At 44.4% G+C, this 144,179-nt stretch overlaps 3 protein-coding genes and 2 pseudogenes across 11 annotated transcripts; 2 read left to right on the plus strand and 3 right to left on the minus strand.

The window, feature by feature from the left end:
- The first annotated feature begins 2,527 nt into the window (after nucleotides 1-2,527).
- Nucleotides 2,528-116,978, plus strand: LOC147621617 (flowering time control protein FCA-like). Of its 8 annotated transcripts, XR_015269864.1 has the most exons (22): nucleotides 2,529-3,113; nucleotides 3,232-3,293; nucleotides 38,387-38,465; nucleotides 39,975-40,057; nucleotides 40,242-40,293; nucleotides 40,448-40,515; nucleotides 41,699-41,765; nucleotides 60,047-60,126; nucleotides 60,271-60,335; nucleotides 60,555-60,617; nucleotides 60,716-60,884; nucleotides 75,006-75,101; nucleotides 80,708-81,178; nucleotides 81,262-81,315; nucleotides 81,492-81,662; nucleotides 81,758-82,129; nucleotides 82,802-82,843; nucleotides 82,926-83,009; nucleotides 115,898-115,975; nucleotides 116,169-116,211; nucleotides 116,344-116,646; nucleotides 116,786-116,978. XR_015269864.1 is itself a non-coding variant. In XM_086824407.1 (21 exons), exons 1-21 carry the CDS (start codon nucleotides 2,891-2,893, stop codon nucleotides 116,349-116,351), a joined length of 2,418 nt encoding a protein of 805 aa, XP_086680533.1. In that variant the 5' UTR covers nucleotides 2,528-2,890; the 3' UTR covers nucleotides 116,352-116,978. The 8 variants fall into 8 exon arrangements, 7 of the variants coding, with proteins under 7 accessions (XP_086680533.1, XP_086680536.1, XP_086680530.1 ...); XM_086824407.1 differs by having other exon boundaries at nucleotides 2,528-3,113; nucleotides 115,910-115,975; nucleotides 116,344-116,978; XM_086824404.1 differs by having other exon boundaries at nucleotides 116,344-116,978.
- LOC147621618 (uncharacterized) lies at nucleotides 44,595-48,526 on the plus strand (annotated as a pseudogene). Its single transcript, XR_015269898.1, has one exon. The product of XR_015269898.1 is annotated as an uncharacterized LOC147621618 (transcript).
- Nucleotides 88,355-89,758, minus strand: LOC147621619 (uncharacterized). The gene is made up of 3 exons (XM_086824403.1): nucleotides 89,324-89,758; nucleotides 89,062-89,223; nucleotides 88,355-88,966 (listed from the first exon to the last, which is right to left on the minus strand). The coding sequence occupies exons 1-3, from the start codon at nucleotides 89,747-89,749 to the stop codon at nucleotides 88,511-88,513; spliced, it is 1,044 nt and encodes a 347-aa protein (XP_086680529.1). The 5' UTR covers nucleotides 89,750-89,758; the 3' UTR covers nucleotides 88,355-88,510.
- On the minus strand, nucleotides 89,799-91,340 carry LOC147621620 (uncharacterized; annotated as a pseudogene).
- A 5,643-nt stretch (nucleotides 116,979-122,621) lies between the features above and the next one.
- Nucleotides 122,622-124,934, minus strand: LOC147621621 (peroxidase P7-like). Its single transcript, XM_086824412.1, has 4 exons — nucleotides 124,566-124,934; nucleotides 124,252-124,443; nucleotides 123,580-123,745; nucleotides 122,622-123,106 (listed from the first exon to the last, which is right to left on the minus strand). The coding sequence occupies exons 1-4, from the start codon at nucleotides 124,797-124,799 to the stop codon at nucleotides 122,691-122,693; spliced, it is 1,008 nt and encodes a 335-aa protein (XP_086680538.1). The 5' UTR covers nucleotides 124,800-124,934; the 3' UTR covers nucleotides 122,622-122,690.
- Between the last annotated feature and the right edge of the window lie 19,245 nt (nucleotides 124,935-144,179).

Below are 144,179 nucleotides of genomic sequence, written 5' to 3' on the forward strand. Positions count from 1 at the left end.
GGTGAAGCACATGAATTTAGCCAACCCATAATTGCAAAATTTATTGAGAATTTGCTTGGTAACATATATTATTATTCACGGCTTCAAGAGATGGAAAAGGATGAATCTAGTGCATACAAGGGGAGGGATAACAATCAAACGATGTCAACACAGGCCCTGATTGAAAACTTTGGAATACATACAAAATGATATAAATATTTCCTACGCAGGCAAAAGTATGGCAAGCTCTAAATTTGTGGATTGACCTAGAAACACAAGGCCATTGGGACTTACAATTAGTCCAAATCGACGTCAAAGGTCCTTGGTGGCTCTAGATTAGGTTTGAGAATGGTTTCAAGAAATTTTATTTTATTTTTTGTAAAGTTCTATGTTTTTTTGTTTTGTTTTTTTTTTCTATTAGGCTCACGTGTCTAGGTTCATGTCTCCAAATTCACATATGTAGACTCACATCTGTACTTTCACATGTGTGGGGTCACATCTGTACTTTCACATGTGTGGGGTCACACTTGTAGGTTCATGTCTTTAGGCTCACGTCTCTTGACTCACTTCTCTAGGTTCATGCCTCTAGACTCATGTCTCTAGGCTCACATATGCAGGTTCACATGTCTAGGTTCATGAATGCAGGCTCACACCCTTGTATGAGGTCTATAAGGGCGAATATAGAGCTTATGGTACTTTGGAGAAGTTCAAGGCATCAAAAATATATTTCCTATGTTAATCTGGTCTTTCAACCATTAATAACGTCTTTCATGAGGTTAAGCTTCACAATGATCTACTGGCATTCACAAGCCATGTTGTACACATTGATGTGTGTGTTAACACTATAACTATGCTAGTTTATCTCTCACCTGGAGGAGTTAAGCAATTTATTTTTGGGGGTTTTCTTTGTTTTTTTTTTTCTGACAAGTTATTGACTTCACCAACTCGATACTATGAGATTGTCTCTAATTTGAGTTGTAGAACCAAGATAATGCCCAATTCAAAGTTCCTCGCATTGGACCATGGCAATTCTATTATATCCTCATTCTTTACTGTCTCTTCTCCTCCCTTTGCCTTTGTCACTCTCTTCTTCTCTAAAATGGCTTCTTCCCTTGATTGTTCTCTATGAATTGTGTTCATGAAGTAGAAACATGCTAAATTTCCCAACTTAACCATAAACTGTCCCTCTTGTAAAAGTTGTAAAAACATCATGTATAGAATATCATTTCAAGCTTTTTAGAGCTTAAGTAGAGTAGAGTAATACTCCTAAAAGCCCACTAAGCTTATAAATTATATTCTATGTGATAAAAGCTCTACATTAAATCTCACTTAAAGAGGGAATGCTTATACTAAAGCCATACCCATAAAAATTAAAGCTTGAGTCCACCAAATTAATGGAATAGCATAGCTTGGACTTGTGTAATACACTTTGATCTAAAGATCAAGTCAAAACGGCTTCTCATCCTCTACATTTGATTTCCACTCATTTTCTTTAATGTCCCGCCTCCTTTGACTTTATTGAAGGCACCTTGTATTACATGTATCCTTTTGAGGCTTGACCTTCAATCATCGTGTCCCATGTGCTAAAATTACTCCTTGGAGTTATGTGATTTCCACTCCTTAGGTGTTAAGAACTTTTCTTTAATCCTGTCTTGTTACACCTCCTTTGACTTTGTTGATGGCACTTGTGTTACATGCATGGCTTGACCTTTAATCACTGTAGCATTATATGGTAGTGATGTGTGTGAACACACTTAGGACCGTCGGGGCACTTTTTCCCTCACTAGGAGGTTTTTTCCCATGTGCGTATGTACACGTTTCTTATCTACTCATTTAGGGGCGTGTACTTATCTTTTGTATCTGGCACACATTTACTCATTCTAATCTACTGAGTTTGTGTGCTCTCAAGCTTCTCTATCTTATGTGTGTGCATTGTTGCAACCCTAACCCTAATTCCAACAATCACTATGTCCCATGTGCTAAAATTACTCCTTGGAGTTGTGTGATTTGCCAATGTCACTTCATTGCCTCCTTTGTACCTATCACCATCTTTTGACTTGCTACTCTTAGTTAGTTTTTTTAAAAACATTCAATGTCTACTTATTTGTTTAATTGCTTGCTAATGTGACCAACCAATTGGTGCCTATTTGGCCATAACCACAATTATTGCATGGAGAATACCTAAACCTAATAAGTTGTCGATATGACCAACCCATTGGTGCCTGTTAGGCCTTAAACTCAATTGTTGCTTGGAGACTACTATTCTTAGGTAGTGAATGCCCAAACCCCAATATAGTTGTTGATATGGCCCATTGCTTTTTGCTTGATCTTGACTAGGATTGCTAATCTTCACTGTCCAATTAACAACTCAAGAGGTTGGATTTTTTATCATGTGGATGTCCCTAATGGGAACCTTGAGGAGGAAGTATATATATGGAGCAACCACTAGAGCCTACTAAGTCTTAGGCATAGTCAACTACACTTTTTGAAAAGCACACAAGACTACACAAGACTTGGCCAACTATGCCTCTTTTGGCAAAGCTAGGTAGAATGAGTGCATAGTCCTGAGTGACCCGTGCACATAGGAGAGAGAAATCCTAGCTTCTAGCATCCAAAACTTGCATGAATGCAACATGGAGAATTGGCTCTGCTCATGTAACCCTAACCAATGGTTACAACTTACCATGGCTAAAAATAACCTGACTTATGCACTTATGTGTGGGACTGAAGGCTAGGTACGTACTTGCACAATTCTGCTCACACGCAGAACAGAGTATGCAGTATTAAGCTCCCGCCATCCTCTCCTCTGCTAATATATACAATATACAAAGGTTGCTTCCCCCACCTGCCGGCTTCTGTGCAGAGGCCAGCGTATTTTCATTTTTGGGGGGTTTTCTGCGTCTTTGTGGCAATGGACGCCCGGCGACAGTTTCATGCGGTGCATGCCCCCTTGCAATCGCAGCAATTCCCGCCTCTCCTGCATCCGCAGGCGGCCGGGCAGCACCCCCGACAGCCTCTTCCCCTTCCGCATTCGCATTTGGGATTGGGTCCCCGCCCGTCTTCCTTCTCTGGCCCTGCCCATCCCTTAGCAGGCCAGAAACGCAATAGTATGGCCCTTCACCATCGCTCTGCAGGTATGCCCTCCATCCATAAAACCCTAATTTCTCATGTTCTTCTCGTCGGTTTTTTCTTTTGGCTCTCATGGCTTTGCAATGATGGTTGGACCGGGGTTTCGATTTCCAATGATAGCAGATGGTGAAGGCTTCTCAAAGCTCTTCGTTGGTTCACTCCCTCGAAACATCTCAGAAGACGAGGTACTCCGCATTGAAGTCTTCTCCTCTCATATTTTTGTACTCTGTTTCCAATCCAACATGTAAAGATCTCGGAAAAGTAGTTTCTACTGGTTTTAGGGTTTTGGAATGTGGCGAAGGATTTGCTCCGTAAAAAGAAACGAACTCTCATTGCATTTCTTCGGCAATAATACTAGAAACCTACGTGATATCCCAAAACACATAACTATGTATTCTGTAAACACAATTTTATCATTAAATTGTAAGACTCTGAGAGCCTTTCTAAACTCTCAACCTCCACATAAGTGACAAGAATCCACTAAACAATGAGAGTAACCTTAAATCTCATGTCTTTGCAAGCCCGGTTATTGTCATAATCTAACCATTGCATCCAGTACATGTTTCACCCACAAGGTTTCCGGTCATGGGCAAAGTCATTTATTACTTCACATAATGATGGAGGCTGCCCTGGTCCTGGCTTCGAGACTCGTTTAGATTAGCCCAATTCATGCTGGAAAATGGTTAACCCAATATCGGTAGGACGTGCAAGAGTTTCTTGAGGACAAGAACCCAAGGTAAGACTAAGGTGCATGCAGACTAGCCTTTAGGGGGGTTGCGACTTTTGAAGCAGTTGAAGAGAAAAGGAAGAAGATGAACATGAGAAGCCGTTTGGGCTAAATGTAAGCACAAAAAGTTTCAAGGTAAAGAGTCGGAGAAGGAAGAACACAAGAACCTGTATGAGGCTACAATGTGGCTGATTGTAAGCACAAAACGATAAAGAGTTAGATATTTTTTCATTAAGCATTGTCCTCTTACATAGAGGGCAAGCTCCTCTTTTTACGTCACCCCAATGTTTGACCATGTATTTTTCTTCTTGAGATGGGAAGAACGGGGATGATTATCTTAGCAAGGGATTGCGGACCAACCACAAAGATTCATCCCATCCTTTCAACCATCTCCAAAAGAGAACAGGGGGTAATGATACATGGAAGGACTTACTCTCTACATAAAACTACTGGTACTGTGCAAGTGCTAACAGAGATAGAAAGCAGCGGAATACATTCAGACACAAGCACACACGAGTAGTCCTAACCCTAATACATGTACTATGTACGATGAAGGAAAGTAAAGAATGTTTTGAAAATACAAAAGATAACCAGAAAGTGATGTCCCTAGATCTCTGTCCCTTAGCCAAAAATGCTAGCTGCAGACATGATTCCAGCTCTCCCAAATTGCATATAGACTTGCACTCCAGATGGCTAAAATCCAAAAATATGAGATGTCATATATAGGGGTTGTCCTCAAAAAGCTCCATGAAAATGTTAGGAATATGTATATTCCGTGGGGGTATCTGCAAACATAGCTTATCCAATAGCCCACAGAGCTATCAATCATAAGCCAATAAAGCTGTCCATAAACCCATATGGCTGAATCATAGGCGCATAATGTTGTCCATGAGCCAACATGGTTGAGATACAATACCCCATGGCAATAGCAAGTGCCCAATGGCTCAATTTCATCCCCAATGGCAATAGCAAGTGCCCAATGGATGTCCATATATTGTTAGCAATCATCTCCTGTCTGTATATTTACACCAGGGCCTCTGCTTGGGTGTGCCCGCCCGATTTAGGTGTTTTCTCAATTTTTTCCCACACTATATTTTTCCCTATTTTCACCAGGTGTGGGAGGCTGGTGGCTCTTGGATTCATTACCTTCCATATGCCATAGTTGTTCGCGTCCAACGGACGGTCCACTGGGAACGTGGGGAGTGTTGGGATCTTCACGTGCCTCTCAGCCATCTCAAGTAAAGTCCAAAACAGTCCACCAATCAGCCACAAAACAGCCCCCCTCTTGCTCACACAGTTCCCAAGAGTTATCAAGAGCCTAGAGCTCTGATACCGTGTCAGAATATGCAGCAGAGATGAAGACAAAATCTGAAAACACAAGAGCAAGTGCACTGCAGAAAAACACAGCAATAGAGAGGGAGAGAGAGAGGCGTGTAACTCTACTATATACACTAGGAATCCCGAAATACTGAATACAAATAGTGTGGGGGTAAGGGGCCATTTTATATGGCCCTTATGATCCGTTAGCAATCATCTCCTGTCTGTATATTTACACCAAGGCCTCTGTTGTGGGTGTGCCCGCCCGATTTAGGTGTTTTCTCATTTTTCCCCCCTCTCCAGATTTGTTGGATGGTAGGGGAAGGATATAGACACAAGATTTCTCTTTATGATGCATGTACTACCAATATGGTGAATGCAATTTTGCAAAGCACAAAGGCAGTCTCTTACACTCAAGGCAAGCACATATGGAGAGGCCCAAGCTTGGAGAAACTAAAAGAAAGGTGCTCTACAAGCCCAGACTCTTACACTCAAGGCAAGCACATAGGGAAAGGCCCAAGCTTGGAGAAACTAAAAGAACGGTGCTCTACAAGCCCTGCCAAAGTGGTCTAAATAGTTAATCAGGCAACTGAAGAAACACCCATGTACAGGGTTCCTACCCCTCTCACTGGTGTGGACAAAGAGAGTGCACGTCACAAGATACCTTCAAGGGTGGTAATTGATATTGATGATAAGGCCTACCCCTCTCACTGGTGGACAAAGAGAGTGCACGTCACAAGATACCTTCAAGGGTGGTAATTGATATTGATGAGGCCACGTATATTGACCAGAGTACAACACACATGTAAGAGACCGCAAGTATTCTGGGGGAGGCCACGGAAGATCAATTTCAAAAAACATGATACAAGCAAAACTCCAGAAAGTACTGCATAAGTCACAGAGGGTAATGTCATTGAGCGCAAAAAGCAAATGAAGCAATGTGGGCAATCCGAAGGATATGCATTGGCAGCAGCAAGGTCACATGCAATGAAACGCCTCATGGGGGTAAGAGGTGTAGGCAACACATAGTTAGATCTGCTATGGGTGTGCCTACACCTTCCTTTGAAGGCTATCGCAAGCACCCTAATGGTCTCGTTAGACAATGGATGTGGTTCTGCCCTGACTGCATGCTTCATTGCTATATAGGCCCTGATTGCATGCTTCATTGCTATATAGTGGATAATAACATAGACCCAAAGCCCAGTCCACCACCCAAGATATGGCCAGTTTACTATAGGAATGAACTTCACAAACGAGGAGGTATATTGTGGGAAAGTGTATACCAGGTGGAGTGCAAGAATGCAGAAGGTGTTGTGCCCACCCCATTGCATAGCAGTGGGGCTTCAAGGTTCTTTACAACTGCAACTTCAAAAGATCCACCATATGAGTCCACTGCTAGCATAGAGGCTAGTGGGTCAAGCATGCAAAATGGCATAAGAGTCAAGTACTGCACGTCAATATCAGAGGAAGCAGCCAAGAAAATAAAGGCTGCTTTGAAAATGAAAGCTATGGTGGTAGAAGAAGTGCAGAGAGTGGAGCACAAGTATGAAGTTTTCAAGATCGAATCCCACGAGGATAATGCACACGTGGGAAAATATGATGTGCATATGAAAGACGAACCGTCTTGTACATGTCCAAATTTTACAGATAGAGACGCCAAGAAGAAGCCGTACCTTGGATGCAAGCACTTGTACTTCATTTATGTACGTGTGCTAGGCTTAAGCTAGAGCAAGAATATGTTCATCCACACCAACCTATCCTATCTGATCTTGAGCTTTACAATGCCTTGTCTCGTAGGAGAACATACCCTAATTTAGAAATTTGAATGCAAGGATAATCAGTTGAGCTTAATCTTTGTGGATGTCACCTCATTGTTGTGTAGAGGGTTCTATTATGCAATGTCTATCTATTGTGCAATGTCTATCTCCTTCAAATACATACTCACTCTTTCCTAAACAAGTACAAAATATGCATTTTTTTTGTGGTGCCGAAATTCAAGGAAAGAAACCTTTATAAATAACATTTAAAAAAATAAATGTAGTTTTTTATTTTGAGTGTTGAACCTCTCCCACTACTATAAATATAGAGGCAAGCTCCAAATCAATTTGTTATATAGCATTGCCACCACCAAGCCTTATTAGAAGAGTAAAACAACCTAAACCCTCCTTCTTTTTGTTTGTGATGGCCTCATCAAATGTTAGCATTGATGTTGTTGATGCGTGTATTGAGAGGGAGGCCACCCGTGGAGATCAAGCAGAAGACCATAGATGGTGCACAAGCATGGGAAGGTCTCACATCCTTTCCACTTCTTGAAAATGATGAAAAATTTTCTCAAGTTAAGGACAAAGTGGTGGGCTTAATTACAATTTGGCGAGTCCATGGTTTCATTGATGAATCATCTGAGCGTGTCTTGCTAGAGGAAGTATGGAAGGGTATGAACACCATTCGCTTACTTTGTGCCTACACCCCCTGGAGAACAAGCGAGGCCCATAGTAGTAAAGATGTTGGTTTTTGCATTTCTGTATTTGGAAGGTGTACGTGAATGAACTTGGTTTATTTTTAATTTACCCCGAATGCATTTAGAATACGAACGGTCAAAAAATTTTGGAATCCCAATGGTTTTCCCGGAATATGGAAAGCCAACAGTTTCAGGAAAATGAAAAGACAAAAAAAATCGAAATGTGAAAGGTCAAAAGTTTTCGGAATTCGAAAGTTCAAAAGATTTTCCGGAATTTGGAAAGCCAAAAGGTTTCGGGAAAGCGGAAAGCCAAGAGATTCCAGAAAAAAAATTTCAGTGATTTTTTTTTTCAGATAACATCTCTTTTTTTCCTTTTTTTCAAAGCATTGAGAAGATTTAAAAAAAAAAACTCTTTTTTTAATATATTTTAAAAGGTTTTTAAAAAAAGACCAGGTGTGGGAGGCTGTCCTGTGGCTCTTGGATTGATCCAGGTGATGACCGACTGCTCCTGCTGCTCCCGCCTCTCTGTAGCTGGCCGACTTGACGTGTGTGTTGGCCGACTCACAGAAGCTGGCCGAGTGGAGCGGCAGCATGTCGTGGACCTTTTAGGGTGCGGTCGGCTGCCTCTTCTACTGGCCGATTGGATAATAGGGGCCATATAAAATGGCCCCTTACCCCCACACTGTTTGTATTCAATATTTCGGGATTCCTAGTGTATATAGAAGAGTTACACGCCTCTCTCTCTCTCCCTCTCTATTGCTGTGTTTTTTTGCAGTGCACTTGCTCTTGTGTTTTCAGATTTTGTCTTCATCTCCACTGCATATTCTGACATATAACCAACTAAGAAGACAAATGCCCAATGGTTGAAATCATAATACAATGATTAAATACCTTGCCTTCAATATTTCTTCGTGATGGAAGCCTTCAAAATAGTCCGAGTAAGGCCCTCAAAGCTTGTACATGATATTATTCTCCTTGGGTAATAAAATACTCCAAGGGGGGGGTCGGCCCATTCCGGCCTCTATGCGGTGTCACACGTGCAAGCTCCATTTTCAGCATTTGTGGATGTTTTGTTCAGCTTTATGTTTTATGCAAAGTGATGATGGATATGTGTTAAGGCTGTGGCTATGTTTAAATGTTTTAATATGCATTGATGGTATCAACAAGTGTGTCAAAGGCCCTAGTCCCCCGAGTACCGCCGCGAGTTACAAGCAGGATGAGATGAGCGATTCTGCAATGTTCTCTACCATGCTAGCCTAGCACATAGAGGCAAAGGGGCTAATTCCAATGCCCACACTTCTCGACGAGGTAGTGGCAGAGACTTCATTGGAGATAACAGGTCTAATATCCATTCTATTGGATTTCGTACTGGTGTGGAGCAAAGAGAGTTCGTCAGAAGATCTGTACGGGATTGGAGCGAAGGAGCATCATTTGCACTCTTGATCCAAGTTAAGTGGGAGGGGATGTCACGTGTACACTCTCCTGAGTGTGACGTGGACATGCTTCTATCCATTGGCCAGCTCAGAGGTCGAGTATGTGGTAGCCAACTCACCAACATAGACACTATAAATAGAAGTCTAGGCCTTTGTCATATTCATTAATTGATTAGTTAGTCATCATTGAGTCATTGAGAGCTCAAGAGCAGTGCTAGCATTGAGTATCTCTATTAAGCATTGTATATAGCTCATGTTAGTAATACATGGTAGATTAGGTTATCTCTCTCTACTATGAGCATGAAAAAGAAGCAATTCGTTGCATGGGTTGAAGTCTCTGATTAAGTGCTAATCGTAATCAATCAATCATAAAAATGCTTCCGCAAGCATTCATGTTACATTACACAGCCCTCAATGTAGAGAAACGATTTGTAGAATTGCAATCGCTTAGAAGAAATGAGATAGGAAATTGAATATCCAAGCATGTGTCACGTGCACGCCCTCTCGATTGTGACGTGGACATGCTTCTACCCATTGGCTAGCAAGGTCGCGTATGTGGCTGGATTTATGTGTTTGTAAGGACTATTGTGCAAGATCATTGTATTATTGTCCAGCTGCCAATGAGCAGCCTAGTGTGGACAAAGTTATTGGGTTATTGTGTCAACACACTTAGTTGGACATTATTATTAGGGTTGGTAGAGTTGGTAGCCAACTCACCAACATTAGCTCACCAACACTAGACACTAAAAATAGGAGTCTAGGCCTTAGTCATACTCATTCATTCATCAGTGAGTCATCATTGAGAACTCAGGAGCAGTGCTACCATTGAACATATTTTGTGTTAGTAATACATGATAGAGTAGGTCATCTCTCTCTCTAATGTGTGTTGATCATGAAACAATAGTTGTTTGTGCATGGGTTTAAGTCTCTGATTAGACGCTAATTGCATTCTATCAATTCATTAACATGCTTCCACAAGCACTCATGCTACATTGGTATCAGAGCGTCAGGTTTTGACGGAAAAAAAGATGCATTTTTTCTCTCTCGTAAGGGCGTGGAGATCCATTGTGAAGAACCTCATCATCATCATCATTGTTTTCACTCAATTTTGTGTTTTTTTTTTCATCAAGGTTGCATTTTGCAAATTTTGTACTAGATAGCTCTTGTGTGTGCAAGGGGCGCTTGGCCAAAGGGAAGAAAGAGGGCCAAACACACCAAATAGAGGGCGGACATAGCAAGCAAGCAAGGCACGTTGTTGGTGCTTCAAATGTAGCCAAACATGGGTGGAAGGAGGCGCATCAGGGGGGGTCTAGTGGTTGGCACTCAAAAGGTTAGATCTGGGAAAGCATAAGGGCGGCCATATTCAATGAAAACGTAGACCTATTCTTCTGTAGGACATCACTGAATAGGCGGAAAAAATGCAGCCCTACTCAGGTTGCATGATAGCACACACTAGGTGGCTGGCCATCACAATCTCAATAGGCTCACCCCACTTATATAGCCATAAGTCAACCTAAAAATAACTGTCGACTTAATAATAGCTTATAATTTATGGATCCTCTATTAAACCCTTAGCCCATGTCATTCTAGCTCATTGCCCTAGGGTCTTCTAACCCAAGATTTGGCTTGCTCCATGTGGTTAGCATTAGGTACTTAATACACTCCCCCACGAGAACATTTCCACTCTTGGATTTGAATTGGAGAAAGTCTAGCCACATCAGACAATTGACTTCAAAAGCAACTTCATGCATGTCTACTCTTTCCATGTAACATGCGGAAGCTCTGGGTAGTCTTCTTTCAGCCCTAAACACTCTTGGAAACCTTCTGATGCAAAAACGCACCATCTGATGCAAAAACGCAGGTAGAGAGAGAGTAGAGAGAGAGAGTGAGAAGTGCTGGAAATTCAGTATATACTATGGTACAAAAAGGTACATGTCTTTGCAGCCATGGGCTGCCTTCTTGAAAAAGGTGATAACACCCCAAAACTGCCCTAGACTAGGACTCCTAATGATTCATACCCCTAGTGGGTTGAATGAATTCAATGAGGAGCACTTGGGCCCTTTTATATGGGTCTTGGACCCCCTTTATGCTGGCCGACTGCTGGCCAGTCATAATTTCATTAAAGTTTATTTAATTCAGCCGACTGGTCATTAATGCTTGTTTTCGATGCTGCGCCTGCGGCCCCCCTTCAACTTGGTTCAGCCGCCTCCACCTCTGGTACAGCCGACTCCCTTGTGGTACAGCCGACAGGCTTTTTCCTCTTGCTCTCCAAGCCCTGCTCTAGTCTACACTGCCAACAGCTCTTTGTGCTCCATTTTCTGGTTCTAATGGTCCTTTTTCTGGCTGCCTTTTCTGGACTAGCTGAGGAACTTTGAAGGTCCGGGAAAGGATTAGGGTTAGCACACAGTAGAGCAAACACACACACACAGTGAGAGAGAGAGTGAGTCGTGCAGCTCCTATGATTCTATATTAAAAATGAGGTACAATCCCACCACATAAAGGTGACCCTAAAAGATAAGGGTTCACATGGGCCGGCCATAAGTGTGCCGGGTGGACCAAATAACTAATAAACTGAACTAGAGTGAACTGGGGGAAAAAACCTCCACTAACTGAAGTAAAAAGTGCCCCAGTGGTCCTAGACTGATCACTAGCACTCCCGTGGGTGCATACAGACGTGTAAAACCCAACAAACCCCCCTGGAGTGATATGTGATCACTGTAAATATCAAGCACCAAGAGGCTGTAAGTGCAAGGCAGTGCGAAAAGCCTCGAACTTTTCTCTGGAAAGTGCCTTGGTGAAGATATCTGCCACATTCTGATCTGTAGGACAGAAGATCAGACTGATATCACCTGCATGGAGTCTCTCCCGAACAAAGTGATAGTGGATCTCGATGTGTTTCGTGCGAGCATGAAACACAGGATTCCTGGCCACTGCAATGGCACTCTGACTGTCACTGTAAATGGTAGTAGACTCCTCTACTAATACATCCATATCAGCCAATAACCTGCGTAGCCAAATGCACTCCACTGTAGTAGTGTATGCGGCTCTGTATTCTGCCTCACAAGATGAACTGGCAACTGTGGTTTGTTTCTTGCTTAACCATGAAATGCATGAAGAGCCAAGAAAGAAACAAAACCCACTCGTGGAACGGCGAGAGTCAAAATCACCTGCCCAATCTGAATCACTGTAAGCATGTAGAGGCATAGACCCCCCTGTGGCATACCATAGGCCAAAGGTCTTGGTGCCCTGCAAGTAACGGAATACACGCTTGACAGCCTGCCAATGTGACATATGTGGGCTGTGCATGAATTTGCTGAGCTGAGAGACTGCAAACTGAATATCTGGCCTCGTATTACACAAGTATATGAGGCAGCCCACAGCCTGTGCATAGGTGGTAACATCAAAAGAATCACTGTCATCATGGATGGACAGTTTCAGCCCCGTTTCCATAGGAGTGCTCATGGGCTTGCAATCCTGAAATTTAAACTTTCTCAGAAGTGTATCCACATACTGAGATTGCATCATACCAATACCCCTATCATTCTGCACAAACTGGATGCCCAAATAGTAATGTAAAGGCCCCAAATCAGACATGTCAAATGTCTGTTGCAATACCCTCTTGAAAGCTGCAATTTCATCGTCATGTGATCCCATAAGCAAGAGATCATCCACATATAGACTGATGATCAGCAGATATGTCAATGTTTTTTTAACATACAAAGTGGCTTCGGATGGACTATTCACAAAGCCCTGGTCAAGTAGGAAGGCATCTATCTTTGCATACCAAGCTCGAGGAGCTTGTTTCAAACCATACAAGGCCTTTTTCAACCTGCATACTTTGCCTTCATGACCATGTGCTGCAAAACCATGGGGTTGCTGTACATAAACTTCCTCCTCGAGGTCCCCATGCAAGAATGCAGTCTTGATGTCGAGTTGGTGAACAACCCAACCATGATGTGCACCCAATGCGGTTACACAACGAAGTGTTGTCATACGGGATGTAGGAGCAAAAGTCTCCTCATAATCAATGCCCTTTTTCTGAGCATAGCCCTTAGCTACGAGACGGGCTTTGTACCTGTCAATAGAGCCATCTGCGTGTCTCTTGATCTTGAAGACCCATTTGGTACCAATTGCTCTTTTGCCTTTGGGCAAATCAACTAAATCCCATGTGTGATTCTTTTCAATAGAATCAAACTCAGCCTGCATGGCTGTTTTCCAATGCACATTTTCACATGCATCCTCATAACTATCAGGCTCATCATCATCCTGTAAACTGGCTGCCATAACCATGTCAATGTCAATAACATCTGCATGCTCAAATGACCTTGTCTCTCTACGAGTGCGGCCAACAAGAGGTGCCTCAAGATGGCTGTCCTGCAAGGTACGAAGATACCATCTCGGTATCGGCCTTGCCCCCTGTGTTGCAACGGGTTCTTGAGGTACCATGTGCTGAATATTCGGTTCAGCTCTTGGCTGATTTTCAGCATGCATAGGTGGACCAACCGGCTGAATTTCAGCATCATGTACTTGTTGCCCATCTGTGGAATAGAAATCCATAGGCAGTAGGTTTTCAAAGACATCATTTGTAGCCTGAAAAGCATCAAAATCAGCAATGGATAATTCTGATTTTTCATCAAAAATCACATCCCTGCTGACAAACAACTTCTTGGAGGAGGGGTCGTACAACCGGTAACCTTTGCTTTCACGGCTGTACCCCACAAACAAGCATTTAGTGGCCTTGTCATCTAGTTTCCTTCGCAACTCTTGCGGTACGTGGGCATATGCAACACACCCAAAAGTACGGAAATGTGACACTGTAGGCTTGCGATCATACCAAGCCTCAAAAGGTGTCAATGTCTTCAGTGCCTTGGTAGGGCATCTGTTCAATACATGACAAGCACACATGATGGCCTCCATCCAAAACACATGTGGTAGCTTCTTGCCCTTAAGCATGCAACGGGCCATCTCCATAAGTGACCTGTTCTTTCTTTCCGCTACCCCATTCTGCTGAGGGGTGTACCTTGTAGTGTACTGATGCTGAATACCTTTTCCAACGAGGTAAGAATTCAGCCGGGAAGACATGTACTCCCCCCCTCTGTCTGACCGTAAGGTCTTGACTCTACAACTAGAGTCAGTCTCTGTAAGTGCAACAAAAGCCAGAAATGCATCATAGACCTCTGACTTTCTAGTCAAAGGGTACACCCAACACATCCGAGTGAAATCATCAATGAATGTGGCAAAGTAGAAGTAGCCACCCAATGATTTGGTCTGCATCGGACCACACAAGTCACTGTGTATGAGCTGCAATTTCTGTGTTGCCCTCAAAGCTTGATCACGGGGAAAAGAGAAGCGATGCATTTTGCCCAAAATACATCCCTCGCATATGTGATCCAATGGTTTCTCCAATAGAGGTAAATCTCTGACCATAGAATGTCTCTGAAGCAACAATAAGCTGCCATAATTGACATGCCCCATGCGTGCATGCCACAACTCCGCATCTACCATAGATGGAGTACGATCAGTGAGTACATAAGCGGACTGATCTATAGGCTGAAATGTATCAAGCTGATACAACCCATGGCTCAATGTGCCAGTAAGCAGTAGACCTTCCGTCCCCTTGCTTCTGACAATACATCTATCGTCATCAAAACTGACATGCAAGCCACACTGTGCCATAGAAGAAATGGAGAGCAAGTTCTTCTTGATGCCTGGCACAAATAAGGCATCCTGTAGGCGAAGAATGGAGCCATCAATGGCTGTCAACTGGATCTCTCCTATGCCACGAACTGGGTAGGATGCATTGTTGGCACACTGAACTGACTTGCCAACAGGGGCAGGGCTTACATTACAAAACAACTCTCTGCGAGATGTGATATGCTTTGAAGCACCACTGTCAAAGTACCATGTACGAGCATGATCTGTCATACTGAGAGCATGTAAAGAGGGTGCATAACTGCAAGTATAGAAGCAATAATCCCTGTCTACTGCATAGGAAGCAGTCTCAGTGGATGCTACGGAATGAGAGGCATCTGTGGCAGACATCCCTGACTCCTTGTCCTTCTTCTCCTTCTCTTTGGCAATCCTCTTCCTGCAATCTATGATATAATGGCCTGGCTTCTTGCAATAGTGACACTTGCCCTTCTTCTTGGGCTGTCCATCAGACCCTTTAGTGTCCTGTGAGGAGCCACCACCACCTGTACTTTTTGACTTGGGCTGAAACTTGCCCTTGCCTTTATGATCAGCAGCATAAGCTTTATCGGCAGCTGCCTGATCCACCCCCAAGTTCTTCCTCGTTTGCTCTTCCTGCAACAACAACCCAACCAAGTCTTGGAACGTCAACGGTTCCCGGGCATGTCGCATGGAAAGAGAAAGAGAAGTATGAAAAGAGAGGTAGGATGGTGGCAAAGAATCCATAGTCCTTGAGACTATCTGTGCATCTGACATAATCTCATCTACATTGATGAGTTGCTCACGCAAATCCTGTATTTTGTTCACATGTGAACTCATTTCCTCTCCTTCATGCATCTTGACATTCTCCAATTCCTTCTTTAAGAAGGATATACGAGCCTCATTCCTGGCTGCATACATATGTTCCAATGTCGTCCACGCTATCCTCGATGTACCCGCAGACCGGATATGAGGAATAATGGAACGTTGGACCGACAAAGCAATCAATGAGAGTGCCTGTGCATCCCTCGAATCCCAAGCCTTTTGGGCGTTTGTCCTTTGAACTGGGGCTACCTGCACCTGTACTCCTCTCCCACGAGCACCCCCCTGCGGAGGAGTCTCTGGGGCAATAGGAACTGGACGTGCCTCGTCCCCACTGACATAATCCCAAAGATTCTTGGCGACCAACACATTCTTCAGCATGAAACTCCACAAGGAATAGTTTGTCCCATCAAGCTTGTCCTCTTTGGACACAAAAGTGAACACATCATTCCCTGGAGCAGCCATTGTATGCAGAACAAATGCCTGCAAATGCCCAAATGTGTACAAACTCTGCTGGCAGACTTCCAAGCAGAAAAAAATACTCTACAAGAGTATCAACCTGTGTGCAAAGAACAAAAACCCCAATAATTGCCTGCAAGCTGTGTCCTTTGAATGTGCTTTCAATGCACCAACTGACCAACCTTGCAGCAAGTAAACCCTGGAAATGCCCAAAAAAAAATGCTGCACCCAACTGCTTTGCAAATACCTGCACCCAAATGTTCTGCCAATGCCTGCAGAGACAATCTACAGAAGGAAAACCCAAACTGAAGATTCACTTACAGGTACATATGCAGGTGCTGATGACAGACAGCTGGCTTGGCTGAACGTCGAGCTGAGCTGTAGCAGCTGGAGCTGGAGCAGTTGTACGGCGCAAAGCTGCAGGAGGGCAGCGTAGAGTATGCAGGAAGGCGGCGACTGTACGGCGCCTGGAGACAGCAACAGGCGGTGGCCTGGTCTGCTGAGTTGCTGGCGGCGGCGACTTCTGGTCAAGGGCAGAGCTGTAGCAACAGTACGGGCTGCTGTCAGGCAGTACGGGCAGACACAGCAGCAGTACGGGCAGCTCTCTCTGATGGCGGGCTGCAGCAGCAACTGACGACGGGTACTCTCCAGGCTCTGATACCAAATGAAGGTCCGGGAAAGGATTAGGGTTAGCACACAGTAGAGCAAACACACACACACAGTGAGAGAGAGAGTGAGTCGTGCAGCTCCTATGATTCTATATTAAAAATGAGGTACAATCCCACCACATAAAGGTGACCCTAAAAGATAAGGGTTCACATGGGCCGGCCATAAGTGTGCCGGGTGGACCAAATAACTAATAAACTGAACTAGAGTGAACTGGGGGAAAAAACCTCCACTAACTGAAGTAAAAAGTGCCCCAGTGGTCCTAGACTGATCACTAGCACTCCCGTGGGTGCATACAGACGTGTAAAACCCAACAAACTTGTCCATGGGCATCTGTGCACATGACATCCCCCTCTGCTAAACTTGATGACGGGATTCCAACCTGCTCTTGGATGACTGTCATCATCCCAATCCTTTTCTCGAAGTCCCTCTGTCATCATCCATCCCTGGCAACCCTTTTTCTCTGAGTGTCCGGCCTGTTCTCCAAACCACTCTGTCTCTGACGAAGATCTATGCATCTGGTCTTCCTCTACTCCACAATCCATTCCTGCCTTGACTCTGAACACCGTCTTGGTCTTCTTTCCTGGAATTGAGTCTGGCACTCTCACATCACCCTTGGAGGATCAACCTCCCTTGGGACCGTTACCTGAGAACCTATCTGGCTCACGGAACTGCCATCCCCATCTGGCACTGTGGAACACCACCAACTAACCTCCTGGGAGTTCTTCCCGATCTGTGTTCTCGCCTTGCGCTTCGAATCCGTGTCCGTGTACTTTCCTGTACCTTGGACCTGTACACCATCATATGGGACTGAATCAGTGTTTAGCTTTGCTGAGCTTGATGCTCTGATACCAATGTAACATGCGGAAGCTCTGGGTAGTCTTCTTTCAGCCCTAAACACTCTTGGAAACCTTCTGATGCAAAAACGCACCATCTGATGCAAAAACGCAGGTAGAGAGAGAGTAGAGAGAGAGAGTGAGAAGTGCTGGAAATTCAGTATATACTATGGTACAAAAAGGTACATGTCTTTGCAGCCATGGGCTGCCTTCTTGAAAAAGGTGATAACACCCCAAAACTGCCCTAGACTAGGACTCCTAATGATTCATACCCCTAGTGGGTTGAATGAATTCAATGAGGAGCACTTGGGCCCTTTTATATGGGTCTTGGACCCCCTTTATGCTGGCCGACTGCTGGCCAGTCATAATTTCATTAAAGTTTATTTAATTCAGCCGACTGGTCATTAATGCTTGTTTTCGATGATGCGCCTGCGGCCCCCCTTCAACTTGGTTCAGCCGCCTCCACCTCTGGTACAGCCGACTCCCTTGTGGTACAGCCGACAGGCTTTTTCCTCTTGCTCTCCAAGCCCTGCTCCAGTCTACACTGCCAACAGCTCTCTGTGCTCCATTTTCTGGTTCTAATGGTCCTTTTTCTGGCTGCCTTTTCTGGACTAGCTGAGGAACTTGTCCATGGGCATCTGTGCACATGACATTCCACATAGCTACCTATATAGGAACCAACTTAGTCATAAGCCACCGCTCCTGTAGGACTATCTTTGTGGAATAAAAGGCAAAATGAAACTAGCATAAATTTGAATACTTGAAGTTTTGCTGTTGCTAAGGATCTTAGGCAAACTTGACTATTGGGATGTACCTCTTTCAACCATATGGTCGCCTGGAGACGTATGCACGAAGCGTATCCTCCAAAATCTAATGCACCCTCTCTGTTTGCCTATTAGATTGAGGATGCACCCTTTGTTTGCCTAATCAGATTGAGGATGATTAGCAAATATCTCCCTAACGAGAATCATATAACTATCATGTATCTAAGCACTCTCATCATGAAGAATATGAGAGAATGCTCACATTAGGACGGTGTTCACACTAGAACACCACTGATAAAACATATCAGGCTTGTGTTCATACTAGAGAACCACTGATAAATCTTGTGGCTACTATAAGCGCATAGCACTAAAAAATGACAAACCATGTTAGTACCACATATAACACTAGATGTGCCACGCAGCAATACTGTCGTAAATCTCCCATATGTGGCAAGAACGTGGAGTCTAGTGACCTGTTGGTGGAGCTGGAACTTGCACTGTACTAATATGAAGGTGGGAGACTTGAAGGGCTAGTCCCCCATTCTCCTCCTCAAATGGCATGATGACTACAACCTTTGTGGCCCAAGTGATTGTGCTCCACATAACAATACGGGTGGGGGCTCGATCCATAGTGAAAATGCGTAGGATCCGTTGCCAAACCTTTTGAGCCTTTGGGCAATCCCAAAGACAATGATGTTGAGGCTCCTGAGGGTGGCCACACCTCGGACATAATGCTGGTCTACCCCCAATGGCCCACCAAGTGCCCACTACCAAGCTCGTATGTGCCAGTTGTTGCATGAAGAGAGCGATCTTCCTGACCGAAAACTATCCACAGCCGCTTCGAAAAATCTGAGAGAAAATGTGGCGGGAGGCCTTGGGACTACTAGTGTCTTGCAGCTATTGCCCTCAACCTTTGGCATCTGAATCGTACGGCCCAACAGTGCACTATATGTAAAAAAGGGGGTGATAGGCATATCCTCACTATCCTCTAGATCATGCTAGGTCCACTCTCCCAGGTGAGGCTGGCCCTACCAAATCCATAATCGCCATGACGATGATATTCCATGGATACTTGTAATCATCTTTTGTCTCATAGGTCCATAGGCTGTAACAATGGATTCATCCTGGCCTCGCAACCTGCGGCGGATACCATCTCTCTGCCTAGTGGGCTTGCAATCTCAAAGAGCTCCCTATTGGCCTTGTCTCTTGCTTGCGTCCAAAAAGAGGCCCTAGCATGGTATTTGAACTCCACCCTATGGATTTGAGCTTGGTGGGGGTAGCAACCAATTGACTCTCAATCCACGGGCTATTTGGTGTACTCTCCTGAAGCTGTGGGGGAGAAGTTAGGCCCTGCGAAAGCTCCTCTCTTGCTCTTGGAAGTGTAAGCCCAGCGGGGCGTGTAGTGACAGACTCAACCACGTGTCCAAGAGATAAAGATATAAAGTGTCATGTGCACAGTGTGTATCTACCGTGTGCTACACGCACGCAAGACTAGTTTCGAGGCTTGGGGAAGCTTGGAGCTAGGCAGGCTGATTGACGAGCTGAGTTAGGGAAATACTAACAGGCAGGCACCCAAGTATGGACGGGCGGGCGCCCAAGTGTGGACGCCTGATGACCGGCCAAGAGCCTAAAAAAGGGTGGCCAAGGTTAGTTATTGGGATATAGAGAGTCTCGCGAGTTTGTGAGAGCTCTATGGTCTTGGAGCCTGGATCTAGTGCAGACGTGCACCTCCTTTACGCAGCCGAGGCCGGCAGCAATCTCGTGGCCCGCGAGGGCAGCTTCGTGGCGGTATGGTACGTCGCGAGGAGGAGGTTGGTCGGTACGTCAACCTAGTTAGCTCAGCTCGTGGCTCGTGGCTCGGTGGGGACAGCCAAGTCTGTGGGCTTGCCTGCGGCTGTCATGGTTGGGAGGTGAGTCAGGCTTGCACCCCCTTGTTTGTTTGCTCGTTTGAGTCTCGAACCAAGAACGATCACGAGGAGATCCGTGGGGATTTGACAGTGGTATCAGAGCATACCTCGTGAACGAGCAAGTCGGTAGGTAGAGAAGATGAGGTCGAAGAAAGATGTGTGTTAAAAAGCTTGCTGTTTTTCTGTGCATACTGTTGTTTTCAGATTTAGTATGAGTTTTTCTTCATCAAAGAAACCCATGTTGATGGGGATGGTAGTTTAGTACGGGTTGATTGCTTTGCAAAGAAGAGGAAAGACAGTCGCATGACCGTAGAGAGAAAATAGAAAAAAAAAAGCATGTTCGTTGCTTTTGGCGTAAGAGAGAGAGCGAGAGAAGTGCTGGATTGCAGATTCACGTTGGCGAGTGGGCATGCTAGCCGAGTGCTACTGGACACGTGCGGTTGGCGGTTTTGAGGGCGCAAGTGCATGGGCGGCCAGGGCCAGTTGGCTGGCAGGCGCCTAGGCCTGCGTAGCCAAGCGGCCAGGCTTGTGCAGCCAGCCCAGGCCCAGCGAGGCAGGCGTCTATGCCTACGCCACCTTGTGGCCACGCTTATGTGAGGGAGGTGCAGTCCACCTGTGCGCAAGCAACCGCCCGACAGGAAAGCAAGCGCCGGAAGCTTCAATCGCGGTTGGAGTCCCTTGTGGAACGCGAAGGCTTGCCGACTACGGAAGGTACCGATGCCGATCTTTTTGACGATTGTGTGTCAAAATCAGATTTCCAAGAGTTCAAAGTAGCTCTTGAAGCTTCTTCGACGGAACGTCAGGCACAAATCGCAGCCCAGATGCAAGCTTTGCAGAACTCCATTGCTCTATTGACCACTACCCTCGCTACTTTCTCGGGTATGGATACCTTGGCTTCAGCTTTGGGTCCCAACATTACTCCGGAACTGTTCGTGGGCGAGCAAAAGCAGCGCACCAAGGAGATCGTGGACACGTGGCTACATAAGTGGCAAGTTCACTTTCAGTTTCATCCATATGATGACGGAAAGAAAATACAGTTAGCAGCAGGTTTCTTGTCCGGCAAAGCTTTGCTTTGGTGGAAGGAACTCAACCATAAGCCAATGACTTGGGCACAATTCGAAGACGTCTTCAAGAAAGAATTCCTCAAGAAAGAGGATGATTCTGATGTTGTTGCCCGGCTTTCAGCTTTGACCATGACCTCGCAGCACCTCACTTATGAGGTCTACCTCCAGAAGTTTCGTGACTTGCAGATGAAAGCTACAAAGATGGATCCCACTACTCTTTTGGGGTTTTTCGTAGAGCTGGGTTACCAGACTCGTACTGTTTACAGGTTAAAAATAACAAATGTAAAACATTGGACGAGGCCATTCATTCAGCTCGAATCTATGATGATACAATGGTCTCTTCCAAGTCGAAATCCGTTACTGAGCAGGGAAACAACCATAAAGAAGTTCTCTGTACCTATGGCTAACACGATAGAAGGAAAGTCTTCGGACCAACCTTCGAAGAATTCAAGTTCGACACCAGCGAAGAAGAAACGACTCCTTAGGGCTTTAAAGCTCAAGAAGGAAGGACGTTGTTTTATCTGCCAAAAAAAAGGACACATGCGTAACGAGTGCTCGAAGCAAAAGGATACCAAGACAAACGCAGGACCCAAGCCAAAGGCAGCTAACCAGTTGTCTTTGACAGGTATGTCAATTACTGTACTTTCTCGCCCTAGTACTTGTTCTGATTGTCTGTTCAATTCTAAAGTATTTGGCTTGCATGATCTTCTCCGAGTTTATGGAGAAGTGAATGGCCATAAGAATCACATTCTTTTAGATCCTGGCAACTCACACAATTTTGTTAACTACAAACTTGTGCAGAAATTGAGTCTTGATACGACACTCAGCGACCATACCTATGAGGTACGCCTACCTGCAGGAAGACAAGTTTGGGATCGAAAGGTGGAGATGCTTCCAATCCAGATTCAGAACTACAAAGACACATGCATCTAGAAAATGTAGACTTGTTATTAGGGATTGAGTGGTTTAAGACTCTTGAAGTCCAGATAGATTGGTCTAGTCATATTTTTTCTTTTCAGCATAAGGACACCGAGTATAGTATTTTAGGTGATTGTATTCATCCCTCTCAGGGACCTCTTGTAAATACAATTGATTTTGAAAATATAATGGATTCTTCTTTGTATACCGCTTTCCATTGTGTATTGATTCCACTTTCTTCCTTTCTTATCCTTTCTTTGGATGTAAATGAATTAAGTGTGTTTGAAAGCAAAGAATTATAGAAGATACTTGATTCGTTTCAAGGTGTATTTCCTAAGGAACTGCCATCGGGTTTACCACCTGAACGGGCAGTAGATCATCGTATTGACTTGATCCTTGGTGCTCATCCTGTCAGTATTCCACCTTATAGGATGAGCCAAGCTGAGGAAGATGAGTTGGCTAAACAACTCGAAGATTATTTGAGGATGGGCCAGATCCGTCCAAGTAAATCACCTTGGGGTGCACTTGTGTTGCTTAGGAGAAAGAAGGACAATACTTGGAGAATGTGTATAGATTACAAGAGATTGAACAAGCTGACCATTAAGAACCGTTATCCTCTCCCTAGATCAGATGACCTGATTGACCGGTTAGCAGGAGCGAAATATTTCACGAAGATAGATTTACGTACTGGCTATCACCAGATATGTATTCATGAAAGCCATGTCGAAAGAACCGCCTTTCGGACTAGGTATGGCCATTACGAGTTTCTCGTATAACCTTTTGGGTTAACCAATTCTCCAGTCACTTTCCAGCAAATGATGAACGATCTTTTTCGTGAACATTTGGGGAAATTTGTGGTGGTGTTCCTGGATGACATTTTGATTTATAGTCGTACTCTTGAGGATCATGTCAGACACCTCACGATTGTCTTATCTATTTTAAGACAGAATCGACTATATGCTAAGTTAAGTAAATGTGAGTTCTTTATGACCGACATGATTTACTTGGGACACAAGATCACTAGAGATGGATTGAGCATTGACTATGACCAAGTTCAGAAGGTTCTGGACTGGCCTATACCATGAACAGTGAAACAACTTCGTTCTTTTCTCGGTTTTGTTGTTTTTCTTCGGAAATCTGTATGGGAGTACTCTCAGCTCACACTACCGATAACCGACTTATTGAAAGGTCGTGGACGTAAGTCAAATTAGCCTATCACTTGGAATAACGATTTGGATATGGCCTTCAGACTTTTGAAAGATAAAGTCAAGGAAGCCCCTATCTTAGCATTACCCGATCCTAGTCGGCCTTATGTTCTTGAAACTGATGTCAGTGACTATGCTATCGGGGTTGCTCTATTTCAAGATGGTAGACCGGTTGCTTTTGAAAGTAAAAAGCTAGACGACACTCAATCTCGTTGGCCTACTCTTGAGAAGGAGCTTCATGCTGTGATTCATGCTCTTAAGGTTTGGAGACATTATTTATATGGCTCCAAGTTTGTGGTATTGACTGATCATCAGTCAATCATCAGTCAATCAAGTATGTGTGTGATGTGGATGATTTGAGAGGAAGGAAAGCTCGTTGGGTGGAGTTAATGCAAGATTTTGATTTTGAGATCCGCCATCGGAAAGGGTCCATGAACAGTGTTGCAGATGCGCTTAGTTGGATTAGAGAGGTGAATACTTTGTCGTTCACCGAGATTTCTACTGACTTATTTCAGTCTTTGAGAGGGCTTTGCAGGACTGATAGTTATTTTGGTCCATTTTGGCAGAAGATCCAGGACGGGAGCTGATTGATTGACCAAGACTTGATGACTGAGCAGTCTATCATTCAGGCTGCAGGAGACCAGTGGATGATTCGGAATGGTTTACTATTCTGTAATGACAAAATTTGTGTACCACAGATCTCGGACATTAGGTCCAAGATTCTTAATGAGTGTCACGACGCCCCTTCTACTGGACACCCTGGGCTACACAGGACGTTATTGTTAGTGAAACACACTTTTTATTGGCCAAAGATGAAAGGGTATGTAGAAGATTATGTTCTCAAGTGTCAAATTTGTCAGGCAAATAAAGCTGAACGCTTTAGACAGGCTGGGTTGTTGCATCCTTTGCAAATCCCAGGTAATAAATGGGAAAGTATTTCCATGGATTTTATTACCGGATTGCCAAGACACCGTTCACCCATAGAGTTCTCTGAAGGAACGATGGTGTATTTGCGAGTTCTGAAAGATTCCGAGACTTTACGGACAGGTCGATCTCCGAAATTATCCCCTAGATACTGTGGACCATTTCGTATTACATGACGGATTGGTTCAGTTGCATATGAATTGGATTTGCCTTCTCATGTGAATGTTCATCCTGTATTTCATGTAAGTAGACTTAAGGAAGTACTGGGTGGAGTAGATCAGTTAGTTACTCCTCAAGAAATTATAGATGTCGAGGACATGACATTTGTTCCGCACGAACCTCGGAATACAAGATCAAGTGGAAGGATCGTGTTGAGGAGGACGCTACATGGGAGACATTGTGACTACTCTTCAGAGAGATTACCCTGGCTTTTTAGTGAGCTCAGGAGTGAGCTAGGGGAGTATGTCATGTGCACAGTGTGTATCTACCGTGTGCTACACGCACGCAAGACTAGCTTCGAGGCTTGGGGAAGCTTGGAGCTAGACAGGCTGATTGATGAGCTGAGTTAGGGAAATACTAACGGGCGGGCACCCAAGTATGGACGGGCGGGCGTCCAAGTGTGGACGCCCGATGACCGGCCAAGAGCCTATAAAAGGGTGGCCAAGGTTAGTTATTGGGATATAGAGTCTCGCGAGTTTGTGAGAGCTCTATGGTCTTGGAGCCTGGATCTAGTGCAGACGTGCACTTGCTTTACGCAGCCGAGGCTGGCAGCAATCTCGTGGCCCGCGAGGGCAGCTTCGTGGCGGTATGGGATGTCGCGAGGAGGAGATTGGTCGGTATGTCAACCTAGTTAGCTCAGCTCGTGGCTCGGTGGGGACAGCCAAGTCTGTGGGCTTGCCCACGGCTGTCATGGTTGGGAGGTGAGTCAGGCCTGCACCCCCTTGTTTGTTTGTTCGTTTGTTTGCAGGATTCGAGTCTCGAACCAAGAACGATCACGAGGAGATCTGTGGGGATTTGACATAAAGAGAGAGAGGGGAGAGAGGAGGGAATAGGTGCACAGTACGCCACATTGAGCAGGGAATAGGCCCCGCCCTCTTTTAGGAATTTATTCAGGAACAATCCACGGGTATGCTGGCCAGGATCAATACAATCAATGAATACAAAACAAACAGATATGCTGATGTAGGATATTGATGTCAATGTCGATGTCGATGTGGATGTCGATGTCGAGGCACAAGATCTCTGATGCCGAGCACACCACCGGGATGACCCTCAAGTATCTCTCACCGGGCTAGTACCAAATCTAAAATCCAAATTCAAATCCAATGAATCCAAGTCCAAGTCCAAGTCCAAGTCCAAGTCCAGATCCGAGTCCAAGTCCAAGTCCAAATCCAAGTCCAAGTAAAGATCCTAGTCCAAATTCCATGTCCATGTCCATGTCCAAGTTCCATGCCCAAGCTCTATATCCAGTTCATATCCAAGTTCAAGTAGTCCAAGCTCCCATGAGTAATCTCCACAACTCTTACAACCTTGTCGATGAAGAAAACCATGGAAAAGCTCTTTTTGGCAAGAAAACTGATATAAAACATGTTTTAATGGTTTTTCGGTGATAAAAACTTCCAAAAAACAGTTTTTAGGGTTTTTGGAGCATTTTTAGGGTTTCTGAAATTTCTGTCCGTACACGTCCGTACAGCTCCGTACACGCGTCCATATCGCCCATGCATATGCCCATACAAGTCTAGGGCTAACCGGACATCTGAAAAGCAGCCAAAATCAACTCCTCCCAACCCGAGTACTTTGTACCAGATACTGTAGCCATGCCTCCTCTGAGTCTGTCCTCTTTGGACTCTAGCATGCTAAAATCCCCACCCATACACCAAAAATCCGCTTGTGGCAAATGGGACTGAGAAATTGTACTCCAGAAGGTGGTCCTACCAGTTGTCGCGTCCGATGCATATACATTCAGGAAGCCCACATAGTCCTCTTCAATCGTGATGGTCACCCACTGGCATAGTTGTCACGGTATGAAAATACGATACCGTACGGGAATTTTTGGTACGATATGAAATTTTCGGATACCGTACGATAAAATACGGTTTTTTTTTTAACACTTACAACCTATGGAGCTTCAAGCTTGAATGTGAGGGAAGGTTGGGAGGGGAGGAGTCTACAGTGCTTGAGGAACCAGAACATGGATATGTGTCTCTCCAAGTTGGATCTCCCGATTGTCTCCAAAAAAGAACCTGGATGGGTAATGCAATACCAAAGGTCTCCCAGTGTAGCGTTTATGACTAAGGGACCATCCTTGCACAAATACGAGCAGTGCATCTAGGGTGATAGGTTTAGGGACTTATCTCTAGATCAAAATGGCCATGTCCAAATCTTCTCCCTCGTACATAACTTGAGAATCTAACTGTCTAGCCTACCTATACTAGGCATCTCCAAGTGATGTAGCAAGATTCTCTCATCCTACCAATCAAGTGTACACTACCAGTCTACCTTGCCAGATTTTTTAGGTCTCTCAACAACCCCATATGGAATGCCAGATTTTTTATGTCTCAATTGAAGGAACTAAGCAGTTAGGGTTAGGGTTTGGAGGTAGTGATAAAGTGAAGTACAATAGCCACATAATGAAGTGACCTAAAAGATGTGTTCACATGGTCCGGCCATAAAGTGTGCCAAGTGGACCAAATCACTTATAAACTATTATAAGTGAAACTAAGCTAAAACTGGGGGAAAAAACCTCCACTAACTGAAGTAAAAAGTGCCCCAGTAATCTACTGATGATCACTAGCACTCCTCTGGGTGCATACAAAGCATAAAACCCAACAAACCCCCCTGGAGTGATATGTGATCACTGTACATCATCCACCAAAAGGAAACAAATTCAAAGCAGTGCGGAATGCTTCGAATTTTGGATGTGGTAATGCCTTGGTGAAGATGTCTGCCACATTCTGATCTGTAGGACAGTAGATCAGACTGAAATCACCTGCCAGGAGTCTCTCCCGAACAAAATGATAGTGAATCTCAATGTGTTTCGTGCGAGCATGAAACACAGGATTCCTGGCCACAGCAATGGCACTCTGACTATCAGTATAGATAGGTGTAGGCTCCTCCACTGAAATATCCATATCAGTCATGAGACGACGCAGCCAGACACACTCAACGATAGTAGTGTAGGTTGCTCTGTACTCTGCCTCACAAGATGAAGTGGCCACTGTGGTCTGTTTCTTGCTTAGCCAAGAAATACATGAAGAGCCAAGAAAGAAACAATTTCCACTAGTGGAATGTCTGGTATCAAAATCACCAGCCCAATCTGAATCGCTGTAAGCATATAACTGCATGTCACCTCCCTCAGGATAAAGCAATCCAAGAGACAAGGTACCCTGCAAATACCGAAATACACGCTTCACAGCTTGCCAATGTGACAATCGCGGGCTGTGCATGAATCTGCTCAACTGAGATACGACATACTGAATATCTGGCCGTGTAGTACACAAGTAAATAAGGCACCCAACAACCTGAGCATATGTAGTGGCATCAAAAGAAATACTGTCATCTTGTAGTGACAGTTTCATCCCAGGCTCCATAGGAGTGCTAATAGGCTTGCAATCCTGAAATTTAAACTTCTCCAGAAGTTCAGCAACATACCGAGATTGCAACAACCCAATGCCTCTGTTATCCTGCACAAACTGTATGCCCAAATAGTAGTGTACGAGCCCCAAATCAGACATGTCAAATGTTTGTTGTAGTATCTCTTTAAAAGCTGCAATTTTGTCATCATTTGATCCCATGAGCAAAAGATCATCTACATAAAGACTGATGACCAGTAGATCTTTCTCTTCTTTCTTTACATACAAAGTGGCTTCTGATGGACTGTTCACAAAGCCTTGAGTGAGTAGGAAAGCATCTATCTTTGCATACCAAGCTCGTGGAGCTTGTTTCAAACCATACAAGGCCTTTTTCAGCCTGCATACTTTCCCTTCATGACCATGTTCTGCAAAACCTATGGGCTGATATACATAAACTTCCTCCTCGAGGTCCCCATGTAGGAAAGCAGTCTTGATGTCCAACTGGTGAACAACCCAACCACGATGTGCAGCCAATGCAATGACACACCTAAGTGTCGACATACGGGATGTAGGAGCAAATGTCTCCTCATAATCAATGCCCTTCTTCTGTGCATAGCCCTTTGCAACTAGACGGGCTTTGTACTTGTCAATGGATCCATCTGCATGTCTTTTCAACTTATAGACCCACTTAGTACCAATGGCTTTCTTGCCTTTGGGCAGATCAACCAAATCCCATGTTTGATTCCTTTTAATAGAAACAAGCTCATCCTGCATGGCTTTATTCCAATGCACATTGTCTCGTGCATCCACAAATGAATCAGGCTCATCATCATCCTGTAAACTGGCTGCCATAACCATATTCAAATCCATGATGTGTGCATGCTCATTGGTCCGTGTCTCCCTACGAGTACGACCAGCAAGAGGACCCTCTAGATGGCTGTCCTGTAATGTCCTCAAATACCATCTAGGTGTGTGTCTGACCTGTGGTGCCTGCTGCCCCATATTTGGCTCAACTTCTGGCTCAATTTGCTGCTGAATTTCTGCACCACCTTCATGATTGGCTGGCTGTCCTGTACCCTCATGGGTTGGATCACCAACTGTGGAATGAAACTCCATAGGTAGTAGACCTTCAAACACATCATTTTCAGCATGATTTGCATCATAACCAGCCATGGATATTTCTGATTTTTCATCAAAAATCACATCCCGACTAGTGAATATCTTCTTGGATAGTGGGTCATATAACCGGTAGCCCTTGCTCTTACGGCTATACCCAACAAAAATGCATTTTGTGGCTTTATCATCCAACTTCCTCCTTAACTCTTTGGGTATGTGTGCATATGCAAGACACCCAAAAGTACGAAAATGTGATACCGAAGGCTTGCGGCCATGCCAAGCCTCAAAAGGAGTAATCGAAACCAATGCCTTTGTGGGACATCGATTCAAAATATGACAAGCACACATAACAGCTTCCACCCAAAAGATATGTGGTAGCTTCTTTGCCTTTAACATACATCTGGCCATCTCCATGAGTGACCGATTCTTCCTTTCTGCAACCCCATTCTACTGTGGAGTATAAGGAGTAGTATACTGATGTTTGATACCTCTACTCTCAAGAAAGGAATTCAACATGTGTGACATATATTCCCCCCCTCGGTCAGAACGGAGAGTCTTAACCTTGCATCCTGACTCTGTTTTAGCAAGTGCTACAAAGGCCAAAAATGCATCATATACCTGTGATTTCTGTGTCAACGGATAGACCCAGCATATACGAGAGAAGTCATCAATAAATGTAGCAAAATAGAAGCAACCTCCTAATGACTTCGTCTGCATGGGACCACAAAGATCACTATGTGCTGCAACTTTGCAGTTGCTCGTAGAGCCTGATCACATGGAAAGGAAAACCGATGCATTTTTCCCAAAATACATCCTTCACATATGTGATCTGGAGGCTTCTCCATAAGAGGTAGGTCTGTGAACATGTTATGTCGCTGCATAAGCATAAGACTACCAAAATTTACATGCCCCATGCGAGCATGCCATAACTCCGCATCAACCATAGCTGGAGTAAGAGTGAATGCATTATAAGCAGACTAATCCACTGGCTGAAATGCATCCAACTGATAAAGTCCATGACATAATGTACCAGTAAGCATCAAGGTCCAAGCATTAGCTTTGTCTCTGACCATGCATTTGTCATCATCAAAGTGGACTTGCATACCACAGTGTGCTAAAGAAGAAATGGACAACAAATTCTTCTTTATCCCTGGTACATATAAGGCATCTGTAAGGCGAAGAATAGAGCCATCAATGGCTGTGAGCTGAATCTCCCCAATGCCACGAACTGGATATGAAGCATTATTGGCACACTGAACAGTTTTGCCAACAGGGGCAGGGCCTAGATGACAAAACAAATCCCTGCGAGATGTGATATGCTTTGAAGCACCACTATCAAAATACCAAGTACATGCATGCTTTGTCATACTGAGTGCCTGTGAAGACCAAGAGGCATCATAGCTGCATGTGTAGAAACAGTAATCCCTGTCCTCAACAAAAGAAGCAGTCTCCGGAGGAGCTTTAGAGGCATCATTTACAGACATCCCAGATTCCTTTGCCTTCTCTTTGGCAATCCTCTTTCTACACTCTGTGATGTAGTGACCTGGCTTCTTACAGTAATGGCATTTGCCCTTCTTCTTGGGCTGTCCATCACCTTTCTTGGTATCTTGAGATGAACCACCATCACCTGAATTTTGATTTCTTTGGCTGAGATTTGCCTTTCCCTTTTTGACCTGTAGTAAATGCTTGTTCAGCACTTGCGTTCATATTCATATTCTTCCTGATTTGCTCTTCTTGTAGCGTAGCAAGAGAGCAACAAGTTCCTGATACTTCATACTTAAGGGGTTCAACAGCATTCCTCATGCTGAGGTTCAAAGAGGTATGAAAAGCCAAGTAAGATCTTGGCAAAGAGTTCAAGATGGTGGACACAAGCTGTGTCTCCGGAATAATCTCATCCACATTGATGAGTTGCTCTCTCAAATCCTGCAGCTTGTTCAAGTGGCTAGACATATCATCTCCTTCATACATTTTCTGATTTTCTAGCTCTCTTTTCAAAAACGAGATCCGAGCCTCATTACGAGCAGCATACATCTGCTCCAAAGCCACCCATGCATTCCGTGAAGAGCAAGCTGAACGAATATGAGGTATAATAGACTTCTGTACTGACAATGCAATGAGTGACAAGGCTTATGCATCTCTGGCATCCCATGTCTTCTGAGCATTTGTTCTTTGAACAGGCAATAGCTGACCTGGTGCCTGTACTTGTTGTCCTCGTCCACGAGCACCCCCTTGGGGAGGAGTCTCTGGAGCCAATGGACCTGGACGTGGTTCATCACCACTAACAAAATCCCAAAGACCTTTTGCCATGAGCACATTTCTCAGCATAAAACTCCACAAGGTGTAGTTCATGCCGTCCAACTTGTCTTCCTTAGACAAATACGTGAATACATCACTCTGCTGTTGATTTGCCATTATGCCAATGCACAATGTTGTACCCGTGTATCAAAAAAAACTAATAGCAACAACCCTGAAAGTAACTCTACTCCACTGAATACAGCTAACCCAAATATGCCTGCACTCTCAATCCTCTGAATGTGCAAAACAATGCACCACTGACTGAGTAGAGCAGCAAAAATGGCTTACACAGTGCCAAAATGCCCAAAATTGCCCAAAATTGCCCAAAATTACTGCACCCAAAACCTTGCAAAAAAAAAACCTGTAGAGTTGCAAGAAAGTCTGCCTGTATCTGCCAGAAAATTTTCAGAGAGAAAAATGCCCAAATTTCAAAACTTGTAAAGCTTACCACAACTGTGATTTTTGCAGGTACAAGTCGACTGTACTGTGCAGGTACACGCAGCAGGTACTGTACGGAAACTACAGTCGACTGGTTGGCTTCAGATATGCGCAGCAGGTACTGGACTGCTGTACTTGTAGGTATGGATGATTGTACAGCTATAGTATTGTATGATGACTGTACGGAGCAGACTGCAGGTTCGGTCGACTGTACGGCGGATGTACAGAGCTGCAGTTACACGTAGCAGGTACAGTACGGAGACAGTAGTCGACAAGTGCTGGGCGAGCAGGTACACAGCAGCAGGTTCTGTACGGAGCTAAGCGAGCAGCTGACAGCAAGTTTAGGTCACCTGCAGGTACTATATGGGCTGGGCGACTGTAAGGAGCAAAGCAGACGCCTGTACGGAGCAGAGCGACTGCACCTGCAGAGCTGACGGGTACTGGGCGAACTTGGCTGTACGAACAGCTGACTGTGCAGCTGAGTGAAATGATAACAGGCGAACTGTACGGACCTGGGCGAACTCTGCTCTGATACCAAATGAAGGAACTAAGCAGTTAGGGTTAGGGTTTGGAGGTACTTCAAACAGAAAACGTGAGAGGCAGAGGAAGGAACACGACTGCTCTTGTATTCAGTAGTGATAAAGTGAAGTACAATAGCCACATAATGAAGTGACCTAAAAGATGTGTTCACATGGTCCGGCCATAAAGTGTGCGAGGTGGACCAAATCACTTATAAACTATTATAAGTGAAACGAAGCTAAAACTGGGGAAAAAACCATACTGAGTGGACACGAAAGTTGCGAAGTATTGCGAGCATTTGGGATCTTCGTTAAGCAGGGTTTCTATATTTTTTTTAAGCATTTGGAAATTTTCTTTTTAAAGGGGGGGGGACTCGTACCGTACGAATCGTATGGTACGAATGGGTTCGTGCCGGTACGAGAAACAACTATGCCCACTGGGCACGTCCAGTAACAATGATGCCAGAGTCCACCACTGCTGGCAGTAGCTGCTCATTGACAAAAATGCATACTCTATCCTGTGTCGCAGAGGGGCCAAAAGAATGGGACCAAAAGATGTGGCTCCTACCTGCAAGATCTTCCCTCAACGGCAGGTACATCCCTTTGAAAGATGGTGCTCGTGAACGAAGAGAATGTCAATGGGTCCACCAACTGCTGCTTTGTGGAGCTCCTCTCTAAGGACACCACGTCTTTGAAAGCACTGTGGGTCCCTCAAACCTTGGATGTTTCAGGAGACAGTCCACATAACTAAGATTGGTGGGAAGTGGAATTGTCCGCACTGCCCTCCACTCGAAGAGTCTTGGGTGTGGGTTTCGATGGAGAGAAAACACTGTTGATCCAAAGGGGCATGAATCTTGGCCACCATGTGGAGCCACTTTGTTCGAGCCCTAGAGTATGCATACTCTGGACTCCATGTGTCACATGCATATATCTGTAGGAGGGGGGCAGGGGTATTGCCATTGAAACATGAATAATTACAAAAAAAGCACCTCCAGGCTGGAGGACACCATCTCCGCTGTCTGACCTCTAAGGCTGGAGCCACCCAACTCCATCTGGGCCAAGGGCCAGAGGTGGGTAAGCACATCAATGATATAGAGGTCATGCAAATGGTGCGTGAGCTCAATGGCCTGCCCTTGAGTAGCAGTGGACATTGACTCCATGCTCTAGTCCGTTCACTGTGCTGCACTCAGTGGGAAGGAGAAGATCATCGTACCACTCTTTGGGGTGGACAGTCTGGAGTGATATAGCACCACAAATGCGAATGGGAGCCACCGTCTCCTCAAACATACCAGCTCCTTCGATAGGAAGGCATCGGAAAAAACTGTAGTCAACTGGCTGCCCCAGCACCCTTGGGGGTCGCTGTCAACTTTACAGGGAGAGCGCGCACCGGAGAAGCAGCGATGGTCGTCTCGACCAGCTCTGTAAAATGATGGATCACACGGTGGACTGAGCTGGCCGGCTGTCTCCGCTCTGGGTCAAGCGCGGCCGGGCGGCGGCGGGAGGAGGAGGGTCCAGAACTGCTGGAGCAGAGGGAGGTGGGGGTGGGGGAAGGGAAGGGGAGGAGGAGGATGGGGGATGGGCAAGGGCTGCTTCTCTCTGTTTATTGCTTCACAAACTCTTGTAGAAAATGTTTCGAATGGGGAGTAAGGGGTTCTATCTATAGCAAATTCCTTGTCCAACTTACTCCTGTTGGCCAGCCTTTTTGCAAGCCCAAAATATATTGATATAAAAGTCACTTAACAGGTTCATAATACTGGGTTAAAAATGTGCATAAGCCCCTTGTCCAGGCTGGGTTAAACACAAACCCAAACCTGGTCCAAAATTGCCTCAAACTTCCGGATTATTTCCACATTCTACGAAATTAATTGGTTCATGTGACGTCCACTCTTGCTGAACTTGGAGCAGTGGAAAACATAATTCACCTTTGCTGGACCTCCACCTGGATCATCCTCTCCCGGCTTGTCTGGTCACTGTAGCATATGGCTCCAGCTTCCAAAAACCATTCTGTCCAGACCGAAAAACGGAGGAAACATCTTGCTTCTTTTTACGGTTTTCTCAAGAGAATAGCAGCAGAACGTATATGTGTCAAGTTGGTACCAGAGCAAAGTTGGAGCATAATTTGCAAGCAAGGTGATTGAAGGAGAATGAGGGTGGGCAAGGAAGGATCGAAGCGCAGACTGGTTGCCATTATTGTCCATTCTTGTCAGCTGGAAGCGATGAACTGTCTAGCCTAAGTTGGATATGGTTCTAATCGCATAATGCATGTAGGATAACATTGCTGTGTATAAACTGGTAGGTTTTCCATGAATTTAAAAGATGCACCATTGCGTGAATAGTTGTCAACCGTTATCATCTCCAATCATCCAGCATGCAGTGGCAATTGCCCATTGAGCATTTGAGATGAATGTTACGAGAAATCTTTGGTTTGAAACCATCTTGATGGTTGGCATGCGTACATGCTTCTTGTCAATGTATGGCTTACCCAATATTTGGCATTTGGGTTATTTTCCAAAAGCCATCATTGGGGAAGCTGAAGCAGAAATTTCTGGGAAGTTGGGCTTCGTTTTAAGAAATTAAGGAACTGTGTAGAAGTGGCTCGACTTGCTCTCAGTGGTGTCCTTTGGACAATCCTTTTTATTGTGCTTGGTATCTCAATCTAGGCTTTTGGGTATAGAAAGAATGGTAACATTGATTCTCATTGTTTACTTTGGAGGGCTGTTTAGCAATCCTCACTGTTCTTGCCATGCAGAGTCACACAATTTTTCGTCTAGCCACTTTATGTAGGGAAATAAAAAGTCATAATTGGCAATCTTTTGGATTAAAAGACATAAAACGTTTTCTTTTGGAGGCGTTTTATATAATTCTATAAAGCTATTGTGATTCCATAATTATATGCATCAAAATGTGTATCTTGCAATGACATGTGAAGTTGACATGCTGTATTGCTTCGTGGAGGTATTCACGCCATCACTAGAGCATGCAATTTGGATTTCTGCCATAGTTGCATTGGTTAAACCAATTTTAGTGGGAGGGGGAGACTTGACATCTGATGTTGGGAGACTTCACATCTGGCCGATTTTCTAGGAGTGCCTTTGGAGGGGCATGAATGGCAAATTAGGACATCTAGGTGTCCCCTTCTTTGGCTGTATTGTTTGGGGTTTAAGATGCTAAACACAATGCTGTGGGTGTTGTGGGATAGCCATCATTCCTGCATGGTCTCCATGTCCTCATATTTGACATCATATGGCAGCCTTGCGGTGGGCACCAGTGATGGTACAATTTTCGGAGGTGGCCTCACAGTGGGTATGTGCGAGTTTTCACTTGGGGCTTGTTTCTCCCCTCCCCCCATTTCTTCCACCCTTTTTTAGCCGTTGTTTCCCTTGTAGAGTTTACTTGCTCCACATTGTAATGTGCTGTTTAACTATAGCCTTGAAGCCTTGATGTACATTTTTTTGGACTAATGGATGGATCTTCTTACTGAGAAAAGCAACTGTGCAGTGAATCTCACTAGGTCATCTTATACCACAACAGACCGTGGAAGCTGGCTCCCTATGAGATTTGCAAGGGCGAAGGAGACATGAACTTTCTTATTTTGGGCAAACACGAAGACCGTTTGGAAGGTGGCAGTATGTTGTATACTGCACAACATGTGCGTTTAAGTGCTCAATAGCATGGCCAATAAGGTGAATGGCTTCAAATATAATGATGACAATTGTGACGACAATGTGACAGATTTTGCAGCTCTTTAGAATGGCACCGCCTGCCAGAAGTTGAAGTAGTACATAGAGGAGATGTTCCTTGTGATTATAGCTGGTCACATGTATGAACAGCTGCTTTCAACATTTTTCAGCTTATTATTTTTCATGATCTACATGTGTTCACCTTTTATAGCTTGTCATAGCTCATCCTACAACTTTTCAGTGATTGTATATACCATCTCACTTTCTCTGATTCAAACTACTATGATTTCCTAATCATATCATACTTGACCTTATGTTGGACCTATGAATTTTATATAAGATCTATTGTCATTTGTCTTAGGTGCTCAACTTATATTGCTTTGAGAATGAGTGTTTTTTGAAATACAACATCTATCTTAGCAATATGTTAGTTTCTTGCACATTGTCCTGAGGTGGTGATGCCAGATATGGATAGGGTTTGGTGTTTTGGGTGCCGTGTTCTTCATTACGGATCATCATTGCTGATAGTTTTTTTGCTGTTTATCGTCATATGCCAATATCATAACTTAAACGGCACATGCCCTTACCTGGCTTTCTTTTTGTGAGACGATACATGTGTTGACCGAAGATGATGTACGGATTGTGTGTTTAGGATTTAGTGTTGAGCCTATATTTTATTTTGAGGGTATGTCTTCATTATTGAAGAGCATAAGTATGTTCGTCTTGATTGTTGTGGTTGGTCCATGGATTACATCCTTGATTATTATACATTTGTTTTCTTTGTTTGTTGATCCTACAAGCATGTTTTGACAATGACCTTACACAGTCTACATGATTGTATTGCTGAAAATGGCTTTCTTTTCTTTCTACAAGTCCATTATTCTATAATTAATGATGATGTCTCACAATCTATCTGGCCATAGATGTGGATCATGATGATCATAAAGGGCTATTTTATCTTGTTTTGTTGATGTTCACCTCGTATGGCTTATCAAATGCCATCATTCTTGATGGCTTCATGATATAAAGTTGTACTTCTATTTGTCAGCATTGATTAGTGTCTTACATATGTTGATCATAATTAATTGATATCAATCTTTAATGTTCTACGGACTTCGGACTCTGGAATCTTTTTTGTCAAGTTATAGTGCGCTATTAAAATAAAAATCATTAGTGTCTGGCACATAGGCCATTTTTATACTCATGATGTTACCTAAGACTTTTTAACGTCAGCCTGATAATGCGTTTGTCCTTGTCAACTGTGTTGCAGGGTTTTTTTATGGTTCATTCTTGTCATGAGGCTTTGCATTGTGATGTGGATTTCTAATACTGACTTTAATTTGACGTTGTATGGATTTGCCTAATGGTTCACTTGTGGTTCCATATTGATCATGGATCTTTACTGTTGAGCTTAATGTGATTTACTATGAGTCTGCAATGTTTCTAATACTGACTTTGATTCGACGTTATATGGATTCGCATGTTGGTTAATGTATGGTTCCATATTGGTCATGGATCTTTTCTGTTGAGCTTTATATGATTTACTATGAATCTGCAATGTTGAGGATCTTTCGCTACTTGAAGGTCATCTTTTTATGCTAATCGATCCAGTACTTAAATGGTGCGATCTGATGTTCTATGAGCTTGCATGGTTGATCCTGTAGATTGCTATTTGATCTGGTACTTGAATGCTAATTTTGTCTACAAAATAGGGATTAAGTTGCATCGTACATGGTGCAAATAATTATGGTGTCTTTCATTCGACCATGATTAGGGTTAGTGCGATTTATCTGAACAGTGCTGATGTTTCTTTTTGGAAAACCATAATAGCCTTCTGGTTTTTTAGGAAAGAGCTTTCTTGTTCTCAGGACAGATTGTCATATGAGTATGGCTCCCCCTCATGTGTATGATGTTCTCAGATGGCTTTGTAACCTGTCAGGCTCCTAACATATTGCACTACCACCGTCCTGATTGTCATATGAGTATGGCTCCCCCTCATGTGTATGATGTTCTCAGATGGCTTTGTAACTTGTCAGGCTCCTAACATATTGCACTACCATCGACCATCATGTGACAGTTTTCGCTCTCTTTTTCATTCTCATTATGTTGTCTTCAGGGTTCGGGGTCTGCCCTATGCCATGCATACTCTCATTGGTCCCATGAGCTGTTTTGCCCTGCCTCACAAACTAAAAAAATATATCTTGCCTGTTTATTCCTGTTTAAAAGTCTTGTACAGCTGGTGCCATGCATTCTTGAATATATAGTTAGGGTCTAATAGGGGGTATCTTCAGATTTTCTGGGATTGCTTATGTATCTATGATGATGGTCATGCATTTTCTTTATTTGAAGCTGTGCTATGGTTTTGTAAGTCGTTCATTATGTTAAGTGTTTGCAAACAAAAGATTTAAGACAAGCGTTTGCTAGGCTCTACTTTGTTTTCTGTATTTTGGAATAGCAAAATCTTTTTCGTCAATTCTGTTTTGTGTTCACAGGTACGAGGACTGTTTGGTGGGTATGGGAATGTTATAGAGGTGGCTTTGTTGAAAGATAAAAAGACAGGGTTGCCACAAGGTATGAACCATTTCTTGTAATAGTGCCTTCTGTTATTAACAGTGATGGTTTTGTTTTGTGGAGGATGTTCTTTGGGGAGGTTAATTGCAATGGCATTTGCAAGAATCATTCAATTGTTTTTGATTGATGCCAATTTTATTTGCAAGGATTACTTTTTGAGGCACAGTTCTTATTGAGTTCAAAATTGAAAAGGCAACACTGAAACATAAAGGCGATAGTTTTTGCTCCACCTCTGAGACTCTTTCCAGTGTGAGCTCCTCCCCAAAACAGGAAGTGCATTGTTTATGGGTCCTTCCTTTTTACGATTCCTCAGAATTTCAATGCCTACTGCTCAACAGAGTTTCGTTTTAAAACGGGTAATTATGTTTGCTGAAGCACAATCTGGATTGAGTTGGAGTGGTTATTTCCTATCTATGCCATTTATAGATGGTGGGCAGATTTTTTTTGACATTGTTTTTTTAGGAGTGACGGGTATATGGGGCTTGTTTTTTATTAGAATATGAGTGTTGTGCATATTTTACTATGACATGATCCTTAACAATGGCTGAATCGAGTTGTTGTGATTCTCTGTTATCTTTGCTAACTAAACATGATGGTTGACCTTGAATTTATTAAGTGCTGGAGCTATGGCCAATATTCCTGTTACTTTTTAACAGAACCTTTTATTGTAGCATAGGAGTCCTTTGCAATGGCTGAATGAGGCTGCTTGTGAATTTTATCAAGATGGAGGTGCAATGTAGCTTTAGATTATATTGAAGTTTTTCCTTTGAGAGGCATACTGAACCTTCACCTGAGATTGATAGTGTACTCTCATGATGCGCGTGACAATGTGAATGGCATGCATCTATATATACCAAGTGCAAACTCATGGCAGTCTTATTCATGGTCCAGCATTGGTGAAACCAAGCTGATTGAGGGGGGTTATATGCACGCTCAATATATTTGTAACAGATACATGCATGATCAAGAGCCATGATGCACAAAGCTGCTTCCATTGTTCTCAGGGATTGCTTAGGCTACCCACATAACTTCTTGTGGAGTAGATGCGAACTGAAGCATTTCAGTGAGCAGAGGTGGCCCTTGGTCAGAGGTTGGAAGGTGCCAGGTAGGGCGCTTTATATGCCATCATACAGCTCTTTTGAAATGAGACTTCTCATTTAACCAATGTCTGTGATGCTTGTGGCTCACATGGTTCTGGACATCTGAATTATGGATGATCATATACATGGTTGTCTATTTTGCTTTGAGAACATAATGATTTCTCATCATTTAACTATAATCCGTATTGCCAGTTCTTATCTTTGTAGTTAGAATGCCTTGTTTTTTTTAAAATTGTACACCTTCAACAGTGTCTCAGCAGGTAAAAAGAAGGAATTGAAGGTGAGGGGTCTCTGCTTAATATAAAAAGGATTCAAATTGATCAGAGCCCACCATGTTATGCAGGAGTTGTGGTTTCCCAGTAGCATCGTTGTGGGGCAACTTACTGCAGCTCTTTGTTATGCTGTCCAGGTTGTTGCTTCATCAAATATGCAACTGTTGTGGAAGCTGAGAGAGCTATTCGTGCATTGGACAACCAGAGAACTTTTCCAGGGGTAGGGAGGTCTATGCACAAACATCACCTCACGTGAAGTGCTCTTTTCTAAAAGAATGACTGCATGCTGTTGACCCTTTATTTATAATTACATCATTTGCTGGAAGCATTTTTTTTTTTGTTTAAGCTAACTTTTTAATGGTTAAACGATTTTGGTGGATTTTATTGTTTATGATTTTAAGCAGGGACCAGCTCCTTTGCAAGTCAAGTTTGCAGATGGTGAACGTGATCATTCAGGTAGTACGAACTGTTGCTTAAGGGATCCCAATGTTATGTGTTTGGCCATCAAAAACCAGTCAATTCATAACTTGGCCACTTCTAGTGTTTTTGTGTGTTTGGCTAAAATTATGTATGCCCATTTCTTATATACTTATGGTGCATTGGTTGGTAGGTCCACTTGAACACAAGCTGTTTGTGGGATCACTCAGCAAGCAGGCAACTGAGCAAGAAATTGAGGAGGTATACAATTTCATGCATTCTTAGCATCAATATTGAGAATCAGGATGCATTTTTTCTTTTGGTTCGTTTGCCTGTTTAGTTCAATTGCATAACCTGAGTTGAGGACCGGTCTATGGTGGGGTTTGTCCTTTACCTTCAGAAGTTCTCAAATTCTCTATAATGCATGAAAGTTATAAAGCATTTGTGACATGGTTAGGTTTTTTTTTGAGAGAGTATGGATTAAATCTTGCCTCTTCTTGGCTAAAGTACACCCTTTGAAAGACCAAAAGTTTTTGCTTTCCCTATAATTTAAGAGCCTCTGAGAAGTTTATTGACTAGTGTGATGGAGGAGTTTGAAATGTACGAAGGAATATAACTGCTGTAAACCTTTAATGTGAAGGCACTATACGTTCAAGAATGTGTGAATGAGTTTGCTTCAGTCTAGAGGCAGTCACAGAGTGGTTTCAACTCTTTGTATTCGCCTAGGGGCCCTGATATGATAGATTTAGGGGTGTTCCATTTGTCTTTAGCAAGTATCCCTGAAAGGTTGGAACAAATGGGAGGGGGAGGAGGTAGGAAGATTCGAAGTCTGCACCACTAACATTTGAACTCTTGCCTTTGTTTGATGGCATTCTGGTCTGCACATGCTCATACTCTGCATTTGTTTCTTGCCTCTGTACCTATTTTACTGTATACTGGTTTCTTGTAATTATTTGCTTTTGGGTATAGAAAATGGTACCAACATTGGTAAGGGGTTCAAATCTCTAGGCGGATGCCTGAGTATTAAACTGCAGCTGTTACCAAATAAATTCATTACCATGAAAAAAAGGATGCGGACATTGATTTTCAATGTTGACCCTGCTTTCGAGGGTTGTTTGGTAACCCTACTTCGGAGGGTTGCTCGACAAGCCACAATGTTCCTGCTGTGCATAGTTGCATGCTGACAAACATTCTTATTTCACGCTTACACAGTTAAAACTCTTTAAGTGGCATGTGATTCCAAGAGTAAATGCATCTTTTATGACCTTGCAATGGCACGATGCGGTGTTTTTATCCATTCCTTGTCTATCCTTTATTGAAATGCTATAAGCATCTTGCACTTTAGATTTTATGGCCAATTTTCAGCTGTGCAAGTAGAATGGTGTCTCATGTATGTACTGTTGATATTTTCTATTTTATTTATAAGATTGTATTGCTCCTGCAGATCTTTGCTCCTTTTGGTCGAGTGGAAAATGTGTATGTCATTCGGGACGAGCATAAGCAAAGCAGAGGTATGCATGTGAGGACAGTGTGACATGAACAATTGCCATTTTCCAAATATATTTTTAAATGACCTTCAGTGTGAAATAATAAGTATGGAGCTAGAAGCTCAGCTGCAGTATTAGGTGAAAACGTTGTCTAATTGTAGCCACAGAGGCAGAAAATAGAGCAGTTGTTTTTTTAGGTATGTTTTTTTTGGGCTTAAATGCAAAAAATTCCAGGGCCACTCATTTTGTAATATGATTTTTTATGCATTGTTTTTGCCATATGTTCAATGATAACCTAAAGTGCCTAAAATTGGCGTTATTGCCTGTAGTCTGATAGGGTCGTCCAGATCGAGTAGTGGGACTAGCTGACTCCCCATCCTGGCGTTGAAGTCCCCAAGCAGGAGGACTTCACCCAGCTGTGAGAACTCCATAATCTCTCCATATAATGGTAAGTACGGTGACTGGCCATGCTGTGTGGCGTAAGGGGAGTGGCATGGTGCAAAATATAACATAGCAATGTGGATGACTCTGTCACTTCTAAGTTGTAGCTGCACCCAAAGATACCGTGCATCCTCGATTCCTCGTCCCTCCAGATGATGTTGAGAATATGTCGGAGATGGGATCTAAAAAGGACAGCTACCCCTCCGAAGCCACGTACTCCTTGATGTGTGGGTCTCGCCTTGGAAAGCTGACTCCCACCACTCATACCCAGCTATGTATGGTAAGCCCCTCTCAGGGCTCTGATGAGTCTCTGTATAGAAAATGACATCCCTGCCTGTGAGAATCTTGCTCAAACCTCCTGGATTCGACCACAGAGTGCCATTGGAGTTCCATATTGCTAACCTCAAGTATTTGGTCTCATAGACCCCGCGTCCCTATTTGGGACAGCGCTCAGTGACAATGACCCTACCATCTCTGTAGATAGCCCACTTTCTTGCTCTACGGGCCTCATGAACTATCGCCGTTGCCTCAAGCCGGTGTTCCACTTGTGCTGGGGTGAGATCATCGCCCATGTACACTGTGTGCCATTGAGGGCAGCCCGTCTGTCTAATAAGGCCTGTCTGCTGGTGGCATCAGGGAATCTGATGATGAGAGGCCGCTTTTGTGTCGTATCCTTGCTTGCCCTCCATGTATCTGCAAAGGGGGTGGGGGGGTGCGATCCTGTCCACTCCTGTCATCTGGCAAAGCGTCATGGGGGGAAGCCTCCACCTGTAGCCCGTGCACTCACACATGGAGGGCCCCATCCTTCCTGCGTTTCTCCTCCTTGAGAGTCTCATGTGTGATGCTCTGTGGGGGTTTGTGCTTCTTCACCACCTCCACCCTATCTTTCTTGTTGGTCTGCAGCTCTTCCTGCAACTTATCACTCGCAGCCTTCAGCTGCTCCCAGTCGGGCCTTAGACTGTCCTGAATATTTAGTTCCCCTTCCTCCATTGTATGGTCCTTGACCGTAGCCTTTAGGGCTTCCATTTCTGCCCGGAGTTCACTGGGGAACCCTCTAGCATTTCCTGTTGTTGCATCTGGGTCTCTTTCAACATCCGAATCTCCTCGTCCTGGTGGTTCACATCTGCTGCCAATTCTTTAATCTTGTTATTCTTGCCCTGCATCTCCTTGCGGAGGCCTTCCAACTGTTTTTCATGTTGGTTCAGGACCCTGTCCAGCACCTTCTTCTGTTCGCCCAGCGCCTTCTAGGTGTTGTCCTCCACTGGTTTGATGTATGCTCCAGCTGCTGTAGGTTCATTGTGGGCTGAGTAAGGGTCGGCTGCAAAAGGCAGAAGGCAGGCGGAGGGGGTGCGCACAGGCACAGCAGCACGGGTGGGTGGGTGTGCACAGGCGCAGCAAAAGCACAGCAGCGCGGGTGGGTGGGTGCGAACAGGCGCAGCACATCAGTGCAGCAAGGGTGGAGGGGGCCACCAGTGTGCAATGCGAACAGAGGGGGGCACGAAGGTGCTCACGCCATCGGCTGGAAACACGAAGGAGTAGGGCTCTTCTTCGTTGGCTGGCCACTCTTGGAGGAAGGCTATCTCATATGATTGGGGGGTGGGGGGGATATAGCCAAACAGGTGGCTTGTAATGCCAAGTAACCTCGCTGTCTTTGACCTTGAGAAGAGGATTGCTATTCCAGATCCGTAGAAGAGCCTCTCGGCGTTTCCGCATAGGGTTAGAGCATGGTTTGTTTCCAACGCGTCCGGTTCAAATCTCGTACTGCTGCCCACGTCTGTGTCCGCGTCTGTACTACACGTCCGATAGGGTATACCATACGGTGCCCTAAATTTTGGACCTTTTTGGGTTTTTGGTCCGCTGACGCCGATTTGACGTTCCCCCCTGCGCTGCTGCTGTGGCCTGTACTGGTCGATTGTTGAGCTACTGTCGCCTCAAGCCTGTACCCGGCTACTGTCGCCTGTACCCAATGTCCAAGACACACGAGTCAAGGCTCGCCTTCAGGACCCGTCACCCAACCTCCCAGGTACACCTGTGACCCGGCACCGTATGAGTCTCGAGTTTATGCATTTTCTGCCTGCACCGTGCACGGAATCTGATGCAGCCTGTGCCCCCTTCTAGTATCTACACTGTACAGCCTGCGCCTTCCTCTTCCATAAGTGCACCCACCTTTCTTCTACCTTCGCCCCCCCTTCCCCCTCTCGTGAGACTTGAGCTGCGAGCAGTGCTGCTGCCTGCAGGCTGCTGGGCCATTGGCATGTGCACACTGCAGTGTGCACCACTGCACTGTGTGTTGCCGCTGGCTTCATGCATGTGCAGTGACAATTTACAAGTTCGAACTTCACACTGCACAGAATCACAACTTTGAACTTACATATACAAAGTTACAACTTACAAAGTTACAAGTGTGCACTGTGCACTGTGTGCCTTCCCTTTGAGGCTCTGAGCCCTCTTCAAAGTTCATACTTCAAAGTTCAAGAGTCAAGTTTGTTCAAACGTGAATTTTGTGCCCAATGGCGGCCTCTTCAACCTCTAACGAAGTTTTGTCTAAATCACCCTTTTTACAGATGGGTCGATCCAAGCGTCCGGAGTGGCAATATGTGATCCAAGTAAAGGCCCTCGGGAAAGGGCAATTCACCTGTAAATGCAATTATTGCCCTCATCAATGGGATGGAGGCCCGCTACGCATTCGGGCACACATTTTGGGCTTGGTTGGCCATGGTGTGGGGCCTTGCACAAATGTATCAGAAGAGGTTAAAGATGTTTGCAGGAGGTTGCATGCAGACAGTCGTAGCGGTGTTCATGGCCGAGAGGCTTTTGTGGATGCTTTGGTGGATGATATGGGTGGAGATGTATCTCAGGGTGCAAGGTCCACATCAATGGGCACACAGGGAAGTGCACAAGTCAGCGGTAGTGCAAATGTTGGGTCATCATGTAAGAAGAGAAAGATGTCTAAAGGGAAGGGGGAGTTGGACAAATGCATGGAATGTACAAGCACGAAAGCAAGTAACCATTGCAGTGCACAGATTCTTTTATGCGGAGGACATTCCCCATTGGAAAGTGAGGAGTCCTTATTTTTTGGAGATGGTGAAGGCAATTGGACATGCTGGTCCTTCTTATGTGTCTCCATCTTACCATTGCTTGTGCACCACTGAGTTAGTGGATGAGGTCAAATGCATTGATCATGAGATCATGGGTGTGCACGAGAAATGGAAAAAATATGGATGCACCATTGTTTCTGATGGATGGTCAGACACTAGGCGCAAGCCTATCATAAATTTTCTTGCATGCTCCATTCATGGCACTGTATTCTTGAAATCTGTGGACACATCTTGGGAGTTCAAGTCTAGGGAGTTTATTTTCCAGCATTTAAAGCAGATTATCATTGAGGTTGGCCCAGCAAATGTTGTGCAGGTATGCATGGATAATGCATCGAATTGCGTTCGGGCTGGGGAATTGGTTGAACAGGAGTGGCCGACCATTTTCTACACTAGATGTGCATGCCATTGCTTGGACCTCTTGTTTGAGGACATTGACAAAATTCCTTAGGTTGCAAAAGTGCTAAACCAAGCAACTCAAGTTATCACATTTGTCACAGGGAAGTCCACAGTGTCGGCATTGTTTAGGAAACTCAGCAAGGAGGACTTGGTCAAGCCTTCTGCAACTCGGTTTGCCTACTTTTTTATTATGCTGGTTCTAATCCCAAAATCTTTGCAGTTTCAAGTTTCTTTGCTTTTTTGTGTAATATGTAGCATGTTTTTCCTTAAATTTAGGGTGCCCTATGGTATCCAACGTATGGAATTTCTTGGGGGTATGAACCGTACTTTTTCCATACTTCCATACCAATATGCGTTTTCCGTATGGAAAAACTATGGGTTAGAGCCATCTTGCTTCTCCCACCACTAGCCACAGAGGGTGTGGATGATGTCCGTCTGTATCCTCTAGATGGACTCGGCGGGTTGCATGGTAGTGCCCTCTATGGCCTCGCTGCAGAGAGCACGCCAAATGTGCTATGTTGCAATTGTTAGCATTCATCTCCTGTCTGTACCATACTGAGTGAGGGCTTGTGATGTGGGTGTGCGTGCCTGTGTGAGGACTCCCTGTTCATGTTCATGTTTTTCCCTTTGTTCCAGTTTTGCTTGTCATGGGGGAGCTGTTTTTTTTGCCTGTCCGACTTGTAGGCCAGGAGGGGCCCGCCTAGGGGCTGGCCGACCAGGTTGCTTTGGTCTTGGGCCAGCCGACCATGCCTAGTGTTGGCCAACTAGGCTAGTCCTAGTTGTGGGCCCATGCATAGGGGCTGTTGACCTGTTTCTAATGGCCGATTGCTGCCCCTTGCCCATATAAGAGGGCACTTGCACCCCCCCCCCCCCACGGCGCGACACATTCTGTACCCGCTATTGTGTGTATATAGCAGAGTTTACTTCTCCTCTCTTGCACTTCTGCAGTTTTCTGCTCTCTGATTTTTGTCTCATTTCCGATGCACATTCCGACATGGTATCAGAGCCCCAGGTGGCTTGAAGCTTTGGAGATAGTGAGAGCTTGCGAGGTTGCTATTTTTTTGGTGCTGATTGGAGAGTATTTGGGCTGTACGGGACGTGGAGAAGCGGGTAGAAGGCGTGTGTCATTGCTGGACAGCCACCTTGCAAAAAAACGCAGCCTCCTCTTCAATTTTTTTTCCCACCCACCCTATGTGAACCCCAGAGATGGCAGATTTGCTCGAGATGGCGGAGAAACCGGTGAAGATCCCCCACCCTCCCGACGTTCCCGATGGACCGATAGTTGGACGGGAACAACTATGGCATTTGGAAGGCGATGATGGAGTCTGTTTTGGAATCTTATGATTTGGCTGACTTCGTCATGGTTGGTGTTTCAAGGACAGATCCGGCGGAGGAGGACTCTTCACTATCAATCAAAGAGTGGGAGGCCCAGGGATCGTGTCAATGCCCGTGTGTGCTCTTTCATCTTTCTTAACTGCACACCCCAGATGATCAATCATATCAAACACATGACGCTGGCTCGAGGGACTTGGCAGCACTTGGCCTCTCTGAACAATCGGGCATCACCCATGAAGAGAGTTTCCTTGCAAGTACAGTTGCGAGTGATGAATCTTGCAAAGTCTTTGACGATGCGGGAGTACATCAACAAACCTCAGGCTCTTCAGTATGAGGTTCTTCAGGCTGGGAAGGAGATATTATCAGAGGACATGGCCATCACCTTGCTGTCTCATCTATCCTCTCAGTACTCAGCTTTCTATTCCTCCTCCTCTTTGATCACCAGTGGGAGGCTTAGCACCATTACTTGGGAGGAGCTTGTGCCAATGATATTGGACTAAGGAGGAGCAGTTTTTGAACTCTCCACAGGGCGGAGGTTTTGAGGCTTTGACTGGCCAGTGGTTGAAAACCGCAACAACAATAACAACAACAACAACAAGGACAAAGGGAAGTCTTTACAATCGAAGTCTTCAAAGAAGAAGCCCGACTCAGATTGTGATGCTTTGAAGGCCGAGCGGACCTGTAACCATTGTGTCCAGAAGGGTCATTATTGGAGGAAATGTTCTAAGCGGAGCACCGAGAAAGGTGCATATTCCTCAGTTGCAGCCGTGAAGACTCCAGTCTTTGTGCACTTGGGAGATTATGGACACCGAGCTTCATCTTCTTTGAGGAGGGAGGCGGTTGGTCTCACCGTTGGGGATACTCGGGAGTAGATTTTGGAGAGTGGTGGCTCCAGGCACATGACTCCTTTCCGAGATTTGTTACAGGACCTTCGAAGGCAAACATGGTTACATCTTTATTGGGTGACAAGTCTGCTATTGCGATTCATAGTGAGAGTAGGTTGGAGATCGTTCTCGATGGTAGAGGGGGGAAACATTCCTCCCCAGTTCTTTGTGTTCCATCTCTTGGTTGTCATCTTTTGTCATAGCATGAGGTTTGCAAGACTGGCATGTGAGTGGAGTTCGATGAGCATTCAGTTGCTATCTAGGACAAAGCAACATGCCAGGTTGTTTGGGAAGGCAGAGTGCAGAATGGGAATGACAAACTCTCAGCACTCTCTTCTCTTACAAGTACTTAGGTTGGTGATTTGTGGCATTTTTCGTTTTGGCCACATGAATGTGGATGCGCTGCGACGGGCTTTCCGGGACTAGATGGTGGATGGGTTGCCAGATGTTGGCAGCAGGTCCATTGCAGTTCGGGAAGCATCATAGGGAGTCTTTTCCGAAGCAGGCTTCTAGGTGGGCTTCGAAACCACTAGAGTTGGTTCACAGTGACTTATGTGGGCCTATGCAGACCCCATTCTTGGGAGGAGCCTTGTAGTTCATGCCAGGCTTAGTTAGTACGAAAGGTACGGTACGATAAGCTAAAAAGCACACAAAATCACAACCTTTTTCCCCACATGAAACGAGATGGTTTCAATGTGCACATGAAATGTTTCAACATTGAAACGTGAAACGAGTTTTAAAGCCACCAAAACGAGTTTCATAGTTCCCATGGGATTGGTATGCTTTGGTGGAAAAGGAGTCTGGATTGCAGGTGAAGAGTGTTCGGGCTGACAAAGGAGGGGCAATTGTATCACATGGGCATAATGGCATTCTACATGAGCCACATATGCCAAGATGAACTTATTTGTTTAGAAGAGGCCCATCCATGTATTGGTAGGGACACTTCACAGCAAGGAAGGTACTATAATCAGGATTATGGTGTCCTGCTCTCTTTTAGAATGCCACATAATTTATCAAAAGTTGCCAACATGCTACAATACCCCTATATAATAAGGATCAAATTCCCGTAACACACGAGTATGATCACAACCAACCTTTTGAGAATTGATTTTATCTAACCCATTAGTCCTACCACTAAGTCTACTCAAAGTGGTAACAAACTATGTCACCAACTGGGCAGAGGCACCCGTGAGACAAGAAAGGCTGATGCTAGATCAATGACTAAATTTCTTCATGACCAAGCAATTTCATGGGACATGGATACAGCCGACACACGAGCTTGGTACGAAGATGGCTTTCTATAGAGATCATCTTCTCCAGCTCACGGAGGATGGGTTTGTGATTAGACCCAGCTACATGGATACTCATCTTTCTCATGGGGTACTGTGTGCTATTGGTCAGATGCGCACATCCTCACACCAGCTAGAGATTGAGATTGGCAGATTCAGAGGAGTACCAGGTGAGGCCAGGATTTGTCAGCTATGCTAGATGGAGCCAGAGACATAGTTACATTACATATGTCACTGTCCAGTGTATTATGAGATACGAGGCCGTTTTCACTGCCTGTTTAGAGAGGGTTTCGGACCACTTTCTAGAGTCATGAGATACCAGGATCAGAGATGCCTCGGATTATACTTGCTGGAGCTTCGTAGACATAGAGAGGGTCTCTTGAGAGGGAGGGGATCAGAGAGGGAGCGACACCTACAGAGGCAGATTACAAACTTCTTTCGACCAGAGATTGAGCAGTTAGGCTAGCAGGCATTGCAGCTAGCCCCAGAGTATAGCCGCACCAGAGGTACACTGATTGATCGGGCTATAGAGCTGGGGCGGTCCAGGCGCCCCAAGATGAGAGGCCCATCTCGACACCGGCGGAGACTACAAGAGAGGATCAGGACCATACTAGCACGGCATGGGAGACGCCCATTTAGAGTACTCACCATGGAGGACATTGAGGATATCCGCCATCGACCGATGAGAGACATCTTTGGATAGTGATGTGTATGATGCTTACCTTTGTTGCTGGAGTTTTCCTTCGCAGATGTTATCCATTAGGAGCTCCTAGTACCGTACTTTTCTTCATAGTTGTTTCAGTTTCAGTTAGTTGTTTAGTTGTTTTTAGCTTTTCTTACACAGACATTGTATTAGATCCACCAATTGTTGTAACCTTTTTGGTCTCATAGGTTATTTTTGGCCTTCTGAAGACGTTAATATATCATTTCATTTCATTTCATTTCTCTCTCTCTCACTCTATGGAGTTCCACCTGCGATAGCTGTTGGCTTTGCCAATCCTAACCCTAATATTTCTTACACTCAAGCTCTAGCATAGAAGCTTCTTCCGAATGCTTAGACGGAGGAAACCCCACGGATCTCCTTAACACAAAACACAGGTGATTAGTACAACCCCCCTACTAGCTCACCTCCCAACCGTAGGTTCTAAGCTTCAAACCAATCCCAAGCTAGGGGCTAAGGTCTGACTTCCATAGATCCATGCCAGTTTGCCCCATAGAGGTCTTTGGCATGCTGATCGATGTAATGTCACATCATACATGCATGGCCGGCGTCTTGGTCGAAATCTGATCAATAGTGAGGTTATGACAATAATAACCCATGTTTCACTTATATAGTGCCCACTGCTGCAATAAATAACCATCCTATTATAAATAGCAAATATACATGGATTTATTAATAATAACGTTAGCCACCTATATTAACATGCTTTCTCCTAATCCTACTAGATTGGGCCATTAATCTTGCAGATTAGCACTAGGTACGTAATGGGTGCACCTCGAAATCCACTGGAAGGACTCAACTAGGTGCCAAGCCAGGGTAGGGGATGAGCTAACCCAAAATCCACACGACTTGTACTAGTTGATCTGTGCACATGAGGCTCGACCAAAGATCTTGACTGCATCTGCAAACCTCCGGAGGGTCTCCACATCTCTGAATAGGCAGGCCGCTCTATCATCTGCAAACCTTGAATCATGGATCTCCTCTTGAGATCTATTAGGTAGCTTGAGGCGCTGTAGTCCTATCTCTTGGGAGGCTAAAAAACAGCTCATCGGCTCTGCCACAAAAAGGAAGAGGAAGGGCGCAAGGGGACATCCCTGGCGAACTGATTGAGAAAGTGGAAACCTGCTGCCCCGAGCGCCCTGGATTAGGACCTGGCTGTGAGAGGCCGAGTAACGAACAAAGACACCATGGATCCGGTGTAGGGGTGAAAGAGTGCACGAGATGAAGGCCGGATGCAATGGCTTGAAGCCTTGAGCAAGAGAAATGGAGCGTGAGCCTCTATGAGGGTGAGCGTGGAGATTCGAAAATCAGAGAGAGAGAGAAAACGTACGATTCTTGGAGTTGGGGTAATGCTTGTGTGCTTTAGAAGCCCACTTACCCTTTTTTATTGTTGTGGCCTTTGGGCCTTTAAAAATAGTCCTAGGCCAAGTTCAATGTGAACTTGGCCAAGACTTTAAAAGTATACATTGAGCCTTATAAAAGGCTATATACAAATACAAGGGAGGCATTTAGCCTTTAACCCAACAACCTCCCACTTAAAGGCATAAATGGCGCCTTTCAGCTATGTAACTCCCACCATCTGTATGCATAGCTGATGTTGTGCTTTGGGTAAGCACTTAGTGAGAGCATCTGCAGGGTTTTGTGACGTATGGACTTTAACCATAGTGAGAAGTCCATCCTCAAGCACCTCTCGAATGAAGTGATAACGCACATCAATATGCTTTGTGCGCGCATGAAACATGGCATTCTTTGCCAGACATATGGCACTCTGGCTATCACAACCAAGCATAGGTGCCTTGTCAGGCAAACCAAACTCCCTGCATAAACGTGCCAACCATATGGCTTCCTTGGAAGCCTCAGTGGCTGAAATATATTCAGCCTCTGTAGTAGACAGTGCAACTATTTTTTGTAGTCTAGAGCACCATGAGACGGCACCTCCTGCAAGAGTAAACACATAACCACTTGTGGATTTGCGTGTATCCACATCACCTGCCATGTCAGAGTCACAAAATCCCTTCAACTCCAAAGGACCCTTACCATAACAGAGGCATTTGTTTTTAGTCCCTTTCAAGTACCTCATAATGGACTTTATTGCATCCCAATGCAATTTGCCTGGATTAGCCATAAAACGGCTCACAACTCCCACTGCATGGGCTATGTCAGGCCTAGTAGCAACCATAGCATACATAAGTGAACCACAAGCTGATGCATAAGGAACACTTTGCATCTCATTGGTTGCCGTGTCAGACTTGGGACAATCTTCCTTGGAGAATTTCACATGTGGTTGTAATGGCACACTAAGTGGCTTTGCATCAGCCATGTTAAACCTGTCCAGCACCTTTTCAATGTATTTTTCTTGCGACAAATACAATATGCGCTGGTCTCTTTGCCTTCTAATTCTCACTCCAAGAACATGCTCTGCTGCCCCAAGGTCTTTCATAGAAAACGCAGATTTCAGCTGTTGCTTAAGAGCATCAACAGTGCCTCTTTTCTTACCAGCAATCAGCATATCATCGACATAGAGCACAAGAATGATAGGGCTGCCATCCTCATCAAGTTTTGTATACAAACAGTGATCTGCATGGCTTCTTTTGTAACCATGTTTGAGCATGAACGCATCAAACTTTTTGTACCACTGTCTAGAAGCTTGCTTCAGCCCGTATAAGCTTCTATTGAGCTTACATACCATGTGTTCCTTTCCGGGAATCACAAAACCCTCGGGCTGTTTCATATAAAGCTCTTCCTCAACATCACCATGCAAAAAAGCTGTATGTACATCCATTTGGTCTAATTCCAAATCAAGAACAGCCGCTATGGCAAACAAGACACGCAAAGTGGTCATCTTCACAACAGGAGAGAACACTTCCTGAAAGTCTATGCCTTTTGTTTGCGCATATCCCTTTGCAACCAGCCTTGCTTTATACTTGGGTTTTGCATCAACTGTCTTGATTTTATACACCCATTTGTTAGGAATGGCCTTCCTACCTTTGGGCAATTCAACCAAGTCCCAAGTATCATTAGCATGCAAAGCTTTAACCTCTTCCTGCATAGCAAGCTCCCACTTGCTGCTGTGCTCACATGTCTTTGCCTCCTTGTAAGTAAGAGGCTCCCCCTCATCTGTCAACATAATGTAATGCAAAGAGGGATCGTATCTACTCACATTCCGCCTAGGACGAGTAGATCGTCTCACCCAATGATCCACATTATCTGGTAATGGGTCTACATCAGGTGGCACAACAATATCATCAGCAAAGGGCTGTTGTACATCATTTTCAGCCCCATTTTCAGCATTGTTATGTGGCTGCACATGCCCTTCAGGAGCCTCATTTTGCTGTCCAACATCATCTGGCTCAAACACCACTGGTTCATCAACATTTTCAGTCATATGTGGTGCATCCTGAGGGTCAAAATCAGGCCTAATAGGTGGCTGTACATGCTGAAATTTGACCTTTTTATGGTCATCCTTAGAGGCACAATTGTTTTTAAGCAGCTTTGCCTCATTAAAAACAACATCCCGGCTGCGCACAACCTTTTTGAGTTGAGGTAACCAAATCCTGTAGCCCATTTCACCTTCTTCACCATAGCCCATGAAGAGGCCTTTAATGGACTTTGTATCCAACTTACTCCTCAACTCAGGTCTTATATGCACAAACGCTTCGCAACCAAAGACGCGTAAGTGATCATATGAAGCAGGTTTGCCAGACCAAACCTCCTCAGGGATGTCACCTTTCAAAGACATGTGAGGGGATCGATTACATATATGCACTGCAGTTTTTAGAGCTTCTCCCCAAAATCCATGAGGGAGATTAGCTGTGGACAGCATGCATCTCACCCTCTCACATAGAGTCCTATTATATCTTTCAGCCACACCATTAGAAGAGGGGCTGTATGGAACAGTAAGCTCCCTCTTAATGCCCAAATTTTCACAAAATTTATTAAATTCACCACTTGTGAACTCACCCCCATTATCCGTACGCAAGCATTTCAGCTTTCTACCTGTTTGGGTGGTCACAAATGCATGAAACTTCTTAAACGCAGCAAAGGCTTCATCCTTAGATCTGAGCAAATGAACCCAAATTTTTCTAGAATGATCATCAACAAAGGAAACAAAGTAGTGTGCACCCCCCATAGATTTGGCAGGCATGCTACAAACATCAGAATGTACAAGATCAAGCACATTAGATTTGCGAGAGACACCGGAGTAATAAGAACTCTTCACTTGCTTGCCATATTGACATTCATTACGAAAGTCAAGCTTTGTGTCTTTAGCATCAAGCTTATTCAAATTACAAAGCTTAGTAAGGCCTTTGTGGCTCATATGGCCAAGCCTCTTATGCCACAACTCCATATGTGAGTTAATTTCAGCCAAAGCAATAAATTTGCCCGACAAGGCCTTTCCATGCAAGCAGTAAAGTGTCCCTTTCTTTGTACCTTTCACAATCAGCCTTGAGCCTTTAGTCATTTTCCATGATCCTCTCTCAAACAAAATGCTGTAACCATGCATATCCATCTGTCCAACAGAAAGCAGACTCTTCTTGATTCCTGGCACATATCTAACATCATGTAAGACAAGCTCATTTGTGCCATCTGTGGAAAGATGCACAGTGCCAATACCCTCAATGGAACATGCATGATTGTTTCCCAGGTATACATGGCCATGGCTGCCTGCAACAAAAGTAGAAAAACACTCCTTGATAGGAGTCACATGAAATGAAGCACCGGAATAGACTATCCAAGTCTGGGATAATGCATCATTAACAGTCAATAAAGCATCAATTAGATCACACTTGGTGATCTGCATATCCTGTGTATGAACATTGAGAGAGGCATCAAGCTCATGAGCATCATCGGCTGACAAAGTGGCACATAAGATGTCTTCTACATCTGACAGCTCCTCAATAACAACACTAGAGGCCACATTGGCCTTCTCCTTGTTCTTTGGGCTGTCCTGTGCATCTGTCTTGATCTCCTTCTTCTCTTTCTTTTTGTCTCCACCACTCTTCTTCCTTTCCAACTCTGCCTTATAGTACCTGCAGTCAGGTTTCTTGTGACCTTTCCTGCCACATTGATAGCATGTCACATCACTCTTGCCTTTGCTGGCATTTCCCCTTTCTCTACTCTTACTCTTACTCCTTTGTGCATAATCAGTCTTCTTTTCTGTCCTGCCTCTAACCATGTTGGCTGAACTGCCACCCTCTCCACTTGCTTTCCTCATGATTTCTTCGTTCAATATAGAACCCCTAACACCATCAAAGGTCAAATTGGGATTGTTTGACAATGAGACCACCAAAGTCTCCCAAGAATCAGGTAGAGTCATCAGCAAGAAGATAGCCTTGAGCTTATCTTCAAAAGGGGGCAAACCTGAGTCCTGTAACTGAGATAAAGTACCTGTAAACAACGACAAGTGCTCTGCAGCGCTCTTGGACTCATCTAACTGCATGCCAACAAGTTTCCGCATCAAATGCACCTGATTAACTGGGGTCGTATTCTCATACGTTGCCTTCAATTTCTCCCACAACTCAAACGCATTGACAAGACCCTTGAGGTCTACCAAGATCTCATCAGAGACGGCCATTTTAATGTAGGTAATGGCTTTCTTGTTCAATGTAAGCCATGCTGCATCTGACATATCTTCTGGCTTTTCTGCTTCAAGTGCCCTGTCACAATCTTTAAGGAAGAGGATTCCTTGAATCCTATCCTTCCAAAGATCAAAACCTGTTCCCTCAAACCGCTTGATCTCAAAGAGATTCTTGACGTCAGAGGAAGTCGATGCCATTGTTGCACAAACGAGAGGGCTTAAGTGCTGAAATTTTTGGGCAAACTGCACCAAAACCAAACTGTAGCCTCACCGCAATGTGCACAGCAACTCCAAAGGGTCACAGGAGCAAATCGAGCCAAAATATGCAAGTTTAGGCAAGAATAATCAATTCTGAATTTTCTGCGCAGAAAATTCAGCTAGCTGATTTTTGCCCAAAAACAACAAAAATTGTTGTTTTCTACCTCACAAAGCGTACATAATGCAAAAGCACAGCCTTTGGGAGCATATGTAGGCAAAAGCCCCAATTTTTAGCATAAATGTGCAGCAAATTGACTCGAAATAGGCATTTCGCATCCAAAACTTGCTTAATGCTCGCAAATTACATCAATTAATACATTCCCCAATCGAAATACATCACATGTACATTTGCATAAACCTGCGCAAATCTGTAATTTGCTGTAAAAACCCTGTTTTTGACCTGTTTTTCAGCAAATTTGGCCGATGTAGGGTAGTAGGGACCATGTACAAGTGTTCCCACAACTTAATACATCAAGATAAAACCTGCACTTCGCTGTAATAACCTGTTTTTGACCTAAAAACAGCCTGTTTTGGGCTGTTTTGTCAATGCCGGCACCCGTAGGGACCCGGAAAACAAGGGGCTTCGCGATGGAAAGCAATTTTGTCGCGATAGAAACCCTTTTTACTTGCTGTCCAGCCACCTGCTCAGAAATTTGGGAAACCCTAGAGGCTCTGATACCAGTTGTAGGGGTGAAAGAGTGCACGAGATGAAGGCCGGATGCAATGGCTTGAAGCCTTGAGCAAGAGAAATGGAGCGTGAGCCTCTATGAGGGTGAGCGTGGAGATTCGAAAATGAGAGAGAGAGAGAAAACGTACGATTCTTGGAGTTGGGGTAATGCTTGTGTGCTTTAGAAGCCCACTTACCCTTTTTTATTGTTGTGGCCTTTGGGCCTTTAAAAATAGTCCTAGGCCAAGTTCAATGTGAACTTGGCCAAGACTTTAAAAGTATACATTGAGCCTTATAAAAGGCTATATACAAATACAAGGGAGGCATTTAGCCTTTAACCCAACATCCGGGTGGCGGAAAACCCATCCTGCACATAGTCCCCTTGAGAAAGCCCCAATCCACCCTGTCATAGGCTTTCTCGAAATCCAGCAAAAGAATGGCCAAGTCCTGCTGCCATAGATGGGCGGTGGCAGGGACGCCTCCCAGAAGGTGAAGATGTTTTTCAGGATGCACCTGTTTCCGTGGAGAAAACCTGTTTGCGTGCAAAGGATCAAATCAGGGAGGTGGGGCTGCAGTCGACAGCTGATGGAATGGTCTCCAGCATATTGAAGTCTCCCCCCATACACCAAAATCCCTTAATGGAGGCACTGCCTAATCGTGCTCCATAAGTCTAATTGACTTGTCATGGAGTTAGGGGCATATATGTTGAGGAGGCCCACCCGGTCCTCCCCTAGTGTGATAATCATCGACTGCACCCTCCCTAGAACTATGGTGCCAGAATCAACCACTGTCAGAAGAGGCTGCTCACTGACAGAGATATACACATCGCCTTGGATCCCGGACGGGCTGAAGGTGGGTGACCAAAGGGTGTGACTGCTGGTGTGCAAAATCTTGGGTACCACCAGCTGAGAAAGAGGATGTCAATAGAGCCTCCCACGAAGGCTCTTTGCAACTCCTCACAAAGGACTCCCTGCCTAGAGCGATATTGTGGGCTTCCCAATCCCTGAATGTTTCAAGTGACTATCCCCACAAGATCTAGTGGGGTGAGATCTATCTGTGCTGCCCTCCACCCTATGAGACTGAGGCGAAGGTTTGGATGGTGAGTAGTCATTGTCTGTTGTGGTGCGCAGATGACCAAGGTGTTCCTCGATCCTATGCTCCACGTGGGCCCATTCTGCTCTGGTTCAGTTGTATGCATAAACCGCGCTCCGGCTATCAAAGTAAAGGTATCTGTAGGACGGGGGGGAAGGAGGACCGCCTGCGATACATGAAGGTAGATGAAGAGGATCACCTACAAGCTCAAGCTCACCAGCTCACCATCCTGGTTGTGCCATGGCTTGATCCTCCGAGCTCCATGCGAGCCAAGGGCCAGAAGTGGGAGACAATGCCTGTGAGGCACAGTTTCCCAAGTGTTGAGAGAGTTGTATCACCTGTCCATGAATAGTGGAGGAGACAGACTCCAGACTCCAGAGTGGTTCTGAAAAATTGGGAAGCTACTCTGTGGGACTGGTCTCCAGGTGGTACCTAGCACTGGGACCCTCTGGGGGCGGGTGGGGCCTCCACTCCAGACGGATGCTCCTCCAGTAAATGCTTGAAGCGGTTCCCTGCTGACGCGACTATTTCCGCCTGGGCCCTGTGGGTTCTTGCCTGGCGGCGGCGCGCTGCTCTGGCTGGGCATCTGCCCTGCCTCCGCCCAGTCCACTGCCACCTACCTCCTTCCTTGTCGTCAGGGGTAGGGTGCTGCGGCTTCGTCTTAGCAGAGGGAGGAGGTGGTGCTGAGGCGCTCAGTCCTCTCTCTGGCTACTCTGCGGGGGGGAGTGGAATGGACCGGTGTGTGGAGCCTGCCTAGCCTGGCGATGAGGGCAAGATCTGGTGAGGTGACCCATCCGATGGCAAATGAAGCACTGGCCAGGAAGGCCTAAGTACTCCACCCGCTGAAGAAGAGGGAGGAGGAGGGAGGCGGGCTCAGAGGGCTGCAGGTGGAGGAAAGCAGGCGCTGGGGATGTGAAGGCCAGGCGGAGGGCAGAGGGGCACAGATTTTAATATAGGTATGCTCATGCTTAGCAGCAATCAAAGTCTGCATCCTTCTCTTATATCTTGCCCTGCCCTGCTATTCACTTGTTGTCTTTGCCACTTGCTATTGGTTATCTATTTCACTCAGATTGGTGTTAGAAATCAAGCTGTTCGAAGTGTTTTTCCTCACAACAAGGGCCTTGTGGTTAAGCATTTGAGAACGTTTCTAAGGGTGGAGAACCAAACATTAACTTGGTGGCTTGTTTGGCAACCAGATCTAGATTCTATGCCCTCGCTGCTTCTTCTTCGTAGTGGTTGGCATCATTTGTTTAGCTTGTTCCATCCTTTAAAATGTAGCCTTATCTGGATGTCCATCTGCGAGTGCGAATGCTGACATATGACATTACCTTTCTGCCCTGGAACATGGCACAACCAGGTGAATCCTGGGGGGATGGAGAGGGATTTTTTGTAGCTGAAGAACCTTCTTTGGTGTTTCACTTTTGGATGAATAGGCTGGAGATTGTGCAAGTATATCTGTCAGCAGGGAGTGATGACTTCAAGATGAGAATAGGCATTCTTGTCTGCTACAGCTTCTGCGTGGATGTATCTATAAACATCATGCCAAGTCCTAGTGATAGAATCCGTTTAGGAATTTGGTTATGTTTTGTCCCAGGTACTAGGGAAAAGAGTTCCTAGACCCCCTAGCCGGCACTTCATGCAAACTTCAAGATAGTCACACCACTTACACACCCAGTATGAAATTGCCTGTTTCACAGATTCAGCTAACTTTAAAACAATCTTTTAATGAAGTCATAGTATCACTGATCATAATCCTCCAAAATATCCGGTTGATTTCTAATTTCCGATCATTCCTTCATCGATGTACCTATGGCATCATTGGCAACTAGAACGCTCACCACCTGTCCACTCAGGGGCCTTTTCAATAGTTCCTAGCTCATAGTAACCAGAAATATACTCACTTATAAAAATCCAGATGGACTCTCTGTTGAAGATCAGCAAGATCAACCAACAGATCTCTAAAAAATGCAGGTAGATGTGCCATAATCTTCGTCCTTTGCATCTCTTTTTTTTTTTCTGGAGAAAAAGATCCTTCTATTAGTTTACAGAAAAAACAGCCACGAAGGGCTAAAAACAACCATGAAGTGTTAGATACAAACTTGCCTCATGTACAGGGTGGGGATCAAGTAATCAAAAGAGGGGAAAGAGACGCTTCTTCTACGGTTGGCTACTCTAAGAGGAAGGCTATATCATACAGGGGGAGGGCGGGGGGGCACAACCACACAGTTGGTCTGTAATGCCAAGTGGAGTCACCACCTCTATTAGTGAGAAAAGGGCCAAGCCGCCAGAGCCTTAAGAAAGCTTCTCGTCGCTTCCGAATGCGGTCACATATTGACCTCAGTTATGGGGCTCATGTATGGTTTATTAAAGTCGGGATAAGTGCACTCCAGTGGCTTCTTAGTCAAGGAGACTAGTTTCTTCTATGCTGACAGAATCTTCTTGTTTTTTATGGGCGTGAAGCATGTATCAGCTTTTCATGAACAAAAATTCTTCTGCACGGCTTTTGTAAGCCTGATATTTTGTTTTGATGGATTATGGATGTGCAGGTTGTGCTTTTGTCACCTTTCCAGATAGAGACATGGCAATTGCAGCCATATCTGCGCTGAATGGTGTATACAGAATGGCGGTAAGGTTATGGTCAGAGCCCAGCACATGTTTGCACTTATGAAGTTCAGTAAACCACTTTCTTAGACTGTGTACTGAATGCATGCTTATTTGCTCATCTCAAATTTTGGATGCACAATCATACATTTATGGTGGTGGTTATCAGGGCTGCCACCAACCCGTAATTGTTCGCTTTGCTGATCCCAAGAGACCCAGATTGGGGGAAACAAGGTATTTACATCTTATTTTTTAAGGGTTGGTTTAACCAGCTTTTTTTTTTGGTGGAGACCTGTGGGTTTTTTTTGTGGAGACCTGTCATTTTGTTGTCTCTGTTGATTTTAGAAATTAGTTTTGTGTAGCCCATGAATTAAACGTGCCTCACTAAACATGTTAATTGCTGTCTGCCTCACTAAACATGTTAATTTCTGTCTTTTCAATATGATTCTTCAGTAGGATGGGAGGCACAGGACCAAATCATAGCCCCCACTCTTATCAAGGAGCTGGAGGACCCAGGTAAAAATGCTCGTGCTTGCTAGACTTTGTCTATCGGAAACGTTTTCTACCAGTTTGTGATCCTTCAGAACTTCTGTTTTGAGTGTTGCAATGTAAAGAGGTTCTGGAGGACCAGCTATGGGAGCTCGCAGTCCTGCTTTTGGGTGGCGCCAAGGTGGAGGACCAGGTAGCATGGGGTTGCTACCTCAGACAGGCATACTTCCATTGGGAACACCAGTACCAACGTCTGCTCGAGGGGGGCCTTTGGAAGGTCCTAATACTGCAATGGTAACAATTGTCTCTCCTCTTTTATATGATCAATTTGAAAGCTGTTGAAAGTCAAGCAGATGGTAGGGGTGTAAACTATTCAGGCTTTGAACAGTGCTCTACACACACACACACACACATGAATGCGAACCAAAAGCAAAAGCGATACCCATTAGTTTAACAAGAACTCAAACATGGTGTATACAATACTGGGCTTTAGGTACATTGTAACCAACGACTCGTTGTTTTCAACGAAGACAAACAAATAAATTCTGATTTACCAATAGATCATGTCTTGTCAGAGTACAGTCAAGACTGCGTCGTCAGACTCTCGTATAACAGAGAGGCGTGTTGGCGGACTAGGCTTAGGTGTCCTCAATGGTCCAAACACACCCCCTACTTCTTTTTATGTTTGTCTTACCATTTTTGGAGTGCAGTGTGTGGAGTTGAGCTTGAGGGGAGAGCTCAACTAGTGCCGTGGACATTGATGACCTGCTTGGGTGAGCTTCTGCACCTACACCACTGGTTGGGTTGGTGAGATTATGGGCGATACATCGCCAGCGGTTTGCAGTCTGTGTGACAGCCACTTTGGTTCTTTGAAGACATGTTTGAAGTGAATTGGAAGAATCGAATGTCAAACTCATGTATTAAATGATTTCTCTAATAGATGGCACAGCATCAAGGAATTTGTTGGGTCTACCCTAGCCATGTCCGGGGTTAGCTAAATTGTCATTCTATGTCTGCATGTGATCTTCCAACCAGCTTAACCTGCAGGTTGTAGAAGACCACAGTCGGAGAAAAGACTAGCTCACGAGCTAGCCATAGCTCTTGTTTCATCCCCGAGCTTGAGGCCGGACCGAAGGCCAGAGCAATGCTAAGCCGTCCAATAGACCAAATCATAATGTTCATATTGTCAGAGCCCATTACGCTGTATGATCGAAGCATGGCCAAGGCCAGATTTGTGCCTTGGCCTCTTTGAGTCGCCACTTTTTGAAGTCCTGATTATGAGTATAGGTTGTGTGTGACTCACAGAAATAAGCAGTCTTCTAAGTCACTTATAGCTGTTGAGTGTATGGTGAGGAAGTTAGCAACACATGTACTCTATTTGTAGGGACTGTGCTGAACTTTGGCAGGTTGATAGTGTGGGATTGGCTTGTTTGTGTAAGACCACTGGTGCAATGAGATAGAATGAATAATGGAAGACTTCCGTGTGTGCCCCCCCACCCCCACCCCCCGCGCGTCCTTTCTCTTCTTCTTCTGAAAAAGATCCTTCTATTAGTTGGACTTCAACACACAAGCATTCACAAGTATCTACTCTAATTCTTGTATGAATGGTGAATATTTTTAATGGTTTTATGTATGACTACTGTAACCTATTTTCAAAAGATGACCAAATGGTTGATCTCCATATATCTTAGGGCAAGTTTGCTGTAGATTCCTGTCCCTCAGCCCAAAACGCTAGCTGCAGATCTGTTCCTCAGCCTTCCAGCTTGCCTTTTTTCTTGCGCTCTGATGGCAAAGCTCCTAAACCATGAGATGCAACACTGCTCCATATGGCAAGGGGGAGGCTGGTTGGCCTGTAGGACTGGTTGCAAGTTTAAAACATAGCCCTGCTGTGTCACATTCTCCCCCTCTAAAATCACAACTTTCCTGAGCTGTCTGGTATCCAAATGGGTGCAAAAACTCCCGTCGAACCTCCTCCAAGGTATTCACTGGCCCAAGATCTGTGAAACCACTTTACGGCCACTTGACAATCCTGGTGCGCCTCATCAGCACCAAGACCTGCAAAGAAACGAATCTCCTGAACTAACACCTCCCAATCATTTGCTGATTCTTGAAGAGCATCCTCCTGCACAAGCACCGACAGAACTGCCACCTGCTGAGAACGGTTCCAAATAAACTCCAGCTGCCTGTGAATCTCCAGCCTATGGACAACCAACCCTAGCTTGGCAAAACCACATTATATACTTGCCAATGAACGAATCACACGGTGTAAGGTCTCAAAGGCTCAAACCCTAGGATCTTATGACAGAACCCACTCAGGTTCAAGGCTTAAGGCTCACCTCCGAGCAATAGACTCTATTCGGACTCACCCCCAAGCTTGAGGCCATAGCTACATCCTGGCCTTGCTCTAGACTAGGTAAAACCGGTCTATGGACACATAAAGCGGTAATTCATTCACAAATAACCTGGACTTCCTCAGACACACAATCACAGAATCCTCGCTCCCTCACTCAACAACACATTGGCCCCGAAGTCCGGCGCCCCTTGCGGTATTTCTTTATTGTTAAAAAAGTTGGAAAATACAAAGCACGAGTGCAACAGAGCACTCTACTTGCACCGGCTGAGTTTTACAAATTCTGGGAGAAATTTGCCAGCATAACTGCACTAAAACTGTTCCATAACATCTCAGAATGAGTCCCAACTGACAGGCTCACTTCCATAGACATCAGACTACCCAATGGAGTCCAAAATATCACAATTCAGCTTGCTGTAATTTTCTGCATAGACCTGTTTTCAGCCCAAATTAACCCTTGTACTGTCCTGGAAGACTTTAGCAAAGTCCTACTGCATTCGGGCATCAACCGGGCAACATATCAGCCCAAATTAACCCTTGTACCGTCCTGGAAGACTTTAGCAAAGTCCTACTGCATTCGGGCATCAACCGGGCAACATAACAGCCCAAAAACAGCACCTAAACAGTGCTGAAACAGCGTTGTATTGAAGAGGTTATTACCCTCTTCCGTCCCTGCTTTGGTGTAGGAACTAACTACACCGGTTCCTGTTCAAGGAGGCAACTAGCCTCTGCATATAAGCATGAAATTCACACGATTGTACCTGATTTTATCTGATGAGAGCATTACCATAGTTTGCAAGAGAGAGAGAGAGGCTGTGGGGAGCAAGCTCAACCCTCATTACATGAGTTGCAGGGCAAGGGAGTGCACCACAATAGCTTTTATCCTGCAACAATCCACCATAATGGCTGCAAATGAGCCTCATTCAGCCCAAAATCCCACGCTTCCCCCTTCGCAGTGTGGAAAATGCACATAAATTTGACACTTGGCACATTTTTAAGCCTTTTCCATATGCAATCTTCCAAGCTAAAAATCTCCTGACTGGTTCACACTCTCACAACAGTCTTTTGCCAGCTTTTGGTCCCCTTGACATTTTGCATAAAGTGACGCGAACACTTTTCAATTCTGACACTGCCCAAAATAGCAGTTCCCTAGATTTTAGGGATGATGTCATCTGCATTCCTTCTGGTCTCCTGACCATCTTTGACCACTACGGTCACTTCAGAATTTGCTTAGAATTCAAGATACATTCACATTTCGGTGGCGGCCACTTACTAGTGTAAACCGGCCTATGCCCTCATTTAGTGCCCATGTCCTGGACACTGTCATTCATCTTTCAGTGCAGTTCTCAAGCTTAGCCAACCACTGGTCCAAAGTCCCACTGGCTGATCCATTCTGACATTGCAATGGCCCAAGCCCTTCCAAGAGATCCCGGGGGAAAACAACAGCAACCAAAGAGAAAGAAAAGAAAAATATATATTTATAAAGAAATGTAAATAAGAAAAACAAGTGCAAAAAGTTTCACCTCCTGGTGACATACCCCCCTCTTGAAAGAAGCAAGCGACCTCGATTGCAAGTCCACATGCAAACGGATGACACAGGACGATCACAAGATTCCCCAGGTGATTAGTGTCATCTCATGTATCTCCTGCCAACGGATGACACGGGGCGATGATAGGAATTCCCCACTACCATTTGTGCCATCGCAGGTTGAAGCCTTTCAAATACATGTTTCCGGATGCAACACAGGGCGATAGCATATATCTTGTACTATTAGTGTCACAACATGTAAATCATTCATTTGAAGACAGATACAACTTCAAAGCACTGAAAGTTCATTCATTGATTAAGTCATTGACAACAAATGTCAAAACTGTACATTGTCAAACATATAATACAAATGTACAGATCATTTAGAATTCAGCTTCAAAAAGCATATTAAACCACTGCAGGTTCTAATAGGAAGGCTTCCTTGTAAAGTTGCATCAACTGAGGTGAATCAGCGAGTTCAACCTCATCCATCCATTTAGCATCCATTGGTGAATAATTTCTGAATTTCACCAAGTATCTTCTTGCAACTTGTCCTTTCACTTTTCTGTCTTTATGGGCCAGAATCTACTCAGGAACCAGAATTTCATCCAATTCCTCCACTTCAGGCTGTTCCTCTGGCACCATATCTTTTGGCACATTGCCAATAAAAGGTCTCAACAGGCTCACATGGAATGCATTGTGGATCTTCCAAGTGTCTGGCAATTTCAGCCTGTATATCACATCACTAATCTTCTATGAGACTTAGAAAGGACCATAATATCGCACACTGAGCTTAGGAAAGAGACGTTCCTTGCCCTTTTTTTTTCTCAGTCGTGCCTTTTCAAAGCGCAATAAGACCCAGTCATTCTCTTTAAACAAGAGCTCTCGACGATGCATGTCAGCAGCTCTTTTCTGCTTAGCTTGTGACTTTCCCAAGGCATATTTGACCTTGTTATACGCTTCTTGCCATCCCTCAACATACCGATCTGCTTCAAATATCTTATCCTTTGTCTGCAGAATGGGAGGTACTTTCTTGCCACCTTCAACAATTTCAAAAGGTGCCTGGCCAGTAGAGGAATGCGCTGTATTGTTGTAAGCATACTCTACTAATGGCAAATAATGCTCCCAAGCTGTCTTATGTTCTGACACATAACATTTCAGCAGATCCAAGAGAGTAGAGTTAGCCTCTTCAGACTGCCCATCAGTTTGAGGATGAAAAGAAGATGAGAATTTCAAGGTCGTGCCCATATTCTCAAACAATGCTTTCCAAAACAAGCTAGTCATCCTTGGGTCTCTGTCATCACTGACAATAGACTGTGGCATACCATGGTATTTAAAGATATTCTGCATGAAAATCTTAACCATGTGCTCTGGTTTAATCTTCTTTCTAACAGGAATGAAGTGTGCCTGCTTGCTGAATCTGCATATAACAGTCCAGATTCCATCATTCCCTGTCGTTGTCCTTGGAAGATCAAAAATGAAGTCCATGGCAATACTTTCCCATGGTCTCTCTGGAATAGGCAGTGGTTGCAATAACCCAGGTGCCTTCTGTCTGTCAAACTTGACCTTCTGGCATACTAGGCAAGATCTGACATAAGCATCAAGATCACGTCTCAAAGCTGGCCAATAAAAGAAAGTCTCAACCGCTTTCACTGTAGCATGAATGTCTCGATGTCCAGCATACGGTGGAGCATGACTTTCTAGCATTACTTTTGGCCTTAATTGCTTAGTCACACATAGCTTTCCATGCATCATGAGAAAGCCGTCTTTCAGAACATAGTGATCATGATGTTGATTATTCATTAGCTGCTCATAGATTCTGGAAAATTCTTCATCACTGGCATACTGCTCTTTCATATCATCCAATTCCTGGTGATAAGAAATAGAAACAGCTCACACTTGTGGTTTGCGAGACAATGCATCTGCAACCACATTCTTCTTGCCTTCCACATGCACTATTTGAAAATGGAACATTGACAGAAAATTTGCCCAGCGCATGTGTTTCTCTGACAACTTTGCCTGTGTGAGAAAGTATCTGAGCGTCTGATGATCCGTTTGCACAACAAAATCAGCACCAAGCAAATAGTGCTTCCAACTGGTAAGTGCATGGATCACAGCTAGCAGCTCTTTCTCATAAATCTGATAGTTCTTCTTAGTGTCAGAGAGTATTCTACTCTCATATGCCACGACTCCGCCATTCTGCATCAAGACAGCACCAATGCTGTTCCCACATGCATCACACTGCACAACAAATGACTTAGACAGATCTGGCAATATCAACACAGGATCTGTAGTCATTTTCTGTTTCAGGTATCTAAATGCTGATTTCTCCTTATCTGTCCATTGCCATTTAATGGCCTTCTTTTCAAGCGCATGTAAAGGTGAAGCAATCTCTGCAAAATGCCTTACAAATCTGCGGTAGTAAGAGCATAGGCCAAGAAAACTGCGAACATCATGCACAGTCCGTAAATCTAGCCATGAAACGATTGCTTCAATCTTAGCAGGATCCATTGTGACAACATCCTTTGATACAATGTGCCCAAGGAAGTGAATTTCTTCCAGAAAGAATTCACTCTTCTTGCCATTAATGAGCAATCTGTTGTGTTTCAGCTCATTAAAGACTGCTATCAGATGGTCTCTGTGCTCCTCTTCACTCTTTGAATAGACTATCATGTCATCAAAGAATGTGCCCACAAAGCTTTTGTAAGGACGGAAAATTCTGTCCATCATTCTGTTAAATGTGGCAGGAGCATTTGTCAATCCAAAGGGCATGACTAAGAACTCATAGAGACCAAATGTAGTGCGAAATGCGGTCTTGTGCACATCCTCGGGTTTGATTCTAATCTGATGGTACCCACTCTTCAAATCTATCCTGCTAAACATTTTTGCTCCTTGCAAACGGTCAAGAATATCATCTATGCGCGGAATCGGAAATCTATTCTTGATCGTGTTCTTGTTCAAGGCTCTGTAGTCAATACACATTCGCCATGAACCGTCTTTCTTCTGTACTAGTAACACAGGTCAACAAAACGGGGAACTACTGGACTGAATTAGTCCCTTCTCTAATAGCTCATTAATCTGTGTCATACTCTCTTTCTGCTGGGCTGCACGAACCCTGTATGGTGGCCTATTGGGCGGACTAGACCCTGGAATAAGATCGTTGATGTCCTCAGCAATAAAGTGGGGAAATTAAGCCTTGAGATGTGGTAAGCAACATTTCTAATCTTCCTTGTGATCCGAAATGGTCCACAATACTTGGAGGACAACTTGTAATGTTTTCCTATATGCATGGTCTTGGAATCCAGTTGTCTTTTCAAGAATACTTGCTTGTCCACCTCCAAGATCCTTGGAAATCTAAGTTGGTTAAGATTGATACCCTCCCCGGCTAACTTAAGCATCTCTTGGATATCTTGAAAAAATTTTAAGCTTGCTTGTTTTGGATTTTACTCAATCCAACTGCAATTGGTGCATAAATGGGCTGAATCGTGCAGCGGCCAGCCGAACGCTTATTGCTATTGTATGTGAATTCCAACTGTGCAAGGTACCTTTCCCACTCCGACTGTTGTTTTGAAACATAAGCCCTTGGCATATCTCCAAGGTCTGATTCATTCGTTCAATCTGACCATCCCTCTCGCGATGATCTGAGGAAGACGTACTTAGCTTAGCCTCAAGCTTGGGAAATATAGCCTGCCAAAATCCTACTGTAAACTTTGAATCTCGATCACTGACTATTTCCTCAGGCAATCCATACAACTTGTATAAATGATCTTCAAACAAAGCAATCAACTCATGACACTACAGTAGATTGTGTTGGGATGAACATGGCCATCTTGGTGAGTCTATCGACTACCACTCAGATAGAATCATGTCCTCAATTCGTTCCGGGTGACCTAACAATAAAGTCCGTTGAGATATTTTGCGACTTGGACTCCGGCACGTGATGCAGAGGCTTGGTTTTGAGGTTGAGGGTTGGTAGGATTTGTAGTAGGAAAGGGGTTCCATTGGAAAAGAGAAGTGAAAGGTTGAGAAAAAAGCTTATAGGGCGGATGAGAAGTGTATGGTGAGGCTAACTTGCTTGCAGAGATTGCCGCCTTCAGTTGCTCATAAATGTATTGAGCTGTATGAGCCTTTGCGGAACCATCAATGCTAGTCAAGAAAGTAGTGCCTATGCAGCAAGACACGAGGATGTTGATAAGAGGTCGTCATTTGGTGTCTGACCATCCATCACATAGTATGGTGCATCCATACCTCACCCATGCAGCCCTAATTGGGGCCAGCTCCTTTTCAATCTCTTCTACCTCCGCCTTCAACTCCTTAGTGCGAAGAGTCTCATAGGATGGGGGCTTAAAAGAGGGCCCTGTATCTGCCACCGCACTCATCATACTTAAGAAGGCAGGCTTTTGTGCGTGGTCAAATGCCACATTACACTCAAAGAAATATTGCCTCACTCTTCGTCTAGCATTTTCATGCTTGAGCTTGCTCCAACTTTGTTGCAGGGCCTATTTGACACATTTGGAATGCTTGGAGATTGACATGCATGTGTAACATTACCTCCATAAGCACTCTGCGGAGATGTGACATGAGCCCGAGAAGAAGTAGCAACCGATGGAGCTTCGTCTTGCCGCCTGTACCTCAATGTGGGCTTTCTTTGCAGCACGGATGGTAGTTGGATCACCACCCATGCTCAAGATTACATCATTTGGAATATCCGCTGTAGCCTGTGCAACAAGCAACACCTTGCTCGGGAATGTTGAGAATATGGGCTTTCACTCGCGGTGCAGTCCCTATGTAGACATTGTTGCAATGCTTGCATCTCTGATTAATGACCTTGTTTCCCTCCTTGTTTTCAATCACCTCCGTCCAGCCAAGGAATTTCTTTCTTCCCATGATGAAAGAAATTGGGGGAAATTAAAAAACTGAGAAAATTGGGAGGATTTGGAGGCAATTAGGGAAAATCAGGGCAATTGGGAAAATTTTGAAAATTAGGGGGAATTGGGGGAAAATAAATAATTGGCGAAATTGGGAGAGAGATAGAAATTAGGGACAAATTAGTGTACCTGTGTGGAGTATTCTCTGTCATCCCAACAAAATGAAAAAGTACTGAACTAAAAAGCTGAATCTGGGTGTGCAATAAGTACAATGAGTGGGAGAGGGGATGGAGCTCTACTACTAGGAGAATGCAAAGCTATATGCATGGAGTATACAATCATGATATGCAACCTAGCTAGCTCCATCCTGTGGGGGTATAAAATGGTATACATCAATGAAGGGGGTGTCCACAGCTCCCTGAAGAACATGCCTGGATCTACTCTGAAGCGAGCCAGTTGCTCCGCATCCTCTTTGTGAAACTGAGCTCTGATCTCTGTCATCTCTCTCTGGTATAGGCATGGTTTCCGAAAGCCAGGTGTCCTCTGTCTCCTGCGGGCTCTGAGTGTCTCTGCTCTCTGGAGAGTAATTCTCTGAGGTAACAAGTTTAAAGCTTTGCGGAAAGCTTTAAACTTCTCTCTTGAAAGAGACTTGGTAAACCCATCTGCCACATTGGCTTGTGTAGGCACGTAAGTCAAGGCTATCTCTCATGCATGGAGCCTTTTCTTGACATAATGATAATGCACCTCAATGTGCTTTGTCTGTGCATGAAAAACCAGATTCCGTGCCACTGCCAATGCACTCTGGGTGTCAGTGAAAATGGTGGTAGAAGATGGCTGTCTAATACCAAGATTTGCCAATAGATGGCGGAGCCATACACACTCCACAGTAGCTGTGAATGCTGCCCTGTACTCAGCCTCACAACTAAAAATGGCTACTGTTGGTGGTTGCTTCTTGCTGAGCCATGAAATGCATGAACTTCCAAGAAGGAAACAGTTAACCATTGGTTGACACCCTAGTGTCATAACATCCTACCCAATCACTATGAGTGTTGGCGGTTATCAAAAATTGCAAAGTCCTGAGTGCCTTTAAGATAACGAAAGACACGCTTGACTGCTTGCCATTGAAATCTGGATGGCAAATCCTTGCTTTTAAGCATATATCTTGCCATTCCATAAGTGTACAATTACGGTGCTTAGCCACACCATTTTGTTGTGGTGTATAAGGAGTAGTACACTGATGAGATACCATGTGACTGCATTAAGAGCTGTAAACTCATGTGTCAAATATTTCCCCCTCTGGATCTGTACGCAATGTCATGAGCTTATGGCTACAAGCATTTTCTGCCATAGGGAGAAATTGATGGAAAGCTGAAAATGCTTCTAATTTAGCTTTCAAACCATACACCCAACAAAAATGAGTGTAATCAACGAAAGTCATAAAGTATAAATGTCCAGCAAAAGATGGTGCCCTCATAGGGCCTCATAGATCACTATGCACGAGTTGCAATGGCCGAGTAGCCTGCACAATGCCATCTTTTGGAAAGGACTGACGATGCATCTTTCCCCTCACATACATGCTTGTGTGGGAGTTGCATTTGCCATATGTAGCAACTCATGAACCATAGACTGACGCTGTAAGCACATAAGTCATACATGTCAAGCCAATAAAGCCATTGCTCAATGTACTAGCGACATAAACGCATCTGAATCTGTTCTGATGTCATAAATGGAACATCAATGATTAGAGAATTGGATTTTGAGACCAGCTTTTGTAAGTGCGGAGACAGAAATAAGATTCTTGCGAATTCTAGGTACATACAAAGTATTTGCAAGAGAAAATGTGTCCCTACTACATGACGTCAACTCCACATTGGCAATGCCTTTAATGGCATATGATGCATTATTAGCACACATAATTGTACCACCTGATGGTGCATCTCTTAAGGTAGCAAACAACTTCTTGCATGAAGTGATGTGCTTTGTAGCACCTCAATCAAAATACCAATCACAATCCGACGACGACGACAAACAAGGGGTAGGCAAATTACTGCATGTACTGTTGAGGCATAGCCATCATGTGCAAAATTTGCTTTCTCGGCACTGTCACCTGTAGTTGCAACAAGACCTTGCTGCTTCTTCTTTTTCTCACTCTCTTTATGCTTCTTTCATTTCTCAATTACATGACCAAGTTTCCGACAATAGTTGCATCTCTTCTTCTTCTCAGTCTTCTCCTCTTTAGACGTAGGAGGATCTAAATGGGTTTGTGCTTTTCCCTTAGGTTTAGCACTAGAACCAGCCTCAGATTTTCCTTTGCCAACGATAGGAGGCAGCAAAAGCCTGATCTGCAGCAATCGTGTTATTCCAGTTGGAACGAGGTTACTCTTCCTATAACAAGAGAGCTACCAAATCATCAAATGTGTACAAATTTGTATTTCTCTTCGTCAAGAGGCAAAGAGTGGTAGCAAATCCTTGATAGGATTCATGTAAACCATTGAGAACTGTAGAGACAAGCGAATTCTCAGGTATCACCTCATCAATATTGATTAATTGGTCTCACAAATCCTTAACACGGGGGAGAAATCCATCCATAGAATCACCCTCAGTCATATGCTCCAAGTCAAGCTTTTTTTGGAGATAAGCTACATGAGCTTCATTGCAGATCTGATATAAAGAGGCAACATGAACAGATATGAGGTATGACTTGCCATTTACACGAGAGAGCAATCAAGGCATCAGCTTGCACATCTTTAGCATCACATTTGAGTTGTTCTTATGTAGAAGGAATAGGTGCAAGCGGTGCACTTCCATTGGAACCACAATCACTCGTTTCAATAGTGGATTCCCTTGACGTGCTAGTTGCAGATGTGGGACCAATAGGCCTTAACTCAGCATTAGATAGATATACCCACAAATTCTTTGCAACTAGTACATGCTTCATCAGATATGCCCACATAGGATACTTAGTTCCATCAAGCTTGTCCTCGGTAGAGAGCATCCCAAATACATCATTTTTAGCCATGTCTCAAAGGTAACTGATAATCTGTCCCAAGCTCGCTGCACAATGCATTGCAAACCCTCAATGTCCATTGAAAGGCAGGCTTCTGTGATGCTCAATGATTCACTGATGAAAGGACCTGCAAATGTATTGAGATGAGAGAGTGTAGGGATAGAAAAGTTATTTGAATAGAGGCTTAATGACCAAAACAGACCCCAAAGATGGGTGGCGCAATGCTGTATTTCGATGCCGAGTGTGTTGAGAAAGAGCAGGAGGAATGCTGGATTTAACCCATGGCTCGATTCAGCCCTGTTTTTGGAGAAGGTGAAGATTTGCAGAGGGGTTTCGATGGCTAAATGGTCTCGGATTCAGGTGTGCTTCAGCTTGGGAATCTCGGCAAAGGATGAGGAACACAATTGTGCGAAAAAAAATTGAAAATTGTTTGGTCTGAGATTTTGGCTATGCAACGGTGGCGGTGGCGGGCGGAGCAGGCAGCTCAGCTGGCGGAGGCGGCGCTGACGGAAATCCCCAAATCAAAAATTGATTTGGGGGTTTGCTAATTAAAGGCTGGGGGAAGCCCCGGTCTGTTGCAGGCGGCACTGAGGAGTACAAGGCGGAGCAGGTGGTGTTGATGTTTGCGGTGGTGGCTGTAGGCGACTGCTGCTGCAGATCTGGTTCAGCAGCAGCAAGGCGACCACGGCCAGCAGCAAGGCGACCTTAACTAGCAGCAAGGCGACCACAACTGTTAGGCAGGGCGACTAGGCAGCTGTTGGCGGGCTCTGATACCAATGTTGGCTGATGTGAGGGAGCTCTGCAAGAGAACACGCACAAAGACACACATAGTCAAGCTCGGAGAGAAACATGAGAGTAAGACGTGCTGGAAAAATGTACTTAATAATAATGGAAGTACAAAGTACTATGTACAAAATACTCTAAGGCTCAAGGCCCAACACACAAGGGTGTGTTCCCAAGGGGAAAAAATCTGTCCAGCCAGAGTAAATGGCTAACATTGTTGCTTTGCAACTATTGCATGACAGAAGTCCCACAACTCAGCCTTGAGGTGAGCAAAGCTCTCCCCTAAAGTTCAACGGATGACAAGGCCTGCTTCATTCCCCCACCATGCTGGACGTACCCATAGTATCTGAACAGGTCATGGTTTGTAACCAGTAATGCCAATGGTGACTTGTGGTGCTCCTGCCAACTATAGGCACTGTGATGTCCACACTTGTTACGCGTCTCTGGACTATATGCCTAGTCATGTCTGCGCCATTTTGGACTGTAGTCATGGTGATGGTGAGAATTTCTGCCATGGCAATAATGGGAAGATCCTGATGATGGGCATAGCTATCATACGACTATTCCTCATGACGACTATTGTGGCGACACTAATGTTAAATTTCTGTGTAGTTCATCTGCCGATCTCGTGAACGAGAAGATCCTGCTATTTGGTTCGAGAAACAGTCTATAACAGTCAAAATCTCCTTCTCCAAATGCATTAGAAAAAGGAAACTGGTGATCAGTAGATACCCAAACCAGCTCTTCTCAAAGCCTACTATACTCCCCTGACTTCGAAGTGCCTCTACCTAATCAGATAGACAACATATATGGGTTGAAAAGAAAATTCATAGGCACTCAATTTGTGCATTCGTGATTCCAAGGGCTCTATCCATATCATGCAATCAACACACACGCGGGGTGCCAGGAAAGAAAAAACTTGGCTAGCCCTTAGCTCTGAAGCTAAACTGATAGTGGGTGTCCACATGTCTTGTGTCACGTTCGGCGGTGAGCTCACCACTTATGGTGTACCCTGTTTGCACTCTAGAACCACCTACTTGCAAATTTAGGTGAAGCAAGTTTAGGCTCTTGTACCTACTGTAAGACACTAGTCCTATGCAAGTGTGAATGGAGACAGAATGAACATTGGAAGACTTCAACATGCAAGCATTCACAATCCTACTCTAATAGTATCGTACTCATATAGTTATATTAATGGTCTATATAATGATTGTTTATACAATTACTTTGTTATGTATTCCCAAAAGATGAACAAATTTTTTTTGTAGACTTCTGTCCCTCACCCCAAAACACTAGCTGCAGATTTGTTCCTCAGCCTTCCAAGTTCCATCTTGCGTCTGTACTTGCCATCTCTCCCTCAGCCAACCAACTCGCCACTGTACTTGCCATCCTGAGGGCAAGGCACTTGGACCAGGAGATACCTCCACAAAATACCCAAATGCTGGTTTTCGAGGTTAAGGGAGGGGCTGGTCGGCAAGTTTGTCTGCTGCTCGACAACCATAATCGCCTAGCATTTTCGCATGTGCTGCCCATGACACTAGGCTTGTCTGCCCAGTCTATCCACGCAGAGGATCCCTCTTCTGGTTGGCGTAGCTGTCCAGAACATTGCTCAAAGCACAGCCCTACTCGTCATCCATGTTTGTAGGGCTAGGTGTGTCACAGTTTGAGTAATTGCAAGTGTGACGGGTGGGTGGGGGCGTTCAACCTGTGGTTATCATGGTTTTGTGTGAAGTGTCAAAAAGCTTTTTGTGTGTGTAGTGCTACTGTAAAACATCAGAGCTACTAGGGCATTCAGAAAATTCATAAAAGAGGCACAATGGCCATAGGAGAAGTGAGTTTCAAAAGATCAGTTTTCTGTGCCGTCGTATATTTGATGCAGGGCATCAGGGCTGGTGGTGTATCCGTTCAAGCATCTCCAGTTATTTCAGGTCAAATTGCGGTTTCAGGCATGGGTTCTCAGCTCTCTCAGCAGCAGGTAATGATACAAAATTTTAAAATCTTTCCACTCAGACAACTTCAATGCGTTTCAGGTTCACACAATTAGCAATCAAAGTACATAGCGAACAAACACTTGATTAGAGTTGACTGGGGTACTTAGTATTATCTGGAATGGCTGAAGGGCCCGCAAATCATCCAGGAGGAATCTGTGCTATTAGGGCAATGATTTTTGTGCATCTAGCCCTCTATACATATCTGCCAAGCTGCCAAGCTTCATTATTCTTCCATGCTGAGTGAACTATTAAGTGATGCTATCTGAATGTGGACTGGAAAAATTCATTAGAGTTGTGCTTTGTACTATCCCATGGGTGTTACATAGAGAACACCATCTGGAAGGTGGACAAAACATTTGGGGTCTTGAATGAATGAGCCATGCGAGTGAGCCACAGGCTTTATAGTAAGGCCCTCTTCTAATGTCAATCATTTGGAAGTGCAGTTCACTGCAATACTCTGAAAAAGAATTGCAATGCTGAGTTCATGTGTGAGTGATTCCCATTAATTAATAGCATATTCACAAAAAAACTTTCATTCTGTTTCATCCACTTTAGTGTCTTGTTGTTATGAAGGTTTTATTTTGTGTCTCCGTTATGAAAAGTCAAGGCTTCAACATGAAGTTTTTTGAAATATATATTTAGCTGGTTGGACACCTTACACAACCGTTAAACGATGAGTGATGAGAATATCAAGCCAAAACATCACGCTTATTGATGAGAAGTGAGTTGGTTAAAACATCACATTGATGAGGGGAATGACGAGGTGGTGTGATGAGACGAATTGAATAATGAAAAGAAGGTTCTGTTTTCTTTCCGTTTTTGGATTTTAACAGCTTGAGAGTCGATAGAAAATGAGATGTCAGTTGAAAATCAAAAAACTTTGGAAGGAGGAGGTCGTGAAAGAGAGAGGAGGGAGAGATTAGCAGATGACCAGGCTTAGATATGGGAAAATTGTGGGTTGCAGGTTAGATACAGGTGTGTAGGTTACAGGTAGATTTGGTAACAATCTTGATCAAGATGCAAATTTATAGCAACCTTGATTCAAGGTCCATTGAGAAAACACCAATGAGGAAGAGAGTTAAAAAAACGGACTTCTTCAGTTTCAGTGAAATAGGTGTTTTGTTTTGGTCTGAAGAGTTTCTATCTACAAGCAAGAGGCAGTATTACTGCCCAGGCTGATGATGTGCCAGCTCTATCTGGGCAGAAACTCCAGGGAGTGGTGTTCTGAGATATTTCTTGTGTCTCCTCTTACCATGGCACCTTCTGTCTCCATAAACCCATGCAATGCTTGTATGTGAACTAAAAACTGATAGAGCAATACTCTTTTGACGAATGCCTTGTACCATGACATGTCTTAGCTGTTAAATCCGATCCATCTGTTGTCCTTCCCAGTAGGTAAACAAGTACTTTGGTTCATTGACAAAATCCAATCCTCTAGAGCAGTTTGATTTGATCTTCAGGCTTAAAAACATGTATTTGGCGTGGCAATCCTGTAAGTGCATGTGATAATATATGCAAGCCTGTTACTAGGCTATCTTCATCTGTGGTTGTTTTGATAGACCTTGCCCTAACATCATTTGACAGTGCAAACATCCCATTCAGGGACAGCATGCCTACCAAATGAATCAGGTTCAAGGCTCTTGCTGGTGAAAGCCCGATCGTGCTGGCACTGAATTGAAAAACGTCATACTCCATGTTGTGATTACATGGTGCTTTAGAGAGAGAGAGAGAAATGAAATGAAATGTTATATTAACGTCTTCAAAAGGCCAAAGTGACTTATGAGACCAAAGTTACAACCATGTGACATCTGATACACTGTCTGGAAAAGAAAAGAAAGAAGTGAAGGTAAGTATCTAGCCCTACAATACATCAGTAGAGGGAGCATCCGGAAGCAGCAACTAGGGAGAGTGGGAAGCTAATGCTACTAGAGAAATGAAATGAAATGTTATATTAACGTCTTCAGAGTACTGGAAGGGTGGAAGTCTGTCTAAACTGAACCCATGTAGCTCAAACCAGGATGCTATCTGCGCATACCAACATGAAGTGTCTCCCTCCATGGCTAGCTGATGAGAGGACTCTAAAGCAAGTCGTGCATACCTGTGTCGGGGAAGCTCCCAGGTGCTATGCACTGATCTGGCAAGATCCTCAACTACGATCGATGGTGCTCCCATCTCGGCTCTGATAATCTCATGGGGTACCGAGGCCTTAGCCCGAATCATCTTGGAGATCATGGGCACAAGTGGTCTCTCCATTGATCTCTATCCATCGTATGTGCGTCCTGATCGACTGTGACGATCTAGGCTAGGCCCCCAGATCTGTACTCCATATAGCATAGCCGATGTGACACTGATCTGGCAAGAGCCTCGACTACGATCGGTGGTGCTCCCATCTCGGCTCTGATAATCTCATGGGGTATTGAGGCCTTAGCCCGAATCATCTTGGAGATCATGGGCACAAGTGGTCTCTCCATCAATCTCCATCCATCATATGTGCATCCTTATCGACTATGACGATCTAGGCTAGGCCCCCAGATCTGTACTCCATATAGCATAGCCGATGTGACCAGCGTGTCAAAAAGCCACAGCTTAGTGCGTGGCTCCTGAAACTGTATTAACGTCTTCAAAAGGCCAAAATGACCTATGAGACCAAAAGGTTACATCATATCCATGAGGTACATAATATCCATGAGGTACATAATCTTGGGTACAAAATAGTAATAAAGAAAGATAACAAAATCTAGAACTTTAAAATCTGATCTAGGTACATGAGTAGAGAGCTCTCATATCACCCTAATACATCCCTCATGGGCCGCTGTGTTATGGTACTCAAGGTGGTAAAATTGAGCTGGTGCGAGAAGGTCCTGCGATGATGGGAGATGATGGCCCGGATCTTCCTGTGGTGGCGTGGCCGTGGGCGAGGGCCATGGGGTCTGGGGCGTCGAGCTCTGCATAACTCAGTGGCTCTGTCGAGTGTCGCACCTCTAGGCAGAGCTCCTACACTAGCCTGTGGTCTGGGTATGATGGGTGGATCAACCCTCGGAGGCTGGTATGGAAGAAGTCAGTGAGAGCTCTCTGTGCTGGTCCTCGAGCAAGTACAGCTGATCTGGATCTCACTAAGGACTCCCTGTGTCTACGGAGCTCTAGAAGAAAAAGTCATAGGCATCTCTGATCCGGGAAGTCAATGATCTTGGAAAGTGGTCTGAACCCAGCTCGGAAGAGGCAGTGGAACCATCCCCGAATCTCATAGTACACGGGGCATCGGCATATGTAATGGTCCTCTGTCTCAGGCTCTGTGTGATAGAGTTGGCATATCCTGTCCTCTGGTGCGGCCGCCCTAGGCCCATATCTGGCAGTCTCCACTCTCAGCTGGTGGGACGAGGTGCGGATCTGGCCGATCGCACATCTCACCCCAAAGGATAGGTGTATGTCCATGTCTCTTGATCAGTATGGCCCGTGCAAAAGCTTTGTGGAAATCCACAAAGCAGCAGTATATCCATTGCCCATGAGCTCTCCCCTCCTCAATGATCCCCCGTAGTGTAAAGATATGATCTAGTGTGGAGTGCCCTCTCCTGAAGCCTGTCTGCCCCGGTGCTCTGAGTCTCTGCTCCTCGGACCATCTACTAAGCTCATGCTCCAAAATCGAACCATAAATCTTGGCCAAGGTGTGACCAATCATGATAGTCCTATAGTTGTTGGGGTCCATGGGGTCACCTGCTTTCAAGATAGGTACAATAGTATTCGATGACACCTGACGGGGAAGCCTTCACATAAAGCCCTGTTAAACATGTGAACCAGTAAAGGGGCTAGCATATTCCTAGCATGGGAGAAATGCTCGGTGAGGAGTCCATCATGATCCTGTGCTTTCCCATTCTGCATCCTGTCAATAGCATCTGTCACCATGCTGAGGTGAAAGAAGGAAGAGTGTTGGGGACGAGGTTTGGGTGGATGGGGGAGAGGTGGCTGCTCAGGGACATGGTAGAGAGAGGTGGCATAGGTGTGCCAGGTGCTGGATGAAGTAATCGGAGTTGGAAGGTGATGATCTTGGAAGATTCTCCAGGCCTCTTTACAGTCCCTTCCAAGAAATAGTTGGTATAGCTCCTACTCGAGCCTTGCTAGGTAGGCTCTCTTCTTTCTCCGTGTGACACGTCGAAAGATCACTCACGCCTGCTGGTGAGTGGTGGATCCTAGTACCATCTCCCGATGTAGATGGGCTCGGGTATCACGACATTCCTCGTCGTACCAGCTATTCTATGGGACAGTCCCTCCTGGTGATGTAGGGGTGGCTCTGAAGTGTGGGAAGGCAGCTGCAGCGGATGTATGGAGGGTGGATGAGAGGTGTGTAGTAAGCTCATCAAGTGGGATGTGGGGGTTGAGGTCGGAGAGGATGCGGTAGACGTGATCAGAATAGATGGAAGAGGTCTTTCTGGTGAAGTGGTATCTCGGACGGTGATGGGGCAAAGCAGGCGGTTGCATGGTGTATCGGCATGTGAGTGAGAAAGAAAGAAAGAAAGAAAGATATATTAACGTCTGCAAAAGGCCGAAATTGGCCTATGAGACAAACAAGTAGTACAACGATGTTCCTCCAATCATCAAGAGGAAAATGTGGAGTGAGAATAAAATGTACAAGTATGACAACACGACCATAGGGGACTCAATGGTGGTGTACAAACGAGAGGGTGTGGATGGAGTACAAACGAGAGAGAGAGAGAGAGAGAGAGAGAGAGAGAGAGAGAGAGCACAATGGGGAGATATTGCACAGCACAATTATAAATGAACTATGATAATACTTCCACCATGTACATTACTTTTATAGGCGTCAAGCCTCATCTTTGGACCTAGACTTTAATAAGGGCTGTTCATACCCTAAGGGGCTTTTCACATCAATGGACACACTACTAAACTCCGAAATACCCAACAAAGCCCCCTTCCGAGTGATGGAGGTGACGTTTGACAAACCTTCCATAGTCTCAGCACTCCAACAAAAAGAAATCAAGACATAGTCCCTGCAACTGGTTTAGAGACTCATTAACATGGCTCAGAGGCAAATAAGCATGGCTCAGAGGCTAATAAGCATGCCTCCGAGGCCCATGTAGCATGGCTCAGTGCGAAACATTTGGAGGTCGTGTCCTGCGGCGGGAGACAAAAGATAGCCTACATCAGTCTATCAGGACAACACCCACCCCAGCTTTTGATCCATTGAAGTTCTTACGAGAGATTGTTCAACACAATGATGAATGAATTATGATAATATATCCCCCATCAAGCCTCATCTTTTGACCTAGACGCTAATAAGGGCTGTTCACACCCAAAGGGGTGTTCACACCAATGGACACACTACTTGACTCCGAAATACTCAATAAAAGTCCATGTCACAACTTCAATCTAGGATGTCCCTAGATGCTTCACTATGCTTGTTTATGTGTGATCCTTTGCTTTACATCGTGGCTTTTAAGAAGCTATAAGCTAAGCAGGGAACCAAAATGGTTTTTAGGCAGATAAGGTTGCCTAATGGAAGTTAACACTTGGTTTTCTGTTAAGTATTGGTAGTGAGCTCTGCTCTTTCACTTATGGGTTATATATAAATTTACAGGGGTTCAATGAGCCATCAGCTCACAAACCAGGACAAGTGTTTGGTCAGCAACTTTCTTTGCATCAGCAGCCACCACAACAGTTTTTGCCCAGTACTGGGCATCATAATCAACTCCAGCCTCTACAAGGATTTCCACTGACTCAGTCCACAGATACAAGGTTGCAGCAGCAGGTTTCTTTAGGGCAGCTTTCCTCTGCTCAGCCCATAGTACAGGTGTATGCCCAGACTTCTGTCTCTCATCATCAATTGCAGCAACAGGTTTTAACCTCCATTCCGCAAGCAGTACCAACACTGCCATCCCAGCAGCTGCAGTTGCAGCCTCCGCACCAGCAGGATTCTCAACCAAATCAGCAGCCCATTGTGGGGCAGACAGGTCACCCTTTGCAGCAAGTACAGCAACAAGTACTGCCATTGCAGCCCCTTCCATCTCATCTGCAGCAGCAAGTTGTAGTTAAGGAAACATCCCAACAGGTACAAGTACCACAGACTCTCCAGGTTTTTATGCAGTGTGTTGTATGCAAGCTGTACAAGCTGAGTTTTAACTTCATCCATAGCAGGCATATCTTCAACCTCTTCAAATGACGAGTCAGCAGCCAGTGACTGTGCAGGTATGGATAATGCCCATTAATGCTAAAATCTCTCACACACAGATTCTTAGCTATTTCGTCAGTTACAGGATTGAAGCATAGTCACTGTTTCGTTTACTTGCCTGCCTGCCAGCTATTCTTGTGGGAAGTTTTTATGTTATCCAGGCTTGTCCGATGCACGTGTTTTCTCTTTGCAGCCCCCATGGTCTGTTCCTGTACAGCAGCAGGTTGTCACTTCAGTGGCAGCACCTTCTATAGCATCTGTTTCTGCTACTCCAGCACTGGTGACTGCTACTTGTGAGTGGACAGAACATACATCACCTGAGGGTCATAAATATTATTACAACAGTTCAACAGGAGAAAGCAGGGTAAGAGGCCGAAGGGTGCATTGTTTCCTGCTTACTTTATAGCAGAGACATTGTAATGTCATTTTCACTCATGTATACTCATTTATTTGCTGAAGTGGGAGAAGCCAGAGGAGTTTGCGGCATATGAGAAACAGCAACAGCAACAGCAGCAGCAGCAGCAGCAGCAGCAGTTGCCTCATCATCATCAACAACTGGTTCATGCAAAAGCTCAGGGCCATGTTCAACAGCTGCAGCCACAACACTTGAATCATCAATACCAGCAGCAACAGCTTCTCAACCATCAGCCTCAGCAGCAACTGGAGCAGGCCGCTTCTCAACAGTTGCAACATTATCAACAGCTACATCAGCCCCAACTGCAGCAACTACATCAACAGCAACCCCAACTGCAACAACCTCAGCTCCAACAACCCCAACTACAACAACCACAGCGTGAAACACAGTTTCCATCATCTGGAGTTGTCTCATTGGTATTGATATATATATATATATATTTTTCAAGTTTGAACCATTTTTTTGCAATAATTTAACTAAATTCCAAAGATATCTGGAGCTTATATCGTAAACACAATTTGCTTTCCTCCGTAATGAAGCTGGGTGTGCTTGCTATAAATTGGTCATATGGGTCCACGTGCATGTAGCCGAGTGGTGAGGGCTGAGGGTTCCAAAACATGGGCTCGAGCTTAAACCCTCCATGGGCTACGTGCATGGGTGTGGAGCGACTGGCTTGCTTTAGAGCAGACCCAGGCATGTTCTTCAGGGAGCTGTGGACACCCCCTTCATTGATGTATACCATTCTATACCCCCAGTATGGTATAGGATGGAGCTAGCTAGGTTGCATATCATGATTGTATACTCCATGCATATAGCTTTGCATTCTCCTAGTAGTAGAGCTCCAGCACCTCCCCCACTCATTGTACTTATTGCACACCCAGATTCAGCTTTTTAGTTCAGTACTTTTTCATTTTGTTGGGATGACAGAGGATACCCCACACAGGTACACTGATTTGTCTCATAGGCCGAGTTCGGTCTTTTGGAAGACGTTAATAAAATCTTTCTTTCTTTCTTTCTTTCTCTCAAAATTAAAGAGGCTATATGGAATACACTTGATGACGAGCATGGTTATTCTTGGTGTAATGCAGCAATTTACACAACCCAGTGGAGGAGCTTACCAACCTGTTCAGGTATACCTCTATTATACTTGATCCAGCTGCTCTTCCTGTCAGTAGGGCCAGCATTTACATGATGGGAGTTTTGGTATTATAGGGTTATGCTCAGGGGCAACCTGCAAATGGAGTGATAGATCCTTCGAGAAGTACTCATCATCAGCAGTTTCCACCAAGCCAGCAGGTAGAGAGCTCTTTCTTTAAGGACTTCTTGGGACAAATCCTTGGACTTGTCAATGCGTTATCTCTGCGATGACTTAAGGACTTCTTGGGACAAATCATTAAGGGCTTCTCAATGCATTCTTTCTGTGATGACTTATTCTTGGATCTGGTTTATGTGCCAAGACTTTTCTTTTTCTAAACAAGATTCTTCTTCCTCCTTTCTCTCTCCTTCACTATCTCGTGCCCCTTCTTACCGCCCACACACCCGCTTTCACCTTCACTCGCATCCATTTCCATCATGATCTAGATCATATCTATGAGGATCACCTCTCCCGCCACACATCAGCCTTAGATCTCTCCCATTTTCACACTGAAATGACAGCTCTGTTCCCTTCTGCATGCATATCCACACTGAAATGACAGCTCTGTTCCCATATCCACACTGAAATTACAGCTCTAGATCTCTCCCATATCCACACTGAAATGACAGCTCTGTTCCCTTCTGCACGGCTCTGCTCATGCTAGCTTCCCCTACACAACTCTTGCGAGATAGAGAGCATGGGCTGATTTCAGCACGTGAGATGCTAAGGGTTTTCCGTTGCCTTACCCGTAGGAGGAAGCATGCATTTCTTGCCAAACGAGAACAAGAGGTATACCAACTCTTCTTGAGTGAGTATAGCCCGCTGGGATAGGTCGGATGCTTGGCGCATTGTTGAGAAAAAAAGGACCCCAACACCCTTCAGAGACCCCAACCTTCGGGAAGCCTATGCATGATGGCTTTACGAGGTGCCGGATCAGCCCATACTCCAGATATCGCACATTCTAGGCCCCACCACATCATCTTTTATAACGTTATCAGTGTCACCTGGGCTCTAAAAAGCTGCATAATGTGAGAGCAAAAGATCATGATGATCTTTGCACAGATTACTTTGCCCACCACAGGTATCACGTACTTGCTCCCATTCTTGGAGAACTCTTTAATAGAGCCCTTTGTGAAGGCTTCCCTCCCTTCTGCACTATTGTTCCTATCCATAAAGTTGGAGACGAATAATTACAGGACTATCATGAGTGGCCATACAATGGCCAAGATTTATGGGGCAGTACAAGAGTTTGAGATTAGCTGTATGGCGGAGAGGTACAGAGCATCAGGCTAGGCAGGCTTTAGACGGAACTACTCCACTCTAGATAATATTATAGGCCAATATAGAGGAGGCAAGGTCACGGAAACAACATTTATACTGTTGCTTTGTGGATTTCTGCAAAGCTTTCGACTCCGTCCCTCGGTCCTGTTTATTGAGAGGCCTGCTAGAGCTTAAGTTCCCACATGATATGATATGGGGGGTGATGACCCTTTATGAGGGAGTGATTGGTAGGGGTCTATGAGACCACACAGTTGAGGCTAGCCGTATGGAACTGCAACGACACACTGTGGTCTGACCTAGGAGGGATGAGCGGACGCTTACAGGTAGGGACATTGTCTTGTACACAGAGACACACCAGAGCCCGGAGAGGGGACTACCATACATAGCGGGTTACGAGTGGGAGTCAGCCTTCCGGGTTGAAACCCGCACGTCAGGAGGGGTATGAGGCCTTGGGAAGGCATCACGGTCCTCTATAGACCACACCTTGTCTGGAATAATGAGGAGGCACGATACCTATGGGTGCGGCTACAATTGACTGGAGAGAGAGCTATCCATATTGCACTATGCTATTTCCTAGCCACTCCTGTTAATGGCCAGTCACCTTTCCACGACTGCAGTGATATCATGGAGTTCTCTTGCGTGGGTGAAGTCCTACTAAGCGACTTCAACGCCAGGACTGAGAGCCGCCAGGTTCCTCTACGTGATTTGGATGACCCCATCAGACTGTAGGAGCTGGACATCACTGACATGGGCCTCTTGAGATCATCACAGGACAGAAAGGTGACAGCATCTGGGAGATGCCTCCTGGAGCTCAGAGTTGCACACGGTCTTGTTATTTATAATGGGATGCCCTGTTGACCCTCAGGCATTCTTCACTTGTTTTCCATATGGAGGCGGCTCCAACACCGTGGATTACCTACTGGAATCTTCGGCTATCTCCACTTCACCCTCATGTGCACACTACCCACCCCCCCACCACTCACTTACACCCAAATCCAGTTTGATCACAAGCTTGATGGTGTTTACTCAGACCACAATTATTGCCACCTGGAGGATGTGGACGCTCTTGCCCCCCTTGCCCCCGTCACATCCCAGCTCACCACCATCCTTCACCACCACCTCCTTCATATGCACACCCCGCACCATTGTCAAGTCACCTTGCGGCACCATGCCCCAAAATGGTTGGTATGATGACAAATGCCGACCCCCAGGCCACCCACTCCTGTCTCAAGCATGAGGTATGCATTGGGCAAATCTCGAAGTGCTTAGTGCAATGAATTTCCCGACGCATTACCAAACGCATGAAACGAGAATTCTACGCTTGGACGAGGGAACTGTGTGAGCACTGCCACCCCACGCCCATCACATGCCCCCACACTTGGCACTCATATCCACACTCTTTTTATCATATCCCCGACCAGCCACCTCCCCTGCCCCGCCACCTCCACTTTCTTCACACAGGGCCTGGTTATCATGGCCATTTGTAGACTATGTAATGGGCGAGCATGAGTACATCTGCTAGGCCGGCCGATGACACACTTGCACCCTTACTAGCCTACATATGCAATAGAGCCCACCTTCTTGGTCCACTAACATCAACATCCCCATCCTCAAAGCCGCCGGAGATCCACTTGACTCCAATAACTACTACAGGACGAGCCCTGGTGGAGATTGTGCCATCATGTGTACCTCGGAGGTACTTTTAGTGGCACCTGCTTTACCATGACCACATTAGCACACGCTAGAGTGACACGGGAATATGCAGCTTTGACCCTACTTGAGCGAGAGTGCTTCCAGGCCCATTTTCAGGAGCCCAAGATGAAGGGTTGGCTCTGCGACACCCTCGTCACACCAGCCTTGATGTATGGAGCACCTTTCTAGGTACCAGATCTCTCAGACCGGGATTGGCAACGTGTGGAGGGGCCCCGAGTCATTATGTTCTTTCGCATAATTCGCAGCAAAGTCCCACATGCGATCATTTAGGCAGAGTTCGCTGCAGCCCCAATGGTGGTAGACACTTTTTCAGGCTTTATGTGGGGGCTTCCTCGTCAGCTGGTCATCGAATACTATTGTACCTATCTTGAAAGCAGGTGACCCCATGGACCCCAACAACTATAGGACTATCATGATTGGTCACACCTTGGCCAAGATTTATGGTTCGATTTTGGAGCATGAGCTTAGTAGATGGTCCAAGGAGCAGAGACTTAGAGCACCGGGGTAGGCAAGCTTCAGGAGAGGGCACTCCACACTAGATCATATCTTTACACTACGGGGGATCATTGAGGAGGGGAGAGCTCATGGACAGTGGATATATTGCTGCTTTGTGGATTTCCGCAAAGCTTTTGATACTGTCCCATGGGCCAGACTGATGAGGAGACTGCACGATATGGGAGTGCCAGCAGAGATGCTGTGGGGGATCATTACACTCTATGAGTCAGTCAGAGTACGAGCTCCAGGAGGTGACTCAGAGATCATACACAGCACTATCGGGGTGAAGCAGGGTTGCCCTTATTTGGTCTATACATTGACGAGATCTTGGATTACATAGACAGACAGGGAGGACCAGGAGCACATTTGGCAGGAGTCCTGATACCGATCCTCTTGTATGCAGATGATATTGTTCTTATTTTTGATTCACCCGAGGGGCTGTAGAGGCATTTGGATGCATTACGGGCCTTTTGCGAGGACCGGACCTTAGTGTGAACCTTGGAAAGACCAAGGTCATGATCTTTAACACCTCCTCACAGTGGATAAGTAGATTTGCACTACAGTTTACATACAGTGGAGAGCCTGTGGAGTATGTTACCTCATATGTATACCTTGGGATCTTCTCGATGCGGAAGGCGGTTGACGCTAGATTGATGAGGGGATATGCAGCCCTTGGCTCCCTAGAGAGGCAATGCTCACAAATTCAGTTTCAGTTGCCGAGGACCAAGCTTTGGCTATTTGATACTCTAATTACACTTGCACTACTGTATGGTGCCCCCATCTGGGGTCCTATCTTATACCACAGGAGGAGAAAGAGGAGAGAGTCGGCCGAGACAGATACAGAGGAGGTATATGATGGGTAGAAGATGATGGAGAGGCCCCTAGTGGCGATGATCTCATGCATGATTAGGAGTAAACCATCAGTGCCACATGAGATTGTGCGGGCAGAGATGGGGGTTGCACCGATAGTGATAAAGGCTCTATTCAAGACAGTGATATACTGGCATAGGCTATGGGAGCTTCCACTAGAGATACCCCCGGCTAGCCTTCGAGACAGTTGACACTTGTGGGGGATACAGAGTGCTGGTATGCACATGTAGGCACTTGGTTTGGCATGCACGGTATGCAGATGGAGGCACTCCCCTCGCTTCCAATACAGCATAGAGGCCTCGTCATTTGCTTTCACCCGTACAGAGCGGAAGAGGGTTATCAGGAAGGACATTGTCAGACTGGTTACTCAGAGGACATGGAGTTCACCTAGTCGTCCACTGGTGATGAAGATGGCCTTCTACAGAGATCACCTCCTATGCCTGACAGAGGATGGGTTCATCATCCGTCCACGCTACATGGACATACACCTATCGTTTGGGGTGAGATGTGCGATCGGCCAGATCTGCACCTCGTCCTACTAGTTGAGAGTGGAGACTGCCAGATATGGGCCTCGGTGGCCACACTAGAGGACAGGATATGCCAGCTCTGTCACACAGAGCTTGAGACAGAGGACCATTACATATGCCAATGCCCTGTATACTATGAGATTCGGGGGAGGTTCCACTGGCTCTACCGAGCTGGGTTTGGACCACTTTCTAGGATCATGCAAGGTTGATGTGTACGTACTGTACGTAATGTACGGTACGTATTTGTACGTTGTTCCGTACAGATAAAATTTTTGTGTACGTAAAAATACGTACCATTGTAAAAAATATCAATCTATATGGCATTTCATATCAAAATAAACATAAAAAGATCCAAATACATTTTAAATTGTGAGAGAGACCTACAAGACAATCTAATAAGGTCTTTGCTAATACGCATTTGATTAGTAATCACAAAACCCTTGCCGCATAAGGTAAAACTTGTTACTTCAGAAATCAAACATCAGATACCAAAACCATTTTTCAATCAGATGACAGAGATCAATCTTCAATCACCAATCACCACTGTTAGAAGTTAGCTCTATATAAACTGATGAATCAGTGTTCAGAGTGCACACAACAAAAGTCTCGACTCTCATCCATGTCAAAAGGCTGCAAATGCATCAAGATTCAAAACAAACTGAATACAATGCACATACTACATAGCAAGCTGCAACACTACATCATAGAAATGTCCTCAAAAGGCCCATAAGGGCTAGTCCAGAGTCTAGACTCCACAATGAAACATGATCTAAGAGTCAAAACTCCTCATCAGATGATGATGATGACGATGCACCAGAAGAGAGCAAGTCCCCATCTGTCAAGACATTGCCCTCGTCGTCATACTCAGGCTCTGCCATCACGGGCACATGTGATGATGTGAAAGATGTATCATGAGATCCATGTGCTACATCATCATCTCCTGGCTCACTCTGAGTATGAATGAGAGTGACAGCCTCATTCGCCCGAGTCCGCTGCGTACGAACAGGCAGCTTCCCCCGACGAATGCTCCTCCGTCTAGCGCTCTCTGAATCTGCAGCCTCCTCACGCAAAGGTATCGCCAAAGCCCGTGCGCGTGACCTTGTGACACGACGATCGATGCTCTCCAACTCTCTGTGAAGGAGTCGTATAATATCTGCCTGCTCGTCTCTGACACGCTGCTCCACGTCGCCCTCAGTAGAGGTTGGCACCATCTTCACATGGGTCGGATCTGCCTGTGGAAAAGCAAAATCCGACAAGTCAGAACCACAAGAAATGACTTATATTGAAATGTGTCAAAAGACGTACGACAGTTAAAACTTAAATATACCTGCTTGGGTGCCCCCAAAGCATGATAATCTCGCACGAGCTTCATGTTAGCTCGGCAATACACTAATCGCTCCAGCTGAGCGGTACTAAGTCGATTGCGGATCTTCGTGTGAACCAAGGAGTAGGCACTCCAATTGCGCTCACAAGCACCAGCAGAACAATCCTACGATCACGAATCACGATACGATTTCGGAGTCAAGACTCAAAACCCTTAATGAATCAAACTTTAAAGATGGATGCAATTGTGAAAGACTCAAGAGTACCTGCGAGAGGATTCGGAGAGCAAGATGAGTCAGCTTTGGAAGACCTTGTCTTCCATAGCTCTGCCACCACGTGAGAGGAAATTTCGTCGCCTCCTCTCTCAAAACCACCGCTCTAGCAAAGGATGGTCCTAGATTGTTCATAAAACTCACCATCTCTGCATCAACCTCAAGTTGCTCATCCTCGTCGTACATTATGTTGATGTACTGGTCTTTCTGCGTGAGCAGAGTGCTCTCACTAAACAGCTCTGGCTTCTTGTAGAAGGGATGAAGCAATGCAGCCATCCCATGAATGGGACGGCTCATAAATGTCCATCGCCGCTCTACAATAGCCAGGATGTCACCACGGCTACAAATTGACAAGCCAACATTCCAACAGTCATTATATAATATAACTTTAAACATATTGTTCATTGTTGCAATGTGCATATTATTTAATATTAATATAATCAAATAAGAACAATATCCAAGTGTACACTCACTGAGACTCCGTCAGTGTCGTACAGGTGGCAATATGGCGCTTCATCTCCATGAAGAGATGATAGACCAGTCCAAGAGTAGAGCCCTCCATATCTGTGATTCGGAGGAGACATGGATAGGCTGCAATGCCACCGTCAAGCTCTGTACCTCTGTCCAAAAGGCCTCGTCAAGCACTTTCCGCTGAATGTATCTAGTGGCCTCTGTCTGTGCATGGTGCATAAACCTCCATTTCGGGTCCACCACAGTCTGTAGTAGTGGGTCCCGCAATCTAAAAAGCCTCTGCAAGACCAAGAACATATAAGAAAACCTGGTCTTCGAGGGTCGCACCATATCAAGTGCACTATGGCTCCTGAAGATGGCCAAAGCCTGATGTTTTTTTCGGAAAAATGTAGTAATCTTCATGGCATCTGCAACATTAGGTTGCACCCATGGCAACTTTCCAATATCCTCCATCAGCAGGTCCAAGCAATGTGCAGCACAAGGAGTCCAAGCAATGCGAGGAAACTCTGCCTCGACCAATTCACCCATACGCTTGCAATTTGAAGCATTGTCTGTCACCACTTGGACCACATTCTCTAGCCCAACATCCAAAATTGCCTGTCTGATGTGGTGATAAATAAACTCAGCACTGATGGATTCTCCTGCCTTTCCTGCATCCACAGCCCGCAAGAAGTATGTGCCAAGACATGAGGATACCAAAATATTGATAATGTGTCGTCTACGCATATCACTCCAGCCATCAGATATGATGGTGCACCCAAAAGACTGCCATCCTGCCTTGACTGGTACCAATGCCTTGTCTATCAAGGCTTTCTGCTCTTCAAGCATCGTGGTACGCATTTTGTTATACTCCACCCCGGACCACGAGTCTGTGTGGCCAACCTCTGCTATGGCCCTCACCATTCTCTTCCATTGATCAGTCCTCAGTACATTGAAGGAGATGTTGCACTCCACAAGAGTGCTTGCAATCTCCATCTCAGCCACTTTTTGTCTCTCTTTCACCCACGAAAGAGATGACACACGTGAAGGCAAAGTACTCTGTCTCAGCACATGTGCATCATCATCCTCATCACCCTCCTGCATGACACGGGCCCTCTTTCTGCCCCCTGTAGACTGGCTATCCTGTGTGGAAGAATCACCCATCTCCCCCACAAGCGCATCATGAAGTGCATCTTGAGTGTGCTGGCTGCCCCTTACCTTCTTTGAACCCTTTGCTGTTGATGAATTCTCAGCAATGAGCTTGTCTCTGATATCCTGCGGCACCTGCTTGCACCCACCACAATTGCCGGTGGTGCCAATACCTGTCAAGTGTATCACGACACGAGAAATTGTGCTCGTGAGCTCGAAGTTGCAATACTTGCACTGCCATCTACGCGTGCCAGAACCAGCTTGGGTCGGCGTATTAATAACACGGATGACATTCGTGTGCTCCTGCCAGTAGGGGTTGCATGGCTTCGGCATATTGGATCCTGGAAGCTCTGTGACACAAACAAAGAGAGAGAGAGAGCTTAGAGCAGAGTACAGTCTCCAAAGGAAGAAAGAGAGAGAGAGAGAGAGGGAGAGCGTAGAGCATACTCCAAAGGAGGAAAGAGAGAGAGAGAGAGAGAGAGAGAGAGAGAGAGAGGGAGAGGGACCCCGGACTCGGGAGGGAGTGAGAGAGAGACGAGATTAATCATGTAGACAGTAGTACATTGGCAGAGAGAGAGAGAGAGAGAGAGAGTACAGTACGAGATGCATCATGAGGGACCAAGGCCATGACTCATGAGCGAGAGAGCGTGTGACTTACCTGTGCACAGTGTGCAGAGACGGAGCGAAACAGAGCGCTGGCGGCTGGGCGAAACAGGCGAAAATCCAAAACAAGGCCAAAATCGCACGGCGAAGGTCAAAAAGGGGGTTTTTAAAAAAAATAAACGTACGGATGGATCCGTACGCGTACGGATCCGTACAGTACGTTCCGTACGGTACGGATCGATCCGTACGTACGTACGGATGCAACCTTGGGATCATGGACTTCCCGGATCAGAGATGCCAGGGACTTTTTCTTCTAGAGCTCTGTAGACACATGGAGTCCTTAGTGAGATCCAGATCAGCTGTACTTGCTTTGAGGACCAGCACAGAGAGCTCTCACTGACTTCTTACATACCATAGAGCCACTGAGTTATGTAGAGCTCGACGCCCCAGACCGCATGTCCCTTGCCCACGGCCACGCCACCACAGGAAGATCCGGGCCATCATCTCCCATCATCGTAGGACCTTCTCGCGCCAGCTCAGTTTTACCACCTTGAGCACCATGTCACAGCGGCCCATGAGGGATGTATTAGGGTGATATGAGAGCTCTCTGCTCATGTACCTAGATCATATTTTAAAGTTCTAGATTTTTGTTATCTTTCTTTATTACTATTTTGTACCCAGGATGATTTACCTCGTGGATATGATGTAACCTTTTGGTCTCATAGGTCATTTTGGCCTTTGAAGACGTTAATACAACTTTCTTTCTTTCTTTCTTCTTCTTCTCTCTCTCTCTCAGTCCGTCACCGAACGAGTGAGAGCCCTAGGAGGTACATCACAGGAGATTTCCAGCACCATTGGGGTGAAACAGGGCTGCCCTCTATCACCCACTCTTTTTGGCCTCTACATTAATAAGATCTCGAGCTTCATTGATGGATTAGGCAGGGCTGGTCCTACACTGGTAAACATATTGATCCCCATACTACTTTATGCAGATGACATCGTCCTCCTCTCAGACTCAGCCGAAGGGCTTCAGAGACAATTGGATGGCTTGCATGACTTTTGCACTCACCGGGACAAGGTAATGGTCTTCAATACCTCTCGCCCCGTCACATCCAGATTGAGCTTCACATATAGAGGGCATCCTGTGGAGATTGTTTCATCCTATGTCTACCTTGGTGTCACTTTCAGTGGCCCACGCTTTACCGTGCTTCCCGCAGCACATGCTAGAGTGATGCGGGGATATGCAGCCTTGACCTTACTTGAGCGGCAGTGCTTCCAGGCACATTTCCAGGAGCCCAGGACGAAGGGCTGGCTTTTTGACACCCTCGTCACACCAGCCTTGATGTATGGAGCAGCTTTCTGGGGGCCAGATTTATCCGATGAGGATTGGCAGCGAGTTGAGAGGCCCCGGGTCATGATGTTCTCGTGTATGATCCGCAGCAAACCATTAGTCCCACACCAGATTATCAGGCAGAGTTTGTTGCAAGCCCGATGGTAGTGGAGGCACTCTTCCACACAGTCACGTACCTTCATCGCATCAGTCAAATGGATTTCCACAGGTACCCAAGGCTTGCCCTGGAATCCTCCAGACAGCTAGCAGTTGAGGGACACTCTGGAGTATGGTATGCACTAGTTTCCACTTGGTTCTCAGTATATGGGCTCTGCATGGATCGCCTACCCCCCCTTCAGTACAGTTTGGACTCCCCTTTTTTCCGGCTGTCCCACGAGGATACCAACTGGGTTATCTGGCCGGATCTTCTTTGCCTCTACACACATTGCACATGGATCACACCCCCGGAGCTCCCCACGAAGATGCACTTTTACAGAGACCATTTCCTCACACTCACTGAGGATGGATTCATCCAGTAGCCGGGCTACTTGAGTGTTCACATGTCCCATGCCATGCGGATTGCGATTGGCCAGATACGGGTTTCTTCCCACCGCCTCATAGTGGAGACAGGTAGAGCTGAGCGCATCTTCAGAGCCGGGAAGCTCGTACAGACACCCAAAGAGGAGAGGATCTGCCAACTATGCCACTCAGAGGTTGAGATGGAGGAGCATTACATATGTCGTTGCCAAGTATACTATGAGATCCGCGGGAGGTTTCACTGTCCATTTCGTGAGGGATTCGGTCCACTCTCCAGGATCATTGACTTCCAGTACTAGCGTTGCCTGGGCCTCTTCCTGCTTGAGCTCCGCAGACACAGGGACACCTTGAGACACAGGGACACCTTGAGACACAGGCCCCAACCACCGCGCCCCCTCCCTCGGCAGCCAACCATCACCAGCTTCTTCCGGACCCAGGAGGTGGTGGACACCGACATAGTGGATCTTGTGGACCCTCCACGAGCTGCTTTGGACCTACCTCGCTCGAGAGGAGTTACCTCGGACCGAGCCTCTGCACTCTAGCGTGCCCGATGCTCTCGACCCCCCCATTGGCCACGATCACCTCATTAGCTCCAGATCCAGGACATGCTCCACCGCCATCGAGCTATCTTTCCGCGTGACATAGCTGAGGGAGACCTCTCGGCCAGACTCGTCAACCCCATGCTTGACATTTTGGAGAGTGGTATACCATCTACTCGGAGCTGATGTTGCTTCCGTGTTTTTATGTTCTTAGTATTCCATGACGAGTTTCCATGGAGAGTTTTGTATCACCCCAGTGAGATAGCTATATTTATGTTTTCATTCTGTTTTATTTTCCATTCCATGATGAGATATGCCATGGACATTATTGTACCACTTTGGTCTCATAGGCCCATTGGGTCTCTAGTAGATGCTTAATATATCTTTCTTTCTTTCTTTCTCTCTCTTCATGTATTCATGTATCCATGTACTCATGTACCCCATTTTTACTAGTAGCATTAGCTTCCCACTCTCCCTAGTTGCTGCTTCTGGATGCTCCCTACTGATGTATTGTAGGGCTAGATACTTACCTTCAGTTCTTTCTTTTCTTTTCCAGACAGTGTATCAGATGTTACATGGTTGTAACTTTGGTCTTATAGGTCACTTTGGCCTTTTGAAGACGTTAATATAACATTTCATTTCATTTCATTTCTCTCACCAAGAAAGGGAAAGGTAAAGAATCGCCACCCATCCCCACTCCCACCATCATCAACATGACCCTTGAAGAGGAGCAAAGGAGGAATACCCGGGCCTTACATGTACGAGTGTCCGGTCTAAAAGACCGTGATGATGCGGAAGGGGAAACCAAGGAGCTCTTCTCTATGATGGGCATTGAAGCCAGGCACACAAAGGCATGGAGAGTGGGAAACAAGAGAGAAGGTAGTGGTGAATCTTCTAAGGAGAGAGCACTTATCATTCGTTTCCCCTCCATGGAAGCGAAGAAGGACTTCTTGAAGAGACGTCCTACACTCAAGAAGACGGGAATATTTCTTGGAGATGACCTCACACTCTCGCAACTTGCCCACATGAAAGAAGTTATGCCCGAGATAAGGGCAGCCCGAGAGACAGGGAAAGTGGCCTTCTATAGAGATGGTAGAGTGGTGATTATGGAGAGGCGCTCTTCATGACGGCGTGAGACCTATGGGACTACACTCAAAGTTGCTACTTGGAATTGTAATGGATCTCTACGCCTTGATGTAGGGGCTTTTGAGGATAGTTTCACTGGGAGGGATATCATCTTCTACTGTGAGACGCATCAGGCTCTTGGACAGTCCATGCTACATGTTAGTGGATACCGATGGGAGACAGCTTGTAGACAGGAGACTCGTTCAGAGCATAGAGGACGGGGCTCAGGAGGAGTGGCAGTATTGTTTAGAGAGGAGCTACAGCCACTGATACATATAGTCCGCAAAGATGAGCAGGCTAGGTACATGTGGGTTAGACTGAGGGCAGAGACGGGCAGATATCTCTACATTGCTATATGCTATTTTGCTCCTAGTACATTAGTGTATGCATCACCTAGCGGGCAATCTCCCTTTTCTATTTTGGATGATGACATTTGGGAGTTCTCCAGGGATGGTGACATCATTCTCCTGGGGGACTTCAATGCCAGGACCGCCCATAACCAAACAATATTTTATGATACCTCAGAGGAGATGTTGAGGGAGCTTGATGTCAGGGATATGGGCCTATCTAGACTCTCATAGGATGAGGAACATACAGTGTATGGGCGGTATTGGATAGACATGGGGACTGCACATGGATTGGCCATCCTGAATGGCCTATTGAGATTCCCGACATCGGGCGGTTTCACTAGCTTTCCACCAGTACCCACCTTTACATATGGTCAGGAGACAGTGGAGTATACATATGCATATACTTACCTTGGTGTGGTTTTTAGTGGCCCACTATTTTCCTTGAGGAGAGCAGCGGAGACCAGATTGACCAGAGCTTATGCAGCATTGGGGAGACTAGAGAGGATGTGTTTGCAAGTTCAGTTTCAGGAACCTCGAACAAAGCTCTGGCTCTTTGACACTTTGGTCACTTCAGCCATGCTGTATGGAGTGGAGATATGGGGACCCTCAGTGGATCACCACAGCCGAGCTGGTAGCACTGATGGATGGAGACGTATGGAGAGGCCCTGGTTTCTAGGATTTCCCAGATGATTAGGGCCAAGGCCTTCGTACCACATGATATTATCCATGCAGAGATGGCTGCCCCCCCATTGGTAATAGAGGCACTCACTCGATCAGTCTCCTTTATACATAGCACTTGGGCTCTCCCTAGAGACAGATATGCTCGCTTAGCCCTGGAGTCTTCACGACAATTGGCATCACAGGGAGACGGATCATGTTGGTATGCACAGATGACAGCTTGGTTCCAGCTGCATGGCTTTAGTATGGACAGGCTACCTCTATTTCAGTACTCCCTGGATGCACCCTCCCTCTCTCTCACACGGGCAGAGATTACCATACTTATCAGGCAGGACTTGATTCAGCTGGACACTAGGAGGACATGGATACAGTCGACACACGAGCTTGGTACGAAGATGGCTTTCTATAGAGATCATCTTCTCCAGCTCACGCATGATGGGTTTGTGATTAGACCTAGCTACATGGATACTCATCTTTCTCATGGGGTACGGTGTGCTATTGGTCAGATGCGCACATCCTCACACCAGCTAGAGATTGAGACTGGCAGATTCAGAGGAGTACCAGCTGAGGCCAGTATTTGTCAGCTGTGCTAGATGGAGCTAGAGACAGAGTTACATTACATATGTCACTGTCCAGTATATTATGAGATACGAGGCTGTTTTCACTGCCTGTTTAGAGAGGGTTTCGGGCCACTTTCTAGAGTCATGAGATACCTGGATCAGAGATGCCTCGGATTATACTTGCTGGAGCTTCGTAGACATAGAGAGGGTCTCTTAAGAGGGAGGGGATCAGAGAGGGAGAGACACCTACAGAGGCAGATTACAGACTTCTTTCGACCAGAGATTGAGCAGTTAGGCCAGCAGGCATTGCAGATAGCCCCAGAGTATAGCCGCACCAGAGGTACACTGATTGATCGGGCTATAGAGCTGGGGCGGTCTAGGTGCCCCAAGATGAGAGGCCCATCTCGACATCGACGGAGACTACAACAAAGGATCAGGACCATACTAGCACGGCATGGGAGACGTCCATTTAGAGTACTCACCATGGAGGACATTGAGGATATCCGCCATCGACTGATGAGAGACATCTTTGGATAGTGATGTGTATGATGCTTACCTTTGTTGCTGGAGTTTTCCTCCCAGGTGTTATCCATTAGGAGCTCCTAGTACCGTACTTTTCCTCAGTTGTTTCAGTTTCAGTTAGTTGTTTAGTTGTTTTTAGCTTTTCTTACACAGACATTGTATCAGATCCACCAATTTTTGTAACCTTGTTGGTCTCATAGGTCATATTGGCCTTCTGAAGACGTTAATATATCATTTCATTCTATTTCATTTTCATTTCTCTCTCTCTCTCTCTCTCTCTCTCTCTCTCTCTCTCTCTCTTATATTGTTTATATATGGGCTCCACCGATCCATGATGATTCATGGTTGTATCCAGACACATGCACACTTTTTCTTTTGTTTCTTTTCTTCCGATGACCGGAAGAACACAGTTGTATTATTTTTTGTCTCATAGGCCGACTTTGGCCTCTCGTAGACGTTAATATATCTTTCTTTCTTTCTCTCTCTCTCTCTCTCTAGAGATAGCCTGCTTAGGCGCACAGAGAGCCAGACTCAGAGGCACATTACAGATTTCTTTAGTCCAGCCATCACTGCGCCAGATGGACCACAGCAGCAGCAGGACATGGATACCGCCCACACCAGGGGTACACTGATTGATCGTGCGATTGAGCTTGGGTGGTCCAGACGCCCACAACTACGGAGGGGGGCATCCCAACATAGACGGAGGTTGCAGCGGCAGATTCGGATTATTCTTGCGAGGCATGCGGGACACCCAGTCAGGGTGCTGACCACAGAGGATATTGAGGAGATCCGCCAGTGTCCGATGCAGCACATATTATGAGATGGAGGCACCTCCATAGTGTATTCCTCCGTCCCACATGATATTGTATCCCCTCACTATATTCCACTCACCTCCATAGCGTACCCTCCCCCCCCCCTCGCTATATTCCAGTTCCAGTTTCATTTTCTAGGTGCCAGTAGTATCATCTTTATTTTTCATTTTCTGGGTTTTTTTAAATCCAGCCATTGTATTAGATCCACCATGATGTAACTTTTGGTCTCATAGGTCATTATGGCCTTTTGAAGACGTTAATATAACATTTCATTTCATTTCATTTCTCTCTCTCTCTCTCTCTCTCTCTCTCTCTCTATTTTTCTTCACATCGACATTTAGTTTTGTGCGTTATTTTCGTCGCAACAAGTGTGCTGATTTTTGAGCATTGAAGTTACGGATCTCCCCTGAAGCTTCCGCATGTTCCATCTAGGACATGCTCCACCGCCATCACACCACCTTCGCACATACCGTGAGACAGAAGGGGACCTCTTTACTCAGTAACCCTATGCTCGACATACTTGAGAGAGGTGTACCCTCTACTGGAGGATGTTGTGTCCCCACATGCTTCATATTCCATGAAGAGAGTCTCTTATACTAGTGCTTCCCCCGATGTACTTCCCCATGATGATCATTGTCTCAGCCTCTACTTTCAAAGAGCTACGTTTGTACTTTTTTTTTGTTTTTTTTTGCCCATGATGAGACATACCATGGATAGCATTGTATCACTTTGGTCTCATACACCCGTTGGATCTTTAGGAGACGTTTAATATAACTTTCTTTCTTTCTTTCTTTTCGTTATACTGTTCTTTGTGGACCCTACCTTCAACAACGCACAATATCTCTGGGTGTGGCTATAGTTAACGGGGGACAGAGGCATCCACATTGATGTGCTATTTTGCACCGAGCCACTCCTCTTACCATTACATGGGGATATTATGAAGTTCTCACAGCTGGGGGAAGTCCTCTTGCTCGGAGATTGCAACGCTAGGACAGGGAGTCGCTAGGTCCCAGTACTTGATCTGGACAACCCTATTAGACTACAAGAGTTGGACATCATTGACACGGGGCATGTGGTTAGAATTGGACAGAGGATATCTTGTGGTTCGAATATTGTACTAGAAGTATATGGCACTAGGACTTGTTTGTGCATAAGTGGACTAGTGTTTGGCGACAACTAATGTAGGATACCAGTATGACAGTTCAATTGTGGCTATGGGTCTGTGCTAGGGTTGTTACGGTGGAGCTTGTTGCACTTTGTGACTAGATTCCTATTGGGATTCAGCTCTTGGATGAGAGTTGGATTAATAGTAAGCAATTGGATCTTTGTAGCACGGTCTTCAAAAGGAGTCTTACACTGGCCTAGGTAAGAGGCACTGGACTTGAGTAGATGCTATGTACATATGTGTGGATTTGGAGACTCGCTTACATAGTCTTGTCTCCTTTTGCATTCGCGAGAGGACATAAATTGAACAGTAGAGGGGAAGTATGTTACGTCCCAACATGCCTAGGTTAGGGCTAGGGGTGTGTGCTAACCTAAGACTAGGGTTAGGGTTAACCCAAGATTAGGGTTAAGGCGATGGTCGTTTGAAGAGTTGCGCTTCTCCCCCTCCTGATCCGTATTAGCATATATGCTATGAGTAGTGCCACATGTGAACATGGGCTAACCAAGGCCACTTTTCTCCCTTTGGGTTTTTCCCCTTGGATATTAGGTGTGAAAGGACACCACACTTATTTTATTGTATTATGATATTGTGGAGTCAACACCCTTGCTCCACACATCTTGTATCTATCCACTTTGAGTAGCAATCACCATCTCTCTCACTCTCTTGAGAGCTTGCTGCTGTGTACATCTGTGTGTGTTCTCTGTTTCTCTGAAACCCTAATCACCCAACAGTGGTATCAGAGCTGGGCTGCCCCCCCTCTGCCTATACAGTTTTTGGCGTCGGTTTCCTTTAGAATTCTCGCGTTTTTCCGTCGCCTGTGCAGTCCGTCCGTCGCCACTATGAATTTCCGTCAATGCAGTCTGTCCATCAGCCTTCTCCTGGGCACAGTCTGTCTGGGACCTCCTGCACCCGCCGCCCCTCCTCCCCCTTGTCTCGCTACATTGCCACCCATTTCGGCCTCCCCAACCTGCAGAGCCAGTGGAGCTCCCAGCCTTGCGGCCGAGCTCACATCACAGTGGGCGGGGCTCGGCTGAGCTCTGCCACACTTGTGGCTTACGTGGCAAAGCCCATATTTGCCCAAATTCCTGGTTCGGGTTTTCGTTGACGTACTGGTTCCGTTGCTCGTCTCGGTCGAGTTCTTGTTGCCGTGTTGGTTCTGTCCCCCGTCTCGGTCAAGTTTTCGTCACTATCTTCAACCGCGCTTGTCGCTGTGCCATTGCTTCTGACGCCTAGCACTGCCGCCTGTAGCACCTCCCGTTTGGCCACACTGCTCCTACCGTCGGCCACTGCACCGTGCAGTTTTTGTTCTGGTCTCGCTATTGCATTTACTCTGCTCTGGCCACTGTTTGCAGGCTACCTGCTCTGCTCTGGTCAGGCCACTTGTATTATTTTGGTCGTGGTTGCTGTAGCAAGAACACTGGCTGGCTGAGAAGCAGCTGCTCCCGCCTGTCGCATCAATCCAGCAGTAGCAGCACTGTGGAGCGGGGTCCAGAGCCCACCAAAACTTGCAAAGTTTATTCTAATCAAGTGATTTTATTACTTTTTTTGGTGCTTTTGTGCATACCTTGCTTCATTGCAAGATTCAAGTGCAGGCAACATTGCAGGGCAGCATTAGGGTGCAAGATTCAGAAAAAATTTGGGGATTTTTCAGAAATTGCACAATTGCATTTACAGGACACAGAAAATTGGGGCTTTTGTGGAATCATTGTTTAATCGCAAAATTGAAGCTCCTAGGTACACAAATTTCAGGGCTTTTGTCAATTATGTGCAACTCACACACAAATTAGTCCATTGGTGCTCAGAAATTTTAGGATTTTCAGCATTGCAGCTTGAAATTTAGGGCAAATTATTTGCAAAGGACATTGTGGTTGCTTGGCATTGCACTCCGGTGCATTTTGGATTTTGCTTGCAGGTGCTTTTTTATAGCATATTTGGTTGCACATGTTTGCATATCTCTTGGTGAAGAGATTTGAGCAAATGGCTGGAAATACTATCGACATATTCGGGGTTTTGTCCCAAGAGGACAAATTGGATGGTAGTAATTACTCCCTATGGAGTTTCATGGTCCGAAATGTACTTGTGGCCAAAGGATTATGGGGTTGTGTTAGGTGAATATATACGCCTTGTTCACATAGCACCTAACACGCCTGGCCGTAGCAACAGCACCCACTCCTCCCTCACAGGAGCAAAAAGATGGGATACTCGAGATGCCCAAGCGATGGCTTTGATTGCTTTGTTAGTAAAGCGATCAATCATACCGCATATTCGGTCTTGCAAGACCTCACGGTGAGCTTGGGATGTACTTGAAACCATGTATCAGGCAAAGAATGAGGCTAGGGTTGCATTTCTCAAGAAAGAGCTTGAGAACTTGGACATGAATGAAGGTGATAGTATGGCTGATCATCTTACGAAGATCCAGGAACGTCGGGAGCAGCTGCTCAACATTGATGAGGTCATTTCCAAGGAGGAGTTGGTTTCCAGAACACTATCATCTTTGCCAGAAAGCTACTTGAATTTTCACACATCCCTCACTCTATCTATGCGGGGTACCCTGAGCCAATCTTGTTTGAAGAGTTTGTTGGTTTGTTGCTACAGGAGGAGCAGAATCGGAAGAAAAAATCTTCTAGCATGCGTGGTGATGGGGCTTTTGTTGCCCAAGACAAGGGTATGGGAAAGCCAAACACAGTTTTCAGCCAAAGGCTGATTCGGGACAGCCTTCACAAAAGGCTAAAAATGATGCAGGCAAGTCCAAAAAGAAGGGCAAATGTCACTACTGCAAGAAGCTAGGTCATTACTTGAAAGAGTGCAAAAAGAGGCTTGCAAAGGAGAAGAAAAAGGAAAGCGGCATGGCTGTAGATTCTTCTTCATCACCTGCAGGAAAAGATGATGCATCTGTAAATCTTGTGCAAGATGAGTGGACTTTCATCACTTGCAGTTATGATGCATCTTTGGAGTATATGTCTCCCAGTCTCAATGAAACACATGACACATGATATTTTGACAGTGGTGCTTTTTAACACACCACCTCACGGAGGGATTTGTTTAAGAAGCTTATGCCCAGAAGGCAAGCGGGTAAGATGTGCAAACAATTCTTCTTATCCGGTTCAGGGTGTTGGTGAGGTGATCCTCACAACAGCAGATGGTGCATACTTATGTCTTTCAGATGTATTGTATGTGCCGAGGATTAAGAAAAACTTGTTGTCCGTCTCCTCTTTTGCTAAAAGAGGATATGCAGTCAACTCTGAGGACGACAGATGCACAGTGAAAGACCGTGAAGGTGGCTATGCATTAGTCACTTCCAGCACATTGTACCATGGTTTATACCAGCTTGACAGGTTTGACAGGAGAGAGCATGATGCGCATGTGGTTACCACTCTTACACCTGCCATGCACGAGGCAGAATTGTGGCATGCCAGGTTTGGGCATGTGAATTATGGTAGTTTGATGCTATTGCAAAGGCATAATATGGTACAAGATATGCCTCATGTAGAGCTGCCACCAAAACATGTATGTGAAGGGTGTATTTTGGGTAAGATGCATAGAAATGCATTCCCAAAACATGGATCAACAAGGGCTGTCTGGGAATTACAGCTTGTGCACAGTGGTGTGTGTGGTCCTATGAGGACACCATCTTTTGGAAAGCATCTATACTTTGTAACCTTTATTGATGACTACTCTAGATTTGCATGGGTGCGTCCTTTGAAGGCCAAATCTGATTTATTTGCATGTTTTTAGCACTTTGTGGCACAAGCTGAAAATCAAACAGGTTGCAAAGTGCAGACCCTCTGTACAGATCGAGGGCGGGAATACATGTCCATGGCTTTCAAAGCATTTATGGCAGAGAAAGGCATAAAGCATCAATGCACGATGCCATATTCTCCTCAGCAAAATGGTGTTGCTGAGAGAAAGAATAGGCCTTTGATGGAAATGGCTAGATGCATGGTTAAAGGCAAAGGATTGCCTCACAAATTCTGGATGGAGGCAATAATGTGTGCTACACATGTGTTGAACAGATGCCCTACCAAAGCATTGAAAACCATCACGCCATATGAGGCCTGGCATGAAAGGAAACCTAAAGTTGATCACTTCAAAGTTTTTGGACGTATAGCATATGCACATGTACCTCAGCAGTTGAGAGGTAAGCTTGATGATAAAGCTACTAAGTGCATATTTGTGGGTTATAGCAGTGCCAGTAAAGGCTACCGTCTCTTTAATCGTTTCACAAAGGATTTTGGACAGCAGAGATGTTGTATTTGCTGAAAATTCAGACCAGCCATTGGCTGAATTTTTTAAACAGCCACCTTCGGGTCCACATAACATGTGTGAAGGACTTCTCCCGTTGGGAATTGATGGCTCTACAGATCAGCCATCAACTTTGCCCAATGGACAGCATTTGGGTGCTCCAAATCAGCCCATGAATGAGCTCATTACACCTCAAAATGTGGAGGCAGCAGTGGAGCAAGAGCGGACAGCAATGGAGGAGGCTAGAGTTGTTCCTCGTTGGTTGCTCCGTACTTCACAGGAGAGCAAACTTGCAGCTCCACTTGGTAGCAGGACACGGGCTAGTTCACGTAATGCAAGAGAACACGCAGATATTGCTTGCATCAGTACACTGTGTGATGTAGATGAGCTAGATTCATTTAAAGAGGCTCATGAAGATGAGCATTGGATGCAAGCCATGCAAAATGAGATGGATTCTATTCATAAAAGCAACACTTGGGATTTGGTAGACTTGCCTGCTGGCAAGAAACCTATTGGCACAAAGTGGGTTTACAAATTAAAAAGAAAGTCTGATGGTACCATTGACAGGTACAAGGCCAAAGGATATGCCTAGCAAAAAGGCATTGACTATGATGATACTTTTGCACCCTCTTCTTGTATGGCCATAGTTAGATGTGTTTTTGCATTGGCTGCCCATCATGGATGGAAAGTGCATCAATTGGACATAAAATTAGCTTTTCTCAATGGGGATCTGCAGGTGTAAATCAGTCCATTTGTTTTGTGTTGCATGGTCAGGAAAACAAAGTATGCAAGCTTCAACAAGCGCTTTATGGTCTCAAACAAGCTCCTTGAGCTTGGTATGAGAAGATCCATACTTATTTGACCACGCAAGGATTTTGCAATAGTCCAATGGAGAGCACCCTCTATGTGAAAGAGGATCATGGTACTTTGATTATGCTCATTCTTTATGTGGATGACATGTTACTAACTGGGAATGGCATGGATAAAATTTCAGCATTCAAAGTTGAATTGCATTCGTCATTTGAGATGACAGATTTCGGATTGTTGCATTATTATTCGGGCATACAATTTGTGCAAATAGATGTTGGGATTTATGTACACCAATCGAAGTACATTCAAAAGCTATTGCACAAATTTGGGTTTCAAGATTGTAAGCCCATCTCTACTCTGATGGAGCTAGGGCTGAAATTGAGCATGTATGATGTTGGAGAGCCTTTTGATATGAGTGCTTACGGCCAAGTAGTGGGCTGCCTCATATATTTACGCAACACACGCCGAGATATTCAGTTTGGGGTTTCCCAGTGTAGCAAATTTATGCACAGCCTAGGTACAAAGCATTGGCAAGCAGTGAAGCGGATCTTCCGCTATCTTCAGGGCTCCCTGGATCTTGCGTTGGTATATCCTAGGGGCGCAGCTTGCAGTTACATGCTTACAGTGATTCAGACTGGACTGGTGATTATGATACACGGCAGTCCACCAGTGGGAATTGTTTCTTTTTGAGGCATTCATGCATATCATGGCTTAGCAAAAAGCAGCCCACTGTTGCCACATCTACTTGTGAGGCTGAGTACAGGGCAGCCTTTACAGCCACTGTAGATTGTGTATGGCTGAGGAGATTGATGACGGATCTCCGTGAGTGTCAGCAGACACCCACCACCATACTCACTGACAGTCAGAGTGCTATAGCTGTAGCACGAAACCCAGTGTTTCATGCACGCACTAAGCACATAGAGATTCATTATCACTATGTTAGAGAGAGGATTCATGCAGGGGAGATCACATTATCTTACTGCTCTACACACATAGTAACCAGAAACGGCGTTTCCGCCCTCTGGAAACGGTTCGGCCGTTTCCGGAAACGGAGACCGGCGGAAACGCCGTTTCCGTACATTTTTTTTTTGGCAGCCGGCATGTCGGTTATTTTGTAGTTTTTGAACCATTTAATTTTGAAAATTGGCAGTGCCACAGTGGGCACCTCTGACTCCCAAGTTTGATGATCATTGCTGATATGTATGACGTATTATGATCACAATTTGCAGCTCGCTATGTATGCTTCAGCCTTCAGCCTTCAGTTCTTTATGGTTCACATGAATTCGCCGCGACATCATACATGTCCATTATCTACATTCTGTTAAGTGTTATGATTCTAATGTCCACTTGAGTCTTTGATGTGTCTTGTTTGAGGTCTCTAGGCATGTTTTTTGCATCTCTTGACATAAGTTTATTTAATAGGATGTCTCTATGCATGTTTTTTACATGTCTAAAATAAATTCAAAAGAAACTCCGTTTCTTGCCGTTTCCGACCTCGCGGAAACTCGGAAACACTGTTTCCAACCCGGTCCGAACCGACCGTTTCTGCCGGTCCAGGTTACTATGTCTACACAGGACAATGTTGCAGATCTGTTCACGAAGGCGTTGCCTCGAGAGAAGTTTGAAGCTTTCCGTAAAGCTTTAGGCTTACTCTCCTACAGCGAGTGATTTGCCATCGACCTTGTACAGGTTCACATTGCCACTACAAGGGGGTTTATTAGCATATATGCTATGAGTAGTGCCACATGTGAACATGGGCTAACCAAAGGTACTTTTCTCCCTTTGGGTTTTTCCCCTTGGATATTAGGTGTGAAAGGACACCACACTTGTTTTATTGTATTTTGATATTGTGGAGTCAACACCCTTGCTCCACACATCTTGTGTCTATCCACTTTGAGTAGCAATCACCATCTCGCTCACTCTCTTGAGAGCTTGCTGCTGTGTACATGTGTGTGTGTGTGTTCTCTGTTTCTCTGAAACCGTAATCACCCAACAATCCATGTCGTTGCCGGCACCCCCCTGTCTTAGCTCCTCCACCTGTGCCCCCCATCCCCCCTCCCCCCCCCCTCCCCCCCTTGACCTACCCCATAGCCCTTCCCTGTTCTGTGCCGCCTCTGCCCTGCCCGGCCGACTGCAGCCTCTTTTCCGCCTCTGCCTGCCTGTGCCCCCCTCTTTTCTGCCTCTTCCATCTGCATCCCCCCCCCTCCCTTCACTTTCTTTCTGTGCCCATTTTTTTCTTCTTTTTTCTTTTTCGTTCTTTTTTCTTTTTTTCTTTTTCTTTCTTTCTTCTTTTTTCTTTTCGTTCTTTTCTATTTCTTTTGTTTTTCTTTCTTTTTTCTTTTTTCTTTTCTTTCTTTCTTCTTTTTCCTTTTTCCTTTTTCTTTGTTTCTTTCTTCTTTTTTCTTTTTTCTTTTTTCTCTTTTCTTTTTTCTTTCTCTCTCTCTTTTTTTTTTCTTTTTCTTTTGCCCCTTCCTTTCCTTTCTTTGCTGCGATCTCTAGCCCGCCCTTGTTCCTCCGGTAGCGCCCTCAGGTTGTGGGCATTTCTTCATTTTCTCGGCAAGTTTCGGTCTCTTCTGGTCTTCGTCCTCCCCAGGAGGACTCCATGGTAGCCGCTCCGTCTCCCTGGACCGAGGCCGCCGTTACCTGCCTTTCATATTTCTCAAGTGGACCTGCAGCTTCTCACTACGACTGTTGCATCTCTAGTGGCCTCCACTCTGGTATGCAAGATTGTCAATAGCCGCCCCGCGTGTGGCGAACTTAGAGATGTTCTTCAGGCTAGCCTCCTAGGTGCGCCAACGAAGATTGCAGACGGCTACTACCAGGTTGAGTTCAACTCACTAGCGGCGTCTGATCTTGTCATGCACCTGAGCCCCGTTGCACTGCGTATGGCTCATGCCTTGTTTGCACGGTGGCAGCACAGCTTCCACCTGGCATCCGACCCATTAGCTGGTGTTTCAGGCTTTTCCATGACAGTTTGCTTTCCAGGCCTTCGGAAGGAATACCTTCCTCTTCTCCCGATGATTGGTGGTGCCATTGGGGGGGAGATGGAATCCCCCCCACCGTTGCCTCGGCCCTCACACAAGCAGCCGGGATTCCATCTCTCCGCATCTGTGTTGCCTTGCCGGATTCTGTGCCTCACATGATATCTATTCCCAGTCTACGACCCCATTATGCAGCGAGTGGAGTATTCTGGCCTTCTAGGCCAATGCTTTATTTGCAGATAGATGGGTCATCTGGCCAGAGTTTGCCCTCGGCGTCAGTCCAGGCAACCGCCCCTGGTGGTCCCCCCTCCTACTTCTTGCTCAGATCCTCGTTAGGGGGCCGAGGGAGGAGCAGGTTCCCAGGCCGCTCAGCACACCAGGTTCCGACCATGGATGACCCATCAGCTAGACAGTGGTGAAGGGTTGCCCCCCACCCCGGTCACCGGCCGAGCACTAGAACTGAGCGTCGTCGCCGCCGTGCGCGCCAGGCTGGCAGCATGCAGGAGGATTCGGTTTTGTCAGAGAACCGTTTCGAGCACTTATCATAGCACCCGCCCACAGACGGCGGGTCTCCTCCTATCATGGAGAGGGTCCCGCCCCGGTGTGGCGGTTGATTCCTTGTTGTCACTTCTTCGCTGGCCCTCACTGCCCATTGGGGCAGGTTGACCCCACCCTCGCTTTGTGGAGCGTTCCCCAGCAGCCCTCCTCTCCGATGGATACCTCTCAGCAGCAGTCCTCTCCAGCCTCTCCACGAGCGCAGCCCTCGAGACAGAGTGGGATCTATAGTCGGTGGCCGCCACCATTCAGGATCAGGCAATTGAGCTATCGCATCATCTGCAGGATCTCCGGATCACCGACATTATTACTGATCTATGGCCTTTGGCCAGGATGGAGGTTGGTGGATCAGTCCACAGAGACCAGGGAGGGGAGATGGTGACCTCCAGCTTGGAGGTGCTACTTTTTGTGTTCATGCATACCTCTCTCGCCGTACCTCTCCCCCCTTCCTACAGATACCTCCATTGTGATTGATGGAGCATGGAGTATGCGTACTCTTGCGCTCGCGCAGAGTGGTAGTACATGCAGGGCAAGATCCACGCCCACTTGGCACGACTCCGCACCAGGACAGATTGTGACTATTCCCCGTTTAAGTCCGCCCCCAAGACTCTTCGAGTGGAGGGCAGTTCCGGTAGTTCTACCTCACAGAGAGATTGATATGAGGATTGTCTCATGGAACATTTAGGGCTTAGGGGGGCCTCAATGCTTTCAAAGACGAGGCATCCTTAGAGGAGAGCTGCATCGAGCTATGGTGGGGGGGCCTATCGACATTCTTTTCGTCCAGGAGCGTACCCACCGCTGCACGAAGATTCTACCAGGCAGGAGTCGTACTTTGTGGTCTCCATCCTTCAGCCCTTCAGGGACGTAGGGAGGAGTGTGTTGTCATAATGCACAGTGGAAATGAAGACAACTGATGTAGAGAGCAAAACACAGATGAAAGAGAGAGAGAGAAGTTGTGTAACTGTGCTATATACACCAAAGAAAATTCCAGAATATGCAATGTGAAGTGTGGGGGTAAGGGGGCCATTTGTTGGGTAGGAGGGAAGCTAGCCTGCACACACACACACACACACACACACACACACACACACACACAAGCACAGAGAAACGTGAGAGTGCTGGAAAGATGTACTCAATAATGATTTGAAATGAAAGTACAAGTGAGTACTAAAAGGGCTAGGCCAAAGTGCCCAATACACATAAGTGTGTTCACACCAGGAAAAAACCTGTGTCCAGTCACAGGAAAAAAGTGCCCGTGAGTACGCTGGGTTCACACCTGAACTAGCCGGGAGTGGACATGACCAACAAACCCCCCTCAAGTGAATGGTGTGAATGGGTAGTAGCAGGGTGATAAAGCTGTGAATGCTGCCCTGCACTATGCTCCACAATAAGAGTGAATACAGTGCCAATGGAAAAAGCAAGCACTATATGACAAGAAAAAGGAGAATCCCCAATGTCATAGTGCTAATGCTAGAGCACAGTAGTACATAAATGCATCACCAGAAATGCATGGCGCAGATCATGTGGACATCAACTGCATCAAATCAAGAGGCATCACATAATTCCCCCCCCCCGAAGGCAAGTACCAAATGCCAAAGCTGAACTGCATGTAATCGACATCAATGCTCCGTAAGTGCACCAGTGATAAGCATAAGAAGAGGTAGCAGATATACGCATGTGTAAAGGCAACAGGATCCAGAAGTCATACCTGTGAGACATGCAATGTAAGCTGCAAGAGGGAAACTGATCGATGGAGAATCCGATGAGGAAAAATCAGCAATGGTAGGGCTGATATAAGTAAAAAATTAGCAATGGGAAAAGCTGAAAATGGGGCTCGAGGCGGGCATCAGCCAATGCTCTGAGACGATACGTAAACTCTCAGCGATGCCATGATCAGTGGCATGTATGGCAAGTGTAAAGATGCATAATCTCACAATGAATAATATGCATGTGACATGTCAAAACCATGAGAGCAAGCCAACACTGGCCAAATGTGTAAAAGGCACTCTTAGTAAACATCACATGTGAGAAAGTGACAATGTCAACACTAAAGAAACAATCCCGCTGCAAGGGAAAAAAGCATAAAAGGCATCTCTCCAGTAGATATCACATGAGAGAAAGCGTCTCGCATAGACCAGCATAAGGGTCAACAAGCATAAGTGACCATGAGGCATCACCAACTGCATGTGGGCAAGTAGAATCCCCCCCTGAAATGCATCTGCTGGACAATGCATACCATGGAGTACAGACTATAAAGCATAGTCATCAAAAGCAATGGCATTAGAAGACATCTCTGCAGGCAATGAAGATGTAAGTGTCAAGGCTGACACACGTGTAGCCAAATTGGCCTGATCTGCACTTGTGGAAGAAGATACCAGCTTCTTCTTTTTTTCACTCTCAATACGCTTCCTGCATTCCTTTATGGTGTGCCCTGTTTTCCTGCAATAGTTACAGCGCTTTTTCTTTCAAGCTTGTCCTCTATCTTGGGAGGATCCGATGGACTAGGTTTAGGCCCAAATCTATTCCCATGAAAAGGAGCAGTCATTGCTGACTCAGCAGACATCATGTTGTTCCTGTTGGAACGAGATTGCTCTTCACTGAGCAAGAGAGTCACAAGGTTGTCAAAAGTGACCTTATTAGGTGCATTGTCAGCCAACAACCGCAAAGTGGGGCCAAATGTCTGATAAGAGTCAGGCAAGTTATGCAAAACTGTCTGAACAAGATAGCTATCTGTCAAGACCTCATCAATGTTAATGAGCTCTCGTAGGTCCTTCACATGCGTAAGGTACTGATCGATAGAGTCACCTTCAAGCATGCGGTTAGTCTCAAGCTTGACGCAAAGGTAAGCTACACGAGTCTCATGGCGACCTGAATACAATGCCGCCAAGGTATCCCAAGCACCCTTTGTAGTGGTGCAAGAACGAATGTGCGGAATGATATGCCTGCGGTACGAGAGAGCAATCAATGCATGGGCCTGAGCATCCCTAGCATCCCAAGTACGCTGCTGCTGAGTAGGAGGAAGACAAGGAGGTGGACCTGCATGAGGGTGAGCGGGAATCACTTCACCTTCCGCTGGAGGAGGTGCAAGAGGACGCTCCTCGGTGCCATCCACATACAACCATACATTTTTGGCAACCAAAACATGACGCATCCTATAAGCTCACATAGGATAGTTGTCCCCATTGAGCTTGTCCTCTTAAGATAGCATTCCAAAGAGGTCATTATTACTGTTGGCCATGCTAGCATAGCAAATCTGTCACAAGTCACCAAGAGTAGGCAATGCCCAGCAAAACCGTAAGAATGCGGGAGATAAATAGCAGGATAACCAATGGACTGAAAGGCAACTCCTTCACCATTAGAAATACATATGCACGTCCCAAATCTGCAATTGTATTGTACGATGATGCAAATCTGTCAAAGTGTCCACAATGGCATACATATACTGCAGCAAACCACAAATTTATATACATGTGCCATGAAAAACACAATCAGTTGACACCTGTAAGAGGTGCAAGTGCTCCAATATGTAGAAAAGCCCTAATTTTTAGGTAACTAGTTAGACCAAATCTGAACCGGATCTGCACTTATAAATTTGCTAATGCGATTGTCACCTGTACCAAGTGCTACAATGCCAAAAAATTGGGGGAAATGCCCCAATGCCAATCGAATGTCCCTGTAATACCCAAAAAATTGGGAAAAATGTCCATATGCCAACCAAACGTGCGTGTAATATCCAAAAATTTGGGAGAAATGTCCCATTGCCAACCAAATGTGTCTGTAATACCCAAAATTGCTTGCAAATAGTGCCAATTTCTGCAAAATAGTGCCAATTTCTACAAAATCGTGCCAATTTTTACAAAATTGAGTCAAATTTTTCACATCCATTTCTCATTATATCTCATTCATTCAGATCTTATATTATTCATTCACATTCTGATTCACATGACATCTCATCTCATCCATTCGCTCATATCGGCTTCATATCCATTCACATTCATATGTGCATTCATTATTCCACATACACATCCACATTCACATCTACATCCATACATCCATTTTCACATCCACATTCATACATCCACATCCACATCTACATTTATATATCCACATTCACATTCACATCCATACATCCATATCCACATTCCACATTCATACATCCACATCCACATTCACATTCACATCCATACATCTGTATCCACATTCCTCATCCTCATTCACATTCACATACATCCACATCCACATTCCATATCTACATCCATATCCACATTCAAGTCTCATTTCATACAATGCATCCATCTCCTCATTCATAGCTTTCTCCCAACACACATTTTCAATAGTCTCATCAAAACATGTGGGTTCTACAACCTGCACAACGTTTGTCATATAAGCATAGTGATGTGCTAGATAACCATCATAAGTCAACCTCTACACACAGTTTTTGACTCTTCCAGATCTTCGTAACTTTGCATTTATGCTTTCCATAGCGTTCTTCACATAGGTGTCCTCATTGTTGGAATCCCAAGCTCCTCATCAAGACTCATCTCCGAGCCACTAGATTCTCCATCAACAAGAGAATGCCCTGCAAAAATATCAGGCATACAAAGGGACTCAACCACTTTTTCTTCGCCTTTATGTGATGTACCAACTACATTTTCAAGACTGGTATTATGACGCAGCCTGCCACTCCATGGTCTATCAATAGAACCGCTAGATGAGGACTCTCCTGGTCCACTCAATGAATGTGATTGATGACTTGCATTCTACGCAACCACATTTCCACTGCTGGTCCGCCAGCCTAAAACAGGCTGACAACAGCTCATGCTCACGACAAAGGAGGCAGTCCAGAGTAGATTGGAGGGATTTTAGGAGCAAGAGAGGAGTCTGAGGAGGTGCCTAGCCTCATTACAGTGTCTACAGGAGAGTTCTCGAGACAGCCCGTGGATTGAGAGTCAGATCGCTGCCGCCCGCACGGAGATTCGGTCCATTGAGGAGAGGAGGGTGGAGTATAGATACCATTCCAGGGCTTCATTCTGGACTTAGGCTGGTGAAAGAGTTACTGGAGACTTCTTTGAGATAGCCGGCCCTCATAGGAGGAGAGATGATATCCGCAGGCTACGTGGCTAGGATGGAGCTATTGTTTCTGATCCCCCACAGGTGAGAGCCATCGCCACGGATTTCTTCAGGTTTCTTGTCACTGGTGCCCCATTATCCCCCAGGTGATGGATGCGCGCGAGAGAGTGTGGAGGCACACGAGAGAGGTGGTTTCCCCCTCTCTTCGGTCTTTCTTATTGCTCCCCTCTCTTTGGTCTTTGTTATTGACCCCTTTCACTACAGAGGAGCTTGTGGAGGCGGTGAAGGCATTACCCAGGGGCGGATGGGCTTCCTGTTTCTCTCTTTCTTCGCCATTGGGACCTCATGGAAGGTGGCCTTCGCCTTGCCTTCAATGAGATTATGCTCACAGGTGCCATCCAAGAGAGGCTCACAGAGGGCTTGATACACTTGATTTCCAAGGAGGGTGGTGATAGATTGGAGATCTGGCACTCGAGACCCATCACCCTTCTAGGGACGGCCTACAAGATTTTGGCCAAGGCCGTCAGCAGAGCAGGCATCTTCAGTCTTCCCTCCTAGACTTTATCCACGATACTCAGATTGGTTTTGTTCGGGATTGGAGTATTCTGGACAACATCTTTATCTTTTGGGAGGCGACAGCTTCGGCCAAGATGCATCAGCAGGACCTCATTGTGCTACTCCTAGACTTTGAGAAAGCTTATGACAGGGTGGATTGGAGCTTTCTGGAGGGCACTATGAGATGGATGGGATTCCCCATGGAGTGGATTTGTAGAGTCTCAGGACTTTATTTAGCATCTCACAGCTAGGTTCTCATTCAGGGAGCCCAAGGAGACAGATTCCCCCTTTCCCGCTCAGTTCGACAGGGCTGTCCTCTGGCACCGTACCTCTTTCTATTTGTCATCGAGGCCACGAGTAGTTTTCTCTCCGCCCAGGAGACCGGGCTTCAGAGATTGCGACTTCCCCTCCGCACACAGGAGTTGCTGGACTCAGAGTTTGCAGATGACACAGCAGCCTACCTTGCTGGAGATGTTGGGAATCTCCAAAGATTCGCGAAGGCGATGGAGATTTTCTGGCGTGCATCAAGAGCACAGATCAACTGGCACAAGTGGTGTGGTTTTTGGGTAGGCTCAGCACCCACCCTGACTTGGCGACCAGTTGACGCTTTCCAGTGGATCCGGAGGGGCACTCCAGTCCGATACCTTGGTTACCAGGTTGGCATTGATCTCCCCCCCGAGCAACAGCTCGCTTTGCTTCTTCTGAGTATTTGAGGTTTAGCAGCGGAATCTTCACATCTTTGCTATGGACAGGGCATCGACCCGGATCATCACTTGGGCCACCAAGGCTAGAGTGGTCAAGACTTACGAGGAGGGTAGGGGAGGCCTTGCCCTTAAGATCTCCCACCATCGTATTGCAGAAGTACCAGTCACAGCCCCACCTGCAGGTGTCTGGCGACGAGGCTCATGCCAGTGATGGGAGATTTGCGGTAGCATAGCAGCCTGACACATCTGGCATGCTAGATGTAGCGAGGCCATCGAGGGTACCCACACTCCGCCGGCCGAGACACTATCAGGAGCATATGGCTCTACATCATTCACACCCTCCGCAGTCAGTGGGGGAAGCTGTAGGGAGGTTCTTGTGGAAGCGATGGGAAGCCTTCTTGAGATTGTGGAGGCCTGGCTCTTTCCTCACAGATAGAGGCGGTGACCGTGTTTGGCATTACAGACCACCTGTGTGGTTGTTTCCTCCCCCTCCCCCTGTATGAGATAGCCTTCTCCTCATAGAGCGGCCAGCCGGAGGAGAAGCATCTCTCCCCCTTATGATCACTTGTTTTCCCGCCCTTATATGAGGCAAGTTTGTATTTAGCCCTTCGTGGTTGTACTTAGCCCTTTGTGGCTGTTTTTTCTTTAACTAATTGAAGGATCTTTTCCCTGGAAAAAAAAAAAGATTAGGGTTAAGGCTTAGCTGGGGCGTGGGGAACTGGAGGTTCACACGTGGGTTGATGCTAGCAAAAGGAGGTCTAGATTGGCTAAAAGCTTAGAAATAAAGTAGGAAAGCTAATAAATGAAGCAAGGGCCAATAAAAGCCATGTTATTAGTATATAAATGACCTTGGGGTCACTTATTAGACACAAGAGGTCAAGTAGTCACGCGGTGGCCTGGGGCTACCAAGGGAGCGTGCAAGATCTCGTGGCCATGGAGCTTCAAGGTGTGGGGTTCATGCCATCGGTACCAATTAGGCTCATAGCAATTAGACCTCAGGCTCGGGGCTGGTTCGAGGTACTGAACCTACTGTTGGGTGGTGAGTCGCTAGCCACAATTTGTTGTGGTCAAGCAATGCATACGATGTGAGGTCTATGAAACCTCGTTATGGCTGGCCGTTTCAGGCTGTCCGGCCGGCTTCATGGAGTGGGGGTGATGTCCTGAGGGAGTCGAGTGACATGGCCTTTGGGACTGCTCGAAAGCACATGAGGTTTGATGGAGGATTCTCCACTTGTTTGCTTCCGTACCCAGCCCTTTCCACTTTGTCACATGGGGCACAATTTCTTGGGCCACATATGGCTCTATGCTATGAGGAGGATGGCATTGGTCTCATCCTGCAGTTCACACTTTCAGACCTGGGCCATCCATTGCTTCCTTAATACCAGTCCCCAGTGGACCTCAGAGGCTTGTGTGAGCTAGAGGTGGGAGCTCATCAGCAGCATTGCCACTTGGCACATCTGGCGTGCTTGATGCAGCAAGGCCATAGATGGAACTCCCCACAGGCTCCCGTGAATTTTTAATGGCTCTGGGACAGCTTTTGGCCTATTAAGACTTTGGTTGCTTGGACACTGTAGCCTCCTAGTGGGCACATGGATGTTGGGCCGATTTCATGCAGTTGGTGCGGTGCCCTCAAGGGGAGCATTCCCTCCTTGGGTTTTTGCTTTTGCACCTCACTTACGTGTTCGTAGTACTTTGCGTATGAACTGATGGAAAAGATTTAATGTACACTGCTGGGATTTTCTGTATGGAAATCTCTTGGCTTGACAATTTGGTGAGGCTATGTACGATGTTCAATTTTGCCTTTTCATCTAACATGCTTGTTGACGTGAAGGTTCTTGCACAGACTCCATCTGCAAATGGGATGCCTGATAAAGGCAGGGGTGCACAGTGGATTCCAGCCATTCAGCAGGTGACCCCAATGGTTACGCTTTTAGTTGAGAACTGTATTAGGACTTTCTGCACAAACAATCTTTTTTAGTGAAATGTTATTATAAGTGCAAGGCTTATGATTATTATACGACTGACTGTAGTTGAAGCCATGAATTGTCTGTAAGATGATTGAATTTGTCTTGCACACTAAAAACCTCATTTTCCTCTTGCAGGGTTTGCCAAATCAAGAGTGGATGTGGAAATCTAAGCCTACTGGTAAGTTATTTGTTGGATTTCTCTCGAAAAAAAAATAAAATCTGAAGAAGAGACCTCGTCAAAAATTGAAATATGGGAGTAATTGTTTATCTGCTGTCTGGGTCCCGCTCATTTTCTCTAATGCTATTGCAGGTTCTTGACTGATTGAAGTGAAAGTACTTCAAATTATAAGTGGTAATGTGGGGAGATTTCTACCAGAACTCGTGTCTGCCAATTGGGCAGTGGAAGCCAATGTCACTGGCACCCAAATGTGGCAGAAGGTAAATTTCTTGTGTGGAAGCCATCCTTGTGCCATCTTAGTGGAAACACAAGAAATGCAAAAAGCCATTTTTGACGAGTATTGCGGAACTAGTGGAAAGAGTGCATTGCAATATACCCAGTTTCTGCCAGCCTTTAGACTATGCTGAGGTCTTAGAAGAAAATGTGGAAGTGCGGGTAGGATCTGTTTTTCTTTTTCATCTTTACGCTGATTTGTAGAGTTTTGTTCTTGAAGAAGCTTTGGTGTTCTTCTTTTGAATTCCAGCTGGCCATAAGGAAGGTTGAACTGCAAAATTTTGTGGTTTTTTGAAAACAGAAAACATGTCGTCTTTACTGAGCTAAACAACTGTGTTAGGAAGGCAAGAATGAACCTGTAAATTATCAGCTGTCTGGACACAACTGAGTGTCACATATGAATGCATGTAAGAACTAGCTACGCCCACCTCCCCTTCCTTTTCTTCTGTGTGTGAGACGGCTGCTTTAATGCCTATAAATTTGGACATATTCAATATGGTTTTGCAAGTAAGTGATTTATCATCTATTTGGTCTAGCAACGCTCGCTTCCACCTCACTACTTACTCATTGAACTTGAAAGAGCTTGCCACCTATTTCTACAAACCTTTAGTCTCATGTATGCACAGTGCGCGCTTTCCCTGAAATTCCACAATTGCCATCAAGAAGAACACACAAAGAAAGTTATAAAACTACGAACATGTACGATCCAATACAAAACCTAGAGACACGTCGCTCAATCTGTAGTTAATTCTGATGGCAATGTGAACAAAGGATTGTCCAATGCAATGTGTACATGTGCATATGCATGTTTTATTCAAAGAAAAGGCTATTATATTAAGAAATTATGAGAAAGTTACATAGAGTAGAGAGCTTTAACCAACATCTTGTCTTTAGTTACCACCGAATCTCTTATCAGCTTGGGACTGTATTTGTCACTATCATCCGACTTTGTACCTTCATGTGCAGCTATGCAATCTTGGAATCCAGATCCTTCAACCTCCTTTGCATGTACCTTTCGCCTGCATGAATCAGATGGTATTTCAGCCAGATGTGCTGAGTAAGAGAGCTGTTAAAAATAAAATCCGATTTGTTTAACCACAGTAACTAGAGCATCTCACATCTCAATACAGACCAAAGTTCCATAGTACATCCTATACTTTCTCCCAAGATCAAAATTTTCCACTCCAAGGGTACGCCATTCCAAGACTTAATATAGTTAGCAAGAGACAAAACATTGTTGGGCCTGAGGACAGTGCATGAAAATATGCATGTCATCCTCCAATCCATGGCATATGTGACATTGGCCATCCCCAATCTTGCATTTGAGAGCTTTCTGTTGTGTCCATAAGGCTTTGTGCATCAACAGCCAAGCAAGGCATGTTTTCTTCGGTTCAACATATTTGTTCCAGAGTTTATTAAAAAAGGAAATACCAGTGAGTTCTATCCCACAAGAGATTCCATCTTCTATTTAGAGTGCAATGAACATGTTGAGAGCTTTTCCTAGCCGGAATGGGGAGTCTAGCTTGTGTTTTCCACTAGAAGGCTTTGGGTAGAGGAGGGTCTCTTATAGAAAGAAGGCAGTAGTCTTGATTGGGACCAAAGGCTAATTCTATTTTCGATCAGCTCGAGATCATCATTTGAGACATTGAACAGTCTGACTATGCCAGGGATGTTACATACTTCCCCCTTTTAAGAACTTACCTCCTAAGGAGTGAAGTCAATTGGACAAATCCCTCAAGATTCATCCATAACTCATTCAAGATCCCAAGTCAATAGTTAACCCTTTCAAATGTTATCTTTTACAAAACTATTCAAGATCCCAAGTCAATAGTTAACCCTTTCAAATGTTATCTTTTACAAAACTGAGAAGTGTATGTAATAAGATCTTAATCATAACAATAGCAGTCCAAAGTTCGCTATGTAACCAGCCTTTGTATTTCTTTACCCCAAATTTTGCAAAGTATACGATCAAACTTTGATCCATCTCTTGAACAAGTTTCTCATTACACCATCACTGACTCCTCCATGAGACATTTAGGTTCTCCAACTTAATAATAGCGTACATGAACCATCATTTACTCCTCCATGAGTCATTCAGGTTCTCTAACCTAATAATAGCTTACATGAATATCCTTGTTTTTGGCAAAAACCTTTCAGTCTACACCAAGCTAACCTTAACATAAATTCATGAGGTCTCTATCAAGAAGTCCTAGAGTCCAATTACCCAAGGTAATGTCAAGACTTTAGAGTGTCAATCTCAAGTTTGTGTTTGTATGCTCTCAAGGTAATATCTATACACACAATTCTCTTCTTGGTGTTTTTTCACACAATATGAATGAGTAAACCAATGTCATCCTCTTATTCTATTACCATCAACCAGCACCCCAGGGGGTCAAGGTAAAGACCTTAGATCTTGCCATTGGTCCAAACCCTAACTAGTTATCGAAGAAACTAAGTGTAAGGACACCTAGCACCAACATCCAAGTCACATGTTAAGGCACTACCCTTAGTAGAACTTCTACCTTTTAGTGATCCTTGGCTTTTAGAACCTTATGGTTCCAACTCTTTCACATATGCCTATTCACCAATGTTACATGGTGCTGATGAATTTCATTAGGGTAGGTACCATTCCCAAATCTATTTCAAAAATAAGGATCCATGTGTGACATTTTTGGACAAACCAAGACCTAACTAATGGACTTAAACACTTTCTAAGGAGGGCACCTCTAGTGAAAAGTGAATCCACATCACATATCCACTTACAGCCGATTTTGGACAACCTCTTACCTAACTCTTGATCTTGGCAATCACCATTACCTTGATTGACTTACGGTTAACTAATGAGGATTATAAGATCACTCAACTATCCCAATAAAGAGAGAATCCTTTTTTAAGTTTCTCATGATGTGTAAAGTGGGATAAGGCTAGTAAGCCTATATCATTGTATGATTCATTGTGAATGAATGCAAAAAGAATTGAGTGTTGAGTGTGCAATCTCTCTCTCACTGATGGAGTTCTTAGTGTGGCTTAATCTACCTTAATTATGTTGCTTAATCTATGTCTATCACCATGATCAATCCCCTTTTAGGATTGTTTAACACTCTATTTGGCCTCTTTTTAGTGCCATTAACCACTCCCCACATGTCTTTTTCTATGAGACACATTTGCATTCTGATGTGCCAAGTATGGTACTTGGATCCATCAAATTTATTTGTTTTATCAAATATTTTTCCCACCATATTTTCCATGGTACTCAACCTTACACACACACACACACATACACACAATGTTCCCAAATTACACAAATAGGGAAGTCCTTTATAGCTCTAGGACTTTACAATAGAGTGTCTTTCACCCAGAAATGCTTTACTCAAGTATCCCTTCACCAAATAAGTGAAGATGTGTACACATAAACTTTGGCCACTGCAGGTAGTTTGGATTTGCCTTGATCTTGAAACTTGTCTTTGAACCTTTGGATAATGCAATTTGAGCTTTGGTTTTAGTGTGTAAATATCTTGGCATTTGGCTAATCCAACAGAAGATACGGCTTGGCTGATTAAAAGGAACCTAAGCCAGTTCAAACTGAAAAGCCACCCCAAGTGGAAGAACCTTCTTCCTCTCACTATATTGGCAAGCAAATATCACATCAAACCAGTGAGAAACCCTTTAGTCATCTCTTTATGGAAAGCATGGAATTCTGTAAAAGAGAATCTAACACTCTCAGGGAAACCTAGCGGGATTCCATGTGGTGGCCAATGATGCCCTTCCCCCCAGTGGAAGAGACCAAGGCTGACTCAACTATTAGGCTTCACAATGCTGGCATTTGCTGTTGGTGGGACGTGTGGGATAGTTCTTGCAAGAGCTAGTTTTCCAGCCATTCTATCTGCCAGGTTAGCAACATCTAGGATGCCCAGTCCCCCTTTCCCAGTTTCATTGCAACACTAGTCCCATCTCACCTTGGGGAATTTCTTTAGCCATGGGTCCCCCCCCCCCAAGACGTTTCTGTATAACCTTATGACCTGATTCAGGTCCTCATGTGGGGGTCTCTAGCAACTTAAAAAGTAGATCAGTGAGGGGATAATGAAGTGATTGATGATCATTCTCCTTCTTGCAAGGTTAAGTTGTCTTTTTTGCCATCTGTTTAGCTTGGTTTGAAATTTGTTGAGTATCCACAACCATCTCTGTTTGATAGTAATTTTGAAGCCCATTGGGATACACAAAAGTCTTAATATCACCGCATCATCCAGAGTGTTACATCGAGCTTGCAACAACCACTCCGGGGTTTATCAATTAATGTTCTAATCCTCATTTTTTTGGTGGTTGATGACCGACCCTGATGCTCTACAATATATGTCAAGGCATGACCAGAAGCATTTAATACTCTTCTCTGTATTGGAAACCATTGCATTAGTATCATCTGCCAACATTTGTGTACATAGTTGCTTCCCATTGGGTACGACAATTCCTTGCATCTTTCCCTTATCCATATTGTCCTTGATAAGCCAGTTCAGTCCATCTATTTTGCAATTGCATAGAGTGAAGGTGCTAGGTGGCATCCTCGTCTGATGGACTTGGTCAGAGGGAGGGCGTCAGAAAATGACCCATTAACATTGATTCTGGTAGTGGCATTGCCAAACAGGGTTCTCACCATCTGGATGAAATGTTTGCCTGTACCCATGTGTCTGAGAGATTCCAACACATAATGCCAGCTTAATCTATCATTAGCGTTGTCAAAGTCAATTTTGAAGAAAATATAATCGTGATTAGATTCTTCACCAAAATCCATGCCCAGTTGGCGGTTGTTGAAAAAGCTTTCCGGTCATGCGCATAATTCAAGTTCTATGCCAAGTTTTGGCCTTGGAAACATAAGGAAAGAGTACGATTGGTTCACTTAGAAAGAGGGAGAATTGGTTGTTTCTTATGTGCAAAAGTTGTGGAAAAGTACTTCTCAAAGTTACTCCTTTCATGCATATTCTAGAGGATGAGAAGATGCAAAAGTTTGAATCGAGTTTCTTGTCTATCACGCAAAGGACTTAAGGTTGACCAACTCTTCCCTTACCATCGTCAATTTATACATCAATTGGTTACAAAATTAGATCTTTTGTAGCATACATAATGGAAAAGGAAAGGATGTCCAAAACTTGCAAAATCATGCACAACCACCTAAAGATGAATCGAAAGGGTTTCACAAAAACCTAAAATGTATGTGAAAAGGTGGGGGAAAAAGGTACGCACTTATGGGCTTTCTAATGAGCAAAGGATTGCATTCATGAACGCAAGTGCTTCATATGTGGTAGCAAGGGCTATAGAGAATTCAAATGCCAGTATGTTGTGAAGGCATACAAGGAGAAGGGTTGTGAAGATAGAGAACAAATGAATTTAGTTCTTGATGTTCAAGGAAACACAACTCATACACGTGGGGACATGATGATATGTAAAGCATGGGGCCAAATTAAGGATCAACCTCCACACTTACGTGGGGACATGATGATATGTAAAGCATGGGGCCAAATTAAGGATCAACCTCCACACTTCTATTTGATCGACGTATAATCTTATCTCGACAAAAATGGCGGTCCCTTGGGTTTACTTGATACCTTAAGATTATCATGTTGATTTGATACATGGTAGTTCCCTTATAAATAGGCTCGTTTACACTGTAAGTGTGAGCCAACATGAGAAGATTATAAGCAAAGTGAATGAGCTGCTTGAGAATGGACCAGTACTGTTGAGTTCTTTACCATATTTTTGGGTCACTGGTGGAGTGGATGGGGCATTGAAGTCTCTCGAAAAGAACTTGGGTTCAAGCCCCCATCGTGACCAAGGAATTTTAAAATATTGTATATGGGAACGAGTCTTAAGAAATAGTCCTGGAGTCGTGGAGTGGATAGGGTGTTGAAGTCTTCGAAAAAGAACCTAGGTTCAAGCCCCCACCCTGACCAACAATTGGGCGTAGCCACTTGGGCTCGAGCACCCATTGTGGTGAAGTGAATGTCTTGTGGTTAGGCCAGGTGCAAGTCTTGGGTGATTTTGATGACATAGATCCTCCCCAAAAATAAAGGTCTTGAGAAACTCTGAGGGTTTACAAAAATAGTGAATTCTATTTACAAAATATTCTTAACAAAGAACTCTACACAGAAAAAACAGTGCAGGAACTTGATTAAAAAATAAGTATCACGGTACATATAACAAAACACACTAGTCTATCAAGAGTTTATCTTCCTACAGTTCTCCCGGATCTCTCCATCGGATCCTGTGAGGACACTGATGGAGCTCAATTTCACCATAGATTTCTTGAAGTTTTCGAAGAAATCAGGCTGGCTATACGAGAAGTCGTTGACGAGAGAGGCGGTGGGGCTGGAGGGGGTGCTGAAGAGGACCTGGTCGGAGTTGAGGAGACCCTTGGCGAGCTCCAAATTGATAAAGTACTGGCTGTTGAAGAGGGTGGGGCTGAAGAGGTCCAGCGGAGAGAGGTTGTTGTCGCCGCCCACCGGCGGGCACGCCGCCGCCAGCCTCACCGCGAAGGTTGCTTCCAAGCTGGGGTCCTGCTTTCCGCTGCCTGCCTGGTTGTACAGCCTCTGCCTGAACACCGCGCACCTCGCCAGCCCGATCGTGTGAGCTCCTGCGATTCGGGGGGGTCAATGACAAGTAATAATACGACTCGATATATATTTACTTTTTATTTTGTTTAAATTTTTTCTAGCTAGTATCTGAGTAACTTAAAATAAATGATAATCTTATTGTATTATGGGAAAACGCCCTCCTCATTCCTTGATTATAAAGTTTATATGATGCCAATTTATTCATTGATATCATGGGGCAAATAAACCTTTCACTATCCTTATTCACATATCTTTTTTATTTTGGAAGGAGCCAAGAAAATAGGGAGAAATAGTCCACCTAAGGTCAAACACCATATTTGCTACTCTAATCATTATTATATGACCAAACCTATATCCAAGAAGGAAGCAAATATGCTGTCATCATATGTGTTTGCACATTTTGCATTTGTATTCCTATGCTTGTATGTTGGCATTTTAGTAAATAGGGAATAATCTCTCATTAAAAAAACAGTGTTACCATCGATGGTATTACCTGATAAAACCACCAAATCAAGGGTGGAAAGGCCTTTGGCTGAGAAGCTAGAGATGAGGGTGTTCAAGGTGGAGTTGGGAGCAGGGATGTTGGTGTTGGCTCCACTAAAGCTTGCAGTTTTTGAATCTCTCCTTCCAAGGGGCACATCCCATCTTGGGCCCTTTAACTGCAAAAAATGATGATGGAACACATGCAAGGAGGACGTTAAAACCACTACCTTTGCAAGTTGTGGGGGGTTCTTATTAATGCAAAGTGTAGGTAACATGGGGTACTGTTAATGTAATGTGTATGTGTATGTGACATGTTGGAGCGTTGTATGTAAAGGATGTTTCTTTCTATATTAAAGCGACCCCACCTATGTACTTCATTGATTGTTAAAGCGACCCCACCTATGTACTTCATTGATTGTTAAGTGATCCATGCACTTTAGTTCATCTTTGATGTAACTAATTGGGAACCCGTGCGAAGCACGTCTTTTGAGGCTTCCAAAATTAAATGCTAACCAAACCTCCTCTTCCCCTTTTAGAACCTCCAAATTCTTACCACATGACAGCTTTGTGAAATTTTTGCCACGTGGAAGCTTTGTGAAATTCTTACCAGATAGAGATATTATGTAGATAGATATATTATGTATTCATTGAGTGGCAAAGGATTATGCTTAGGAGCGAGTACCAGTGCCACACCGTCACGAGAGGCCAAGGCAAGGATGTCAGCGCATGAGACAACACCAGGGCATGCGGCCTCTACGTTGCTCTTGATGCCGTCGATCACCTCGAAACCCCTCACAGAGTTGTTGTTGGGTCCGGCAGTCTTCTCGCCTTGGAAGGTGGGCGTGTCATCCAGCAAGATTGATGCATCGCAACCCTAGAAAAAGCAATCACATTGGTTTATATACACATGCATGCAAAATGTGAATGATTGTATAAGCTCACGCCGTCAATGCAGTACACAATTATGCGTCGTATATATTGGGTACTGAATTTTACCTGCACAAAGCAGTCATGGAAGTTCAAGCGCAAAATGGAGGCTGCGAGCCGGGCCTCCTTCTGCACAGCCTGCTGCATGCCTTCGAGCACGATCGCCTCCAGCTGTGGGCATGTTTTGGAGTAGAAATCAGAAGTGAGCTGAGCAGCAGTAGACATAAAATGCAGCATGAAGAGAGCCAGGACGAGGCGAGGCAACATCTTGATGGTGGTGGCGGCCATCATCATCATCAGCATCCAACGGTTATCTTAAGCACTCCACACGTTCAATCTACTCTCCGATCAGAGGAGCTAGTTGCCTGCAATCCTTGACAAGTTCTCCTTGCTGTGCTATTATTATTATTATTTACTATTGAGCTGAGATTATGTGCAGCTTGGACAAGGTCCAGAAGCCTCTTTATAGCAATTGTGTGTGAGCTAGCGCACAAGTCCAAAAAAAAATGCAATTCCTCTGGTGAGTGCTCTTTGTTGGTGAGCTGTTGGAGTCAAGAAGTTGGTATCGATATTCTTCTACCGACGCGCCCTCAAACCTAGTAGGTTGCCATCCTCCAACTATATACATCGTTATATCGGCTTGGGATCGATTATTAAAGCATTTTCCTCAGATCACCATATAATAATTACATTTTATCTCACTTATACCTCATGTTTTCCATTCCTTCTGGCCAAAAAATTGCCTCCTCCATATTAATATCGAGCATACTTTTCTCTCATAAAATCTCTCCATATCAATAGACATATTAATATGATAATAGAAGTATTAATGTAGTGCACGATGATAATAGAAGTCAATTTGTGAAATATGCTTGTTGACCCAAGGATAAGGTCGACGAATATTAAAATGAGGTGACGTGGGGGGTTCTTCACGAAAGGAGGATAGAGCATCAGGATCGAGTTTTAACGACCCCGAGAGCCACCCTGCTCTCAATCAGACTCCACCACCAACACCACTCCTTAAAAGCTCGCACCATCAACACTAACAGAAGCCTTTGACCCTTTACACGCCTAGACTAGACGTTAGAACCCACTCTTGAAAGCTTTAGAACCCACACTTAAAAGCTTTGAACTAAATAAACAATACTTGGACAGAGGAGGAGGATATTGTAACTGCCCACACACAATGCTCGTAAAGCGAAAACTATTGCACAACCACACAAAAAGGTGGATGGTGAACCGAGATAAGCAAACATCTGCTTCTTGGTTGGTAACTTGGCATACATCACCAACCAAGTTGGCATCTATTCTAATTGGCGTGTTTGGTTGTGGGTGTTATTTACTTCCTCAAATTGTAGCTTGATGCTTTTTCGTTCCTAAATAAAGCATACCTAATCCCAACTCTAGCACGTAGCCAAATTCACACAAGGCTTGACACACTCCCACCTCACCAAGCTCTCAATTCCCTTACTTTTTGAGGTTTTAGACCAATCATTTAGTTAGATAGTTCAACTTGTCATCACTAGCTCTCATCTTCACATGCTGTCCTTAGACTTTTTGATCATAGTTATGGTCCACCATTACCTAAATACATTATATTAGGTATTTTTCTTAGAGATGTCACTTAATGAAACCCTTATATACCACCTGTCTCCATGGGATAATTTAAATTCCATGGATTTCAAAATGTAAACTATGTACCATCTTTCATTTAATATTTGAAAAAAATAAAAAACACCCTTTTTATTATATGGAATGACTTTTTAAACTTAAAGAACCCTCATGTATGCAATTTTTTTTAAAAAAACTCCAAAACAAAACAAAAGAACTCCAAAACAAAACAAAAGAATGTCATCTATTTTTGGGGGATTCACCGTGAAAAAAACCCACTAAATCAAGTGCATTCAAAGAATATTATTTTATATATGTGAGTTGTGATGTTTTAATCAAACCTCTTACAGGAGCAACTCTTTCTTAGACCAATTGTACTACAGAGCAACTCTTTCTTTGACCAATTGTAGTAGAAACCCTAAATCAAGTGCATTCAAAGGATATTTATTTTATGTCTGTGAGTTGTGATGTTTTAATCAAATATCTTATAGGAGGAACCCTCATACTACGGAATTTTGATTACTTTCTTGTGTATGTAAATCAATAAAAATTAAGATATTTTATTAAACTCACACGCTATTGTAGGTAAGATCCCCCAAAGCTTATATTGAATCTCGATGGGTTAACCTAAAAATATATAAGTATACCACATGAGTTCAAATGAAGGGGTTTTTTAATTCAAAATTTTAAAGTAAATTCACAAAAATACATTTACAAAAGGGATTTTTTAAATCAATTATGAAAAAAAACCCATAAGTCCATAAAGAAAAAGGGGTCATTTTCTTCATGAAAAAAATCACAGGTAAGGAGTTTTTAAAATACCCCTTGAACGCACGTGATACATAGGGTTTCTTTTAGTAGTGCACCCCTTGAGGATTGTTCGAACCTACAATATTACATGTACTTTAGTCCATCAAATCTCCTTTATTTTACGAAGAAATCTCATTGGATAATCTTGTGTTAATAAGTCATCACCTTTGTCACAGATATGTTTTGTGTTACTTGAAGTACGAAAAATAGGGGGTGCATCTGGGTTATAAAGGTAGCACCCTTCTCCTCCTAGGAAATGGGTCCTAGGAGAGGTTCGATTCTAGGCCCACTCTTCACCCTCACTCACTCAACAAAAGGGTAATACAGCATGCATGTATGTGCACTTATATATTGCTAGTGAGAACGTTAGAAATCAAAACCTAGGTACTTCACCCTTCTCACAAAAAGGAAAGGATGTCTCTCAACACTAGAGTACTCGTGTGAGGAGGGACATGGCATGTCATGATGGATATACACATTATGAGAGAACACTCGAATTAGGGAGACAACCTTTGATATGAAAGTGAATCACTCAAGGCTTGATCTTAGTTGGTCTAAAAGGGTGACTTCTCAACTATATTGGCTAATGCTACGGATGCATCACGAGGGCGCACATAATGTAGCACCTTTTGTCTAAACATTTAGTAATTCGCTTATCACTCTTGTATAGTTCATGGAATTAGAGCACTCTTTGTTGATGGTTTTAATGATATTGTCTTATTTTTTAATGGAAAGAAAAGTCTTTTTTGAAATATTATTAACCAATCATGTATTAATTATTAGTACACAATGCCATAGATAGTTTAAGAAAAGAAGGTATGCATTATTATTCAAGAAGAAAAAATCAAAGTGCAAATATGTAATGAAGGGGGCTTGGTCTTGGATATAAAGGAAGATCATGGGCATGCATATGGCCGGGCAAGTATGGAGGAGGCCCAACATTAATGAGTTTGAAAAGGTGGACAACTATATAAGTGAACAAATTGTAATTAGGAGCATCCAATCATTTGACTAATCAAAATCATACTTTATTTTTGGAACTCCAAGCTTCCATGGATATGGTGGTACTCCCTTGAGTGCATGTGGTAGTCCATTATGAGTGCATTCTTTTTCTCTCTCTCCCTCCATAACTATAGTGGTATCAAAGCTTTGTCTTTGATCCATTTTCATCTTAGTCTCAAGAAAAATTGAGGAATTCTTGATCTTCTTGAATATCTTGATTTTCTTGATCAAGAAATGGAAAATGTGTGATCTTGTTGAAGGGAATTCATCTTTCTTGAGTGGTGTTAATCTTTTGATTATTCTTTCCCTAAGCTTTTGGGGCCATGGATAGTAGAGGATCAGATTCTGAGGGAGCCGTCCCTAAATTTTAATATTGGGACCAAAATTGGGAGAAATTTGTTAATCTTGATTAGGAAATTAATCAAAAACATTTTCCTTGCTCTCTTCTTTTCTCTTGATCTAGGAAAAAATTAGGGTTCCGATCTTTGTGATTAGCAAGAATTACCCTAGGGCTTTTGTGTTGATGAGCTTTCTCTTCAAATCGATTACAAGAAATCGGTGCTTCACCTTCAATTTCATGGAATTCTTCATGTTTTTTACAACACATTTTTTGGAAGAAAATCATCCTTGATCTCCTTCAATTGACACTAATCACCATTAGCTTGGCTTGCTTGAGGCCCAATGGCTTACCTATGGCTTGCCTAGGGCTTTTATCTGAGTTTAGGTGCCTTTTACTGTGAGGATGACCAGCAATCGTAGCCATTATACAGAGCGTTGGAAAGTCGCAGCCAACATACAGAGTGTTGGAAAGCTTTGTTTTTGACCAGTATTGTCAGCATCTTCAGCCACTTTGTGCATTTTCTTTCAACGTCGAGCGTAGCAACGAGAACGGACGACTTGTAAATCGCACAGAGATACAATATGATGTGCGCCTTCTCATCTCTTCTGGGCTGTGCGAATAGGTGTGTGGATAGCAGCATGGCATTTACAAAGAAATCTATTGTGCATGATGTAAGGCTTTGTTAATTTGTTTGGAGTGCCATTGATTAACACATTTTCTAAAATGAGCACCTTATGATGCTTAAGGCTGCATCTTAAGCTCTTGAACACTATGGTTTCAAGTTTCTTTTAACACCAATGTTTCAAGTTCTTTGAACACCTAACCTAAAGCAAGCACATGCATGTGCCTACATGAGCCAATGATTGCATTAATCTTGGGAGCCTTTACTTTTTGAAGCTAATTCTTGCAAATTATGTTCCTTTTGATTCACATGGTGTGGATGCTATTTGGATGTTGTTTTGATGTGATTTGGTGTATGGGAGAGCTACTTGGGTGATTGAAGGAAAGCATGAGTACATGCTCATTGTAATTCATAATATGAAAATAGCATGAGTCGTGCTAAACACATTGTAAGTGCTCCTACTTTCTCTTTTGAAATTACATCCACATACACATGACTTGTAGTCACTTCAATTTCCTAGCATCTAGTATGCTTGTGAGGGTACCTCAGGCATTGGAGGAGAGGCCCGGGGGGAGCATGGAATGAACTCTCCTTGTCGTGAGTGCTTTTAGAAAAATGGCAACAAGGAGGGGGATTAGGTACTTTGGATGTGAAGACTTGGCCCCAACTTGTGCCTAGATTTGGACTAGGTACAAGGGTGGGAAGGCTTGGTTCTGGAAGCTAAATGTTACTTGATTGAGCATGCCATGGACAGGTGGTAATGATCAAAGCATAAGAGTTGCATTGGCAAGTGGATGCTGATGGTTGTAATTACTTCGGACATTATGTCATGATTGGACATTGGGTAAATGCTAGTGGATTATTATTGATATTCGGTTCCTATTGCGGGGAGATTATGGCCAAAGTTTTGTGATTTTCCTACACTACAAAATGAATACAAAAAGGCAATTCAATCCCAAACCATTCAAGATATCTCAAGGGCATTGAGAAGCCTTAAAGAGGAATCTTAAGGCAACTCTAACAAGCCGTCAAGTGTTTGACTTGGACACCGTTTTAGGGTACACAGGGGACTAGTTTGGCCTGACTGAAAGTTCCAATTAAGTCCAAAATAGTGTGGATTGAATTCAAGGTGCTTACATAGCCTAAGAGCACTACCTAAGAGCTTCTAAATGAGCCAACAAACTCTTGATTCTGCTACCATTTAGGTGGCCAACCTCACATAGTTGACTTTCAGCAAAAAGTCAAAACAAAGAGGTATAGGGGTGCTCAAAGTGGTGATTAAGGATGATAGGAGTGTTCCTCTCATTGAGATGAACGCGACAAGCCTTTGATCGAAAGGTATAGACGGTTGTATGATGAGGTTATACACTCCAAGTTGCCAAAGTCCTTGACAAAGGATGAATTTGTGGATCATATGGTTTCTACCCCTATTGGAAGCTTATGGTTCAAGCATGGGGAACCATTTTTAGAAGCTTTGCTCTCTTGATGGGGAAGGAGTCACTTGTATACAACTCAAGGAATGGATTTGCAACTGAGATGCCTACTTTTGTGCATTTCCATGCAATGAGGGGGACAAAGTGAAGCAAGTGATATGCAAATTTGGAGGCAAAGCTAGACAATGGTGGCTGCAAGTAATGCATGAGTACAAGTGGCATTGGGCGAATCTAGCCTATGAAGTGGTGCAAAACTTTGTGGCTACTCAAGAGCATTGGAACTTTAGGAAAAAATGCATGGCACTATTACATGTGGATTCATTGCCTAAGTATGTCGAGAGGAATATTGGTACCTTTCCTTCTTTGTGTCTAACATTGAGAAGGAGAGCATAGGCAGATTTGTGCAAAAATTAAGCAAGGAGTTCATGCAAAGTGGTCCAATGCATCATGGATATTGACAATGACAATGCTCTCAATGAGATCATGTTGTTGGTGGAACTCTTCTACATGCCTACCTTGTCTATACATGGGCTTTCTACTAGGAGTTCACTTTAGTCCACATCTCTTATTGGAAGCCATTGCGATGGGGACACTTCAAGTGATGAAGGCGATGCTAATGATTCATGTCAATGGATGGATGAAAATGAACTAGTGGACAGCCATGAGGATACAAGTGTTGATGGAGATAATGAAGAAAAAATGCATGGTTCTCTTCTTAAGGAGAATTGTATGGATAAAGATGAATTCAATGAGAATCTTCTTGATGAAGGGGACAATGCTTATGAAGATCTTCATATTCGGGTTCTTTTTTTGGCGAGAAAGTACGGGCCAGTAGTTTTGCAAAACTGACGAGATCGGTTGAAATCGTAACACATAAGTACCTCTAACATTACTCTCTTTCACTCATTTACTCTCTCTACTTCGACCACCCAATATGAAGAGATCCCTAGTGATCATCTCTTCTAAAGAGCAAGGAGGCAAACACCACCACTACCCTAGCCATCTGTTGTAAAAGCGGGGCCATCGTATGAGTAGACACCCATCTTATCATTTCATCTTGTTTGTTGTGTGTATCCACCGGACCACTTGAGAGTAGCCAGTTGAGAACCCAGGGGGGGCAATGTTTTTTGTAATTCACATCCGACTACCTTGAGTAGCCCAAAGATATGGCACCAAGGGGGGTATTGAGAAGTGTGGTGCCATAGAGCACATGTAGAGGTAGGGAATGAGCACATGAGCATGAAGCCATATGGTAAACTGGATTATCCCACATGTATGGAACAAGCAAAAATGTACTCTAGCCATATAAAAGGGGGCATTTTCAAGCAATGAGAAGTACAAGCACTTGCACATATCTCAAGTCTCTCTATGAGTCCTAGCTAATTTATCTTGGAACCTAATTAATTTGAGTCTATTACACAGACACATCATCATAGGTGCAATTAGATACCATTCACCTTAGCTTAGTGTAATCATTCATCATTAGCATGTGATTAACTTAATCCACTTGCATTAGTGAAGGTACCATGGATTTTAACACTTTTTTTGGCCAACTAATGAAGCCTTTACCCACTAAGCTCTAAACGTTTTGTAAGAGCCCGACAGGTAATGTACATTGCATCTACATGCTCACCACTAAGATCCTTTGTCATGCAATTGACAAAGAGCTTCCTACCCCAATTGTACAACACTGTTAAGAAAATCCTACCCTAACCGTGTCATGGGAAGTTGCCTATCTACCGAGCTCGAGCATGGCTCAAGAGCTCCATCCTAGCCGCTCGTCACCACCGTCCTCCCGCACTCGTCACATTGAGGCGGTTGCTCTCATTGGTTAGCCTAATCACGAGAGAGAGAGAGAGAGAGAGAGAGAGAGAGAGAGAGAGAGAGAGAGAGAGAGAGAGAAAGAGAGGAAGCAAGAGGGAACAAATGATTAGCACTAGTCACTCCCAAACCCTAACCTTAAGCACACCACACATGCTAGATTAGAGTTGCAAGAGAGAGACAAAGAGAGAAGACCCCACTTCTATTACACAAATGAGAGAATGAGTTACAAATAAGAGAAATTGGCTTTTATAGTTCCAAGCCTTTTCCCACTAGGCCACCCAAGAGTAAGTGACGCGGGGCACCCAGAACATAGTTACAAGGCTTTTCTCTACAGTTTGGCCAAGTGACCACACATGCTAGATTAGAGTTGCAAGAGAGAGACAAAGAGAGAAGACCCCACTTCTATTACACAAATGAGAGAATGAGTTACAAATAAGAGAAATTGGCTTTTATAGTTCCAAGCCTTTTCCCACTAGGCCGCCCGAGAGTAAGTGACGCGGGGCACCTAGAACATAGTTACAAGGCTTTTCTCTACAGTTTGGCCAAGTGACCAAGATCCTCTTGTCTCTCCTTTGAAGCTCAATACTTGGGAGCATCATTAGGGCGTTTCCCTCATCAAATGACGGGATTTACAATATAGCACAGGTGCTCATTACATAAGTGTGGGGACAGTTGTCATAGGAACGCATTAACCGATATGTGGTTAACATACTCACCTTCTTGAAGTCAATCGCGTCTTTTAATAATTTCTCAGTCTTAATTCATTAGGTAGAATTATGGTGGAAATTCATCTTTTGACACTAAAATTTAATTCAAATCCATCTTTTCTTAAAAATCATAAAAATTCTTCTTTTAACTAAAATATCAATATTTATTTTTTTGAATAAACTTGAAATCCTTCTTTTTCTCATTTCAATGAGTGCAATCCAATTATCGTGGGAATTCCTCTTTTACCATAAATTAAATCTACTTAAAATTCTTCTTAAAAACTACATAAAATATCCCTTAATTCCATTAAGCTAAAAATTCCACTTTTCTCATTTAAACATTTGAATTCCAATATGGTGGGAATTCCTCTTTCATCATTTAATCTTATCTATAAAAAGATAAATTTAACTAAATTTTCTCTTAAAATTTAAATAAAAATCTTTATTAATTCCTTTACACTAGGAATTACACTTTCCTCATTTAAATATTTGGATTCCAATATAGTGGGAATTCCTCTTTCATCATTTAAAAGTTATCTATGCAAAAAGATAAATTTAACTAAAATCTTTCTTTAATTTTTAAATAACTTATGCATTATTTTAGCATCACAATTTTTCTCTTACTTCATTGGAGCACATGGATTTCCATTGTCACGGGGATTACTCTTTTAACATAAAAATGGATTACTAGAAATTCCTCTTTTTTCTCAATAACTATTTATGCATAAACATAAAAATTAATTTTCATGATTATAATGAGAATCATTCAATTAATCTAGGATGGTTAATCCTAGAATATGGTAGGAAGTCCTCTTCATAATATAAATGAAAATGATTTATGTGTTATCCAATTATGGATTGATTCTTAATTTTATCATAAATTTAATAGCATAAAAGTATTAAAAAGCCATTACTTTGGTCTCCAATTAGACAAGCATAGAAATTACTTTTAGATTAGAGAAATGCTTCATGAGAAGCTTCATTCGAATTGAGAATAGGTCATAGGAATGACCATTCTTTGGGGGAGAGAGAGAAATGCTTAAAAACCATTATAAATTAAGCATAAATGAAAATTTATGTGTTTCTTCATTACAATACATTAAAGAACTTCAATAGTATTTAAAATCCATTCAAATTAATGCTTCTCAAGCTTGAGAGGGGTTGAGAAGAGAAACATTTGGAGATTTAAGAAAAAGAAGACAATAATCCATACTTTACCTCCTAAATTACTTGATTCTTTGATCACAGTAGAGGCCCTCAACCAATCAATTGGTTTGGTATGTTGTTGGAGTCTCCAAGGAAGATTGAAGAGAGAGAGAAGCTCCAATGTCTTCAATTTGTAGAGGGTTTTTAGAGGATAATAGAAAATAAGCTTAACCTAGAGTAATACCGGCATAGTTTAGTTCACAGATGAGAATACAAAGGAATGAGGGTCTATTTATAGGTGAGGGAGGCCACTAGCTGAGTCCAACTAAGTTCTAGAATTTTCCAGCTTCAGTTTGGCTGAATTTGGACAAGTTTGGCTCCCTTTATGATTTGGTTTGATTTAGGAGAGAGGAGAGAGAAAAATATCCTATTATTTTTGAGTTTAAAACTCATCCACACATGTGAAATAGGCACCTCCTTGAAGGGCCCCCTTTTCCTTACCCATGTGTCAAAAATGAATCATTACTCCAAAATATCTCATTTTTTTATTAATACTTCATAATTTTTAACTAATAAACCTAGTACTTAGTCAACTCTTAATCTTATGTGGGCATTTACTCATTTTTGGGTATTTTCTTTTATTCTTTGGATTTATCTTATCCCAACACTTAGATTAATCTTATTGGTCCATAAGAACCTTAGTCCAAAATTTTCAAAAAAGCTTGACCCTTAGGATAAGGTCTTTTAAATCATTTTTAATTAATTCCAATTGCACCTTGGAAAATCTATTTTGATTTTTTGTTTCAAGGAAATATTTTTTTGATATCTGTAGAATTTATTTATCCAAAAAATATCCCAATATTGATTTACCACTCTCTAGAAATTTTTATCTCACTAGGCCAAACAAGGAAAAATAATATTTTCTTGTATTCAGAAACATAGAATGAGTACAAGGAATTGAAGTAGAGGCTTAATCAATATTCAGCCCGAGGAGGAATCTTACATCCTCTCCCACTTGAAAAATGCGAGATGTCCTCATCTCGCAAAGTGGGGATAATTCTTCGCCAACTCTTCTTCTTTCTCCCAGGTGGCGTCTTCTAGAGGGAAGAACTTCCACTTTACTAAGAATTCTCTGAGGACTCTGCTCTTGAGAATCTTCTCTCGAACGTCAAGGATTTCCTCAGGTTGGAGTACCATCTGGCCTTGAGTTGGAGAGATCAATTGCTCATCACATCAAGCACGTGACTCGGGCTAGGTACATACTTCTTAAGCAAACTGACATGGAATACATGATGTACCTTGAGATGGGGAGGTAAAAGAAGTTTGTAGGCTAGATCGCCCACTTTCTTTATGACAGCATATGACCCACAGTATGTGGGAGAGAGCTTCTTGTACTTCTCTAAGGATAAGGAACTTCTTTTTGGTCGTACTCGAATGAAGACCATATCTGATTCTTCGAACTCTCTCTCAGATCTCTTTTTATCTACATAATGCTTTTGTCTGTCTTGGGCTGCCTTTGTATCTTTACGGATTGATTGCATCTACTAGTCCATTTCATCAAGCATTTGTCTGAACATTTCAACTCATCAATGGATCAGACCAAGTCAATGGTGTAAGGAAATCTTGTCCATACAAAGCTTTGAAAGGACTCATCCCAATGCTCCGATGATAGATAAGAAGCATTGTAAGCGAATTCGCCTAAATGCAGATGACTTAATCACTTCTTAGGTTCCTTGCTGCAGCATGACCGAAGGATATCTTCAATTACTTGATTCACCCTTTTCGTCTGGCCATCTGTTTCGGGGTGATAAGCTGTGCTGAGATCCAAGAAAGTTCCTATTGCTTCAAAGAACGCAATCCACAATTTTGATGTGAATTTGGGATCTCGGTCACTTACTATCCTCCTGGGTAAACCCTGTAATCTGAAGATCTCCTTAAGAAAAACTCTGGCAACATCCAATGCAGAGTATGTTTCTTTCACTGGAATCAGATGGGCAACTTTGGTTAGCCTGTCAACAACTACCACAAAAATGGAGTTGTAACCTAATTGCACTGAAGGTAATCCAGTGACAAAGTCTATACTGATACATTCCCACTTCATCTGTGGAATTTCTAGAGGTTGCAGTTTCCCTGGCATCTTGACTCTCTCTGCCTTGACTCTTTGGCACATCAAGCATTTCTGCACATGATCAAATACATCCTTTTTGAGTCCTGGCTAGAAGAAGCTTTTCTTCACAGACATATAGGTTTTTAGGATAAACGAATTCTTATCAGAAATTGATATAAAACTCAGAAAAAAGCTCCCGACCTCACCCAGTCACAAGACATGACTGCGTTCACCTTTGAGCATCTCATCTCTTCCACTGTGCAACTCAAACAAGCCAAGTCAGACTCGCACGCCATTTCGAGGATTTATATTTTCTTGACCCAATGGAGAGACGACAGTATAAGTGGTTTTGCAGGGTAGTATGTCCACGCCTCTTGCGACCGACGTGCAACGCTGAGGCAAAACCTCTCATTGGCCATGATTCTAATAAAGTTGAAAGTGGTGCATGGTGTCATTCTATATCATTCAATGCCTCGGAAGTTCAGACTCTCATGCCAAATCTACAAACTCCTTAGTCGCTTTATTCCTAATATATAAGAAGAAGATAATAGCTTCCTTGGCAATAAGTGAATGTTTGTATCAAGGCATGGCTATGGCCCAGTACCGCCGTCTTATGCATCTCCCGAGGGAGATTTTGATTTCTGGAGCCAAGCTACTTTATGTACATATTGAAACTTTTAGACATTTGGGCACCCAATGTTGCTGAGTGATGAAGGTCTGTGGTTGGCGAGGCTTTTGGCTTTTTTGTTGATGAGGCTTTGAGCTATGAGGTGGTTGTTGACGTGGAGAAGAGGCTTTTGATTGTGCCTTGGGGAACCACATGTGTGTTTTGCCTTTATGGAAGCCTTGTGCTTTGAGCACATTGGTAGGCGCCCAGCCTTGTTGGCCTCGTTGTGCTTGGGGTTGCCGAGTTTGTGGTTGTGGGACCTTTTGTCGTGGATTCTTGGGGAATTGTGGTGGATGAGCAAGAGTACTATGCTTGGGTAGCTAGAGGCGAGTGTTGCCTTCATAGTAGCCTTGTGCTCGTAAAACAGGTGGTCGGGGACTAGCCAACGTTGGAGCTTTGTCTTAGGGTTGGTGTGTGTTAGCTTAGTTGGCTTTTTGCGCTTGGGTTTTAGAGATGGTCGTCTGGGGATCCATAAATATGTGTAGCCATTGTAAAATCCCTGAGCGCGATAAGAAGATTCTTTGGCACCCACCATTGATTGTCACGATAAAGATACGAGGTCGGGGTGCTTGCAATGTGGGTGGTCGAGGTTGGAGATTGGAGGAGCAATTTTGATGAGGCCTATTTGTCATTTGGTGGGTGGTGTCGACAATGGCTGATCGACCAGCTTAGGTGAGGCATGGGGTGGGGAGATAGGGGAGACTTCCGCCGGTGATGAGGAGGGGGAGTGAGGGGGAAGAGCAGTCAAGGGTGAGGGTGTGTGGATGATTTCCTCTTGGGGACACACGAGGACGACTGCCTTTTTGTCGCTAATTTCCATGGTGGCCATTTCTTCACGCCGCCAAATGATTTGGCAGTGAGTGGCATCAATCCACTCGTTTCCAATGATAATTTTTCCTTGGAGTGCTCTTGCATCTTTAACGTGAAATCTAAACTCCAACTAGTTATTTCCAATAGACATTTTAGGAATGAAATAACCAATACTCAATAGACACATTTCATGTGAAATTTGAATATAAGTGTTTTCTTTTTTGTTAGTGTGGGTTTTCCAAGAGCTTTCCACGCCTCTCTAAGAATATGAGATTGGTGTGGACCATAGGATATATGTGGGCTTGCTACCGTTGTAGACTTAGTCGGGAGTCCAATCCATATTCTTGGTGGGTTGAGTTGTGGTGGTAGTTCAGGGGCAGTGGAAGACTTACCAGTTGTTGTGGGGAGGGTGTGAGAATACCCTTTGTGGAAGTAGTTTGTGGGGGCAGAAGAACAGAGTCGATGCACTCCCCATCCCAAAGGATTATTGTTACCTTGCCCTGGGGAATCTTGAGGGTAGCAGTGTTGTCAGCTGAGTTAATTTTACTTGCAGTGTTCTAGACCCAGCTTCCTCCAAGGATGATGACTTTCTTTGTCTCACCTGTGGGAACCACATAGAACTTACAAGCCAATGGGTTAGATAGAGTATGTACAGTTTGTGTAAAGGACCCAACGCTTTGTGTGCATTGTCAACTCGGTAATTGAATTTTGGCATGGGCAGTTTTTAGAGATGGTTTGCTTGGAGAGACCCATGTTTTTCATGGCAAAAGATTGTGGCTCGCTGTGGAAGACAACAAGGCATGTTTTCATTGTATGTTTCTACCAAAAGGGGAAATCTATCTAGACCTGAAGGGTGGTTATTTCAGGTTGTCGAGCTATGCTTACACTCAGGGTGTTAAGCGAGGCAATGGCTTTGTAGGGTTCATGAAGGGTTTGGCCATTTGGGAGCACTAATTGTGTGCCGAGTTTGTGACTTGGGAGGGTGTCAAGTGTAGCAAGGATTTGAAGCCAATCGTGGTTGACTTTGTCATTATGGACATAAGCGGCCAGGGATGGCACTCACATGTCCACTCATGTAGCATCAAAGGCATGGTGACAAGCATTGCAAAACAAAGAGATCGTCGCTCTTGACGGTGGTCATAGAATCTTCTGTAAGGGGAGATCTGGCCATGGGATGTGAGTGCGAGGTATATAAGTTGACATTATGGAGGTCCCAGTCATGGAGCAGCCGGGTTTGTCTCATGAAGGGCCAACCCAAGATGGCATCATAGGAGGCATTATGAAAGTCCATGACCACAAATGTGAGGTGGAATGTCATGTCATAGACTTTGACTTTGAGGTCATGCACTAGGCCTAAGGGTTTTGCAGCAGAGTTTCTGTCTATAAGCTTGATCACCAAGGTAGTGGGATTGAGGCGTGGTTGGCCCCAGGTTTCCCAACACATTTATGTGAGGATGCTTACTCCATCATCTCCATTAAGGATGCCTTTGACCACATGTCCATTATAGGAAATGGGCAATGCTGCATTTGTGTCATCACCTTCAAAGTAGTTCCCATTGTGTTGATGTGAATTGTTGGTGCACCTTTGGGTCATGGGTGGTGGTGATGGAGTAAGTATGGATGATGGGGCTCAGATTCATTCGAACTACCTTTTAACAAGGTTCCAATGGACATTTGGATTTGGGAGGAAAGGAAGGCAGAGAGGCTGGCGAGGTTGCACTGATGAGTAGGGGCTTCTTGAGGGGCGGGGCCTTGATTATAAGGTGGACCAACAATGGTACGTAAATGATAAAAATTCTACCATAGTTTTCTCGCATTTTCTATAAAATGAGATTACTCAAAATTCTACTTTTAGCATAAAAATTAATTATGCATAAACTTTCATTTTCTATTGATAAAATTTTGCTATAGTTATGAGAATACTCAAAAGTTCACTTTTAGCATAAAATTTAATTTATGCAAAAACCTTCATTTTCTATTGATAAAATTTTGCTATAGTTTCCTCACATTTTCTATGAATTGAAAATGGTTAAAATCACACTTTTAACATAAGAATTAGTTTATGTATAAACCTAAGCTTAAACATAAACATTAATTTATCATAATCAATAAAAACATGGTTTTTAAGAGGAAACTCGTAGAATAAAATGCTTCCCAAGCATGAGGGAGGTTGGGAAGAAGAATAACATTAAAAAGAGAGAATAAACAACATTGTTTAGGCTTACCCTTGGTTTGATTGATTCTTTACCTTGCGAAAATTGTTTAGCCCTCATGGAAGTGGCTTGGCTACCAAGGGGGAAGGGTAATCTTCAAGAAAGAAGAGGTTTAGTGAAGCCTCAAAGCTTCACAATGGAGGCCCAATGAAGAGGGAAGAGGAAAATACACTAAACTGAAAATTGCACTAGCATAGAGTTACTCTCCAATATGAAAATACAAAGGATTGGGGTCTATTTATAGGTGAGGGAGGCCACCAACCAAGTCCAACTAGAATCTAGAGGCTTCTAGCTCTAGTTTTTTGATCCATGTTGGACAAGTTTTATACTAGTTTGGCTGACTTTTTTGATTTGGTTTGAAGGAGGAGAGATGAAAATATCTCATTTTTTGAATTAAAAATTTTTCCTTGATGTGATTTCTAGGTTCCTCCTTCATGAGCCCTTCTCCCCATTCTGAGGTCTCAAAAATTTCATTTGTTTACTAAAAAATCTCATTTTCTAACTAATAAACCCAGTACTAGTCAACTCTTCATCTTATGTGAGAATTTACTCATTTTTGGGAGATTTTCTCATATTCTTTGCCTTTTTCTTATTCCAACACTTGGATTAACCCTATTGGCCCTTTAGAACACTCTTTGGACCTTAATTAGATTTTTTATGAAATTATATACTCCTAGGCCAAGACATCCAATTCACATATTCAATTAATTTCTAATGCACATTGGAAAACTCTTTTTAAGATTCTGTTTCAGTGGATCTTTTGCTATTGACTAGGAGAAAATTCCTATCCAAAAATATTTCAAAGTTGTATTACCTCTCTCTAGACCAAAATAGGGTAAAACAATGTTTTCTTACATTTTGAAATAGGGGATGATTACAAAGACTAAAGGGGAGGTTCTTACACCTTTACATCTCAAAAGCTGGAGGGAGGAATCTTACAGGGCAAATAGTAGACAAGTGGGGGTCCTTGCCCTATGATGGGAGAACTAGGTTGTGGCTCACGGGGTCCTTCTTGGTACACTAGGTGTACCCCTTGAGGTGGGTATTGCTGATAGCAGGGATTTCACTGACATAAACGAGAACATGTGAACATGTTAATAACATATGTTAATAACACAAAAATCTTGTGATCACGTGTTATATTCACAAAGCTTTCACAAGGGCCTAAAAAAATTATCTTTGTCGGGCATAAAAAATCTTCTTAGGTAGCCACTGACCTGCTATTATGTGAAGATGGTAACATGAGAACATGTGAATAGCTTATTCCCATGTGTAGCCAAGCTTTTAAGGGGTTCCCAAATGGCAAGTGACCTGTTATTTTGTGAACGGTAACATGAGAACATGTGAATAACTTGTTCACATGTGTTATTATCACAAAAAATCTTGTGATCACGTGAATATTAAATCCATGGCTGATAGGATGGCGGGACCTGTTGTGGTGATGGGCCTGGGTAGATCCATTCTCTTTGGTATGATGTCTCAAGCCTTTGGGAAGATGGACTTGGTTCTTGGTTTGGCAAGGTTTCTAGAGCTCTGAATGAGTCTGCCACCCCCCAGATGGGTATGGCTCTCCAGTTTGGTAGCTGGATCTGGGTTTGATGGCTCCCACCTTGGCCGACTTCTACTCTAGGGTCTAGAGGTGGATTGGCCCACTTTCTTGAGGTTGATCCATATTTCTCACCATGGGTTTTAGTTTTATGGTCTCTGTGTTTTCTAGGATAAAATTGCAAAGCCTTGATGGTATGTCCATGCTTATGGTTTAGGCTCTCTTGCCTCTGGGTTTGGGGTCCCTCATCCACTATAGGGGAGGTCCTCACTCTCGCTAGTACTATAAAAGACAAGCAGAATTATGAGAGAGGAGATATGAAAAGAAAGATGCATAAAGGATTTGTTTTTATTTCAAAAGTGTTATTCTCGTTAAAGTTGATTTTTATGCATAAATAGATGCATAAAAGGATTTTTATAAAAGTGTTATTCGCACTAAAGTTGATTTTTATGCATACATAGATGCGTAAAGAATCTTTATATCAAAAATAGAATTCTCTTAAATTCTATGAATAGATGTTATGAGATGTGATGAGAATAAGATAGGTGTGAATAAATGGATGGATGGATGTGATGTGAATAGAGGTGATGAGATTTGAGGTAAATAGATGTAATGAGATGTGATGAGAATCAGATAGGTGTGAATGAATGGATGGATGGATGTGATGTGAATAGAGGTGATGAGATGCGAGAGTTGAATAGATGTAATGAGATGTGATGAGAATCAGATAGGTGTGAATGAATGGATGGATTGATGTAATGTGAATAGAGGTGATGAGATGTGAGGTGAATAGATGTAATGAGATGTGATGAGAATCAGATAGGTGTGAATGAATGGATGGATGGATGTGATGTGAATAGAGGTGATGAGATGTGAGGTGAATAGATGTAATGAGATGCCAGTGGTTTTGCCCTAGGAGGCGCACTCATGTAGGAAGGTCATGTAGTGGCCTATGAATCCCAAAAACTTAGAACGCATGAGAGAAATTATGCTGTCCACGACCTGGAACTAGTTATAGTACTATATACCCTGAAGTTGTGGAGACATTACCTACTGGGTCAAAGATTCACTTTGATGACAGATCATCACAGCTTAAAGTAGTTCTTCACTCAGAAGGATCTCAACATGCGCCAAAGAAGGTGGATGCAGACCGTGCAAAAATTTGATTTTGAAATCAAGTACCGCCCAGGCAAAGAAAATGTGGTAGTAGATGCCCTCAGCAAAAAAGCCTCCTTGCTTGCAATTACTATAGTGTCAAATCCTTTGATTATTGAAGCAAGAGAGAAGATCATGCAGAATAGATTCTTTGGCCCTATTGCTACGGTACTTATACAGGAAAGCAAAACTCCACATGAGTTGAATCGAGTTCAAGGGTACAGCCTGTAGGAATTTGATTTTGAAATCAAGTACCGCCCAGGCAAAGAAAATGTGGTAGCAGATGCCCTGAGCAAAAAAGCCTCCTTGCTTGCAATTACTGTAGTGTCAAATCCTTTGATTATTGAAGCAAGAGAGAAGATCATGCAGGATAGATTCTTTGGCCCTATTGCTACCGTACTTATATAGGAAAGCAAAACTCCATAGGAGTTGAACCGAGTTCAAGGGTACAGTCTGGATGATGGACTTATGTATTATAATCGCAGGCTATGCATTCCTAGTGATGAGGGAACTAATGGTCAAATTCTAAATGAAGCCCATGATAGCCTTATTGCAGGACATCCAGGTTTCATCAAAACCTACATGTCTGTGAAGAAAAGCTTCTTTTGGTGCCTGGACAAAAAAAGGATGTACTTAATCATGTACGTCAATGTCTGACATGTCAGAAAGTAAAGGCCGAGAGAGTAAAAATGTGTGGGAAGTTACATCCATTAGACATCCCCCAGACATGGTTGGTGAGATCATAGGTGATATGTGGCCAGTGGGATGACAGGCTATGTGATAGCCATTCTAGAGACTGGCATAGTTATAGCGTCAGGTCATTTAGTTGGGTTCACACTATAGAGAACCCTTGTATCTATTGGTTGAGTACCTTTCATATTATGTGTACTCTTATCTTTGTATATGGTGTGTTGAGTGTTGAGTGAAGAAGAAGAAGATTTTCAGCCTCTCACCACGTGTATTCTCTATTAGGGTTTTGTGAGTGTGTGTGTGCTTATAAGAGCTCAAGCTCTCTTCCCCCATGCATCTTTTCAAAAAGAGGTCTCCATGTTGTCATACATACCAAGTACGCAATCAAGGTAGCATTCTAATACTCATTGACATTCTTGGTTTCTTTTCTATGTGAATAGATATTCTTGACATTCATGTTATTGCAGACAAAGCTATAGAAGATGATTGGGCATTGATGTACATGGAATGCTTAAGACTAAAGACACAAAACAAGGTAAGTTTGGTGGTTTTGCTTGACATCATTGGAGTTCCTTTATTTCTTACCATACATTCTTAATTGCATGTTTTGTGGATAACCATTCATTCTTATGATTCAAGATACGTGGATGTTACAAATGGCACTTCGATTCTCCTTGCATAACTCATGGGCTATTGATAGTACTTTCAAGACAAATAAATTTGGCCTACCATTATATGCAGCTGTACTACCAAACCAACTTGGAGTTGGCATTCAAGTGTGGTGTATGATGTGCACTAATGACCCAGGCTCTCATCAAGAGAGCATTGCCTTGGAGATTACTATGAAAATGGTTTTTTCAAGAATGGGAGATGTTCGTCCTATAGCTCTAGTCATTGACAAGTGTCCACAAGAACTAGAGCCATTGCTTAAGGTGGTTGACAAAGATCCCCATTGTTGGGTTCAACAAGAGCAAGAAACTCGCCAACAAGTTGCATGCCA

This window comes from Cibotium barometz, chromosome 30 (assembly GCF_041138505.1).
Source record: "Cibotium barometz isolate CiBa-2024 chromosome 30, ASM4113850v1, whole genome shotgun sequence".
In the NCBI taxonomy this organism is placed as follows: Eukaryota; Viridiplantae; Streptophyta; class Polypodiopsida; order Cyatheales; family Cibotiaceae; genus Cibotium; species Cibotium barometz.

What these genes read in the sequence shown, in the direction of transcription:
- LOC147621617 (XM_086824404.1), top strand. Translation starts at nt 2,891, where the DNA reads ATGGACGCCCGGCGACAGTTTCATGCGGTGCATGCCCCCTTGCAATCG. An exon ending in GAAACATCTCAGAAGACGAG is followed by an intron (nt 3,294 to 38,386) that starts GTACTCCGCATT and finishes TTGTGTTCACAG; the next exon opens with GTACGAGGACTGTTTGGTGG. An exon ending in TTAAGGAAACATCCCAACAG is followed by an intron (nt 81,179 to 81,261) that starts GTACAAGTACCA and finishes CTTCATCCATAG; the next exon opens with CAGGCATATCTTCAACCTCT.
- LOC147621619 (XM_086824403.1), bottom strand. Translation starts at nt 89,749, where the DNA reads ATGCACATTGCAACAATGAACAATATGTTTAAAGTTATATTATATAAT. An exon ending in CTCTCCGAATCCTCTCGCAG is followed by an intron (nt 89,224 to 89,323) that starts GTACTCTTGAGT and finishes TCGTGATCGTAG; the next exon opens with GATTGTTCTGCTGGTGCTTG. An exon ending in CTTTGGGGGCACCCAAGCAG is followed by an intron (nt 88,967 to 89,061) that starts GTATATTTAAGT and finishes GCTTTTCCACAG; the next exon opens with GCAGATCCGACCCATGTGAA.
- LOC147621621 (XM_086824412.1), bottom strand. Translation starts at nt 124,799, where the DNA reads ATGCTGATGATGATGATGGCCGCCACCACCATCAAGATGTTGCCTCGC. An exon ending in TCCATGACTGCTTTGTGCAG is followed by an intron (nt 124,444 to 124,565) that starts GTAAAATTCAGT and finishes TGCTTTTTCTAG; the next exon opens with GGTTGCGATGCATCAATCTT. An exon ending in TGATTTGGTGGTTTTATCAG is followed by an intron (nt 123,107 to 123,579) that starts GTAATACCATCG and finishes CCCGAATCGCAG; the next exon opens with GAGCTCACACGATCGGGCTG.